The 144,179-nt window shown below is 41.1% G+C and overlaps 4 protein-coding genes across 5 annotated transcripts; 3 read left to right on the forward strand and 1 right to left on the reverse strand.

Moving 5' to 3' along the window:
• Positions 1-3,705: 3,705 nt before the first annotated feature.
• On the forward strand, positions 3,706-16,338 carry smox (spermine oxidase). 2 transcript variants are annotated; one of them, XM_077246415.1, is made up of 8 exons: positions 3,735-3,879; positions 5,695-5,822; positions 9,655-9,889; positions 10,015-10,241; positions 11,118-11,291; positions 12,196-12,895; positions 14,413-14,573; positions 15,821-16,338. In XM_077246415.1, exons 3-8 carry the CDS (start codon positions 9,682-9,684, stop codon positions 15,971-15,973), a joined length of 1,623 nt encoding a protein of 540 aa, XP_077102530.1. In that variant the 5' UTR covers positions 3,735-3,879; positions 5,695-5,822; positions 9,655-9,681; the 3' UTR covers positions 15,974-16,338. The 2 variants fall into 2 exon arrangements, with proteins under 2 accessions (XP_077102529.1, XP_077102530.1); XM_077246414.1 differs by lacking the exon at positions 5,695-5,822 and having other exon boundaries at positions 3,706-3,879.
• An 8,997-nt stretch (positions 16,339-25,335) lies between these two features.
• LOC143753992 (atrial natriuretic peptide receptor 1) lies at positions 25,336-56,786 on the forward strand. Its single transcript, XM_077246930.1, is given in 33 exon segments — positions 25,336-25,411; positions 25,720-25,914; positions 26,003-26,124; positions 26,473-26,565; positions 28,132-28,196; positions 28,198-28,275; positions 29,647-29,768; positions 29,863-30,012; positions 32,231-32,299; positions 32,302-32,389; positions 32,568-32,656; positions 37,772-37,822; positions 38,608-38,670; positions 38,791-38,943; positions 40,018-40,096; positions 40,380-40,414; positions 40,626-40,679; positions 40,854-40,938; positions 41,096-41,174; positions 41,258-41,362; positions 41,650-41,721; positions 41,810-41,972; positions 42,901-43,031; positions 44,252-44,402; positions 44,531-44,702; positions 46,694-46,756; positions 46,758-46,808; positions 49,728-49,854; positions 50,429-50,497; positions 50,570-50,744; positions 55,967-56,065; positions 56,227-56,318; positions 56,721-56,786. Coding segments are annotated over 33 exon segments (3,273 nt in total). The 5' UTR covers positions 25,336-25,344.
• An 8,767-nt stretch (positions 56,787-65,553) lies between these two features.
• LOC143753993 (trace amine-associated receptor 1) lies at positions 65,554-70,821 on the forward strand. The gene is made up of 2 exons (XM_077246931.1): positions 65,554-66,123; positions 69,747-70,821. The coding sequence occupies exons 1-2, from the start codon at positions 65,966-65,968 to the stop codon at positions 70,819-70,821; spliced, it is 1,233 nt and encodes a 410-aa protein (XP_077103046.1). The 5' UTR covers positions 65,554-65,965.
• Positions 70,822-74,451: 3,630 nt separating this feature from the next.
• adra1d (adrenoceptor alpha 1D) lies at positions 74,452-84,358 on the reverse strand. Its single transcript, XM_077246416.1, has 2 exons — positions 82,966-84,358; positions 74,452-76,307 (listed from the first exon to the last, which is right to left on the reverse strand). The coding sequence occupies exons 1-2, from the start codon at positions 83,879-83,881 to the stop codon at positions 75,754-75,756; spliced, it is 1,470 nt and encodes a 489-aa protein (XP_077102531.1). The 5' UTR covers positions 83,882-84,358; the 3' UTR covers positions 74,452-75,753.
• Between the last annotated feature and the right edge of the window lie 59,821 nt (positions 84,359-144,179).

Genomic DNA, 144,179 nt, shown 5'->3' on the forward strand with positions numbered 1-144,179 from the left:
TCAGTAGTGTTGCGGCATCCGGGTTTCCAGCTCTGCTCTAGTTACCACAGCTGCAGCTACAAACGTGTCGGAATCGGATAAAAAAAAAGTCCAACGTTGCGAATCAGATAAACTGATAAACTCATAAACTCGTTATGAATCCGAAATACTTCGTGACAAAGTCCGAAATAAAACAAGGATCTCAAAGGAGATGCCTTTGAAAGATGGAGACGGCTGAAAACGGAGAAGAATTACTGGACAGATGAGATTCATCTATGTTTGGCTGACTTGTACTTGATGTAAATGGACATTTCAAATATTCATGACAGTCGAACAAAGTTATGCATGTTCGTGCAAAGTAACGTTACATTAGCTCATATGGAGGAGGTGGGTCATCAAATTGGAAGCACTATAGGCGCAATTCCACGGTAGAATAACTTTTTCTAACGTCCATAACACCAATGAAAAGCACATTGTAGCCTATGATGTGAATAATGTGTCCCACTTGGAACGTTTTGTAGCCTACTTGTTTATCATGCAAGTTCTACAGCCAAAAATAATAGAATGACATGTAATCTTTCACATCACATATTTTAGTGTTATGGACGTGTACTGCAGAGTAAGTTAAAAAATACAGCTGGTCGCTTTCACTTATAGTGTCAGCTAAATGAATAGCTGTATCTTTGATATCGATTACACACAGTGACCGAGGCTTGTGCTTGTACTTACGTTAATGACAGATACCTACCGTTAGAATACTAACAGCTACTGTTCTAACAATGCACTGTCACATACAAGCGTACATCTTTACTATTATAATTGGCTAATCGCCATTATAAATTTTTGCGATATATAATTACTTTGCACAACATCTCTCATTTGACGCATAAACATAATTAACAGAAAAAAACTTAGCCTACTGTGTAGGACTCGTCACTTGCCATTGGAAGCTTCTGTAGCAGCCTACGTTCCTACTGTATCCTGCAGCCTATCTGGCAACCTCGAGTCAGGGTGGAGGGGAAGGGGATACACCGCTCTACATTAATTTGAAGGTGATAGCAGTACCAGTTTTGACCACAATCCTACATACTGCTCCTTTAATTAATCATTAGCTAATGATTTGCATAATGACATATTACTTAACAATTAGTTAATAGTCATGTGCCTCAACAAGTAAAGTCATAATATAATGATAGATTTGCAAATCATTAGCAAATGATTAATTAAAGCAGACAACTGGAAGTTGAAGTGCATAGCTTTGACTAATTGTGGTAATTAACACATTAATTTACACTATTAGTTAATAAAATATGTTATTAAGGAATTAATACATGATGACATGTTTAATTAATAGCAATTCATGTATTACTTAATCTATTAATCATATAGACTCTTTATTAGTTGCTGATGCAGTAATAATTTATTAATGGTTTAGTTCTTCATGAGTCATACATTAACTCATGATTATCTGTGCATTAGTTTAGTATGAATTAATGCATATTAGTGCACCCGTATTGTAAAGTGTTACCGATAATTTCTATCCAACTACAGCATTTTCCATCCAATCAATGACTATTTTGGAGTTTTTCCAAAACAGCACAAGAAGCATGTCTGAGATGCTTAATCACTGTATTGTTTCTCAAAACAAATGGAACATTTTAATGAGGTTTATGCAGTGTTTTCAAAACAGAGGAATTTGACCATTCTGCATGGCCAAACTTTACCTTACTTACTATCAATAAGCATTAATTAGGAGTTTACTGAGGGAAAACTCATATGTGTTCCCTAATCTAAAGTGTTACCAACATAATTTTATTTGGATGAAAACTTTTTAAGTCAAATAAATCTTTGAATAACAAATCATATCTCTATATAATAAAACTGTCAGAATGCAGGCCAACATTGGACTATGGGATTTTTCTAATTCCCAAATGGAATGCTTCTAATCCTCTGTGTTTTCATTTTAATGAGTTGTGCTTTGGCACCCATTCATGAATGAGATTTAGTTTATTCTCCTGAGACTATCTCAGGAACATACTGACCAATGCTAATCCTTTTGTGATTTTATTTAAAAACCAAAGTCTGCAGAGAGCAGGCCTTTAAATTACACGGCATTGGAATATCCTAGGCATCAAGTCAAGTTTTAAACTGAGATTTCCAGTACCTTTCTTCTCTACAAAACAAGCATAATAATTTCTTCTCTCTCATATGTGCATGGTGAACTACGTCAAGGATCATTAAAAAAAGGAAAGTTGTTTTAATTAATATGAAAATTGAGGAAAAACCTAATGTACAAAGAACAGACTACAGTACTTTGTATGATTAGATAAATGCATAAACCAAAGTATCCAGAACTAAATCACTATCAGGTTGTATTTGCATTTGTATAATATATTTGCATAATCGAATCAGAAAATGAATTAGAGACATGACAAAGGAAGTAACCAACATTTTATCACAACAAGGACACCGTGTTCTATTGAACCTGTGGAAGTTGTGAAACTACTAAACTGTTGATATTAGAACAACTAGAGATGAGAGCTAGAGAAATGAGCAAAGTCTGATGGGACTAAACCCTTTAAAGAGACAAATATGCATTCAGATAAGTTTGCCACTTGATTAAAATAGTCTCAAAGGTTGCATTTAGCCTTTTAAAAGTACATCTTGTACCCAATAATACCATATTACTGTCTTCTGTGGATTCCATCAGCGGTTGGGTCAGAAATAGTCTTTGAGCAAATTAATGATCAGAAATAACCCTATGAACAGAAAATACAAATATCAGCTATAACTTTTATTGAATTGTCTTTTTCTTGCAATTGTTATAAGAACTGTTTATATAATTTTGTGCCCAAAAAATGTGGTGTATATATATATATATATATATATATATATATATATATATATATATATATATATATATATAATATTAATACATAGCAAATGACATATTTTCCTTGCATCTTAAAATACACCTGTACATGTGTGCCAACCTATTCATTAGGCTATTAAAAGAAAATCCAAAAAAAAATCAAGGCAAATTTTTTTTCACAAACATCATTTAAGTGAAATATTTGATTGTTAAATATGTTTCTATAATTTACTATAGCCTCAACAAATATTCAAATTCTGAAACTAAAAATATGTTAATCATAAAAGTAGGCTGTAAAAAAAGTTCCTGCCTTTCATTTTTAAGTATAGCCTACAATCAACTTGGATTTTTAAGTCTTAAAAAATTAGTTGATTCTTGTATAACATAAAAAAAACCTTAAAATTGCTTAACTTATTTTGATGAGTTAGAGCAATGTAAAAACATGTTGACATAGCTTATTGATTCTATTCATTGATTCTATTGAACCTATACACTTTTTACATGGTATTAAATGACATATTTGAATGAATTGCATTTAATAACTTCAGAAGCATTAACTCATTTAGACATTAACTAATCTGTATATCACAGATAGCCAATGACTTAAAAGTAGGCTAATTCTTAGGCTAGAACACATCATTTGAAATTTTTGATTGATTCATCCAGAACCAGCCAATTTATTTTGTTTGCTTAAGGATAGGCGTCTGGCGTAATCTAACAAGACTGAACAAAACCAGTTGTATAGGCTACTCTCTCATCATCACTACAGAAAGGATGGGCTTTGTGTGTAGTTCAAATGCCCCTGTCTGTTGCAAACAGTGAGTCACGCCAAGACTCGGTTGAGCGCCGGTGTTGATTTCGTGGCGGTACGTCACAAATCCTCATATTTATTCAGCGAGGAGGCAGCGGCATCAGCTAAACTGGCTGCTTCTGGTTTCAAGACATAAATACAAAGCGAAACGCTGCGAATAGGCTATACAAAGAACAGAGGATCGCTCTCCGCTTTACGCTGAAGACGATAAAGTCAGGTAAAGACCATACTAAATGTGATGCCTGCGTGTGTTTTACCGCTACAGTATTGAGTGTTTTAATGATGTGTTTTGTAACGGAGACACGGTGAATTACAATTGTAAACAAAACGGACTCGCTGGACTGAGCAATGTTTTCACATTGGACAGAACGTGTTTCTCTCAGTGTTTTTTTTTTCACCGTTATTTTTTTTTCCTTAAGCGCAGTCGTCTGTCACAGTTCAGTTTTAATTCAACTGCCTATAATGCGCTGTTATATTGGTACATAAATAATAGGAAATGCCCAGTCATCTGAATACAGTAAAGGTTGATTATGAAAAGAGTATTTGGTAAATGTCATAGGTTGACATTTATTTTCGTATCACTGGAGGCCATTCGCCCGTTAATGTAGTTACGTGGCAGCGCTGATTCTTCTGGACGCACTTTGTGCTTCTACTTTATCAGCAGCCAAACTTCACTTATCTCAAATCAAATGCCCCAGTGCTTCGGGGTTTTATGAACGCACAGCTTTTTTTTTTATCGTAGGATATACATATTAAATGAGCATAAAATTAATAATAGGGTAATAGATAGGCCTAACTGACTGTAATTATCAAAACCTAAGCTACAAAATTGTATCCCACCAGGATAGAGATTCCTCGGCCGGCTTCAGTTCCTGTATTTGGAGTGCAAGTGTTTCTAACAATTCCAATCAATAAGCCATGTTGATGATGGGGAGTGGGATAAAGGGGGAAACTGTACAGTGCTGACAAACTTTGTCTTACAATATGTGAATGGAGGGGCAGGTATTATGTGGATGTAGGCTAGGTTGTGATTTCAAGGTCATGTAGAGTGTGTGAGTCCCCAAAGCCCACCCTTATATGTGGCAAGTGAGGAGCCAGGACATGCGGTGTTGTGTGGTTATTATACTTCTACAAGGATCACATTCAAATCCACAATGGCTGGAGGTGAAAAGAGTTTTTTTTTACTATTGTAATAAGTACTATTGCTTCAGGCTGTAGTTCAACAAAATAAAGTTTGAGCCACAGTGGTGTTAGAAATTAATGCAATTTAAGGTTGCTCAAAAGGAAGAATTTCAAGATATATCTGTTACTTCTCTTTTATATTAGGCAATGTCTCTAATTCAGTCTGCTTTCTAAACACATGAATGAAGTCAAAATCACCAGGTGGAGAAGCCTCAAACATATACCATTGTTCAGAAATGGCAAACTTGTTAAATCAGAATTTTTGTCCAAGAGTCTTAAGACTTTTGAGATCATATTTAAACATCCAAAAACCACAGTACCCTATTCATGGGAAACGGGTTACAGTGTCCTCAACATCAAAACTTCTAGTTGATGCTAACAAGGAACATAAGTGTTTGTTAAAAAAAAATGTTTGAGAAGCACTAGGCTATATAGGTCATCTAATGTAGGATTAGAACAATGGAAACCATGCCTAACATTATCTCATTATCTGTTATGGCCTCATCCTGACTTCACAAGATGTGGCCTTTGCCTTGAAAAAAACAGATGCACCACAAGGCAAGGACTTTCTCATGCATACAGTGTTTCGTACACAAACCTTCTCAACCATGACCATTGCATTGAAAAAAAAGTGAATGTCTGTAGCTATGTTTTATTTGGTACAGCTGTTTCTAATGCCTTCAGCAACTTCTGATTTGCTCCATGATCTAGAAAGCCCTAGTTTTATCAACTATGTGTGTCTGTTAAACATTGCACATGCATTCTGGTTAACCTTAAACGTCATACGATTGGAACGGGTGTGGTTAGAACCTGCAGTTGCACTGAGGTTATCCAAAACTTTCCATTTCAGGACCCCATCAAAGAACCTCTCCACCTCCCTGTAGAGTGTCCTTTCTATGGGAGTTTTTGGTTATGGGTCATTGATAAATGCCTCACTGCTTCTCTCAGCTCAACAGCAAATGTCTCCTTGACCTACAGGTACATGATGACATCACACTCTCACATTCGCTAAAGGGACCCATTCTAGATAAGCATTAATCCATGAATCAGGCACTTCCCATTCTAACACTGCTGCCACTAACCAACTTTACAGGAGCTGCTTTAGAAGCATGACTTTGCTGAAGTCATAAGTGAAATTACAAATATAGTGTAAGGTCAGCATCTTAAATATTTGAATCTGAAAAAAAGGCCTTCAATCTGTAATTTTGGATATGCAGCCGCAAAGCTTCCCTATAGTCTAGTTGTTTTTCTAGCTGTAGGCCACACACTGAGAAATTTCCAGCTTGCTTCACTGTATTGTCTGTGTCTGAAGCTCAGAGTAACAAAATCGTGTTTGTGTTTAACTGAATCCTTATTACACACATATTACTTAACATGTTTTAGCCAGGATAAGGTTTGATGTTTTGCTATTTTCCCCTGACACTGGTTGCTTTTGCAGGTGGAATCGATTGTAATCATTGTAAAACTTTGTGCCATTTGTTCATAAAATGTATTTCAACTATCTTAAGTTTTGTTTTTGTTCAGCCATATTTAAAGCCTGCTTATATTCAAGGCTTTAAAGGGATAGTTCACCCAAAAATGAAAGTTCTGTCATTAATTACTCACCCTCATGTCGTTCCAAACCCTTAGGACTACCGTTTATCTTTGGAACACAAATGAAGATATTTTTGATGAAATTGAGAAATTTCTGTCCCCCCATTGACAGTCCACACAACTATCACTTTGACGCTTCAAAAAGTTAAAGAGATAACAATTTTCATGAAGAGATCGTAAAACTAATCCATATTAATTGAGGAGTTTAGTCCACATTTTGTGAAGAGACAGAATCACACTGAACAGATTGAATTTAAGCTTTTATTCACATATTTACATGCATCAACACTAGGGTTGGGCATCGTTTGAATTTGAACGATTCCGATTCCTTGTTTCGATTCCGGTTCCTAACGATTCTCGATTCCGATTCTTTTAAGAGGCAGGGTCAAAAAAGTTTAGGATATTTTAAATGAGCTAGCTAACCAACGATTTTTCTGAAGGAAATAGTCTAACCTTCTCCATCAATTTTAATTCTATGAACTTTTTACTTTTTATGAACTTTACTATGAATTTCTCACAGGGTTGTTTTCAACTACAATATAAATATCAAATCTATGAACTTGAATATAAATATTATAAATTATGAATATATTTTCACAGGTGTACACTTTCCTCAAGAGAGCTTTATTTTTGAAAACCTCATGAAAACACATTTACACATGAGTGTATGATGCTGCAGGTACTTAAACATGTTACCGTGCTCCCACTGATGGGCTAACCTAGTGCAGAATAGCAAATAAACAATAAGAAACAACTTGTAAAACCTTCGTCATCTGGCGAGGAGAGAGCAACCAGCGAAATAACCTGTGCTCCGAACGGCGTCGAGAGCACTTTTGGAACATATCCATGCCTTAGTTTGATGCTGCGTTCACACCAGATGCGAATAGAGCGTCTGCCGCGAGTGATTTCAATGCAAAGACGCGTTACGCGTGTAAAAAATTCCTGCGGCGGGAATGGGGACAGGCCCGCTTTTCAGTTTATAATGTCCATGTTTATATAGACGCGAAAACTCCTTTTTTACGTGCGTCAATTTCGCTCTTGACGCGCAAATGGATTCAAAGTGTTCAAGCGTATAAGTAGACGCGGTAGGCGCGAATTTGATGCGCTATTAGCAGCATTAGGACGACTCTCGAGTTGCTTCGCTCGGTTATGCCAACACTTCCAGTGGACGCTTCTTTGTTGGTGTTCAGCGGTTTCTAGGAATCGAAATTTAAACTTTTGAACGATAACGGGAAAATCGCAAAGCTAGTCCCGGTTCCAATCGATACTCGATACTCCATACCCAAGCCTAATCAACACACACATCAGAAATGGTAAATGGAACCTCAAGTAGGCTTGCTTGACTTGTGACAACCAATGAGGTCATTCCTGTGCTACGCACCACATTTGAGCTTCTGCAAGAACCAATGAAGTTCATTCTCGTGTGTTACGCAGCACATTTGAGCTTCAGCAAGAACCAATGAGGTTTATTCTCGTGTGTTACGCAGCACATTTGAGCTTCAGCAAGAACCAATGAGGTTCATTCTCGTGTGTTACGCAGCACATTTGAGCTTTAGCGAGAACCAATGAGGTTCATTCTCGTGTGTTACGCAGCGCGTTTGAGCTTCTGCAAGAACCAATGAGGTTTGTTTCCGCGCATCAAGTGGGTATGGTTGAGCTTCTGTTTATGTTTGCTGATCAATGTTTATAATAAAAGCCTAAATTCAATCTGTTCATAATATAAAGTCATTTTGTCTTTTCAGAAAATTGACTCAACTGCTCAATTCATATGGATCAGTTTTACTATCTCTCTATAAACTTTTTGAAGCACCAATGTTGGTAGTTGCGTAGCTGTCAAAGGAGGGAAAGAAATCGCTCAGATTTCATTAAAATATCTTTGTGTTCTGAAGATGAAGAAAAGTCTTATGGGTTTGGAACAACATGAGGGTGATTAAATGGTGACAGAATTTTCATTTTTGGGTTAAGTATCCCTTTAAAATGTGTGACTAAATTCAGTTGAGGTCACATGCTGAGAATTCTCATGAAGGAAACAACCCATTCATATAGTAGCACACAATGCCGCCATCAAACTAGTACCTTTCGGGGGTTTATAATAAGTGTTCTGATTGTCATTGTGCGTCACTGTCCTTTTCACGGTCTAATAACAAACAGTGTTTGTGGCGAGCAGGACAAGGCCGAGGGCCGAGGCTGGTGGCGTGATTGATAATGAGCGACACCTGCGCGACGCACCGGTCTCGTATCTCTCACGGCCCTCGGCCTCGTCCTGCTCGCCACAGTGTTGATAAGTTTGGCCTGTGCAAACTCCCAACAGGAGGTTATTATGGTGTGTACTGAGAGCATAGTAGCCACAACCTCATTCATTCAAATTAAATTTATTCACAGTTGTCAATCTCTTCCTCATTGCATATGAGTGACTGTGCCTACTGGGTACAATAACAATGTTGACAGATAAGGAGTGTGTGTGGTTATGTGATCATGTATAAAGAAGGGTATTAGTTGTATCATCACTCTGAAGTGAGGAAAGATTACAGTAAAAGTTCCATTTGGTCCACTATAATAACACCCTGCTTTCAATATTCCATTATCACTCTTTCCACATCCAAGTCCTTAAAACAATAAACTTTTCTTATGAGGTCTGTCCAACATGAGGTGTTTCTTTTTCTTTTGGCTGTCACACGTAAGCTGGTGTGTTTATATGAAGACCTTGCCTGAAAAGCCTGCACGGAATAAAGAAGAGGACATTCATTTCCTATCACAGAGTAATTAGTTTCACAGCCACATACAGACCTTTTCCATTCACTTGTGCAAATGGACTCTGTGCAATGACATTTTACATTCTCTAGTATGTTGTTGCGAGTCTGTTGCCCTGCCCGACACTGTGTCCTCAGATGGGTGAAGACAGAATGAGAATCAAATTTACACTTCACCGGCATTTATGCTTTGTCTTCGTTTTTATTTAGCACTGGATTAGTGATATAATCACTCTCAACTCATACCGACGAGGTTAGAGATAAGACACCTTATTTTGTGAATAGTGTTATTTAAGGTTGTGCTTTGAAAAGACACAGTGTTGCAGTCAGTCCTTTGAACCACATGCTCGAAGATGTTAAGTTCTGTATCTTTGATCCGTTCTTTTCCTGTGAATAATCTCTTATTAGTCTTGCTGGAGGGCCTGGTGTTTGATATAATGGTTTCTCCTCATTTCACCCTTCCCCAGATTCCCTAGAAGAAGAGCTTGGACGGCATGCAAAGTTGTGAAATATCTTCAGACAGCACTGATGATCCTCTTAGTAGAGCCCTACACAGACATCGACAACCTCGAATAGTAGTGATTGGCGCGGGCTTGGCCGGCCTAGCCGCCACCAAAACCCTCTTGGAGAACGGCTTCACCAATGTCACGGTGCTAGAAGCCTCAGACCGTATTGGAGGCAGAGTGCAAAGCATTCAGCACGGTGAGAACAACCGTCTTGTCATTTGACAGCATCCTTTTTATTCTTTCTTAGTCCAAATTCATCGTCAACTTTTTCAGATCAGAAAATGCTTATTTTCAAGATGTCCTATCTCCTTCTCTCAACAGGTAAAACCACTTTGGAACTTGGAGCAACCTGGATACATGGGGCAAATGGGAACCCCATCTACCACCTGGCTGAGGAAAATGGGCTGCTGGAGCACACCACAGAGGAGGAGAGGAGTGTTGGCCGCATCAGTCTGTACGCCAAGAATGGTGTGGCCCACTACCAGACCAACAGCGGCAAGCGGATCCCGAAGGATCTGGTGGAGGAGTTCAGTGACCTGTACAATGAGGTGATGGAAGAAAGCGGAGTGCTTGGTTTTGTGCAAGCAAAGCTTGAACCTTTTGGTGTAGCCTCTTGTGGATAAGGCTTGAATAAATAAATACATTATAGCAGAGTTTCGCCTTGTTATCCAATCACAAGTGGTCTGCCAAGATGCATTTCTGTTTCCATCTGTATTAAGCAGCTAGCGCGAAGAGCATGCAGTGATTTACTGCAGTCTCGGACCCCTTCAAAATGAATAGCATTTCCACTACAAATGTGGTCACATGCGTTTTTTGAAAGTGGTCGGGGGAAAAATCCGGGCCAGTAGAAAAAATCCTTTGCGATGAGCACTGCATGTGTTCTGTGGTTGTTACCTCATCCTGAGCTGCTGTTCTCACAGTGTGCCTTTATCCTTCTATTTCTCTCTCAGAGTTTGGGACTAGTATTTATTTAATATTTCTTTTATTTTGCATCTAGTGTCACACACCGTTTCATGAATACAGCAAATATTTTGGCTAGTAAATGATAGAGACACTTAAAGGGATAATTCACCCAAAAATGAAAGACCCCCTTTTAGACACCCTCATGTCATTCCAAGCATAGATATTTTAATAAATCTTAGTTTTTTCCCATACAATAGAGGTCAATGGTCACCAAAACTGTTTGACCATTGAGATTCTTTAAAATGTTGGTTACGGAAAAACAAAAGGATGAGTAAATGATGACAGAATTTAAATTTTTAGTTGAATTATCCCTTTAAAGTAATGCAATATTTTTACCATAGTGTATGCCATCTAGAGTAACTAATGCACTTAAACCCTTGTTTGTAGTAAGGATAGCTCCATGATCTGATGACACTAGGATCTCACTCTCTTAATCTTGTCGAACAACCTCCTTTGAGCAGGTGTACGAGCTGACTCAGGAGTTCTTCCAGAACGGAAAGCCTGTGGGAGCCGAGAGTCAAAACAGTGTGGGGATCTTCACACGAGATGTGTTGCGCAAGAAGATCATGCTTGATCCTTATGACTCAGAAAGCACCAAGAAACTTAAGTTATCTATGCTACAACAGTACCTCAAGGTGGGCGGGGCATTAATGTCTTAGAGAGATTTTTCATAAGCAAATCATGGTTTGATTACTCATAGGATAGTTAAAAATCAAGATATTCCTCTCTGAACCCGATTTTGAAATTAGAGGTTTGGCATCACATTCGCCATCTACTTAACAAGCCACAAAAGGAAATAGCTGAATTCCTGTAATAAGCAGATTTGTTGCAAATCTATGACAACATGAAACACATTGCATGTGTCATCACCTTTGTAAAACAACAGTGATGTCAATCTTACTGCCATGCTCACTTCCCACTCTGTTGTAAAACATGGAAGGCTATACATAAAGCAAATGGTCACATTATCTGACTCAGTATATTTAGTTTTGGTGCCAAGAAGTATATTAACAGTTCCTTTTGTGAAATGCAAAATTGTAGACTTGTAGAGGTGTGGATTCCAACAATACTACTGTTATAATAATTTCCCACACTTTGACTTAGACTCACAATGGGCTTGCATTCACAATTCATGGAATATTTCAACTTCTTTGTAAAAGTCTCACATTACTGTTTGGTCAGGCTATTCATAGAAATTCTTATAGTACTGAAAGCTTTGGATTATTGAGGGAAAAGTAGGACAGATATTGAATGTCATCCTGTAATACTAGAGGTTATGGGAAGAAGGGGCAGAACAAGAAAAAACACTCAGCTGCTTATATGCCTGCTAGGCTATGTCTGCTTGTGTTTATTTAGAGCAACATAATTTGAAACAGTAACCTTAGAGTAAATGTTGTTAAGTATGAAAACAGTAAACAAAGCTATGGAAGGCTATACATAAAGCAAATGGTCACATTATCTGACTCAGTATATTTAGTTTTGGTGCCCAGAAGTATATTAACAGCAAGTTTTTTCTTAATATCTTCTTTTGTGCCTCAGGTGGAAAGCTGTGAAAGCAGTTCCCCCAGCATGGATGAAGTGTCTCTAAGCGAGTTTGGTGAGTGGACCGAGATTCCCGGTGCTCACCATGTCATTCCTGTTGGTTTCATTAAAGTCGTTGAGATCCTGGCTCAGGACATCCCAAGTCGTGTCCTCCGCCTCAGCAAGCCTGTCCGCCGCATCCATTGGAACTGCAGCTCCCAGGATGCAGAGGACATTTCCGACCAGGCTGACCATAACCAGGACCAACGACCCAGCCCTTCTCCAGTCTGTCTGGAATGCGAAGACGCAGAGTGTCTGCTGGCAGACCATGTGATTGTAACGGCCTCTCTTGGGTTCCTGAAGAAAGCTCACGAGACTCTCTTCTCCCCAGGCCTGCCACAAGACAAGGCACAGGCCGTCCAGAAACTGGGCATTAGTACCACTGACAAGATCTTTCTGGAGTTTGCAGAGCCCTTCTGGAGCCCCGAGTGCAAAAGCATTCAGTTTGTTTGGGAAGACGAGGCACAACTGGAGAGCCAGGCATACCCAGAAGAGCTGTGGTATCGAAAGATCTGCAGTTTTGATGTGCTCTATCCGCCAGAGCGCTATGGCCACATGTTGAGTGGCTGGATCTGCGGTGAAGAGGCCCTGCGCATGGAAAGGTGTGACGACGAGACTGTGGCGGAGATATGCACTGAACTACTACGCCAGTTCACAGGTCAGCATATGTGCAAGTGTAACACTGTAAGTCTTTAACTGTAGTTATACACGTTTCCACAATACCATGCAAGAATCTTAGTATTTGGGTGAAATCTTGTTTAAACTGATCTCTGATTGATTTGCAGACTCCCCAAGACTTACTGTTGTGTTGACAGTTCTATTGCCGTTTGTCTTCAACAGAAAGACCATTGTTAATGTGTTGTTTGCTAAATTAATTTAGCTCTTCAATACCTTTACCTCATTCTTATAATCCCCCATTTTGTTATTATGACTCTCTGATAGAGCTGCACATACACAACAATCAAGGTAGATAATTTCCAGGTGACAGGAGGAGATTCGTGTAGGGGTTCAGCAATTAAATAATCAAATGTGCTGTCCAAACAAAGAGTGTTTAAGACTTAGTTAAGTGTTTTGCACATTTAACTGGCTATAGTAACTCTTTCCCTGCCATTGACAGAATTTTTCGTAATTTATGAGACAACGCTTTATCACCATTTTCTGGCTTTCTGTGTTTTCACTGTTATACAGTAGCTGTGACACATCTTCTGAAAGAGTATTGAATCTCTGGATCAAAACACAGACGAAAAAGAACCAGAAACAAGCATATTTAAGCAGATACATATGTAAAATAACTTTACAGAATGAAATGTCGACCCAGGCCGAGCTAGCTAGGACTGTGCATTAGGGGTGTTGATGAACTCGATCGACTTCATCTATGTTTTAATCTAGATTTAGTCTTTGACAAAAACGTGATTTTCTCTGCTTTTTGCTCTATACGTTTATTTTTTTTTTATTAGATTTTTCCACATTCAAGTGTTGAATTTGAATTTATTTAAGTGTTGAATGAATTTTTTGTGAAAATGATCAAAAATGCTGGCGCTGGCCGGCAACTTAAAAAATTAAAGCTGGCGGGGAAAGAGTTAATGCGGTCTGATTGTCATGCTTATAAGTTATATTTCTCGGTGACAAGAAAGCACCTACTTGTTAAATCATGACAGAAAAATGTTAAAAGTCAGGGTAAAGGTATAGACAAGGGCTCAACATTTTTCCAGGATTGTGTGAAAGATTATACTGTAAACAACTCTGGTTTCTCTTTCATTGTAACCCTTTCATGACAGAACACTTAGTCAGACATGAGGGTCAATGCACACATTCTCTGTAGATGATGTCAACAGGCTGGCATGCCAGTTAACTAGGTCAGTTTTTTTTATCCTCATCCGCAGCAGGTTTCCCTCCCATCTGCCCCAATCCTATATAAGTGTGCTGAAATTGGATTTAGTCACACCTTACCACTAAGAATTAAAAGGTCCCCTAATTTCTGTCATTATAAATGACCTACGACTAACTTCCCTTACATGTCCATTAAATCCACACCACCAAAACAAACACAGATCAGCATAAAAGAACAACACTTTTTAAAAAAGTGTCTAAAATTTAAACTTTCATAACAATAAGCAAAGATTTACTTTTTTAATCAATTAGTCAATTTATTTTCATATGTTTGACTTCCATCAGGAAACCAGAATATTCCTAAGCCAAGGCGGATCCTGCGCTCCTCGTGGGGCAGTAACCCCTATATCCGGGGTTCTTACTCATTCACTCAAGTTGGCTCCAGCGGCAGAGATGTGGAGAGGCTAGCTGAGCCCCTGCCTTATATTAAGAACACTAAGGCTCCGGTGAGTTGAAATTTCCACTGAGTTGTATAGACTATTACAGGTGCAGTAAGCGATTTCTGAGAATCACTGTTGATGTTTGAATTCAACCCAAAACAAAACACAAGCCTCCCTTCATTGCTCCGCCCGCAAAATGCACAAACACGCAATGCCAAAGTGGATGTCTCTTTATAGCTGAAGCTAAGCAAAATAATGCTTTGCAAAAAATAAAGCGAAGATCACAAACGAACGACAAGGAAGAATAAAAAATGAACATATAGTACACGAGTAAATACAAGCAAGAGTTCATTGTTAGTTGCCGTTCTTCAAATCTCCCTCTTGCTCACTCAATCTCCTCCCCAATCATGAGTGTATACGCCCTCTGCTGCTGATTGGGTACAGGTGTGTTGTGGTGCTCAGTCCGATCCATTTTCAACAGTGTTTTTCAGAAATCGCTTACTGCAATTTTAAAGCAATTTTTGCAATAGCCACTTATTATAGTTTAGAGAACAAAATGTATGCAGTATCTTTTTGGAACAACAGAGTATATATGAGTATCGCTGCCCTTAATAAGTGCAAAAAAATATTCAATTATTTATTTATTTTTCTTTCTTTCTATTAGCTTGAATTAAACTACCGGCCAATTAAACCAAAGGCAGCAGGTTACCTTCCAAGGAATAAGACTCGTTTCGTATTATTTTACTCAAAGACATTTGAATCTCGTTTATAACCACTTACATGGCCTCTTCACCACTTGCCATTGTTCAACTTTCCCTTGACTGCTCTAAATTCAGGCTGACCGAAGTCGCTTGCGTGGTGGTTTTTTAAATGTGTCATATTGGTCTGTGGAGTGCTGAGACTGAAATTTGAGTCAGATGAGAATGTTGGGTTGTACAAGGCCAAGGGCAAAAAACACACACACACACACGCACCCACGCACGCACGCACGCACGCACGCACGCACGCACGCACGCACGCACGCACGCACGCACGCACACACACACACACACACACACACACACACACACACACACACACACACACATATACATACACAAACATGTTCAGGCCAATTAAATGTCTGAAAGGAACAGTCTGACCCCACAGAGTACACAGCACAAAAGAACAAGAGGCTGTAGACCTCACTTTTCTATCTCGGAAAGATTAAGACTTAAATGCTAAAAAATAGTCTATTGGGGCTTACAGGGCAGTATTGTTGTATGTTTTTCAAGCTAACTTTTTGTTGTTATTTTCTTTACTTCTATCCAAAGCCTCTACAGGTTTTGTTTGCTGGGGAAGCCACCCATAGAAAATACTATTCCACTACCCATGGTGCTTTGTTGTCAGGACAGAGGGAGGCCAACCGCTTAATCGATCTGTACCAGTACTCCTTCGATGCAGAAACCACAAAGCCTAACATTTAAAATAAACAAATCGCAACAAATACAAGAACCACGTACTAGTGATAAAAACAATTGTGTTATGTGCTATCTGTATTTTAAATGATTGAATTATGTATGAAAACCTAGTAGGGGCATTAAAATAATAACAATAAATCCTCTTTATACTGTACTTAGATTAGCGCTCTGTAGATTTTACTTGAGATGTACTGTACAAGGCTGCCATGTGGCGCTATCTCTGGTCCTTATTTTTCTGAATATTTTTAATCCATGTTAATATGTTTCTATAATTTAACAATTTTTGTAAGTGCCTTCTGTATTTAATGTTATGTCTTTAAAAATGGAAAAAAAGACGATATGAATAAAGTGTTAATGTGCATAAGCATGAAGTTTCTTTCCAAGTCTGTTTCTGTTTATTATTCATTATTAAAATGTCTTTTTTTTTTAAACAAAAGAGCATACCTATGAAATATGATTGAACTAACTTCCTAAAGTTAGGTCTTCCGGATTATATATATATATATATATATATATATATATATATATATATATATATATATATATATATATATATATATATATATATACGGGTCCTTCTCAAAAAATTAGCATATTGTGATAAAGTTCATTATTTTTCCATAATGTAATGATAAAAATTAAACTTTCATATATTTTAGATTCATTGCACACCAACTGAAATATTTCAGGTCTTTTATTGTTTTAATACTGATTATTTTGGCATACAGCTCATGAAAACCCAAAATTCCTATCTCAAAAAATGAGCATATCATGAAAAGGGTCTCTAAACGAGCTATTAACCTCATCATCTGAATCAACTAATTAACTCTAAACACCTGCAAAAGATTCCTGAGGCTTTTAAAAACTCCCAGCCTGTTTCATTACTCAAAACCGCAATCATGGGTAAGACTGCCGACCTGACTGCTGTCCAGAAGGCCATCATTGACACCCTCAAGCAAGAGGGTAAGACAGAAAGAAATTTCTGAACAAATAGGCTGTTCCCAGAGTGCTGTATCAAGCCACCTCAGTGGGAAGTCTGTGGGAAGGAAAAAGTGTGGCAAAAAACGCTGCACAACGAGAAGAGGTGACCGGACCCTGAGGAAGATTGTGGAGAAGGACCGATTCCAGACCTTGGGGGACCTGCGGAAGCAGTGGACTGAGTCTGGAGTAGAATCATCCAGAGCCACCGTGCACAGGCGTGAGCAGGAAATGGGCTACATGTGCCGCATTCCCCAACTCAAGCCCCTTTTGAACCAGAAACAGCGGCAGAAGCGCCTGACCTGGGCTACAGAGAAGCAGCACTGGACTGTTGCTCAGTTGTCCAAAGTACTTTTTTCGGATGGAAGCAAATTTTGCATGTCATTCGGAAATCAAGGTGCCAGAGTCTGGAGGAAGACTGGGGAGAAGGAAATGCCAAAATGCCGAAAGTCCAGTGTCAAGTACCCACAGTCAGTGATGGTCTGGGGTGCCATGTCAGCTGCTGGTGTTGGTCCACTGTGTTTTATCAAGGGCAGGGTCAATGCAGCTAGCTATCAGGAGATTTTGGAGCACTTCATGCTTCCATCTGCTGAAAAGCTTTATGGAGATGAAGATTTCATTTTTCAGCACAACCTGGCACCTGCTCACAGTGCCAAAACCACTGGTAAAAGGTTTACTGACCATGGTATTACTGTGCTCAATTGGCCTGCCAACTCTCCTGACCTGAACCCCATAGAGAATCTGTGGGATATTGTGAAGAGAAAGTTGAGAGACGCAAGACTCAACACTCTGGATGAGCTTAAGGCCGCTATCGAAGCATCCTGGGCCTCCATAACACCTCAGCAGTGCCACAGGCTGATTGCCTCCATGCCACGCCGCATTGAAGCAGTCATTTCTGCAAAAGGATTCCCGACCAAGTATTGAGTGCATAACTGAACATAATTATTTGAAGGTTGACTTTTTTTGTATTAAAAACACTTATTTTATTGGTCGGATGAAATATGCTAATGTTTTGAGATAGGATTTTTGGGTTTTCATGAGCTGTATGCCAAAATCATCAGTATTAAAACCTGAAATATTTCAGTTGGTGTGCAATGAATCTAAAATATATGAAAGTTTAATTTTTATCATTACATTATGGAAAATAATGAACTTTATCACAATATGCTAAATTTTTGAGAAGGACCTGTATATATATATATATATATATATATATATATATATATATATATATATATATATATATATATATATATATATATATAAGAGGTGGGCATAGATTCATTTTTTTAAATCTAGATTAATCTCACTGTAATCTTGGAATTAATCTAGATTAATCTAGATTAAAATGGCTCATTTGAATTCTGCCGAAGGCATTCAGAATATGTTTGCTACCCAAATAACGACTGAAAGTAAGTCTTTGAGAATAGTTCGCCTCGTGTAGGGATGTGAATTTCTGCCAAAAATGCCATTCGACAATAGAATAGCAAAAGTCGAATATCGTAAAAAAAAAAAAAAAAAAAAGGACACTCACAATGACAGAAAGGGAGGCCAATTTCATCTTTAGCGATTTGTCATCAAACAAACTTTTTATTAATTGAACAAGTAACATGTTTTCGTCATTTTCTTTTTTTTTTACATTGTAGGCTAATTGGAAGAAGAAAAAAACAATAAGCACAACGTAGCTACAGTCCGTTCTCTTACGAGGTTCTCTCGTTTTGCGTACGTTAGCTTACGCTACGTGAAAGATTCATCTTTTCGAGATATTGAAGCCAAAAAATGATCCTTAATTTTTGTATCCATTGTCAACGCAGTGCAGCAGCTAGCAGACCTAGAGCAGGCTGTCTAGCGTGCTCATAGGCTGCCCTGCGGGAGATGCAGCAGCCTACCACTGAGCCCAATGTGACGTCACGTCCAATGAAGGGCGCTCGCGCCTTCACAGTGTCAAAGCCCGCCAGTGTGGGTGTGGCTTAGCGTATACAGTATAAGCAGGGCTCGTAGGCTGTATTCTCTGATTTTCATCTCTTCAGCGAAGCTCTTGCATCGCTGGATCTTGAGAGAAGCCGCCGCCGTCGAGGAAGCGACAAACCAGCCCAGGACAGCGCTAGAAGAAGACGGCTGTCTACGCCACCTTCAGCCATCCGTGCGAGCTACGCTATCCGGCGACGTATTCTTTTCTATTCTAAAAGATCACTCTAAAAGAGCAGCGAGCGTTTTTTCAAGATGCCTCGCAGTTCCTCCGGCTCGTGTGGAGCCACGTTCAGCCATGGAGACCGCCACGAGATCTGCGCTCTCTGCCTGGGCCAGGAACACGCAGCCCTCGCCCTCTCGTCTGGAGGATGCGAGCTCTGCGACACGCTTCCGATGTCGACCCTGCGGGCTCGACTCGAAGCATTCAACCCCACTCCACCCTTTGCGGGACCGCTCAAAAAGAAGTGCCGTTCCCCTAGGATGCCGGAGCCTGTGGCCACCGTGACGCGCTCGCCGGATTCCCTCACTTGAGCCTCACTCTCGCTTTCTCCACCTCCCCTCACCGACGCGCAGCTGCCGCCAACGTGCCGCACTGCCGTCGCTTCTGATGACGAGGCCGAGGAACAGGCCACAAAGGACTGCTGTTCCATCCTGGCATCGGACAGCGAGGAATGGTCGGGCTCTCACCACTCCTCCGGCTCTTCGATCCAGGAATCCGGCCGGACCCGGGCTTGAGTGAACGCTGAGCTGATGCGCCTCCTGAGCTTCACTCAGAACTGGCTAAGTCGTGGAATGCACCTTTCTCCACGAGGCTCCAATCCCACTTCTCCGCGTCGCTCTCCCAAGTGGACGGCGCCGCCGAGAAAGGATACTCTGCCATTCCCCCTGTGGAAGAGACGGTCGCAGCGCACCTTTGCCCGCCCTCCATGAGATGGCGCTCAAGGCCTGCCCTCCCGTCCAAGGCCTGCAGAGCCACATCCGCCCTTGTCGGCCGCGCATGCTTGTGTGTCTCGCCGAGCTTGGGCTGCTGACTGCAAACGAATCAGAGTGACTCAGACCTGTATTACGGCTCTGCAGCCCTGGTTAACAGCCGACTGGTATCAGCAGGGTGTGATGATTGGAGCGGTTTCGTACCGAAAGGTCATCTCGACAGATACGTCCAACTCAGGTTGGGGTGCGCTCTTCGAGGGCAGACCGGTCTTTGGCCTGTGATCAGACCAGGATAAGCTCCTTCACATAAACTGTCTGGAAATGATAGCGGTCGAGAACGCGCTAAAGGTTTGGCCCAGCCTCCCGCTATATGCTTTCCCTCCGATCTCTCTGCTACCGCAGGTAATCAAGAGAATCAGGGAAACGCGCCACTCGGTGCTCCTCATAGCCCCGCGCTGGGAGAATCAGATTTGGTTCCCGGAGCTGACGCGGCTGTCACTAACAGGTCCCCATCCACACTCAAAGTCTATGCGCCGGCGTTGCAGCGTTTGCTGAGTCGACACGCGGCCGGTCACTAGGAAAAAACGAGCTTGTCATCCGCTTCCTTAGAGGAGCCAGAAGGATGAACCCTCCGCGCCCCCCGTCAGTTCCTATGTGGGATCTTTCGTTGGTCCTCAAGGCCCTGAAAGCTTTCCCCTTTGAACCACTAGACTCCGTGGAGTTAAAGTACCTATCACTCAAAACCATTTTTCTGACAGCCCTGTCATCAGTGAAACGTGTGGTGGACTTACACCCGCTGTCTGTCAGCGCCGCGTGTCTCGAGTTCGGGCCAAATGACTCAAAAGTCATCCTCAAACCTAGACACGGCTATGTTCCTAAAGTGATAGGCACTCCCTTCAGGGCGCAGGTCATTTCTCTATTGGCTCTCCCTTCATCCGATAACGAGAGCGACATTAATCTCCTCTGTCCAGTCAGGGCGCTGAGGGTTTACACTGCGCACTCCGCCCCTTTCAGGCGCTCGGAGCAGCTTTTCGTTTCGTTTGGTGGGCGCACCAAGGGTCTCGCCGCCTCGAAACAAAACCTATCCAGATGGATTGTGGACGCTATAGCAGCCGCTTACGCGTCGACAGGTCTGCAATGCCTCCTGGGCATCAGGGCTCATTTCACCAGAGGCATGGCCTCATCGTGGGCATGGTCCAGCGGAATTTCTATTCCCGACATATGTGTGGCGGCGGGCTGGGCCTCCCCATCCACCATTGTCAGGTTTTATAACCTAGAAGTTCCCGCTCTGCAAAACTTCTGTCAGTTTAAGTGAGAGGTACGTTCTGTCCAGATCTGTTCATTCGCAGGCAACTCTCACGTATACTAGCTCTTCTGGTTGAGCTGCACTATTGGGTATGTGCTATATGCTTATGCAGACCGGCATCACCGCTCTGTATTCCCTATGAGTGCTTATGTAAAAGTGCTGGCCCGCGTTGCTGGCCGCCTTATTTCCCGCGTATCTGGGTTCCCCGGAAAACCCTGGGACTCATTGTGGATGCTTGGCGCGCACGGCGTTGACAAAGGGTTCCCGTAGCGTAAGCTAACTTACGCAATACGAGAGAACCTCTCGTAAGAGAACGTATCGGTTACCTAACGTAACCTCGGTTCTCTCTAGAAGAGGGAACGAGTATTGCGTAACCTGCCGTGCTCGCGCCACGAGCATCTTCGCTTCAGTCGATGAAAACCAGAGAATACAGCCTACGAGCCCTGCTTATATACGCTAAGCCACGCCCACACTGGCGGGCTTTGACGCCGTGAAGGCGCGAGCGCCCTTGATTGGACGTGACTGCAGTTCCCGCAGGGCAGCCTTTGAGCACGCTAGACAGCCTGCTCTATTTCTGCTAGCTACTGCACTGCGTTGACAATGGATACAAAAATTAAGGATAATTTTTTGGCTTCAATATCTCGAAAAGATGAATCTTTCCCGTAGCGTAAGCTAACTTACCCAATACTCGTTCCCTCTTCTAGAGAGAACCGAGGTTACGTTAGGTAACCGATACGTTTTTGCATCGCCAAACCAGATGCTCGTTAGATCAAAAAATACTGTCATAATGATTTTATGTGAACCTGCCTTTACGGGCAATAGCCTCCTCCTTTTTAAACAAATTAGTTTTCAATCAATGTAAACTATTCGTGTGACTATGCCCCTGCGCGATACACACACATTACCGTGGGATGGCGGGTGTTCATTTCATAAACTGTACACAATGGTAGCACCTGAATGAAATGAAATCAAATGTATTGTCCTGTGGAATTAATAATTCACAGACAGCACACGAAGATGTTCAACTAATAAAGATCTTCATCGCTGGCAAAAATATGATGCATTTGCAAATTTGCTTTCACTAGACCAAACTGTAGATCCACGGCCACTTCATCCAATGCTCTTGATGTTCTTAAATCTTCCTGTTACGAATCCGAGTCGAGTGTGATTGAACGCGCTTCAGACGATTCAGTGCGTGAGGATTTGAACAGATCATTCAGACTGATTCGCGAACCGATTTAGACAGATCTGCCAACTTGTTTGATGAAGTCTTTGAACAGAATCGACTCAAAAGAGTGATTCATTTGTAAATTGAGCATCGCTCATGCCCATAAAAAGATACAGCGTGCTTGGAATAAGCTCATTTAACAACATGTAATTGCATTAAATTAAAGTAACGAGAGGAACGTCGCCCAACGTAACATGTAAAAGTATACACCTTGTGTCCTTGACAGGAAAATACCCTGCTGCGCGATCTGTAATAGTAGGCGCGGCGTCAATTATGTCAAATATACTAGGCAACACATCGAATTGCGCGAAAATATAACGATATTCGAAAAAGCTATTTTATGATCCCAACCCAACTTTGAGAATAGATTATCGGTGCTATTTTTTTTACCGCCCGATAAGAGTCTCACGTTAACGCAGCACGTTCACCCCGATAACGGCCAACCACTAATATATATATATATATATATATACACACATAGTGCTTTGCAGTGCAAATTTTAGTATAATAATACAATTTTTATTGTTTTGGCCCAGTACCCAAAGGACAAAACAAGTTTGGGTTTGAAAACAAGTGCATGACTTTGAAGTGTAGACAAGTGCTTTGCTTTAGTCTGAATCACAACAATGAAAATTAAATGAACAGAGTTAAATTAACTTAATTAAATTAACAGAAAACCTTTTTGGTTAAAAAACAATGGGGGAAACATGTGTGGGGAATTTAAATAAAGATCCAAACTTCAGTTCAGTTGGTGGCAATAGTGTCCTGGTTTGCTGCAAAAAAAGGAGGAGGAAGAGGAGAAGAATGAAAAAGATGATAATGATACAGGATTCTTAATGTGAGTAAAGTGAAATGTTGGTGTAGTTGTGTCTTGCTTGTGCAGATATGGGCCATTGTTAGTGAATATTTCAGCTTCATAGGATAAGGATTTAATTAGGCTATTGTAGCCTACATGAATCACCAAAATACCAAATTAGAGATGACTACATATAGGCTACTAGCTATTTATTGTTATATTAGACATAAGCTTACACAGAGCCAAGCAAAATCATTGGTAAATTTTTTGTTGTGTGAAAATGGTATTCACTCTAAACTTTATGTATTCACTGCCATCTTCTGGCCAGGAAGAAGCCACTTTTTTGTAATATTCTAGATTTTGCCTGTGTTCCATTGTCATACTGGCCTGTCCACTGTTCACTTAACTTTTCAAACAAAGTACCCCCTTCTTATCTTTTATATTTGTAAAACCAAAGAGGCATATGATCACATTATAAATGATGAAATATAGCTTGAACACGAAAGACATGTTTAAACGCAAAAGAAAATAGATTGATATTAGCTGCTTACCTTAGTTAGACGAGTCACGAGAGGGTCGGCCGATTAAACTGAGATTAGAACTCTAGAAAGGCGTGTTTTAATCGTACTGACATGAAGTCTCAAATTTGTTGATGGAGGTTAAAGGGATAGTTCACCCAAAAATGAAAATTCTGTCAGTATTTACCCATCCTCATGTTGTTCCAACCCCGTAAGAACTTTGTTCATCTTCGGAACACGAATTAAGATATTTTTGATGAAATCTGAGAGCTGGATCACTCCTCCATACTAGTCCATAGGCTTCTTCAGGGATTGAACTTGCCGGCCTCGAAAAGTTATTAAAGACATTGTTAAAATAGTCCAAGTGACTACAGTGGCTCAATCTTAAGTTTATCAAACGACTAAGTTTATGAACGAAGGTTTTACGGGGTTGGAATAACATGAGGGTGAGTCAATACTGACAGAATTTTCATTTTTGGGTGATCCCTTTAATTAACTGTCACCTCGAGCCAGTTATGGGCAGAGCAATTTGACGAAATGCTTACGCGAGATGTAGCCTAAGGATAATTAAATGGCTGTAGCCTAATTATGAAAGTTTATGCCTGCAAAGTGAATTTATTTGTCGTTTACATGTAGGTCATAACATCAAAGTTATGTTTTAAAATAAATCACAATAAAATCAATTTTACAAATATTTTCCTGGTTGCGCCCCCAGAAGTGCAATTGCTTTAAAATCGGGAAAAGTTTAAGAGAAAACAATCACTATTTTTTTTATTTATATTTTCATCTATCTTTCCTTGCGATAATAGTTTGCATTAATAGTTTGCATTTGTGTTTTACATCACTGCTCTTGCTCACTGGTTGTTCAGCTTTATTTGGAATTATTTAAAAAATGCTATAGGCTACTCTTTTTTTTCCCCCTGAAAATGCGAACAAAACTTATAAAATCCCAGATTTTAAAGCAGAAAATGTCTCTCCAACTACTATTCCTGTACCTTTTCTATTCCCCTGCGTACTTGTGCAGTGACACAAACACACCCCAAAATAGAATTCTTTGTTTTTAAGTAGACAGAGGAGAGGGGAGGGGAGTCCTCAACATTTATCTCTCTTTGTCATGGTGCTCAGCTTTTGTGTATTGAGAGAGGCTTCAAATGTTTTCTGACCAGTAAAATGGACAGAGAGGGCATTCCCGGTTCCCACGATATAGAAGCCTCCATAGTGCATGGAGCTGACACTGTTCTGATTTTAACTTTAGCCTTGTGACCTCTCATTCGTGACCTGGCTGTATAGTATACTTAATATTCTTCTTTCTATTTTTATTTGAGACACAGGAAGTTGGCAATCGTACCAGTATATTTTCATTTACAGTATTGCTATTAATAAATATGAGGAGAGCCATATGCTTACATTCACATTTAAAAAAAAAGAGCCCTAATGTATGTAAACAAAAAGCTACTCTATCACTCAAAGCATAGACAGACAAACACTTTATTTTGTCCAGACCTCATGAAAATTCCCATAGACATCTGTAGACCAATGTCTACTCATATACTTTTTTTTAAGCTATAAACAAATGTCAGAGGAGCACCACAGCTTGAGATACAGAGCAGTATTAATGTGAGACCCTTGATTTACAGATCACTGTTGTGGATGGCTGGTTTCAGAGCTAAACCATATGGCCAGTTTGCCACTGGATATTTTCCCATCCTCGATACAGGTAGTTTCTGATGCAAGGTCCCTTTTTAAAAATTTGTTTGACTAATTTTGATCACCCTCTGTACTGAAGCTGGAATTATTCTTTTTGGAATGTGTGGTCAGTACAGTAATTTCAGGTATTATTAATTTTAACAAGATCATCGAGTGTTCATAGCACATGGGATTTTACACACTGACAATGCAAAAATTAGCTAAGATGTTTTCAAATACTATACATAGTTTGCTTTGTCTTTGTGAAATATTAGTATGTACAAATATATCTTTGTGCGTACGGTAAAATATGAATATGTTGCCTAATATGTCATCTAGAGTTAATGAAGCACTTAGAGAGAGTTCAAGGTTTACTGCTCTTTTTGATGGCTCTGGTTCCTCTCAGTCTGTGCACCAGATTCACCTTGCTAATCTCCAAGCCCAACACCTCCATACCTTTCAGCGTTGGTCGGATTGGGGCTGGAGCTCTTGTCGCTATCAGTTCTGTAAATAAAAGTCCGGACCTACTGCAAGGTCAGTGAGCTATTTGTACCAAATATAAAAGGAAGATGAGCAATATTTATCTATCTTCTTTAATGTGATGTTGAATAATTTGTGTCAGGGCATTATCTGGATTACCATTATGTGGACGATGAATGCAATGCTCTACGTGGCCCAGGGAAAGTCTTGACGCTTTACCATTGACACAAATACAGCGCTTTCATCAGACTGTCTTGCTCAAATGTACGTGGTTGCATTAGCATCATTTCCCAGGTCAAAAGTCAAAATTAATACAAAATTAAAATACAGCTAGTTCAAACGGAACATGTCAGAAATAACAATCACTCAATTATTATATCATTACTCAGGCAATGGACTCTCAAATTAAGGTATTAAGGTCTTCTACAAGCACACAGTTCCAATTAAAGCTTAAAATTAACTTTTAACGCATGAAGGGCAATCAAAAAGTAATTACAAAACTCGTTATAATCTTATTTGTCACAAGATATCATCATTAGAAGACAAAGGATTATCTAATGTTCGTTCTGCAGGAAATGCAGTATTATCATTTGTTGCTAATTTTTATTCAAGGTCTGTGCAGTGACTGCTAAACTAGCAGCTTATTGGAACATTGCTGTCATCTGTCCCGTATATGCAGAGCAACAGTTACAGATAAGAAGGTCGGTTGGTAACACTTTAGAATACGGTTCCTTCGTTAATGAATAACTACACAAGAACCAATGAGTAACACAATATTAACAATCTAGTAACTATTACTAACTAACAAGAAACTCTGATTAATGAACTAGTAAGTAATAGCGCACAGATGAAAGTGGTAGTTCACTATTAACTAATCAATAACTACTATTTTTTAATGCTTCCCAGAGAACTACTGAAAATGTTTATTAACAATCTAGTAACTACTATTAACTGAAAGGAAACTCTGATTAATAAATTAGGAAGTAATAGTGCACAGATGAAAGTGGTACTTCAATAACTACTATATTTTTTATGCTTCCCAGAGAACTACTGAAAATTTTCATAATTCATACAAAACTAATCAATAACCAATGCAGGATAAATGACTAGCACTACATTAAAATTTGAACTGCTACTGTAAACAAATACACAAGGTTGTTCACATTATCAATATGTAATAGCACAGCAGACTGTTAATAATTGGCCTATGATGTCTATTTATCAACTGAATAATTTTAAAGAAATGGATTTTTAAATACAGTAGTCTGGACCTTACTTGTCCTGTGGCCAATTTTCCGGCATTACTCTGGACTGACAGGTTTGGTACATTGAATCACTCGAGTCACGGTGACGACTGGAACAAATTGAGTCATCAGCCATCCAAATACCATATAGAGTGAATTTATTATTTAACTTACCTCACAAAAAAATATGTTTTTATGTATGTCTCCTAGCTCATAATGTATATATATATGTGTGTGTGTGTGTGTGTGTGTGTGTGTATCTTCTGAGTGAGAAGATTCTACACTTTATTGGCTTTTCATTAGTAACTACTGTAAGAATCATGGGAACAAACTAGTAATGACTCAAGTGTTACTACATACTTCTATGGGAATTACTAATTATTTGGATCTGTATTCAAAAGTGAAGATCATGGGAACTAACTAGTAATGACTCAAGTGTTACTATACTTCTAAAGAAATTTTCTAAAAGTATACAAAAGTTCACCAAAAATCTCAAACGCTTGAAAAGACTTTTGTGTTTGGTTGCACAAATCATGACTAGATCATGTAGTAACACTTGAATCATTACTAGTTAGTTCCCATGATCTTCACTTTAGAATACGGATCCGAATAATTAGTAATTCCCATAGAAGTATGAAGTACCACTTTCATCTGTGCACTATTACTTCCTAATTCGTTAATCCGAGTTTATTTTTAGTTAATAGTAGTTACTAGATTGTTAATAAACTTTTTCAGTAGTTCTCTGGGAAGCATTAAAAAAATAGCAGTTATTGATTAGTTAATAGTGAACTACCACTTTCATCTGTGCGCTATTACTTACTAGTTCGTTAATCAGAGTTTCTTGTTAGTTAATAATAGTTACTAGATTGTTAATATTGTGTTACTCATTGGTTCTTGTGTAGTTATTCATTAACGAAGGAACCGTATTCTAAAGTGTTACCGGTCGGTTATGTTTCCATTAACATGCTTGTATCTGAAAATGCATTTTACCTTGTTAAAGGTGTCTTTTGGCCCCTTTTGAATTCAGGCCTATCCGACTTTAACAAGAGTGTTTGGACCTTTCACTAAACTAGGGGCTTTCTTTGTGGGAATCTGAACATTTTGTCTGGCAGTGCACAGGCATCATCCATGACAGCAAACCTTCCTGGACTATTTCTGCCGAGGGGATCATGTATGCAATGTACCATGAAACTCAGAAGTGGAAAAATCTATGTATATTTACATTTATTTTACACTGTATGTATATTTACATTTATTATACAAAAATGTACAAAATTATCATCATTTTAACGTTAAAAAATATGGTCAAAACCTGTTAATTGGTTGCCTTACTCTATACTGTGTAAATCTGTTAAGTAATTTTAAAGTGAAATACTGTGAAAAAGAACATCATACAATTTACAGCGAAAAATCATAAATTGACAATTTTCTGTGACAGCTCAAATTTAATGGTTTTTCATTGCAATCTTTATGTGTGCTACCATGATGGTGTTGTGTATTTGTGTGTATGACACTATGCACCTTCAACATAATAGAATTTACCTTGAATTTCACTTTACCAGCTGTGTTTTTAAGGTGTCTGTCATAAAGGTGATGAAACGATTTTAGTTATTTGGTATATTAACATTATTTTAGTGAATGAAATATAGACCCACATGTTTTCTTTTCCAGTGTAAATTTAATTTAAAATTGTAAAATTTCAAATGTTTCTTACCATAGGCTATAGACTCCTAGGCAAGAAAAAAAAGAACAGAAAAGGGCCAAAAATGGCTAAACACTGTGACTAAGCTTTTATTTGTCTTAACCACAAACTATTGGTCAGGAAATTAGAAAAATGTAAGCAAATGCATTACTTAAACAGCCATTGATGCCTTTTTGGCAGAATATGGGACATTGTGTGTGCAGTGATGAACAATAACACGTGATTTACATGATAATAAGTGCATCTCTACCACACTGAAACACAGAGGAAGAAGATGTGTAATTGTTTGGGGAACATTTTTAGCTGCTGGTATTGGTGAACTACTTCAATGTGAAAAGTCATATGCTTTGGAGTACAGCTTCCCACTAATGAAAATTGATCTAAAGAGGAATTATCAGATGTTATTTTTCAACAAGACAATGCTCCTGCCCACATTGCAAAGACATGAGAAGTGGCTTTAGAACAAATCCACCAGGCTCATGTTTTAGCTTTTGCCAGAGTCCAGATTTGGACCCTATAGTGAATATTTGGTCTCAAATTGAACTCATGGAAGACATTATTCAACGACGCATGAACTTTTTGAAGCCATTAACATTGAGTGGAACAAAGCTGTCTGCAAGATGGGAAAGGCTATTCTGTGCTAAGTGACTTTATCTACTGTACAGTATTTGTGGAATTCTTTCTAATTTCCTGACTAGTGATTTGCGATTAAAATGGTCAAGACCATTACAAGTTTTGATACATATTTATAGTTGCTATTATGAAGTCAAGAAGTTAATTTAAGAAAAATGGTTACCATTTTAATTTTCAATTTAATTATTAAACTTCATTTCTTCAAAGGTATCAAGCAGAGCACGATAACATCAAAGTGGCCAGGTATCAAGAGATCCATGGCTCTCTCTCCCAAGTGTCTTTATCAACGTCGTCCTGGATCTTAACTGAGATGGCTCAAGTCTCTCGGAGTAAGAAAAATTCTGTTCTCACAAAAAGTTTATTATCACAAGACCTGTGAAGAACAAGACAATGAAACCATAGTTTGTGTTTTCGCCTGCACAGTTATTGTGATATCAGCACATGGCAAGGTTGACCACAGCTTGCTTATTGAAGCTCACAAGAAAGGCCTGACTGACGGAGATTTTATATTCTTTTGTTTTGATCCATACAAGCAAAAGGTCTTGTTTGGCAGTTTTGACTGGAAACAACACTGTAAAAAAAATCCTAATTTTACAGAAAATAACTGTGATTTTTTGACGATCATTTTATTTCATTTTAAATTGTACTCAAACCACTTTAAAATTACAAATAATATCTGTAAAATAAAAATCCAGCTGTTATTTTAGGTATTGTGACATTAATGACAAATTACAGTAATTCACATTTTTTATACAGAAAATTGATTGTATTTTTCATACAGTATTTTTTCTGTTTTCTTAAATTACATAAAAATGTATGTAAAATTACAAATATAATCTGTAATTTAACAGTAACAAAATATTTAAATGATAAAATGGTCAAATGACTGTCAGCTCCCCAAAAAACTGTAAAACATCCTAAATTAAATAAACTGAAAAACACTGTTATTTTACAGGTATTTCCTGAATAATCACGATCATATACCTTCATTGTAAAAAAAATCGTAAAAAAGTGGTCAAATGACTGGCAGCTACGGCTGCCAAACAAAAACCATAAAATTAAAGTAAAATATGCTAATTTAAATAAAGTGTAAAAAACTTTCAAATAAATTTGATGTCACCATGATTGCGATCAGTGTCTGCTTTAGTTGTGGTCATGACCCTTGAGATATAACTTTTGCTTTTCTCTGGCTGCTTTAACTGTGTATTTGATACACGATTATCATAGCAATAAATGCTGGAGAAAATATCAGGTGATCTCGATCATTAATTGATGATGTTATAGTCGTCATATGATGATCTGATTCACTAATATGACAGTCAAATCTCTGAATATGATAACTTAGATTACAGAGTATGTAGGTGGAATTTAGCTTTATACAAAGTCTTTAATTAATGTCATAATTTTTCACATGACCCTTGGAATATTGTGGTATCAGAATTATAACAATCTGCATTTATTATATATATATATATATATATATATATATATATATATATACTACACAAAAAAGTTGTGTCATATTTTTAGTTGTATAGAGACATCAATAATCAACATATGAATCTCAACAATGGTGACAACCAAAAAAGATTTTTTTTTCATTGTCACCATTGTTGTGATTCATACACTGATTATTGATGTCTGAGTGAGTCTATATGATCTTGTCAAATATTTTCTGTATAAAGACTTCATAAAATCTGAGTATCACAGCACTGGAGAACGATTTATAGGAGCTTTGTCAATGCAAAATGAATAACTAATATTTAATGACATAATCAGATATTATACTTCAGATGGTATCAATGGAGCCAGGCTCTACATGATGACTATTCTCACCACAAAGTGACCAACATTATCTGATCTGAGTTTCTCTTAGACTCTTACCATAACAAATATGCATCAGAGACACGCAGTTAATGCAGCCAATGAAACATTGACGTTCAACACTAAAAGTTCAAGAGCCCAACTAAAGCAAACACTGATCTCCATCATGGTGACATCAAACTTTATTCTTTTCAATAAAGCTTCAACTTCTAAACCTCTGTTAATTCTCAATAATAATGTTACTATGAAAGAAATAAAGTCTGGATTGTAATAAGTGAAGATGCTGCGGTCCTGAGAGATCTGGTAGTGTTTAATGTTCTGTTGGGGTTTAAAGTGTTTCTGTATGGTGTGTTTCGTGTGTCACCATTGTGTTGAAGAGTAGAGCCTGAGCTTCAGTTCAGGATGAGCAGAGAAACAGATGAAAATCTGCATGTTTCTTTATTTAACTGACAGTAACTGTGTAGTTGCTGATGTAGTGACGTATATAGTCTAAGCAAATCATGCATGTAATTAACTGCATGTTTTTCAGTAAATAAATCAGAAAATAAATGTGAGGTAACTGTGTTTTAACTGTGTTTCTGTTAAAAAAGATTAATGAAGATTTCTGTAAAAGTATTTTGCACTTATTTAAATTAAGATATTTTACATTAATTTTATGGTTTTTGTATGGCAGCCGTTGCTGCCAGTCATTTGACTGTTTTTTTATTGGATTTTTTTTTACAATGAAGGTGTTTGATCATAATAATTCAGGAAATAGTTGTAAAATAACAGTGTTTTTCTGTAAAAAATTTAAGGAAAATTTCTGTAAAAGTTTTTTTTGCATTTCATTTAAATTACGATATTTTACTGTATTTTTACGGTTTTTGTTTGGCAGCCACAGCTGCCAGTCATTGACCGTTTTTTTACGATTAGGTATTGAATATGATGGCATTTTCTATTTATAGTGCATGGTTTTCTTCTTTCTCAGGTGATGAATATGACTCAGTGGCCAGGCAAGCTTTTCAGGCTCTGTTTTTCCTGTCAGTGTATAAACCTAGTGTAAACGGTATCAGGCCTTCTCAGAGAATGTCACCAAAAGATCCAAAACAGACTTTGGCTATACATAAGCTCCTACTGAAAAGGTTGGATTTTACATTAGACATAATGGTAGAGTCTGATATCAATGATGCTATCAGTGCTTTGGTGCAGATGGGCAAGCCTAATTCAGTGGCTTATGAGAAACCAGATGTTGATCTTAGATGTGATATTTTTAAATATACAACTTGAAGATGATTTTATTATGAGTTTAATTGTTTTAATTTAACAGTGCTAGCAGCCATAGCCCACGATACTGTCTGGCTGTATGCCCAGGCATTAAACGAAACTTTGGCAGAAAATGGAAACCCATATCACTGCGTGAAAAGAGCTGTAATCGGGCATGTAAAACTCCTGAGTACTCCTGTGTACTCCACAAATAAACGTGTGTGTACGGGAGTTTGCTGTCCCGTCACACAATCCCAAATACTCCTGGATATGTACCAAGTTTGGGGCACAGCAGGGAGCCACTAAGGGCCATCAGTTACCATGGTGAATAATCCCCCGGTCCGGGTCAATGCAAGGGAATATTAGCATTTCAAACCTTTGTGACACAAGGCAGTGGTCTCCTTCAATTGGTCAGAGGTCTTACATAGGATTGGCTGCTCAATGCTTTGTCCCTCCTCTAAACCCCCACACTATTGGTCCAGTTTATGGCCTCATTTGGGTTTATTATTACTCATTATTAATATTTATTATCATTGGTGTTCATGGTTATAATGTCAAGACAATCAGATAGACAAAGTTGAGTTTGTTATTTTTATTATTTGTAAATGACACTGGGCACATGACATATATATACACACATTCAAATTTCTATAAATAAAAATACATTAGCACAGAATACACTTTACTATCAGTCATACAATATATAACCCCATATAATATATAAGGCCTTTGTATAATATATAGAAAACAATATAATATACAAATACTTTAGAATATATAAATAGTACAATATATAAATACAATTTATAAATAGATAACAATATGGAATTGTATAGAATATATAAATGCAGTATATATATAGAAAACTATATAGAATTATATATAATACAATCTATAAATAATACTTTATAATATAAATAATACTATATATAAAAAAACAACAGAATATTCAAATTATACTATAGAATAATATTTAGATGCGTAATACTAAAATAATTCACAGGCAAGCTTCTGTGGTCTCCACCACGACTCGATCTGCACCAACTCGTGCATGGTGAGTTCCCAAGTACCTCTGGCCTGCTTCCAGTCTTTTTTGTAGCACCCCACACAGCGCAGACAAAACTGTACTGCGGGTTGGAGGCCGAACAACCCACACTGACTTTCCATCCAAGATAGCATCCTCCTCTTCAGACATGTGGTCAACTGTTGTAGTCTTCCAGATAGCTGCCTCTTCCTTTTGTCTGAAGAACGCCAGTCCTGCTGCTCAGCAGCTGCAAAATAGGAGGGAAAAAAGTAATTAAACCACTGAAAATATCAAATTGGTTGGGATGGGAGCCTTTCCCAGGCTGAGTCTTTTACTGAGATTTATATTTATTTACACGTACTCTTCTTTTTCTTTGTCTCATGCGCACAATGATCCTGCTGTCCTCCATCTTGTCTTTGTTCTCATCTTGGGCCATCCTGTAACCCCTTCTAACAGTTTCAAAATACGTCTTGCAGGATGCTAGAGAGAGGAAGATAGTGAGGGGGGAGAATGTGTTTATTTATAACTAACTAATCTATACAGTTAAATAGTTGTAGCCTTGGGACATTCTCTTGTGACTTACCTTTAAAAACAGCAGGATCTACGTCCAGTACAGCCATGGAGACGCCATTATAAAGATAGGTTGTGACCTCGAGGTTGTGGGGGGAGGATAGACTGTGGAGCAGTAATTAAAGAATGTTGATTAAATATATAATTTAGAAGAAAGGACTGTTATGAAACAATAGTTTTAAAGATATACCTTGTCTGTGGGTCATATTTGTGTATGTTGTTTTCCCCATTGTGCAATCTCCTTACAGCTTTCTGTAAACATCCAACATAGTATGAGGGCTCAATTCAAATACATTAATAAAAAAAACACACAAAGTTAAGCGGACACCGCCAAATGTTTGTGACGGTCAGAAAATAACTTACCGCAACAGAATTATTCCCAGCTCTCTTTAATTTCTTTGAAGCAGGCTCTGTCACAGTGTCTGGTTTGTGTTTCCCCGGGTGTCACTAGGGATCCTCGTTTTCACTGTGTCCTTCACATTGACTACAATTCCCAGCATTCTGTCCTTCACTTATCACTGTTCATTACACTCAGCTGTTCCCTGTAATCATTGTCCAAGCTGTTCATTGTTAGTCTTGTTAGATCTGTGTGTGTATATATTCCATGTCTGTGTCAGTATGTGTTACGGAGTCGTTGTTATGTCTGACACTTCTTGGTCTGTTCCTGATTGTTCCTTATGTTTTGTTATTTTTGTATTTGAATTGTTTACACGGTATTTGACCTTTGCCTGGACTGGATTTACGCTTTACGGATTACCCATTAAAACATCTTTACTGCACTTGGATCTGCTGTCTATCTCCCGTGTGTGTCGTGACAGAAGGACTCCGTCACACCCAGATCCAGCGGTATGTTTTGTAACATCTCTTCCCCAGCCACCGAGCGGGAGAGAAGGGAGTTTTTTAAGGGGACCCGATTGGTTAAGTTTCGCGGGTCTCGTGGAGGTCAGTCAGAGACTGTTCACGTTCCGTCTGCCCAGTCAGAGACTGTTCACGTTCCGTCTGCCCAGTCAGAGACTGTTCACGTTCCGTCTGCCCAGTCAGAGACTGTTCACGTCCCGTCTGCCCAGTCAGAGATTGTTCACGTTCCGTCTGCCCAGTCAGAGAATGGTCACGTCCCGTCTGCCCAGTCAAGGACTGTTCACGTTCCGTCTGCCTTCATGGACCTGGACTATCTGGAGCGTCTGGCTCGGATCCTGGACATGCCCATGTCTGCTGTTCCAGAGCCGGAACCAGTGTCTGCTGTTCCAGAGCCGGAGGCAGAGCCAGTGCCCGTTCCAGACACGGAGGCAGAGCCAGTGCCCGTTCCAGACCCGGAGGCAGAGCCAGTGCCCGTTCCAGAGCCGGAGGCAGAGCCTTTGCCGGTTCCAGAGCCGGAGGCAGAGCCAGTACCTGTTCCAGAGCCGGAGGCAGAGCCAATGCCTGTTCCAGAGCCGGAGGCAGAGCCAGTACCTGTTCCAGAGCCGGAGGCAGAGCCAGTGCCTGCTCCAGAGCCGGAGGCAGAGCCAGTGCCGTCTGCCTTCTTGGATCTGGACTATCTGGAGCGTCTGGCTCAGATCCTGGACATGCCCGTGTCTGCTGTTCATGAGCTGGAGGCCGAGCCATTGCCCGTTCCAGAGCCGGAGGCAGAGCCAATGCCTGTTCCAGAGCCGGAGGCAGAGCCAGTGCCTGTTCCAGAGCTAGAGCCATTGTCTGTTCCAGAGCCAGTGCCTGTTCCAGCGCCAGAGCCAGTGTTTATTTCTGTGTTTGTGTCTGTTCTTATGACTGTTACGTTTCTTGTGTCTGTTCCTGAGCCGGTTTCTGTTCCTGAGGCGGTGTCTGTTCCAGAGCTAATGCATGTTCCTGAGCCAGTGCCAGTGTCTGTTCCTGAGCCAGTGCCATTGTCTGTTCCTGAGCCGGAGCCAGTGTCTGTTCCTGAGCCGGAGCCAGTGTCTGTTCCTGAGCCGGAGCCAGTGTCTGTTCCTGAGCCGGTGTCTGCTGTACTTGAGCCGGTGTCTGCTGTTCCTGCGCCTGAGTCACGGGTGCCTGAGTGCCGGGCGCCTGAGACACCGCCCTGGCCACCCGAGGGGTCTTCACCGCCCTGGCCGCCCGAGGGATCTTCACCGCCCTGGCCGCCCGAAGGGTCTTCACCGCCCTGGCCGCCCGAAGGGTCTTCACCGCCCTGGCCGCCCGAAGGGTCTTCACTGCCCTGGCCGCCCGAAGTGTCTTCACCGCTCTGGCCGCCCGAATGGTCTTTGTGTGCTTCGCCCAGGCCGCCCGATGGGTCGTCTGCTTCGCCCTGGCCGCCCGATGGGTCGTCACCGCCCTGGCCGCCCGAAGGGTCTTCACCGCCCTGGCCGCCCGAAGGATCTTCACTGCCCTGGCCGCCCGAAGGGTCTTCACCGCTCTGGCCGCCCGAATGGTCTTCGTGTGCTTCGCCCAGGCCGCCCGATGGGTCGTCTGCTTCGCCCTGGCCGCCCGATGGGTCGTCTGCTTCGCCCTGGCCGCCCGATGGACTGTCTGCTTCGCCCTGGCCGCCCGATGGACTGTCTGCTTCGCCCTGGTCGCCCGATGGACTGTCTGCTTCGCCCTGGTCGCCGGCTGAGCCATCACCCCCTGTTCTTGTTCCCCTTCATGGTCCTGGCCCTCCCATCCCTCCCTTGGACTTCCCACTTTCCACCTTCCTCTTGGACTCTTGTGTTGTCTTGTGTACTGTCATGGAGCGTCTGGTAGCCGCTCCGTAGAGGGGAGGTTCTGTCACAGTGTCTGGTTGTGTTTCCCTGGGTTATCACTAGAGGTCCTTGTTCTCACGGTGTCATTCACATTAGACTACAATTTCCTGCATTCTGTTCTGTCACTTATCTGATTATTGCACTCAGCTGTTTCCCATCACCTTGTTAGTTCTGTGTGTATATAATCCCTGTCTGTGTTAGTGTTTGTTACGGAGTCCTTGTTTAATGTCCGCACACTTCTGTTCCTGTATGCTGCCTGTTCTTGTTCATGTTTTATGTTCTTGGATTAACTTATCGGATTTTTGACCATTTGCCTGGACTGTTGTGAGTACGGATTACCCTTTAATAAATATACCTGCTATTGGATCATCTGTTTCCGTGTGTGATTACGTGACAGGCTCCTCTTTTGCCTCTTTGAGCTCATTGATGTCACCCTCCATCTTATCCAACCTCCTGTCCATCGTCTCCAGCTTTTCAAATATCCTCTTCAAACTTGCATTTACCATATACACCAGTCTGTTTTCGTTCGGACTCGGAGTTTGAAAAGCCACATTGTCCTGACGTAAAGGAGTAACATCTCTACCCTGCTCTCCGTAAAACTCCAGCGATCTTTTGCAAGCCATCTTGAAGAGCAGAGGACACCCAGATACAAACTGCTTTTCAGGGTCTACAGTCTTTGTTGTAGATTGACACAATGTAAAGCACTTATCAGCCCACCTTTCCTGAATACTAATGAGGGGGGCAGGGGAATAGGGCCAATCCTGAGCTGCCAGTCCCAAAACAAATTAGCATTTACAAAGCAAGCCATCAACTAACAGCATGTGGTCAGACAAGTTCCTGTTTTCGGGCCTTTGCGGGCATTTACAGGTACGCGTAACAAAGTTCCAAAGATCCCTGTCAAACAGCACATTTAGCGGGTGTATTCATTGTCTGAATTCTCCCGTATACACCCCTTTTGACGCAGTGTATGATGGCTTGGGCATCACTAGACAATTGTGGAACAGGACCATAACAGGTTTGTAAAACTTAAACCAATCTATTGATTCCCAATTGACCCTTCGCAGGGAGCTTGATTGACAGATGATCTGACCAATCATGGTTCGCCATCCGCCATTTTGTCCGACAAAGCAGTCAGGAGAGTTAGTAGATTAACATGGGAGGATTTGAACTTGAAAAACTGAATATACTGACGCCTTTCCGCGGTTAAAACAACATTCCTTCTTATGTTCATTCATGTTTATTTGATGCTATAAATGAACTAGAAGGAAGAGATGATCGGTTCAAAAGCAGCTTTAACTGAGGCTCTACAGCGATCTGTCACGACACATTAAAGAGCCACAAAACCGTATTTATTGTTTAAATTTCATTTAAAAAATTACCAAATTTGAAAGGTGAGACTTTGTTTAATATGTTTAATATCAAAAGTCCTGTCCTGTCTGTCAGCGCATTGTCAGTCTCCTCTCTGATCCGCGGTGTGTGCGTGAGAATGGCGTAGCTTGTCGGACATAGCGACAGTAACTAAGGGGGGTGGGTCTTTGCGAAGGGTCAATTGGGTATAGTGAACACTGGAAATTTGTAATAATGAAATCTATCCCAAACCTAAAGCTTGCATGTGTGAGCAATGCTGAGAACAATATGAGTTATAAAGTACATAGCCTATTTCTAGTTTTGGTTTGTTGACGGGGTATTGAGCATTCTCTTTCCTACACCAACAATTCATGTAATTTCCTATTGTAAATAAAATTGCCACCAAGTTGACATGATTTCATTACGGTACATGCTTTGTGACTTATTACACAGGCATCCAAGGCGATGTAACCATTGATGCAAATAGAGACCGTGAGTTAAACTACATAATGAAGCTCGATTCAAGATAGTAGTAACCAGAGTCAGATGCGATACTGCCTTGCTCACTACTTATATCGACCGTAACTGAAACCAATAGAAGCCATGCTCTGCTATTCTGAATTACATTTGTCAAATGAGTCATTGGGTTCTCCACACAGGTCATTGCAAACTATTTTGGAACATATAAGGCAGTAAAAGGGGTTCACATCAGCAGGCCTGGAGGATGGATAACTTCTCCCAATGAATATCCAGATTGTGGCTTTCGAGGGGAACTCTGCATCAATCTAGGTATTGAGCAACCTAGGCTCATTGTAAAAAAAAACGTGTCTGTGTGTCAGAATTGTTATTAGCCCTTACTATCACGTATATCAAATCAAACCCTAAACCTTAACCGATAGTGTGAAAGGAAGAAAATGTGACATCAAAAATGCATTTGCTGAAGCAACCATGCCATTTTAGATTGTTTCTACAAGTCTACAAGTCTTTGAGTTCTTTCATCATAACCTGTGTTTCACAGGACGTCAACATGTATTAGTTTACAAATCACGCACTGTGGTAAACGTGTTTTGAGGTCATTGCATAGTATTGTTCATGGAACAACATAAGTCTTTATTAATCAATAATCTGCTGGAAACAGCAGTTAATAGTATGTATAGCTAAGTTTTTTTGAGTTTTGTAAAAATGTAGATAGAGACACATTTTTTGTTGGTTTTGGGACTTTCATAGCTTAAAGGTTGTTGAATGTATTTCACTATTGACCCACTCTTCACTAATGTGTAAAGTGTCTGTATGGTAAAAGCCACATGATATGAAGCTTGGAAGCATGTTCATGTGGTTATTGCTTACCAACTTCTTCATGGGGCCAGTCAGAGGCCATAGTCTAGTAACTTTGTTTCCAGTAGGGGGCACCAAAGCCCACCTTTGCTTCTCACATAAGTGGATTCACACCCCACTACTCAGCCGTTGTTTACCCAACCCTTCATTTTCCGTTTTTGGCACTGGCCCATACACTCGCTTTGATTAAAAAAGGAGGAACAAATCTTGAATAATGTACCATTGCCTGCAAGACCCAAATGTCCAACTGAACAGCAATATAGATTTATCAGCTATTCACTGACTGAATCTCCCCCAAGCTAGCAGGTCGAAGCAATAAAGTGAGGACAGTCTTATGCAACCAGATATAATTCTTTTATCAGAATTCTGAAAAGGTGACTGTTTCATATTGCATTCCTACAGAATTACCATTGGCGGCATCAAGTCTTGCTGTATCATACTTCTATAAATGGATGTAATTGGATGTTGACACCAGCTTTAATCACACAGCAGACCTGCAGATTACAAATTTATGTGTTTTATTTTCAGAGAGAACATTTTTGATTGCATTGGAGATTATTGCTGGCTCGGTGGCTGAAGGAACGCTTGCAATCTGTGTTCAATACAGGTAATAGTCAAAGTGTATATTTTTCACTGCTCTTAAACTTTAAGATTGTGAACTACTGAACCGTTAATTGTCGAAATTAGATAATTTTAATAAATGAGATGTATATACGTAATTTTCCGTTCCAAGTGATGTTTTTTTTGCCTGTTACACCATTTTTATTTATTTTGGATTTAAGATTTGCATGTTATACAATTATGATTTGAAAGTTCATGAATTCCAGACTAAATTCAGCTAATACGTTATGCTGATGTCCAAAAATGCAGGCCTATATTTTTTTTACCAGGAAGTACAAACTCCAGGAGGAAGCCTCCAAGATGCGTGATTTTTTTCCCCAAACCACTTCAGCAGAAATCCCACCTTGCAGCGAATTCATTGGTTTAGGTTACAGTGACGGGTAGGTTTAGGGATCAGTGTTTGGTGTAGGTAATCAGTACAGTGACCAATGAAAACTTTAGAATGGGCTGCAGGGCGGGCTTTCCACTGAAGTGGTTTGGGGAAAAAAATCACGCCTCCAAGATATTGTTGAAAGTCGATGCTGATGATGTCATAATGATGAAGTGTCACTCCTCATGTTTTGAAAGTATTCAATGCTTCATATGTGGAATAAGTATCTCTTCCGGCCCACAGTTTACTTTATTTTGTCATACAAGTGTGTAAACTCATATATAACTAGTACATGCTTGTACATAAGTACTAATAGTAATTGTAAGGCAGTAATAATGAATGAATGAATGAATGCTCTCCCCTTTTTTTGCTCAGTCCCACAGTTCCAAACCCATTCAGGCTTCTTCAGCATTCAGCAGCATGCAAGACAAGCCATCAGCACAAACCGCAGTCTACAAAGTGAAGTATTTTGGATCTCTTAGTGATTAAACATTTACGTCATTATATTGTGACACGTACAAGATAAATTATGCTACAAAACATTGGTTATGATTTAGTTGCCCTATAAATCTATTCATAGTTAATTTAATTTAATTTTGTTTTCTTTCTTCTACGGGGAACAATTTGTTCTGTTTGCTTTCTGAATTTAAGAAGCACTCATCTGAACAGCGAGCAGTTGGCGGAGCTCAAACTGGTGAAATCTGTTTAAAGCATTGACAAATATTGATTCTTAGTCTGTCACAACAAAACTATGACACCTCTATGGGTGTATTTCAGTGCAGAGATCTGACCCACTATAACCTTTGTAAATTTATTGGAGCGTCCCTGGAGACCCATCAACCCTTCGTCCTTTAAGAGTACTGCCCTAAAGGAAGTCTGCAGGTGCTATTGCACAACACTAAGATAATTGTTTCTTTTCTGTTCAGGTTGGGAAATTGCATTTTTAAACCATGCATTGCCTCAGGATTTCCCTATGGGTTTTTAATAATGGCAGTTTTGGATTTATAAATAAAGTAAGTGTATCTAACATGATAATGGTTGTAGTCCTACAACCTTGCAACATACATGGCAACTTCAAAATCAATGTCAGAATGCCAATGTGAGGATGGTTTCTTATTATTTTACGAATGGCCATTGTAACGAAAGGTTTTTTTCCCCAAACTTTGCAGGACATTTTGAAGAATGAGTCTATCAAGCTGGACTAGACTTTTAAGTATTTCCTCATGCTAGACATTGTAAAGGTCACTGTATCTGTGTATTATAGTTTAAAATGATTTTGCTGACAGTAGAATATAAAACAGTGATGGATAAATTTGGACTCTCTTGTAGGGCATGGACTATATGGACTGTAGTCCCCTGCACGGTCACGGTCACCTCTCATCATCGAGCTGTGTGGTGGACAGTCGCTTTGTCCTGAAGGTCACTGATTTTAAACTTAACGCTCTGAGGCGCTCAGACTCAGAGCAGAGCCCTGGATCTGATCCCTGGACTGGTAAGCTGGAATTGTGGAACTTCCGAAAAATGCATTTCCACCAAGTTTCTTTTGGAAAAAGAGAGAGTGAAAAAGTAATAATTGGTTTAGAGTTCAATACATTAAACACATAATTGTTTTGCACACATATATGCAAACATAAATGTGTAGTTTTAGGGCGGATTCCAAATGGGAGTTTTTTTTTGCCATTTCGGAAGGGGACGCCTATTGTAGAGGGTATGCACGTGACGTCACCGTCGGCCGGACTGCGGTTACGCCCACTAAGTGGCAAAAAGACTGAGTGGCAGCATTTGGTTTCAGCGTGAATGGCGTGAAAAACAAACAAAACACATCTATAACGGGAAAGAGCTTTGCGATTGGCTGTACAACTACATTTGACAAGAAATAAGAGGTATATTTTTACAGACTGCCGAAAGCTACAGAATAGAGAAGCAAATGGATCGCTGCACTTCAAAGAAACAACTGGACTCCAGGCAGCGAAAGGTGGATTTTCAGTTATCATTTAGTGTCAATATGCTGAATTTAGGGGTAAAATCATACCCTATATATTCCGTTGTTATGTATTGTATTGACAACTCATCATTTAAATGTTTAACCATCATATATTCTGCATAATTGGACGTGTTTAAAAAAAAAAAAAACACTGACAAAAAACTATAGTTTTAAGGCTGGACGATATGATGATATAACATTAATACGAGCGATCAAATGGTTTTAGATCTACCTTGTATTTATATAAAGCGTTCACAGGCAAATTTGCTGTATGTATTTTCCCGGTGTTGAAATCAGGCACATATATGAATGTTAGGAAACACCATTCCTGGCTGCATGTCAATCACTGGATCTTTGGTAAATTGTAAGAAACACTATATCGAGTTCAATCTTTAGTTTTAACTGATATTCGTTTGTTTTACTTGTGTTTTCGCAGTTTCCCCTATTAAATCCAGTCATGCAGTAGCTCTTTTGTCACTCAGTCTGGCTGAGGGAGGCGTGTTCCGGCGAGAAAGTGACGTCAATGCATTCCCTCTATCCCTTCACGAAGGGCCCTTCCACAAGTCCGTTAGCGAGGGTCATATTCGATGGTCACATTAAGGAAGTAATTTTATCGATCGTGGTCATGTGACCCAGCCCTCACAACTCATTTTATAGCTGGCGGGAGTGTTCGCGTTAACTCATAAATAGTATACAGTACTTCAAGTTGTTGTTTTTTTTGTGATATTTTACACACATTTATGTCATACATTTCATATGTTGGGTTTCCATGTATTATGGGGACTTTCCATATACATGCTGATTTTAATACTGTACAAACTGTACAAATACCCTAACCCTAGCCTGGAAATCCGGACCCAAATCTGAAAGATTAAGGTTGAGAAAATTCAAATTGTGCTCTTGCGAGAATGGAAACTTTCTGCTCTTTTACACTTTCAAAAAACATCACTTAGTGTGATTTATAAGCTGTTTTCATCATGGGGACCAAGGACAAGGATTTCTGATATTGTGTGCACACACACACACACACACACACACACACACACACACACACACACACACACACACACACACACACACACACACACACATACAGACACACACACACACACACACCACACACACACACACACACACACACACACACACACACACACACACACACACACACACACACACACACACACACACACACACACACACACGCCATATTTTAAAAACTGTATTATAAAAAGTATATTTATTTGCAACAATTACATTAAAAGCAATTATAAGAAATGACTGATGTAAGAACAGCTAATGGTAACATTACAGGTTGTCAGACAACCCAAGTCTCCCTGATGTTCCGAGAGTCTCTGCAATATTGATAGCGGCTCCCTGATGCGCACGGCAGAGAGCGAGAGACCTTGCGTGTGTGTGCAAATGTGCGTGTGCGTGTGTGAAAGACCAAACCCCCACCTAAACCCACCCCCGTCAACAAAATCAAACAATCAACCCAGCTACCACCCACCCCCCCCCCCCCCCCCCCGCATGAAGTGCCAACCGCCCCCCGTCATCAAAACCGAACAATGAGTCCAAGAGTCCAATCAGAACAATCAGAGACACCTCCCTGAAATGACTTCTTGCAGTTGGGATGTCTGGGTTGTTCGCTTCACCAAGTGTGTTCCAAACGGATACATTGTGACATACAAGTGCCCTGCTCCCTCCAAATTCCCCACTTCAAAGGTTCTGCCCTTCGAGTTAGTCGGGCATAGGGATGCTCACTTGCCACTGGAATTCACCCTTAGTTACATTTTGTGAGTTCTGTCAATAAATATGCGTCCATGGCTGCTAATGGCACTCAAAAAGGGGACGTCTACAGTTTTGCCATTATCGCTCAAGAGTGGGTATATCGCAGAGGGCCTTTCTACATCCCCAAATGTCACTTCATTGCTAAAGGTACGATAATACTCTCCACACCCTCTCTCCATAACCCCTTTTCTGTTATTAAAGCCACTCTTCATAGCATAAAGTAAACCACTGCAGATGGGCACCTGTGAAGGACTCTCTCCCTGTCTGTTTTTCAGAGATTGTGGAAAGGGTCAGGACGGGGGGCTGTAGCCCACTGAGGCCGCATATAGAACAAGCGGAGTGTGTAGAGGAACTGGAGGGTCTCCCGGTCAGGTGCTGGAGAGAGAAACCGGCCGAGAGACCAGATTTCTCATTCAGGACTGCCATCAAAAAAAATGGTCCTAATGGGTCAGTCATGAAGCAAGACATAGAGCAATAATGTGTTATTCATCATTTAATTTTCATAGTCTAGATTTCTTTTGTAGTCTGAAATAGTTGAAATAATAATTATTTGGTCACACTTTAGATTAGGGTCCACCTCTCACGATTAATTACAACTTTTGCCTCAATAAGCTCCTAATTACTGCTAATTAATAAGGTAGTAGGTATGGGATAGGATTATGGTCATGCAGAAAAAGCCATTAAAAAGTGCTTTTTAAGTACTAATAAACTGCCAATATCCTAATAATATGCATGCTAAAAATAGAAATAAATAAAAACAAAAATATAAAAATGACAAAAGCAGAAAACAAAATCGCTAAAACTTTCAAAATATGAATAAATACAATAATAGTATATAAATTATACTAAAATAACACGTAAGGGTATATTATTTATTTTTATACCACAGTTTGACTTCATTTATTTATCAGCTAATAAATAAGCTTTATAAACTGTATTTTAATTTTGAGCCAAATACCGTACACTATGGCCGGGTTTCAGAGACGGGGCTTAGATTAAGCCAGTATAGGCTTTAGTTAAGGACATTTAAGTAGCTTTTAGAAACGTGCCTAAGAAAAAAAAACATTACTGATGTGCATCTTGAGACAAAACAATGGCACTGGCATATTTTAAGATATGTCAGTGCAAGTTACTTTCTGTTAAAACAAAAAACGTAAAAAATTGCCAACTTGAGACCAAACTATTGCCAAACCAAAACAAAAGCCCCGTTCACACAGAGATTCCGGAAAATACCAAAAAAAAAAAAAAATACACGGATAAGGTGACCCGGGATTTGACCTGGGATCGATTGATTTTGGTTCATTCACACTGCCAGTGATTTTCCGGAATCAGAGAGTGCGTTCACAGACAACCCGTAAAAATCTCGTGAAGACACGTGACATCGATGTGACATGTAATGTCTCAGCAGCGTCTGTTTGCTTATGATCTGCGATTTCTCCCTCGAGAAACCACGCTTGTGCATTTTTTCTCTGATTCGATCATAAACCAGCGCATTACGCACCGTTTCACTAGCCTGCTTTCACTTCACTTCAGCGTCATCATTCTTTTGTTCACACAGCGCGCGTTCCGGGACTGATCCCGGCAATGTTACTAGGTCCCCGACCCGGGATCAATCCCGGCATCAATCCCGGGTCGTGTTTGCGTTCACACAGAAGGCGTTCTGGCAATTTCCTGGCAATTTCCCGGGATCAACGCGCCGTGTGAAAGGGGCTAGAGAGAAACACAGATACTCTGACTTTTATGTCTGGAAGTTCCTCTGTGGACTGCACTTTTATTAAAGTTTCTGTTGAAACAGTCTTCCCCACTTACAGAGTAAGATTCTCAAGTGAATTCAGTGTTAACATTGAGATAAGTCTGATTAAAGGCACTTTAAACAAGCAGCGCCGAGACATCAGAAGTGTACTGTATAGCTATCTCTCCCTTCCAATCCAATTCTGTCTTGATACTGTAACAGTTGCACATTCTTCCTCTCTGTGGTTGTTTCAGCTTTATAAATGAGGGTAGTTGTGACTAATGAGCACTTTTGAGGTAATAAAGAAGAACAGGGTAGGGACACAGAGGATCATTAATTACATTTACAAATGACAGTGCTTAATCAGGTAGACAAACAAACAAGATATGAGGACTCTGGGGACCAGAGACACACAACCCAGCAAGCACAGAGTCTTGTGAGAACAACACTGTCAAAGCGTATCACTCTAAACATTTATACTGGCCTTAGAGGAGCAAGGGTGAGAGAAAGAGAGAGAGAGAGAGAAAGACAGATTAAAAGAGCAATTGTGTTACAGTATGTGTACTGTATGTTGATAATAATTATTTTACAACAGAATGGCCCTTGGATGCAAAATAAAGAATTGCTACTGCTTCTTTAATGTGATAGTACTAAAGCTATAATAGTAATAATATTAAATGCTAATCGTTTGTGTGTGTGTTCACAGGGGGTCTGAGAACATTCTGGATAACCTTCTGTCCCGTATGGAGCAGTATGCATGTAATCTTGAATCTTCAGGAAGAGAAGAAGCTGGCAGAGGGGCTACTCATGCATATGCTGCCACATTAATGCTCCAGATTATAACCAAAAAGATGCATATAAGTCCTTTTCCTCTTACAATTTCATGCTGTGGTTAGGTATGGAGGCATAGAAACCATGGGGTTACCATTGCGGCAACTGATGTTTAACCTAATTCGTTCAAGAAAATATGCATGTAGCCGAAACCAAGCCGATGGTTGGCCATTGGCCAATGACAGGCTGACGTTGAGCATCTATTGTCCTATTTTTTTGTGGTATGTTCTACACCGTTGACACTAATTGAACCCCTATTGGCAGCGTTCCGTGGATTGAGCATGAATAACTCTGATTGTCTGCTCAGTTTAGTCAACCAGTGCACAAGGTGATAAATGGAAGTGAGAAGCATGCAAATGACAAAGTCAACAGGGGATACACAGAACTATAGTTTGCCTATTTAAAGGGGTCCTATTATGCCCTTTCCGCTCCTTCATAACCGAGCTCTACTCAGATGAAAATATTAACGATGGTGTCAATTTCAAACCAATTTGAGCCCGATTCAGACCCTGGCAATGTTAACGAACAACAGGATTGTGCTGAAGAGATTTCAAGCATTGACTTTGCAAGCACGGATTTCACAGGACGTTTCAGAGTGGTATATTTTTTGTATTTTTCTCATTGAAATGATATTATCCACATTTTAATCATATTTTTCGGAAAACTATGGTAATACAAACAGTAATCGATCACACAATCATGGATAATTGTCCAAAGGGGCGTTGAACAGTCTTACAAAAGCAAGAGCTTACAAAAGCTAAAGTAAACACTACATCAATACTGTAATGTTAGTTAGAAGGCTAGCGGAAGCAAAGCTTTGCCCTTTGTTTACATCATAGCTAACTACATAAAACCAATAACTGGAACTGCTAATAGAAAACACAACTACAAATAATAAGACATACTTACTTACACTTTGTGATCCATAAACAACAGATTGTCCCAACAAAATGGGAGCGGCTACGTCTTTCAGGAGAAGCATTTAAACTTATAGCCTGCATTGTATTCTCTTCTGGAAGTAAAATGTGGAGTGCACAGACTCCACATTTTGAGTTTATACCTCCATAGGTTGAAGTTATATTGTTCAGTGTGTTGAAAATGCATTTTAACCAGTTCGTCAGCCTTAGGATAAACTTTTACCACTGTATAAAAAACAGTGACAACTCTTTTCATCTTCTCTATCGCCGCTTAGCCAGGCCTCTCCAACTTTTTTTTGCCTATTCTGTGGGGGGGGTATTATTTAAATGAGGAACATTATGACTTCATAACATCTGGAAAAAGGGTGCTGCCGTTCGAACGAGCCATTCGTTGTGGTTCTTAAAAAGTTGATTCTGTTAAATAAAATATCTCCCTTTGGAGTTATGCTCAAAAAGCAACATTACACAGTAACTAAAGTAGAAAAAGTGAAAAAGCATAATAGGACCCCTTTAAATAATGAATACAGACTACTGCCACCTGCTGTTATGAAGAGTTATTTCCTCTCATACGGGCACAGAAAGAATGTGCTACAGTAGTTGGCAGTTGGCTTTGTTTTTTGTTTAAAAAATTTGTTCAAATTTTTGTCCCTGACACAGGTGAAAAGAGGCATCACCACAGTCGGCTTTCATTGCCGCTAGTTTTTTGATGCTGGTCAAAATACTTTTGAAGTCAATGTGGTCCATCAACTGGTTTGGTAACCAATGTGTGTATGTGTGTATGTGTGTGTGTGTGTGTGTCTGTGTGTGTGTGTGTGTGTGTGTGTGTGTGTGTGTGTGTGTGTGTGTGTGTGTGTGTGTGTGTGTGTGTGTGTTTGTGTGTGTGTGTGTGTTTAGCAGAAGAAAGTAATTCATACAAGTTTTTAACAACTTGAGGATGATTAAATAATGACAGAATTTACATTTTTGGGTGAACTATCCCTTTAACACTGAACCGCACAAATGCGTCCAAAAATTTGTACTGAATGCAATTTGCAATATATATACAAAACTGGATATATATGCTTAGGTTATAATGCACTTGTCTTTCATTTGATGAATTATTGCTGCAATGATGAATAAAAATGTACACAGACATATTGTTTTAATAAAATTATGTATTCTGCCTATTAAAGCAAAATCTTTATTAACATCTCATTTACATACAGCAAAGTCATGTTCGCTCTGAAAAAAATGACACAATTACTTAACTATGGTGCTGTGCTGTTTCAGCACATTTAAGGGGATAGTTAAAAAAAAATCGGTCAATTACTCACCCTCATGTCGATCCATATCCATAAAACTTTTGTTCTTTTTCAGAACACAACTGAAATTATTTTTAATAAAATCTGAAAGATTTCGGTCTCGCCGTTGATAGTCCATTCCCCCTAAAACTTGTACAGTAAATGTAATCCATATGAAATGTGGATTCATATAATCAATCCATCAAATATTCCATATTTAATCCATGTCTTCTGAAGATACACAATCTCTTTTTTGATATACAGATTTAATTTAGACTTTTATTCACATATAAACATTGATCAACGCACCTAAATAGAGTACATCAATTATGGTAAACGAAAGCTCAACCATACTTTCTTGATGCATAAGATCCAGTAAGGTTTGAGATTGAGTTTGTTTAACATTTGGGTTTTGAAGATGATGAAATGATATGAGGATGAGTTAATAATGACACAAATGACATTTTTTGAGTTTAACACCTGGTTAAACTGGATGCTTAGTGAATAAAGATGCATTCTTTTGTGTTGACATATTCCACGCAGAAGTGGCACAACTGCTCAGTGAATTCTGAAACTTCAGTCTTGTTACTAAAAACCTGCTTGCACCTGGCCTAACGACAAGCCTACGTGACCAGACCAGTGATCAACATCACCAAGGCCTCCACTTAAAACCAGCATTTGAAAAGTGCCTGTCTTTTTTCCCTCATATTTTTAGATCTGTAGCTGCTCAGCTCTTAGCGGGAAAGACATTGAGAGCAGAGACCTATGACTGTGTCACTATCTATTTCAGTGACATTGAAGGCTTCACAGCCATGTCAGCATCCCTCACGCCAATGCAGGTGATGAAAGACACCAAGACTCAAACAACATCTTGGAGAGCTTCTGCCCAGCTGCTGACTTGAGTTGTCTAAGACTTGAAATTGTTTAACAGTGTGTGTGTGTATGTGTGTATGTGTGTATGTGTGTGTGTGTGTGTGTGTGTGTGTGTGTGTGTGTGTGTGTGTGTGTGTGTGTGTGTGTGTGTGTGTGTGTGTGTGTGTGTGTGTGTGTGTGTGTGTGTGTGTGTGTGTTGGGGTCTGTTGGGGTCTGTTGTAAGATCGAATACCCACATAGTAAGTTCTGGAATGGGTCTCATGTGTCCTATGAGAGCTCCTGACATTACTAGATCACATGGCTCAAGTGCTGAAAACTCCACTCTGTCACGAATAACAAGCTTCTGTTAGCATAGCTGTTGGCTCGCTAGCTCGTCTGAGTCTTAAAGTGGAAATAATACATTCACTTGAGGCTATATGTGGACCATACTAAAGCCCACAGCTGAACCACAACAGAAAACTATTGTCGCCTTACTTAAACTTACTTTGATCTTTGTATACATAAGCTGACTTTAAACCGGCCGCACTTCCTTTCCTGTAGGCCGTGAACGTGCTGAATGATCTGTACACATACCTCGACAATATCATTGACAACCACAATGTTTATAAGGTACGTAATATGAATGCCTCACCGTTTCATTGTAGGTTATTGGTTGCTTCATGTTTCCTTTGCTGTATCCAGGTGGAAACCATTGGCGATGCCAACATGGTAGTGTTGGGCCTGCCTATAAGAAATGGAGACGAACATGCAAAAGAAATAGCCAGAATGTCGTTGGCTATAGTGCATGGCATGAGGAGCTTCCACAGTCCACACGTACCAGAGCAGCAGCTGACGGTTCGCATTGGAGTCCATTCAGGTAATAAGTGGATGGTGACAGCTCTTTGGCTGCATGGGTTATTCTTGTATATTCACTCGCCTGCAATGACCCTGATCAATCAGGAAAAATAAATTTACTCAGGATATGAGTGTACTTTGGTACTGGTTTGTAATTTATATTACTGTATATAACAATAGAGTAAACCTTCATGAACACTTTTTTTTTTTGTGGTCTTCTACTAAAATATGAACAAGTATCAGTGGTGCTCAACCTTAGCATTAGTTCAAGAGCTGGTAAATTTATTTTGTCTGCAAGAGCCACATTTTAAAAAAATCCCTCATGCTCCACCACAGCTTGGTATATGGAAAATAAATAGCTACTCAAAAGTTGCCACTCAACTTTGAGTGTCAGTAGGCCTCTCATTTTCCATTTAATTTTCCACCCTAAAAATTAAACAATGTGTATTATTATTCAAAAGTTTGGGGGTAGTAGGATTTTTTAAATAAAAAAAAAATGTATTCAACTAAGAAGCATTAAACTGATCAAAAGCGGTAGTAAAGACTTTTACATGTTACAATCAATCAATCAATCAATCAATCAATCAATCAATCACTCAGTAGATAAATGCAATTCTTTTGAACTTTCTATTACTGTAATTAAAAAAAATCATGGTTTCCTAAAAAATATTCATCAGCACAACTGTTTTATCATATTCAAATGATTTCTAAAGGATCATGTGACACTGAAGACTGCAGTAATGATTCAGCTTTACCATTACAGGAATACATTACAATCTAAAATATATCATAGAAAAAGTTACTTTAAATTGTAATATTTTTCAATATTTCACAATCTCAGTATAGTCAACAAATGTTGTGCATTGTTCCCTTTCGTAGTCACTCCGAGTTACGTCGGATGACGACGAATGGGGGTTTCGCCTAGAAAGCCAATCATCTTCGTGTATTATAAAACGAGCAAAAGGCGATGAAATGCCATGGGTCTGCAGAATTTGCATAGCGTATCTCCGCCCCACCGCGTGGGTATAAAAGGAGGACGCCGGCAACATGCAGATATGTTTTCGCTTCGGAGCCAAGAGCTTCTCTTCACTCCACAAGCCAAATCCTGAGTTTCAGTGACATCATCTTCTCTTCGAGACTAGCGAGCTCTCCGGTGTTGGTGTGACGGCGGTACCCAGCGAGTTTCACATTGCCTGCGATCGGAGCAGTGATCTGCCAGTCTGTGTGTTCTCCCTGGTCGCCTCAGCATCGCTGAGTTTTCCTCTCTAAAAGAGCTGCACGTGGCACGTCTTTTTAAAGATGTCTCGCCCGTGTTCTTCTGGGTGCGGTCGATTCCTGTCTTCCTTTGATGGGCACAATCGCTGCTTTGGGTGTTTGGGCTTAGAGCACGCTAAAGCAGCGCTTGTGGATGACTCATGTTCCTTCTGTGGGAACATGGCCATCGCAACACTAAGGTCGAGACTCAATGATCTCATTCGAGAGAGAGTCCCCTCATCCACACCCCGATCTACACCCTCCACGAGAGGTGGTACTTCGGCTGGTGGACAGGGTGACTTGAGGGTGACGGTGTGGAACAATCCGACGATGCGTCCTCGGACCACGCCCCCCTCTACAGTGTTGAAACCCGCGATTGCTGCGGTGATTCTACCGGGTCCATCTATTGATGCCCCGCGTGTTTCATTCGGCGCTCCAGAGGAGGACTCGATGTTGATCGCGGCATCACAAGGCGGGCAGGAGTCATCGGGAAGTGACGATGCGGCTGCGTTGCCTCCTTCTGTAGTGCCAGCGTTGCCCGTATCAGATCCCGAGATGATGGCCATGCTCTCCCGGGCCGCCGCGAGCATCGGGCTTGAGCGCTCGCGCTTGGATGCTTGGTTTTTGGGTGCGGCTGCCGCCTCACGGCCACAGCCAACCCCAATACCATTCTTCCCGGAAGTGCATGAGGAGCTGGCGAAGTCATGGAAGGCTCCCTTGACCTCCCGTGTACGTTCGTCAGCTTTCTCCGCCTTTCCCCCCCTCGATGGGGCGGTCGCCCATGGGCACGCTGGGATTCCCCCGGTAGAACGCTCTGTTGCCATGCAACTGTGTCCTCAGAGTGCTTCATCTCGTGATACTCCTAAGCACCCGTCCAAGGCCTGTAGATGTTCGTCCACCCTCGTGGCGAGATCTCACAGAGCTGCAGGACAGGCGGCCGCCAATCCCATTCGGGTTGGGTCTGTCTCCTCGCGTCTTTAAGAAGGTCGTGAGGGCAGCACTTGTTCCACTACGCAAACAAAGGGTTTCGCATCCTGAATTACCTCTACGACTGGCTAATATTAGCTCACTCTCGAGATCAGGTTTGCGAACACAGAGACTTGTGCTCCGGCACCTAGCCCGTCTGGGCCTTCGGGTCAACTGGGAGACGAGCAAACTCTACCCCGTGCAAAGGATCTCTTTTCTCGGTATGGAGATCGACTCGTTCGCCATGTCCGCGCAGCTTACGAGCGAGCGTGCACACTCACTGCTGACTTGTCTTCGACAGTTCGATGGCAAGAGTGCGGTCCCAATGAAATTGTTTCAAAGGCTCCTGGGGCATATGGCATCTGCAGCCGCGGCTACGCCGCTCGGATTGCTTCATATGAGACCGCTTCAGCTGTGGCCTCGCGATCGAGTCCAGAGGTGGGCATGGCATCATGGCACGCTCAGAGTTCCAGTGACTCCGACCTGCAGTCAGACCTTCACCCTGTGGAGGAAGCTCAGTTTTCTACGGGCTGGAGTTCCCCTAGAACGAGTTTCCAGGCATGTTGTTGTCTCCACAGATGCCTCTTCCACGGGCTGGGGCGCCATGTGCAACGGGCATGCTGCCGCGGGCTCCTGGACAGGACCCCAGCGCCTTCTGCATCTCAATTGCCTCGAGTTGCTTTCAGTATGCCTTGCCCTGAGACCGCTTCCGGGCGTTGCTCTGGGATCAACACGTACTAGTCCGATCAGACAATACCGCCACAGTAGCGTACATCAACCGTCAGGGTGGTCTACGCTCCCGCCGTATGTTGCAACTCGCACGCCACCTCCTCTTATGGAGTCAGAAGCACCTGAGGTCCCTTCGTGCTATCTACATTCCGGGAGATCGGAACATTGCAGCCGACGGGCTGTCACGGTTTCGGCCCATCTCCGGCGAATGGCGGTCCAGCTGATTTGGGACCAGTTCGTGGACGCACAGATAGACCTGTTTGCCTCCCACGACTCATCCCATTGCGCCCTGTATTACTCCCAGTCCGAGGGCACCCTCGGCACGGATGCACTGGCGCACAGCTGGTCGCGCTTTGAGCCTCTGCAATCAGTTGAGCTTAAGTTCCTGTCTATGAAGACAGGGCTCCTGGTTGCATTGGCCTCCTTCAAGAGGGTAGGGGAACTGCACACATTATCCGTTGACGAAGCGTGCCTGGAATTCGGGCCCGGTCACTCTCACGTGATCCTGGGACCCCAGCCTGGATATGTGCCCAAGGTTCCCACCACTCCCTTCCGGGACCAGGTGGTGAACCTGCAAGCGCTGCCTTGGAGGAGGCAGACCCAGCCTTGGCACTGCTCTGTCCAGTACGCGCTCTCCGTGCTTACGTAGACAGGACGCAGTGTTTCAGGACCTCAGACACGCTCTTTGTCTGTTATGGTGGGAGACTGAAAGAGAAAGGCTCTCTCAAAGCAGAGGTTGTCCCACTGGATAGTGGACGCCATCGCTTTGGCTTACCAACAGCAAGGCCGACCGTGCCCCCTTGGTGTGACAGCCTACTCCACCTGGAGTGTGGCTTCCTCTTGGGCTCTAGCGCATGGCGCCTCGCTGGCAGACATCTGTAGAGCTGCAGGCTGGGCGACACCCAACACATTCGCCAGATTTTATAATCTCAGAGTGGAGCCTGTGTCCTCTCGAGTACTCGCTCCAGTTAGCTAGTACTGGACCCGCTCAGGTGTCTTCGCCTGCTCGCCACTCCACTCCACGGACTGGATACGTGCGATATTTTCCTCAGGTGAGCCTTCCTCTTGAAGCCCTGAGTTCCTCCAGCACTGTTGACGCTGGCGCCAGTGTCTATTGCCTGTGCATCGGCTAGGTGCCTCCGTGTGCATGGTTCCTCCCCTGAGTAACCCCCACATGTGTATTTCCACTGTAAGCCTCCTTGAGCATGTGTCTTTCCCTCGGCAAGCCACCTTGCCACTCCTGGAGTTGAAAGTTGCCACCCCTCGGGCTGGTCACTCCAGCGTTCCTCTATATGAACCCCTCCGGCCATATGTGTGTTCTTAAGTCCTCCCTACGGGTGGGCATGCTACAGCATATTTCCTCTGAGATATGCTTCCCAGTGGACCTTGGTATTCCTGTGTTAAGTAGGACTCCTTCGTCCGTGCCAGTATCACGACAGGGGGGTCAGACTTTCGCAGGGCACTGGAAGACAGTTGTGAAGATGGCGTGATTACAAGGGGACCCCCATTCGTCGTCATCCGACGTAACTCGGAGTGATTACGAAAGGGAACGTCTCGGTTACGTATGTAACCCTCGTTCCCTGAGTATGGAACGGAGACATTACGTCTCCCTGCCACTTCCGCTGTACCGCTGGGTAGACACCTGAGTTCAGTCTCGGCTCCTCAGCGAAGACATATCTGCATGTTGCCGGCGTCGTCCTTTTATACCCACGCGGTTATACCCACGAGCCATTGGCTCGTTTTATAATACACGAAGATGATTGGCTTTCTAGGCGAAACCCCCATTCGTCGTCATCCGACGTAACGTCTCCGTTCCCTACTCAGGGAACGAGGGTTACATACGTAACCAAGACGTTATATACAGGATTGAGAGACTACCTCTCATAAATATATTTGATTTTGACTTGTTATTTAATCAAAAGGTTTATACAGTACATTTAATTTCTTCTCTCTCTTGCCTTTTTCAGATGTGTTTTCAATAGAAAACCAATGACACATTTGTATATTCATTCTGATTGGTCAATTTACGCATCAGAGGAGTGTTTACGCTGTCAGTTGCTCTGGCATTTATGCCGAGATTCCAACATGCCAACTTGTTTTATGACACATATAAGAAAAATTCAAATAAATGACATCATTGTACATTATATTACATAACACCATCATTAAAGAGGTGATTTAAGCACGCAAACCGTACTACTGTGATAGAGAAATAGAAGAAACTTCATTTGAAATGTGTTTGTTAAAACTACTAGAGAATGCAGAATCATAAAAAAATCATACTGCTTGTTACAGGGCCTTGTGTCCCAGGGGTTGTGGGTCTGAAAATGCCACGCTACTGTTTATTTGGAGACACTGTGAACACGGCCTCCAGGATGGAGACATATGGATTACGTAAGATCACTCATGAAGGATGTGCTGACACTAGATTACTAAAATGTCAGAAAAGAATTTCAAATGAAACCTATGTGATTGACGTTGCATGATCTTGCCACTGCCTGGACCTAGCACATTTTTAACATACGTAATAGTGTGTTATACTTTTCCCTCTCCAGCACTGAAGATCCATGTGAGCAGTTCCACCAAATCTCTCCTTGACACTTTCAGGACTTTCCGCTGTGATCTGTGAGGTGACATTCACATAAAGGTACTGCTGTCACTTTTGACATTCACCTCAGAAAACACCATCTCCGTTTCACCTCGCCTGTCTTACCACGTCACAACAATCCTATTCGCTCAACTGGTTCTTTACACACGTATTTATTTTAGGATTGGTGCTTCAACATTACTTGCCCTAACAGTGAAAAATCCATTGTTACAAAGCCATAATGTAATAAAATGACATCATAACTACAATCAAGGATGTAAACATTGATATCTGAAAAGTTATGTATACACAGCAACACAATTTCAGAAAGAGTGTAAATATTTCTTCAGTAACGAGCCACAGCTGTCAAGGACCTATAAATAGATCTCAATAGTCTATGCTTGACAATACGTTTTCAAAGCTTCGGAACTGCTTTCACCTCCCTATTCTCTTCCATTTCAGGGAAAGGGCTGGGTGAGGACATTTTGGCTTTTGGGAGAGGACCACTTAAACAGACGTCCCACTTAATTTTAACTCTAACTGGCTATCAGGAGAATTTTGTATAATTGCGACATGTAGAGATCCATCCCTGTTAGATCTATACGGGTTGCCAAAGACCCAAATATGTAATATGCTAATTATTGGCAAAACATTCATGCATTTAAGGGTTAAAGTTCAAAATATTATTAATGTCTTTACTGTCACTTTTGCCTTATAGTTAGGGGTAGCTGCATTTAATTATGCATTATTTAGTCTTTACTAATTACACAATTTACTGTTATTACTACAGGAAAAGTACATGTAACATGTAACAAGGACACTGTAAAATAAAGTGTTACCAACAAATCTTACTGACCCCAACATTTTGAATGGCAGTTTATATATATAGCCATCATCTCCATGCTGTGTTGCCACTGGAGCTTTCACTGAAAGCCTTTAATTGTTGTGCCATATTGACAGCAAACCTGTAAAAACTCTGGATCCAATCTTAGTGGTCTACACATTACCATTAGGTACTGTCCACATCTGCATTACTCCTTTCTTGCTCTCTGGTAACATTTATCACACAGGTCACAGACACACTATTTTCAAACAAGACATTGCTGTGTAGAATTGCTGTGTGTCTTGTTATGGGGGAAATAAAAAAGGTTATTATATAGGTATTATCATTGTGTTGTCTGCTCTTTTAGAGTTAAAAGGAAACTTATCTGTCTTCGCCATAATTTGTTTCTGCAGATTATCTTTGATTCCAACACAAACATCTCATGAGATGAAGGCTTTAAATCTTCAAACTGCATTTAGAAATTTTGTTCAAAGTTTTAAGATTCAAAGATATGTCATGTTGAAAAGATTCGGGGTTGAAACTGATTAAAGTAAAACAGGAACAAGGGTTTTTTATGATATTATGAGACTAAGATGTTGTAACTGCGCCAACTTATTTTCTCCAACACACTCGCATGGCGATTCGTCACTGTTATCCATTTTGGCGAATTGGTGGCTAATTTGTATGGATTCGTACAATCATTTGTTTTCATTCAATCTGCTTATGTCCAGTTGACTGTTAGGTTTAGGGGTGGACTTTCATGCATACTTTCTTCATATAAGTTGTATTTGTTTCCATGCAAATAACATTGTATGAATTAGCTTAATAGGACAATACATTTCTGATGTTTAACTGATGCACAACTGACATGCTACTATTTGTGCAGTTTTTAGACATTGGAATGATTTTTTTACCCCCCAGAGATTTGAATATAAACAAAGTTCTGTCATAACAACTCTCGAAGTGATTGGCATGGTAATGGGTATGACAATGTTGTATGTTTGGTCTTGGCGGAATAGATCTGCTCTGCTGCTGCTGCTTTTATGGGCAAGTACGGGACTTGCTACTGCCAATAGCCTACATACACGAGACGCTGCTGTGAGCAACTTTAATTTTCTTATTTCTTTTCATTTGTGCATAGCTTTTGGACATTGGAATGATTTTAAAATAAACAAATTTTGGAAAAGATTCCAAAATGTTGTACTTTCACTCCAATCATTTATGAACACTTAATAAAAATTCAAATTCCTCATGAATACTTTATTTATATCACTTAAAGGTACAATGTGAGCTCCTGCACAATTCAAAGATTATCATGTTGTCTTGTAATTCATTTAGCTCAGGTTGCTGCCTGCTTCCTGCAATATAGTATTATATATTATATTATATTATATTATATTATATTATATTATATTATATTATATTATATTATATTATATTATATTATATTATATTATATTATATTATATTATATAAGTGTCAACGGCACTCATCCAATGACCACTTTAGCAATTTCCATCCGGTTAAGATCCTTGTCACGGAAGCTGGATCAGTGTCCTCTGAGAGGTGATTTCTTGCAATGAGCCACGACCCGTGATTTGTTTTACGAATTGAAAGTGCTGATGGGGTAACTTCCTCTTCACGATCACCCTGTTGTGTCGGTGGTCAGTGTTGTTATAAGCAAAATACAGGTCATGTTTACAGTAGAAACGGTTTGTGCAGTGTGTTTGCTTTGGACTTTTGCCTGGTTGGCAGTGGCGTGCTGTGCAGTCATTGGGTGGATGAGGAATAATAGGCGGGGTTAGTTCATATTGTATGAGACGGGTCTGTGCTTTCCTCGCTGACCTGTGACTGGCACCGTTAAAGTCCCATCAATCACCGGGGACTGTCAATGTCTCCCTGCTGAGCACTCAACAATCATGTGTTTGTTTTCTTCTGTGATGACCCTGATAAGCTGCTACTGTGAGTGCCTTTAAATACTTGATGCAAATCATTGTTCTTGCTACATAGATGCAACTGAACAGAAGAGTTTTAACCCAAACATCCTGGAGCAGATTGAAGGATATCCTGCTTTCTTCAGCCAGTGAAAGACAAAGAATGTCAATGTTATTGTTATTGAAAAAATAAAACAGGTATGCATTTTATTTGCATTTAGTTTCTATCAAGTTTGCATTGTTGCTCCAACAAGATACATCCATAAAAGCAGAATAACACATATGGTAAAAAGAGGTTTTAAAAACAGCAAAAAAAAAAAACAAAAAAAAAAAACAAAAAAAAACTTTCCCTCATTACAGTTTTTCCTCAGTCACTTTGGTGCATTTCTCAAATCATCCTTAATATTTGCAAAGAAGTATGTGCATTCTCAAAACAATTCGTACAAACAGCACCACACATTGGATCACCCGCAAAAGCCTGTAACTTCCTCGAAATCTTTAGTTCATCTCTCAAAAGTAAGTACTTATGTCAATGAACATATCAGTGCCATCAGAATGAAAAGTCATTGTGTCATTGTTTACAAACAAGATAGTCAAAATGCTTAGCCATATTGTCAATAAAACACTGCACTCTGTTAGTATTACCTGATTTAAACTATGGCAACAGTTTGGATGACAGTTTCTGTATTGAAATGTACAAAGCTGCGCTTCTTCTGTATGCCATATATCCATTTCAAAAGGACAAATTTACACACTACTGTACGTGAGTTATTGATTGCAATAGACTGGATAGGATTCACAGTTACACGGTGGTCTGACACACAAAAAACCATTACAATATTATTGTGATATAGAAAAGAAAAAGAAATAAGGGCACAAAGGCTACAATACAACATTAGAAAGGCAAACACAGGAAAGACCCCTTAGGCAGAACTTTGCTCTTGCATGCAGGACTGTATATATGCTTGCCAATGGAAGGTTCATGAGATGCAACTGTGAGCTATTTCAGAGAACTGGTTTCTCATTGTTTGATCTACATTCTCTTCATTAGTGAATGTCAAGATTCACCTGCACAATTCATCAATTTATGGCACATTTACAAAAAGTCTAATAGAAATGTGTAGTAAATATGCTTGACAGTTTGACAACTAGATCAACTATTTTGCATTTAATGACTTATACGATGAACTAATGACTAGATGTTTTGAGGGGTAAGACTATTGCGCAGAGAACTATTTAATATATTTTGAGCAACATGGCATTAGCAACTGATAATGTAGGAAACAGCAGACAATTGTACATAATGAATGTACCAAAGCAATCGCAACTTGTTCAAAAAAGAACTAGAAACTGCTTTTATGATGTGCATAAGTGACTAGATGATGTGGAGGTTGAACAAGTAATTTCATTTCTGATCTAAGAAATGCACCAAAGCGACTGAGAAAAACTGTAAATAGTTTAAAATATGTATATACATTTTAATCAAGACGGCTTTTAATAATTTATTTTTACACAAATTAAGTTGTTCCATTAATACTAAGTTATATGTAGTTTTGATCTTCATAAATTTTGTTAACCATATTTTGATTTCTGTAAGGTGGGCCTTTTGTCATATTGTACCCTATAATGTACATGCTTTTATGTACTGTAACATTTCTTATAATGCATTATAATAAACTATACTTTAAACATGAAACTTAAGTCACATTAAAGGTGGTCATACAATTATTTATCAAAATATATAATGGAATACAATGTGTCTTTTAAGAGATCTACGGTATTCGATACACTAGATAGATAGTTTGATATTCGATAGATTGATAGACAGACAAATAGACAGACATACAGACAAATAGATAGATAGATAGATAGATAGATAGATAGATAGATAGGTAGGTAGGTAGGTAAGTAGAGAGAGAGAGAGAGAGAGAGAGAGAGAGAGAGAGAGAGAGAGAGAGAGAGAGAGGAGGTCAGCATGTAATACAGGCTGTGGTTATCTTCAATGAATTCTGCTGATTTATAGCCATACACTATCCTTGATCATATTCATAATTAACAAAATTCTCATTATGCAGGGCTCAGTGCAACACATCCTGCCTGTTGGTCTCAATCTGCTTATTCAATAGCGCAGATGCTCTGTGCCTCTCCTGACAAACACTCACATTACATATGAATGACTGGGCTGGAGACAACGCTGGCCAAGGAGTGAGTCTGCCTTTTATCTGGGAGCAATTGAAAACCCCACATGTTTAATTAAAGCTCATCCTACACACTTGAAGGACTTGAGCTCAGACAGGCGCTCCAGGTATCTGGAGGGCAGTTTCACCTGTCAGATGTAGCACAGCAGGGGGTCCTGGAGGGGAGAGGAACACGCATAGCACCTCATGTGTACGTCTTGCTTCACATGTTCTGTTCGTGGTGAGAGAGACCCGAGTGCTAAAGGAATTACATGTGTAGGTGGGCTGGGGAAGATGATAAGCAGGGTTACAAATTGACAGATAAAAATCATTATGATTATAATATATTAAAGGGGTGATAAACAGCATTGTTTTATTGATTTATACTGTTTCCTGAGGTGCACTTATTATGTTACTATGATTTTTACATCAAAAATGATAATAATTTAGAAATAAAAAGCATATTTCCTACCCTGATTTTAGCCCTCTGATTTGAACGCTCTGTTTGAAGGGGCGTGTCTACTGTCAGACTTCAGTGTAAACGCCCACTGCTGTGGTTGGCTGACATCTTTGCATATTAAACAGCTAAGTATTACATGTGGAACCTTCTCGAAAACTTTTAGCACATTTTTACTATTACAGCTGTCAACTAATTGGGAAAATTGTTGATAATAGTATTGTTTTTTTAATCTATAGCATTATGTTTGCTATGTGGCATGAAAGGTTGCAGTGTTGAACATGTCCGATGACAGACATGTCTGTTGAGCGCATGAATGCAGTGATCTCATCAATGCAACATGATTTCTGCACACTCACGAATGCTTTCATCATAACTAACATTGCAAACACAATGTAAATAAGAGATTCGTTGATTATAACCAAAGTTTTGGCGAGAGTCCAGAACTCAGTCACTTATAAACTTGCGCTATTTGATTGACAGTTCCAGCGATTGTAAAGGAAGCATTCTTTGATCGCTTTCTATATATATATATATATATATATATATGAAAAATTTGATCAATAAATTAATTACCACATTCTTAACATTACAATCCTTTATAGGTAATGCTTATAATATTTGCATGCATGACGTCCACATTTGTGGACAGTTAATTTAACTCCATTTAGGGTTAATTTATCATGGTAATTTTCTCCAAAAAATCAGGCTTTTGAGATTTGCTATATATATATATATATATATATATATATATATATATATAGCTGTAGACGCCTGCGACCCGAGTGAACAAACCCCTCATTAGAGCTCAACTGATGGACACACAAAACATACCGTTCAACACCATACAATATGTAGCCCCGTGGGGTTGAGCGTGTCTGTGAGGGAATGTGTGCGCGGGACAGCGGGCACACTCACTGCACTGAGAACATTTACATTTATTCATTTAGCTGACACTTTTATCCAAAGCGACTTACAATTGATATATTTCAGAGGTCGCACGCCTCTGGAGCAACTAGGGGTTAAGTGTCTTGCTCAGGGACACATTGGTGTCTCACAGTGGATTCGAACCCGGGTCTCTCACACCAAAGGCATGTGTCTTATTATGGCGCGGCACTAAAGTGGGCGGGAGTGCAGACTCGGAGAAAAAATGCCATGCGAGTCCTCAGAGTCACCATGGCAATAGCTTGCAATGAGGGCAGCCGCTGTCGGCGAGCACGAGAGCTGCATGATCCTAACCCAGGCGGGAAACGCAGATGAAATGGCGGTCCCCGTCGCTGAGTGCGGCTCGGCACGAGCCACAGGAACGAAGCTATTAAAAAAGACGCTGCTCTTTTAGATAAAGAGAGAGAGAGTGTGAGTCGCGACGGCGAACACACACTCTCAGCAGAGTAAAAGGATATTGACGCCGGAAAGCGTAGCAGGTACGGCGACTGAAGGCGGCGAGGTGAAGGCCAGCGGCTTCAGGTTCAAGGGCTCGTCCCGCAGAAGGCTTGTGTCAACGGCGCGGCTTCTCACTCTGGATCCAGCGATGCGTGAGCTTCGCTGAAGAGATGAAAATCAGTTTGTATCAGCCCATCGAGCTATATTTATAGGATGAGGCCACACCCTTTCTGGCGGGACGTGACGAAATATGCGCGAAATGCCCACGCAGGGCCTCTCTCGATAGGCTGCTGCTGTTGCCGCAGGGCAGCCAATAGGCGCGCGAGCCGTCTTGCCTATGTCTGCATGCTGCTGCACAGCGTTTTACATTAATTCAAAATTAAGGATAATTTTTGGCTTCAATATCTCGTGGAAAAGAGGTTTTCCCCATATTGTAAGATATTACGCAGTACGAGAGATACTCTCGTAAGAGAACATCTTACTTAACGAGTAAATATAACACTTGAGTAATTAGTGATGCATTTTATGACCACTTTGAGAGTAAAAAAAGACAATTGCTCACATCTCAGACACGATAATTATGTGATAATAAATTATTAATTGTAGAATTTGTTTAGTTATTAGTACTTAATGATGCCAATCTTATTCCGTAATTATTGATTACCTAATAAGTAACTATCTCAGTCCTAAATTTGACATACTTACTGTTTATTTAATCTTGTTTGCATATTAGTTAATAGTACTGTAGTAGCTGAAGTGCTAATGTAGTACTACTCATTTGTCCTGCTTTACTTCCTGGATAGTTAATTTTTAATGGTGGACCATTGTTCTAAAGTGTTCTTTGCTTGGCGTTCTGGCCTTTTATGAAATAACTGTACATCTTGTTTGCGTGACTGTTATATATATATATATATATATATATATATATATATATATATATATATATATATATATATATATATATATATATATATATAATGGGATGAAATTTGAGTTATCTTTTTATATTTAAACACTCTCTGTTTGAAAGTTGTTTGTTTTAAATGCCTGGGATTTTGGTAGTGAAAAAAAGGGTATTATAATAAGGACTCTTTTTCCTTTTTGACATTTTAATGGATAATGCATTTAAAAAAGGAACATTGGCTCTCATCCCATCTACTACAAATTTGATCTGCTGTCCTGTGACACCGTTATAGAGAGTAGCTGCCATGAGCACCTGTTCACAGTAGATACAAAGGAATATTTCATCCATTTATATCAGTTATTTATTTATTATCTATCTATCTATCTATCTATCTATCTATCTATCTATCTATCTATCTATCTATCTATCTATCTATCTATCTATCTATCTATCTATCTATCTATCTATCTATCTATCTATCTATCTATCTATCTATCTATCTATCTACACATGTACATCTCTTAGAAATGTATCTTTTGTATTTATGTTGGTGTCATACATTGTTGAAATCTTTATTTTCTATTCGGGGTCTTTTTTGACACTTTTTTGCTGAAATACAAAATAAAAAAATGTTCCCTTCAACTAAATGGCATAAGATGTCGTGGTTGACATTTGCTAGTTCTACAAACAAAACAAAAAAATATTGGCATGATATCTGGTTGTATGTAAGCGTGAAAAAAAAAGTCACACTCAAGATGTTCGGGGTCAAATGTGATTTGGTAACATCATAATGTAATTTTTTTTAAACAAATGTAATATCACTCAGTTTATTAAAGTTTTTAATCGACATTTGTGCAGCGTTTACTCCATCGCCATCGGGGATGTGTTGTGGTATCGCCCCTTCAAGTTTTGTATTTTCTGCATGGAAACTGAAAAGCAATTTTTATAGTCTTACATTAATATCTATGAAATAAAATATTTATTGATTTATTTATATACACTTTTAAAACTAGCTTTAATCTCCTCAACAATGCACAAAAACATAAATAAAGTGAGTGATATTACATTTGTTTGAAAAGTATATATATATTATTTTGTTACAAAATCACATTTTATTGTAGGGTCTCTAGAGACCCCAACATCCTGAGTGTACATCCCAAACAAATAGTTTAGAAGGGTTAATAACACATAACAAATAATTTATTAATTACTCTAAAATGTTGAATAGTGTTAACTGTAATTAAAAAGTACTAATATAAAAAATACAATTCAACATATTATTATTGCATTTTTTGATTTGTATATATATATATATTGGCTGAAGTTTTTCAAATAATAATTATAATTAATAGTTTTAAATATTTTAAATGGTTTCATTATTAATGATTAATATTTGTAAACTAAACAATACATTATTATTATTATTGTAATTATTAAGAAACATTGCTAAAATAATACCAAACTGCATATACAATGTTTATTTTTAAAGAATTTCTGCCCTTTTGATGATACTTAAATTTGTTTACTTTCTTACAGCATCTGGATATTTTTGAATTTAAGCCCCACAAAAGTTATCCAAACGTGTGTATTCATTATTATCGAATAACTTATAGATCCAGCCAATAATCTGCCAAGATTTCTGGGCACAGATTCTGTATGGGCCTGGAGCTAAACACATTCTGAGACCAGAGCGGAATGCAGTGTGTTTACTGATCTTATCAGTGAACTCCAGATTCTCAACACAGCAGTTTGTATCCTTCTGCCTTCCGCTTAGCAAAAGCAATTATTTCATCTGATTCAAACATCAAGCACATTTTGGAAAACATGTAACCTCTCTGTTTATTACATTGTGACTTTGATGTCTGCATTAGCCACACTGAGAAACAGCAAACAGTGCAGGAAATCTGTCGGATGTGAGGATTATTTGCATAACAATGCCCAACTCTTAATAATACCCAACACACAGGCACCCACACACACACACGCCCCGCCTACATTTTGATCAAGAGGACCGTTTTAGTGCTTATTAATGTGGCATATTCAAAATAACACGCACACACAGACATTTTACCACCCTTACTTTACCGATGGAGCTGCCACTCGTCTATTCATCCAGGAGAAATGGAGGAAACAAGAACAGTCAGATAAACATGGCATTGTGAAGAAAGAAGAAATACTCCCATTTAGGTGAGTAGATCATCTCTGATTTGACGTGTAATTTTGTGATTGTAATATGCGTAATAATAATAGCAATAAAATAAATTATTATTATTACTATATATTACTATATCGCATATTCAAACATGTTAATACTACTAATATAGTATTTATTAATAAAAAAAGAAAATAATATAGCTCTCTCCCAAGACTTATGGCATATTTAAGCATGTTATTATTTATAATAATAAATTATATTAGCATTTTATATTTCATACTTTAGTTTTAACCTTTCAAATGTCTGTATTTTTTGTCTTTAAGTATTAAAATCTGCTATGTCTAGATCAAATTTAGCACTGTTACTCTTAAATTTATATAGTTTACATAATCATGAACCGTGAATGTTCTCTAAGTGATTCCCTTTATGACTGACAGGTCTGTTTGTCTCCTTGTTAGTGTGGTAAGGTGAGTTTTATGCAGCCCGCTTTTTGTAGATAATAAATATGTCTGACTCAAATGGCCATTATTGCCCGGTCCAGTCTCTCCCTCCAATTCCTTGAAAGTAAAGCAAAAACATATTTTAAGTGAGTTGGCTGAATGCAGCGGTTTGATATGGGTGAATTGTTTTCCTTGAAACGCGCCAAAGATTGGTTTTGTTCAAGAATAACAAACAAAGCGACTGATAGCATAATCATATTGGATTTCGAGTGGCTTTAGTTTAAATATAAGGATTAAAGGGATGAATGGCAAGTCATTTGTAATAACTTCAGTAAGTTAAGTTCGAGAATTTAAACAAATGAAAAGTGCTTGTGTATTGTCTCACATGATAACTGAAGGAGAGGGTTTGTTATGGAACAGCTGAGCGCTCTGTTATGGTCTGGATGTCTTTATGAACTGGATCAATAATGGCCCCATATCTTTATTATGCACTTAGAATTAGTCAGTGTTTACATCTCTAATGTGGAGCGTGGGGTTGAGTTTAATAGGTTGTGTCTGAAACGACCACACACGCAGACACCTGTATCTGTTTCTCCCTATGTCCCTTTATCTTTAAACTGTGTTCTCAGAACATTGTCTTAATGTTGTGTTCTTACTGCAAGAGTGTCTCTGTACGTTAACCTGCATGTGTCAGAGGGATAGAGTGTGTTTATGAACTTGTCTGTTAATGTATTTAAGTGAACAGTGTCTGCAGTCCTAACCTCGCCGATCGGTCATTTTGTAAAATTGCAAATAAAACAAGGGAACAGATAAAATTCTATGATTATCATTTCGCATTCTACTCTTCCCTTTAGAATTCAATGTACATTGCACTATAATGTGCAATACAGTATGCACAGAAAGCCATTTGGCATTCCTCTATTTTTGAGCCAATCTTCATACTCAGTCAGTCTCTATAAAAATGTTGTTATAAGGACACATCTACAGCATTCTAAATTGTATTATTCATTAAAAGATTATTAAAACAATAGCCCATGTATAAACAAAAATTTATGTCAGTTTAATGTCGTTTCAAACCAGTATATGCTGTTATATTATATTGTGATCTTTTGCAGATTTTCATAAAAGCACATAGTGACATTTGTCAAGCAGCACCAAAATGACGACTTATACGACTTGTGCGCTATATTCCATATTCAAAATGTGGAGTGAAAATAATTTAAGTCAAAACACCACTGATTCTAATAGATGTGTTTTGACTTTAAAAGATATGTATATATATATATATATATATATATATATATATATATATATATAGCACATTAGTTGTATGGACTAGTTTTTTGATAATTTTATGGTGTTTTTACCCTTTTTGGAGCTGGACAGATGTGGTCACCTTAAACTGCTACTGTATATGGAAAGAAATGCAGGTGAATAAATAAAGACAGAATTTTCATTTTTGGGTGAACTTTTTCATTTGTGCTAATGCAGTCACCGAAAAAATACTAAAATAAAATATTAAAATTATAATAAGCAGTAGTACCAATTGCTGATATCCACAGGAACCATCTTTTTATTTAATTTTTTATAAAATAACTTTTTTTAATGGATTTGGTAAGTAAGAGCAAAATGTTAAAGGGTAAGTTCGGCGTTTTACAAGTAAAGCCCTGTTTTAAGATGGTTTCTGATGAAATCGAACGGTTAAGATTAAAATTTGGACACATGCTGCTGTCCCGAGAATTGTAGGTTTTTGTGTTAGCACCCCCCCACCTATGCAATGGTTTCAGGTGCATTGGAACAATCATTCATATAAACGCATTAAACTTTAGTTTACAAAGACGTGAAACTCACCGAGTGGTCTGGGGTGTTCACTGATATGCTCACGCAAAAATCGCTGCAAAAGATGCTTTCCAACAGGTGTTTTACCATTCGTTGTAAAACTGTGGACCTATTTTTCCAACGCCTCACAACCGGACATTCTTCCAAAAACTATGATAAAACCGGGTTGGAAAGCATCTTTTGCAGCGATTTTTTGCGTGATTATATATTATATTATATTATATAATATATATATTATATATTATATATGCAAACCCCAGACCACTCGGTGAGTTTCATGTCTTTGTAAATTAAAGTTTAATGCGTTTATATGAATGATTGTTCCAAGGCACCTATGCAACCATTGTATAGGTGTGGGGGTGCTAACACAAAAACCTAAAATTCTCAGGACAGCAGCATGTGTCCAAATTTTAATCTTAACCGTTCGATTTCATCAGAAACGATCTTAAAACAGGGCTTTACTTGTAACACGCTGAACTTACCCTTTAAGCATTACCTCTCTCCCTGTCACAAGGTCCCACCGGTGGTAATTAAAATTGTATTATTACTGAACTAAGACCATTTTTTTTGCACTTTCCTTCTCATTTTTCCTCTCCGTCAAACATCCCCAGATGTTGTTTTCAGGTTCTGTCATGGGCTAAGGAACATGCCTGTCACTCATTAGGAACTGACACTCTCTTCCGCTTGACTTGATGCGAAACAATTGGTGGTTTCAGTTAAACACGACGTACATTTTACATGAAGAATGTGCTATGGAAGGTTTCTTCATTCAGTCTCAAATGTGTTACGTAATTAATGGAATTCTAAAAATAACATATTACACCATGTCCTTGAATTGTTTCAGATAATGAAAAATATATGTGTCAGACTGCATGCTTTCAAACTCGTGTTTTTGCTCACATCCCAATAGGGACTAAGTTAAACTGTAACAATGCTGATGACATTTTAGGTTTGCATGTTAAGTATAATCCCGAAGGTCAAGATGGGGCACACTGCAGGGATACAGTTCCTGAGACAAGGTCGAGTTGAGGGGCTTTATATGATTCTTGGCAGATACCCAGAACTAAAAGATCCGAAACATTGTTTTTATTGCTGATTTGTCTTGGGTTTCCCAGTATGTTCTGCTTTTCCCAGCCTTACATGAGCTTCAGGGGCAGTTGTCACTTAGCAAAAATATTAATGGTGAAATAGACTAATTATTATTGTGTAGTGAAATGACACAGCCATTTTTGTTCGCATATATCAGTAATTTGACAATATCTCAAACAAGCATTCTTGTTGGTCTTCTAAAACACAGCGTGCTGTGAGATCAAACAAAGCATTTATCAATGATCATGGGAATACATCTTGAACGCATGTGTCTTGTTTATCACCAGGTTGAACAGCATGGAAAACTCCTCGGAATGGAGCAACGTTTCACTCGATGCCGATTTCGAGGCCTGTGCCACGTTGAGGAGCTTTGGTTCACGAGCCGCCCTCTATGTCTTCATCATCGCTGGTATCGTCTGCACCGTTGTCGGAAACTTCCTGGTGGTGCTCGCCATTGCCTACTTCAAACAGTTGCAGTGCCCTACTAACTATTTCGTCATGTCTCTGGCTGTCGCTGACTTCCTGGTGGGCCTTGTGGTTATGCCGTACAGTATGGTCAGAACAGTGGAGGGATGTTGGTATTTCGGTCCAACCTTCTGCCATATTCACTCCAGCTTGGATGTTATGCTCTGCACGGCCTCTATCTTCCATTTGAGCTGCATCGCTTTTGACCGCTATTACGCCGTCTGTAACCCCTTGGTGTATTCGTTTAAGATGTCCCTTAAACATGTCGGTCTGCTGATCGTGGTTTGCTGGGCCGTTCCTTTCCTCATCTCCTTCGGACCAATCCTCCTCGGGCTGCACAAGCTTGGCGTGGACGTTCCTTTGCCTGAGAACGTATGCATCTTCTTAGTAAACCGCGTTTATGCCGTCATGGCATCCCTTGTCGCGTTTTACCTGCCAATGGTGACCATGTTGGTGGCCTACTGGAAAATCTACAAGGCGGCCAAGCGGCAAGCCATGCAAATAAGCGCGATGGAATCGCAGATGGCGGCAGGTGTGGGCAAGGACTCGAGTAAGAAACAAAAACATCGCAACTCTATAAGGAGGGAGAGAAAAGCAGCCAAGACTCTGGGCATCATTATGGGGGTTTTCCTTCTCTTCTGGCTGCCCTTTTTTACAGTTAATATCGTTGATCCATTCATTGAGTACGGGACTGCTGGTGTGATTTGGGACGTGTTCCTGTGGTTGGGGTACGTCAACTCCTCCCTAAATCCTTTTCTCTATGGTTTCTTCAACCGTTCCTTCCGTAGGGCTTTCCTCATGATCATGGGCTGCAGAATATGTCTGTACAGCTCAGCTCAAGGAATGGACCTCTCTCACTCGAAAAGAGATGCTAGTGAGCGCACAGACAACCAGTAGACCTATGTTTTAATAAAATGACCCAAACTTGTTCCTGTCCACCCCATACGGCTATATATATATATATATATATATATATATATATATATATATATATATATATATATATATATATATATATATATACATATATATATATTCAATAATTTTCTAAATAAAAAAGCACACCTTAAGGAAATAATATTAAAATTGAAAAACATTTTTTTTAAACCTTTAAAATGCCTAAATATATTAAATTTAGGCAATCAGAAATTGTCAATACTATATGAGGAAATTTAAGTAACTGACACTTTTTTGTATATATTAAAAAAATATATTTTAAAATTAGAGCCGCACGATTCTGGATAAATTGAGAATCACAATTTTTTTTATTTGTTTCAAAAAGAGACAAACAAACAACTATACAATATAACGTAATTTACTAGAGGTTCTGACAAAATGTTAATTGCTGCAGTCAATTTGTTTAATTCAAATAGAGAATGTTTAATTAATCTGAATTAGGCTATAAAAAAACTTGGTTTGAATTAATGATTTAGTGACTCACTCATAAATACTTCACTACTGGATGAATCAGCATCTTTGAACAAATCTCTTGAATGAACGATTCAATGACAAATACATTTTAACAGTCACTTGTCGCCACCTGGCGTAAAGATGTAATCGATATAATCATTATTTGAAGCGCCAAGTTACTTTCAAAATCACTTCTGTATACATCAGTGTTATCTGAACTATACACAGTTTTGTCAGTTCTTCTGGGATAATAAGAATATTTGTAACACAGAAATAACAATACTGTGTGTTTGAAAAAAAATTGAAATTGTTTCATATAATATGATATACCTACATATGATAACTCTCTGGGTCAGTGGCAGCACCAACTCAAATTCCAGTGTGATTCTTCAAAGATTGAATGGACTCGGGCGAATCGTTGTCATTTTGGAACGAGGCATGGGTGTTTGAATCTCGATCTCGATCTTTTAACAATTAATCGTGCTGCTCTACTGAAAATACATGTTTGCCGTATGGGTGACCAAAGGTATTCTTTGTTGTAAGTCTTTCATAGATTTAAAAGATTATCACATTATGGAACCTCATAATGGTTCCAAATAATAATAAAAATTACACAACATGAATTCCAGTTAAATGGGAATAACCCAGCCAAGACTAACAGCACAGTAAGCGATAAAGTGCATGCAAACATTGTGATTTGTTGTTGAACTTCCTGTAAAATGTTTTCTTCCACTTATTTATGTTTACTCTGTGAATAAATTAGATGTTTGGCCTGCATTTATCATTTTTTTGCAGATTTGGTGCTCTGCAGCAAATTATACATCATTATTTTGCACTGTCTTGGTAACAAACAGTACTTTACCTTTTGAATAATGGGAGAATTATGAGCATTCTGTGGTACAAGCTGTTACAGTTGAATTCTAAAAAGGTTAAGAACACATTTTAAACGCACATTATGTCCTTTGCAGAAAAAAGTTCTGGTATGTTTAAGAAAATATGTCAGTATGATAATAAACACAACGAGGAACAACCAAGAACAGAAGGTTTTTTGGCATTTGAGAGAGAAGTTACAGTACACGTACCCTGTACATAGAGTGCCTGTCAAAAGAAACACTCCGAAGGCATGTGACACATCCTGCCCTGTCACAGATTTGAACCAGTGACCTGTAGAACATCAGAGTCATTGCTAATATGTATGAGAACAAATAATGATATAATGATGGAAATGAAATAAAAATAGTCGTGATCACGTTTTCTTGATATAATTCTTATGAAATGACATGCTGCACAGAGAAATGGCACCAGCTGGTCTGCCTGCTTAAATAATGAGGTAAGCAAAGATAAAGGAGCTGGGGGTGGGGGTTCTCAAAAATGTAGCTATAATATAATTTTAATAATGGAACTCATCTCTGGAAAACATTTAGCATTATGCAATGTTTTTTTTAAATGAAGCTAATGTTCTATTAACTCTTTGCCCAGCCATTCACTGTAGTGCTATTCTTTTTAGACTTTTATGGCACTGCTTAGTGAATGACAGTAAAATGAAGCTTATGTAAAAACATTTATGTGACAAGTCAAAACATACAAGTGCTTAACTGAAGGAACCCATAAAGAACTGTTAGGCATGTTAATGTTAGTCTTCAGTAATCCACAGGAAACAGGGGAGGACAGGGACTCACACTGATTTACTCTTCAGTAAGTTCTCAGAAATCTTAAATGGACAAGGAAACCGTTTTTCAAAAAAAGTTAGTTTGCACTTATAGAATGTAATACTCACGAGTCATCTTCACACCCACACGCTTGTCACTTTTACAATTATGCATAATGTGATTCAGTGTTGCACAATTTGTAGTAATTTGCCTTTTTTATTAACAGCGACCTCTACTGGCCATCTTTTTTTGGGATTAAATGAATGCAGCAATAAATCAGTTGATGGGAAATGATGATGAGCAATGATAGTTCAAGATCATACAGCACAGAGCTATAAAATGTATGGGGATAGCAAAGCTATTTCATTTTATTTCCCTTACTTCTGATTGCAGATTTGGTTTACTGGTAAATCGGAGCACAGCATGTCACATTGTTGAAATCCCTTCTAGAGACAAGCAATGAGTTTCAAAATGGCCTGGAATGTCCTTTGGTTGCTTAAAAGTCAGCAGCATTTGAGCAGCATATATTCCACGATGTTTGTAAAACTTAATAATCATGTTCTCTGGCATGATTTGATAATGTTCCAAAGAGCTTTGTATGCTTCAATTGAAGCAAAAAGATCTGACCCTTTGTACAACACATTTGTTTATTTGAGCAGCGTCCTAGGCTATGTTCAGACTACCAGCAAAAGTCAAACTTTTTGCATATTCAGATCTTATCCAGATGGGTTTTTGAAAGTCTGGACGGCAAAAAACAAAACACAAAAAAACACATGAAATCAGTTTTTTTTTTTTTTTTTTTTTTTTTTAGATTTCACATTTGGAGGTGGTTTGACATCCGATTCCAATCCGATTTTTACTGTAACATCTCAGTCTGGATGCTCTGGTTGTTCAAATCAGATTTCAATTTTTCCTTTGCATCAAAGTCAAAACTGGTGACGGAAATGCCAGAAGTATTTATATATTCATATACTTATATACCAGTCTCCAGGTTATGCACCGCGACTCGACAGGGTGCTTATTTGGAGAGAAAGATGATGCACTTTAATTTTTCCTATCCATTTTGAAAGCCTCGTCACATGTGGGTAACGCCTACGTTGTTACCAAATCAACCCATGCAGATAGATTGCCTATATCTGGACACACAACTCTTTTTTGATCCCTTGCAATTAATAGTGTGGAAAGTCTGGCTGAAAAGATCTAATTTGAGAAACAATCTGATTTGCCTGCAGTCTGAACTTAGCCTTTGCCTAGAGATGGTTTGGAATCTTAAATATTACTTCTTATCATTTTTTTCTTTTTTTTAGAAAAGCAAGAGTCTCAAATTGATTTCAATATAATCTCATTTCTGTGCATGAATAACATTATTAAAGTTATATGACTTGTGATTTTTTTTATGGGCACAGTCGTTTGAAGAAAACAATTTCATTATTCTTAGGATTCATTAAATATGAGATCAACTGCATGCTCTTTTCAGATTTATTATGTTTTATAGTTGACACTGAAAGACGTTGTCACATCAGCATTACAAAGAAACCCAAAGCTTTTATCAACAACACACAAAAAAAATGAGTTGTAGTCCATTAATTATGATTTTCTTTTTCTTTTTACTATTGGTCCTTTTAGAGATGACTGAAAATCTCATGGTTGAAATAAGAATAGCACGAATAGCACACAGTATTCAACTACCCTCTGAAATACTGAAAACATCTGCACAAAATCAATTTAAATTACAAATTGTGCCTCACATTTAATGGTATGTACCTCTAAATCAATTTCGAATTATTTAAAAGTGAATTCCACAGAATCACGGTGAAGCATTATGTCAAAAGGAATCAGTATCATGGTTTCAACAGTCTCTTGAGTACATCACAGTTAAATATATTCTCCATTCACACTTAATGGACAACCGGTCAAAGTAATTGTAACAATCACTCATTGTAAATACGTTGCTGGTCATCAGAGTGTTTGAAACTGTTGACTGTTTCTCAAAGGCCACATGGACAACAACGTATACAGACACCCAGCAGCTTTGAGTCTTTTCATTCTGACCCAGTGTAGATCCGTTTTTTCTTTTCATAATATGTGACCCTGGATCACAAAACCAGTCACATGGGTTAACTTTTTCAAATTGAGATTTATGCATTAATAAATAAGCTTTCCATTGATGTATGGTTTGTTAGATTGGACAATATTTGGCCGAGATAAAACTATTTGAAAATCTGGAATCTGAAGTTCCAAAAAAATCGAAACTTTGGGAAAAGCGCCTTTAAAGTTGTCAATTTACGTTTGTGATTGTGCTGCATTCACTCACAAAAAATAAATAAATAATGAATTGTTTTAGATATTTGCGGTAGGAAATTTACAAAATATCTTCATGGAACATGATCTTTGCTAAACATCCTAATGACTTTTGGCATAAAAGAAAAATCGATAATTTTGACCCATACAATGTATCGTTGGCTATTGCCACAGATATACCCATGCTACATGTGACTAGTTTTGTGATCCAGGGTCACATATTTCCATTCAGTGTCCTTTTACCTCTTTTAAAGTAAGATTTTTAAATGATCCAAGTGGAAATGCATTAATCTCCTTTAACACACAATGTAATTTTCCCCCAGATTTGCTTCTCAATGGTGTCGAAGTCAGTACTTATAGACACAACAAGAGTACTATAGTCTTTGAGGAAAAAAATGATACATTTCTAAAAGCAGGGCTGGCAGAGGGTCAGATCTCTGAGAAAACAGACAGTAAGCTCTATCTTTGTTTAGATGTCTGTTTCCTTCAGGCCGTAGCACTCTGTGAGGTCGTAGATCTGGTAGCCGCTCTGATCGGCGCAGTCATTATAAATCCCCATTGAGACCGTGTCGATCTCTGTCCGGGCTAGAGGAGACGTGCTACTCTTCCCCGTACCATTCTTGATCTTATTGGAAAGGTTGTTCATTTTCTCCTTCAGCTGGAAGGAGGACTTCTGTAAAGGGGGGAAGAAGCTCCAGCCCTTCAGACTAAGAGGCCGGCTTTTGCTCTGGCAGGAATATAAAGAGTTACCGCACTGCTCGTGAAAGGGTAATCCAGAGCAGTAGTCTCTGTGCGGGTCCCTCCGGGATCCCCGCATGGCCGTTCTCCAGCGCTGATCGTAGAACCGGCGCAGGACGCGCCGCCGCCGCTGGCACTGGCAGTGCAGAAGACGGGTGAAGGCGCGCTGGAATTCCTTGCTCGAGCAGGGGTAAATTACGGGGTTAATGCAACTGTTGAAGTAGCCCAGCCAGAAGATTACTTTGAACACCATGTCAGAAGGCTTCAGAGCTGGGAAGAAAGATCCTGAGGACGCAAATAAAGAGAGAGAGAGAGAGAGAGAGAGAGAGAGAGAGAGAGAGAGAGAGAGAGAGAGAGAGAGAGAGAGGGAGAGAGAGAGAGAGAGAGAGAGAGAGAGAGAGAGAGAGAGAGAGAGAGAGAGAGAGAGAGAGAGAGAGAGAGAGAGAGAGAGAGATGTTCAGTTGTCGGCTCAAGAGAGTTTATTTACATGGGAAATAATGCCGTGCCTCAAGTAAACTTAGCCTGAAGCTACCATTCTCCTCCCACGTGCTGAAAAGTTCAAATCTGTGAGTTCACTGTTTAAAACCATGTGTGCCTAATTATACCCAGCAGACAGATTATATACTTCGCACATTGTTCTTTTCCTCCAGCTCACTGAAGAAATCTAATGCACATGGCATATCTTCTAACAGTCTTTTTGAAACTAGTTCTATTTTTTTTTTCTGTCTGCAGAGTGGGAGCAATGCCAATATGTCATTCCCAAATTCTCCTCCAAACCAAACAAGCACTATTAACATTGATAGACTGGCCACACAAGCCCATTAGTCATCACAATCAACATGAACTGCCGCTTGCAACCCATTTGTATGCAGTAATCTCTGAGCGAAATATATTTAACGAAACAAATGCAAGCTAAGACTTGATTTTATCTATTGGGAATTGATTGGAACGTGAAAAGTGGGTGGACCAAATGTAGGTCTGATAAAACTAAATAGCTTTTCGCCTATTGGTTAATGTTACCCAACGTGACGTCAGTGGAAATAGAAAATAGTTTCAAGGGAGGCAAGTTGTTACATTTTGATTAAAGATTACGAAAACAAATAGTTTGCTTTGGAGTAACATGCACCAGTGAATCGTTCACAATAAGACCAGAATCATGCATTAAATAGATGGTTAATCCCAAAATTAACTTGCTTTTAAAAATGAAGGCACTTTATTGGCATTGATATTTCCAGGAAGAACCTTTCAAATCCATTGAACATTTCTAATGCACAAAATGTTCTTTATAGTGTAAAATGGCTCTTTAGAATATTAAAATGTTATTTACATTAAGAAAATAATGGTTATTTTAAGAACTGTTTAGTGAAAGGTTCTTTGGAAACCCAAGATGGAACCTTACTTTCTTAAGACTTTTCCTCAACTTTTTGTCCATACAATGTAAATCATATCAGTCTAACACAACATTGGCCCCTCATTAACTTTCAATGTATGGCCCATACGAATCCAAATATTTTCTTTTGTTTTCTACTGATTTGGAGAGTAAATGATGACATTTTGGGGTGAACTATTCCTTTAAGAGAGCAAATAGGCTCAATTTTACTTCATACTGACTTTAAATACCAAACCATTATTTTAGTTGCAGCAGGCATGCACACACTGAAGATATAGAGCATATTTGGCCTAGATGGATCTCGGTCTACATTGTGTCTGTCTTCATATTCTCTCCTCTCACACATACACATCTAAAACCTGCACATTTCTGCTCCGTCTAACTCCGACAGACACCACATATGTTGCCAATACCTCCTCATTGCCTTGCTTTTCCCCCACGGGGAGTGAGAGGAGGCTAGCTTTGCATTGTTTCACACATAAACTAGTTGTCATCACCCATGCCATGCATTTCAGTGTTAAGAGAGGTCAGAGTCCCTCCATGTCAATGGATATGTATAAAAATAGCACCAGAGGGAATGGATAGTATGGCCGGACTGGGAGTAGTGCAGTCTTGTTGAAACAGTTTTTGATGAACAAAGAGATATGCTGCCCTCCCTCTTGTGTAAAGGTCGTAATTTGAACTATGAGATGAAAGCTTTCCCTGGAAAGCTCCTTTTTGGTAATTGTAGTGATTATGAGATGCACCAGGCAGGATGTTTGGTAGCTAATGAGAGAAAACTCCTTTTTTTTTTTTGTTTTTTTTTTTTGCCAGAGCATCATGTACAATGTAGCAGCCCCTATTTCGGTGCAATCTAGAACCATTCTGACATTTCCACTGCAGAAAAAGTGGACTCTTTTAGTTCTGATTTTAGGGGAACATCTGAGGAATTCTGCTAAAAGGATTTAAAAAAGCAAGCCAAACTAAAGTAGACACTTACTGGTAGCTGAAAGCATAATCAGTAAGCCAAACTATTTAATAAATTAATGACCAATGTGTATACATTTCTGAATTATGGATGCGGATGGCCTAATTATAAGTTAAGGAAATGGGTTTAGTTGGCACTCTGTTTGCAAATATACAAATTGACATTCATGTTCTTTACACTCTTAAAAATAAAGGATTCAAAAGGTGGTTTTCACATTGTTGCCATAGAAGAACCTCCAAGGAACCTTTCAGTGAACATTTCTAAAAATAACCATTTTTTCCTTAGTGTGAAGAACATTTTTAATAATGATGCAGCAGTCAGAGAGGCAATTCATTTAAAACTGTAAGCTGAGAGGGTTGAATGTGTTCTTGTGGTCTTGAATTTGCTTTCTAGCATTGCATTTGCCTGGCATGACCAGCTTGAGCTATAATGTTTTGGAAGGTAGCCACACGTTAAAGCTGTCTCATCTTATACCAATCACCTGAAGAAATGTTTGCACATGGTCTTTGGCTATTGGCCACATATGTAAGTTCCTGTCAAGCTGCATTCTGTGTCAATTTGAATTAAATGTATTAGAGGCTGAAATGACAGTTTTGTTCAAAAAGGTAAAGGATCATTTTGACTGGCAGGCAACATTTTTCACAGATATGAATATGACTTACCTCTACTATTTTTCTGCTTAGGTTTATAATCAGAGACACTATTAAAACATTTATTAAAACTCACAAAGCACAATCACAGTAGTCTATAAGAGATGGTGTTAGTGAAACTTAAGTCATTGTGAAATTCATAATGTTGCATAATCTTACATTGCCAGAAAATTTCCTTGCAAATATATCACAAACACACATACATAAGTAAACTGAAAAAGGCTAATTCTCTGGAATTTGGATTATTCACGTATACATACTCTCAAATTACTATAATGACAATGTTTACAATTGTTATTACATATTGAAATCAATAAACCTTGCGAAGCAGTTAACTGTCAAGGTATATGTACTTGTAATTTAATTTCATGAAACTAGTTTGTAGTTTGTAATCTCCTAAAGAAATGGTCTAAAGAGATGGGATTTAGAAAACTTCATGGCCAAATAATACAAATTAAAATCATAGAAATGAAATTTGTAGTGTTGCATAATCTTACATTGCCAATACATTGTAAATACTGTATACTGTATATCGTAAATATTCAATATACTCTCTCAACACACACACACACACACACACACACACACACACACACACACACACACACACACACACACACACACACACACACACACACACACACACACACACACACAAACACACATAAACACACATAAACACACACACACACACACACACACACACACACACACACACACAAATACATTAATAATGTGTTGTATTTACTTGGATTAATCACTTACACACTCTCAAATTACTATAACGTCATGAACATGTTTAAAATTGAAACCAGTAAACCTGGCAATGCATCTAACAGTCACAGAATATTTACAAAACATCTGGTTCTGTTTGTCACCAGAAGTAAGACTTTAACTGTCCAGCACAAACATATGCCATAAGGAAAATATTCCCCTGATCCATCACAACAATAACAGTGTGGACATGCTGTTGCCAAAAATATAACCATCTTTAAGAGGGTGGACCTGTCATTTTAAAAACTTGCGCCGCAAGAATTAAATAAGTGGAGCAGAGGGGTGTTTATTAACAGGCTGATTGTACTTATACTGCTTATTGTACAGCTACTCACAAAAGTATAGATGGACATTAAACACTGATGTGGGTTGAAATTATTTCCTAATCTTATCTGTATATTACCTTAAAACTTCCAACAAGAAACATTGTCCATTACGATGTACAAAACAATTGGTCTAAGAAAAATATGAACAATTTCACAGCAATGTTAATACTGAAGTGGTCTGAGGTCATTTTCACCAACTGAGATGCAAAATGGCGTCAGTTTTGTTTGTATGAAACAAGACAGAATTAGTCTGCAGAGAGACACATGCAAGTTGCGCCGGTTACAGTTACCCGGATGAGTGGATTGATATGCCATAGCATTTTGGTATATCAGGAAATATCAGGCTGCTGAATGACCAATCAGAATTTAAAAATATAATATATAATAACCACAATAAATAATACCATAAGCCGAATAAAATACAATATTCCAAATGCCTTGACACTGAAGCAAGCTCTAACGTCATTGAACCCTTCATTTGTAACGTAGCGACTCACAGTTTGTGCTTCTCCAGTGTACGTGTGGATCTAAGCCATGTCATATCCCTCCTCTGTCCTGGTGGCTGGCTGCTTCTGAGGCTTTGGAAAACGAAAGCACCCTCTTTAACTCAACTTGTTAATAGCCGTGATTAAGGCAGTGGAGCGTTGGGCAAAAAGAGGTTAGGGACCTGAGTGAAAGTGCCTCCTTCATTTTCTCAGGCTGAATTAAGTCAGGCCCCTCTTCCCAAACCATCTTGATCCCAGAATTTCACCAGTACCACATGTATATCTTGCCAGGAGATGTTATCGACCACTGCTGCCCTATTTTTCCCCACAGTGACTGCGAGTGGAATACCAGCAGGGACTGTCAAAAAACACACTTTTGGAATACCCTGGAGATGGATGGGATGGTTGGTTTGGGGGGAAACCAATAAATTGTGGGGAATGTACAATGCCAGCCATGTTTTTTTTTTTTAATAGTTTACATCATAATCATTACAATTTTTTTTTTTTTTTGATATTTAAGACATACCCATTTCATGCCTGTCAGCAACACCAAAATTCCTTTAATATAATGTAATACTGTTTTTTTTCCTCTACTAGCAAATTTTTTGGCCTTTGTGACATATTCTTGATTGAGCTTAAAAATGAATAATCTCTGCATTATTAATATCCCAAACATCTTTTTTTTTCTATGCAGGATTCAGGTATAGTTATTAACACTGGGATGCAAAACTTAATAACTTAAGCATTACACAACTTTTTGTTTGGAGACAGGAACATTTTGACATGATCGTGTGTTTTATAGAAAAACTTTTGAAACTTTTGGATGTACTGCTTTTTGTGAGCACTCGATTATTGTGGTGTGTTAATATCGTAAAATCATGGGTAATAAATGAGCCACAACTCATTTTTGGCTGTTTGAGAACATGAAAACCCCAATAGAGGCGTGAGGGAATAAGATACCGTCACAATGAAACTGTTATGACTGATTGCATGCATGATTCAAGAGCAAACAAAGCACATTTGTATAAACTTTTCATACTATTGCTTTATAAAAAGGAGTTTATAAACTTTTATAAAGGATAATTGTACATTAGTCTTTGCTTTGTTTTGATAACATACAGGTCAACATGTGCACTGTTGTTATGTGCAGCTACATTATAGTCTAGATCTATCTATCTATCTATCTATCTATCTATCTATCTATCTATCTATCTATCTATCTATCTATCTATCTATCTATCTATCTATCTATCTACGAACCAATCCATATTCATCCAACATGCACCATAAAGTAGCCTACTTGAATCACACAGAACATAATGTTCTCCAAAACAAAGATCGTTGCACATTGAAAAGATAGCACATCAAGTGTAGCAAATCATCACAATCTCCCCTCTAGTTGAGCTACAATCAAATTCTGATCAAAACCCCAAGCCATGTGCAAACATCCAGGCTACCATCTAATTTAATCGTATTAACTGTGAATGTAATAGAAAAAGTGATGCGTGGAACTGCTTTCGTCAGTAAGAAAAGCGCAAGTAATTCACATTCATATAACAGCTCCTGTGTGCTTTATATCAGGCAACGCATTTCGCACATTTGTGTTTCCCTGGCCACGGAGTAGCTAACACTGAACACAGTATCGAAAAAGACTTAGGCTATATTTCACATGCATTTCAATGCATAAAACATACTTTAAATTACTATAAAATTACCAACTCACATAGGCCCTATAACATCTAATGTAACTTGTTTCAAAGTTACAAAAGACATAAAACAGACAACGAAAGATATAAACAATAAACAGTAGATTCTAATAAACTTTCTTCTGGAACCAATCTTGTTTCCTAATTAATTGTCTCATAGGAAAAACATAGCCTAACAAAAAAGTATAGGCCTATTTAGAAAACACATTTCTCATAAATGTTCCTGCAAGAACATCACAAGGGATTTTTAAAATATAGGCTATATATTTTAAAACTAGCTAACTGTCCAGTAGCAAAACAATAATAATAAATAAATAAATAAAAAAACTGTTGGAATTGATTTTTATCCTGTAGGATCCTATTTGATTATTAGAGATTTTTTGTTTGATTCCATTATGATTAGTGGCAAATTTTAATCGAAATTTGTACACAAATAATGATGATGTCATAACATCCATTTACACTGTCACAATAATTTGTCATTTCTTCTCGTTGCAATGACATGTAATTTTACTTGGTTTTACTTTTAAACAAATTGTAAAGCAAGTAATTTTAAATTTTTGTTCTGTAGGCCTAAATAAAAAGACAAAGTATGAAAAACAATAACTCTATAGCCTAAGCCTATAAGCTTATAACGTTACGTACCCAAAGGCAAGACGAAGAAAAACGGTAGCCAACAGAGAATGAACATGCCCACGACGATGGCGAGGGTTTTAGCAGCTTTCTTCTCCCTGGAGAACTTCATGAGTCTCACGGACAATGAACTTCTGAACGGGTGATTTTTTGTTTTCGAGTTCGAATCCTCCGGAATGCTCCTGCAATGTATCCTCAGCACCACATCCACTGATTTATCTCTCTCCCGTTTCACACCCGCTTCCAAACTTTTTGTAGTCCTGCGGGCAACGATGTATACTCTAGTGTACATGATTAAAATTACCATGAGCGGTAAGTAGAAGGAGAATAAGGAGGAGAACAGAGCATAACCCGGTTCCTCTGTGATGCTGCAGATGCTTTCATCAGAAGGTGGTGGTTCTTTCCATCCCAAAAGCGGTCCGATAGATATCACCATTGAAGAAACCCAGACCACCACGAGTATGACACCTGCTTTCCGTTCAGTCATGATAGTGGGGTATTTCAGACAGTGTTTCACCCCGATGTACCTGTCTATGGATATAATGCAAAGACTTAAAATAGACGCCGTGCAACAGAGCACATCCACCGCTGCCCAGATGTTGCAGAAAACGCGACCGAACACCCAGCATCCAAATACCTCCAGAGACGCAGAAAACGGCAGGACAATGATACTTAGCAGAAGGTCCGCTATGGCCAGGTTCACAATGAAGAAGTTGGTGACCGTCTGCAAATGTTTGTTGCAAACGACCGAGAGAATAACCAAAATGTTCCCCACGATCGCCACCAAAATGAAGATAGCAAGAAAGATTCCCACAGCGATGACTTGAGAGTCGAGGGCGATTCCCTCACAGGTGGTGTTGCTGATGTTGGAGAGAAAGTCCGATGGGAATTCATCCTTGCTCTCGTTCAGCAGTTTAGAAAATGTCATTTTAAAACTCCATAAAGACGACTATTACTGGCTTGGTCCGATGGTGTTGGCTGGTCGGTTTATGGTGAGTTTCATGATCATCATCATCATCAGCGTTGGAAGTTGTCTTCAGATTGTTCAACTGGACCCGTTACTTTGTAAGCCAATTTATAAAAGGTTGCATGTTAAACATCTCGTTACACCTACCCTTTCGTGTGATGGCATAACCTGACATATCATTTTAAACTTTTTTTTTTTTTTTTTTTGTGAGGTAGAATAAACTAACAAGCAACTAACAAGCTCCTAAGTCTGTAAAATCATGGTGCCGATGCACTGCAAGTCTAATGGAGAAGCAACTTCTCGTGGCATCCTCAGCGACCACTCCAAACTGCATTACATTGGCTCAATGTGGACCCCAGTGCTCCAGGTCTCCTCCTCCTCCAGCTCTGAGAACTTGGTGACGCGTCGGACATTTGCTTCATTTCTTCATATGACCACTAGAGGGTTCTGTACACAGAGAAGGACTGCTTGCATTTTGCTATATATGATACTTTGGATCAGTAGAATATCATTCAGCAACAGTAATGGGGGGTAAACAGTCATGTCAAGTCAGATTTATTTGAATAGCATTTTTCACAATATATATAGTTTTAATTAAGCATGTTTACTGAAATTCATCCCTATATCCCCAAAAAATCCATAAATTAAATTATTGAAAGTCTGTTTAAATGGTAGTCATGCTCTTTCAGTTAGAAGAAATTACTAAAGCGTCCCTTACTGTCTCCTGATATTCATACTAAAATCACATTGTAAAACAAAACTAAAGGAATATTTCACATTTGTGTGTAAAACCCCTGTGTACAACATGTCGCTTTTCCATTTGAATTTCCGGCGAATACCATCCTCAATAAAAGGTAAATACCACATGTTATGTGCGTTTATTTTTTTCTTGTCATGACAGCTTTTTGAGTAAAAACAAACCTCTGAAAGCACTGTGCATTCCCAATGACATTCCCAATGACTCTGTGCAGCTGCCAAGCTGCCACCTGTAGGTCCAGATGCACACTAACAGCTGAGGGGACACTGAAGAGCCAGAGGGTCCCTTGATGAGAAGATGGGAGGAAGTTAGTATACTCAAATAAACTTAGTAAAATATACTGGGATACACATTAAAGGTGCAGTAAGAGATTTCCGAGAATCATTGTTGAACACTGTTGATATTTGAACTCAACCCATACAAACACACACCTTCCTTCATTGCTCCGCCCCCAAAATGCACAAACATGCAATGCAGCAAGAGTGGATGTCTCTTTAACATAGCAAAATAAAGCTTCATGAAAAATAAAGCGAAGATGACGAACAAACGACAAGGAAGAACAAAAAATGTACATACAGTTCACGCGTAAATACAAGCAATAGTTCATTGTTAGTTGCCAGCAGCACACACTTCAAAACCAATGTTATTCACATATGGAGCAGAAATAACGCAACCTCGGCCCTCTGGTCGCTTATTTGCGCACCGCTGGAAAGCTTTTATAATATTAACGTCGATCCTAAAGCTCTTGCCTGATCATAACCCTGATCATAACCCCATCATGAGCGTATACGTCCCCTGCAACTGATTGGCTACAAGTTTGTTGTGGTGCTCGGTCTGATCCATTTTCATCAGTGTTTTTCATAAATCGCTTACTGCACCTTTTAGAACATGCAAGACACCACAGCTGACTGCCAATTACAGTCAGTGTTTGAATATTTTATGATGCACTTCAGGTAATCATCACTGATGGCATGAGACACTTATATTAAAACCTAAAAATGACATTCTACATGTTTAGAGATCTAGTCGCATGATCATTTGACATGTGGACATTACATACCGCAACATCAAACTTGATTGTCATTTAAAGATTTGTATCTTAACTGAATATAAGCAGCAGACATTCTGTTGTAGGGATGAGTCTGTTGTCTGTAGTGTTATATGCAGCTCTTCCAAGCTCCTTTCCTAATCCTGAGCAAAGAAGCTTAGTTCCAGCAGAGAAGAGGAAACAGAGGCTAAAATTCACACATGATCACCAAATCTGAATCGCTAAAATTGGATAGACACTGCATGGCTTGCAAAATCCTGCCTGCGAAAGGCAGATGGTATGATCAGAATCTGGCACATCATAAATCCACACATCCTTCCTGCCGTGTGTCAACAGGGCACAGCAGTGACGCTGGTGTTACAGCCCTAGAGAGGTTTTTTTGTGACACATTAGACCAACCGGCCATCAGCCGAATGACGCAGGTTGACTGAGCATTGCTTTGATTATGTGCAACCCCATATAGCCACAAACTACCCATTTTCAAATTTGACCCCGGTGCCATTCACAGCCTTCAGAAGGTTTTAAAGTATGATGTGAAACTTCATGAGGTGAGTCAGCATGGACAAAAATCCCCAAGGAATGTCTCCAGTGCTCTTCTAAAACCATAATGCACAGAATTCTGCATATTGTGAAGGCAAAGGGAGGTTTTTGTCTGAAAGGTTTTGTCTATTGAGACTGTAAAGTGACTATTAAGTATGAAACCAGGAACAACAGCATGAGACACAAATTGATTATAGGTCTAATCATTTGATTCTGCATTACACCCATTACATCTTAAACTACATGTCTCAAGATGTGCATGTCTAATATATATATATATATTAGACATGCACATCTTGAGATCACTCAAAAACTGAGGCATGTAAGCTCAGATAAATAAGGCCTACGAATGATCAATTCCAAAATAAAATATAAAACCTTTTCTAATTGAAAGATGGTGTAGCATAATGACATATTTATAAGTAATTTGATGTTTCCTGAAGTGTTACAATGTGGAAAAATCCCACAAAAAGTATAACAATTTTTTGAGAAGTTGTTAGACTCTTGATGAGTAAAGACGGTACATTTTAGTCCAATGCAATAAAATGACCTTGCATTTTCGGGTACAGGTAGATCCTCTCAGGCCAAAATGACCTGAATACAACCTGAGAAATTTGTTTATGGAATGATATGCAGAAAATGATTCTACTCCCTGAAAGATATTACAGAAATAACTGTCCTTAGATATCATAAATCTTAAATAGCCATCTCTTTAAAGGGATAGTACAACCAACAATTGAAATTCTGTCATCATTTACTCTCACTCAAGTTGTTCCAACCCTGTATGAGTTTCTTTCTTCTGCTGAACACAAGACACGATATTTTGAAGAATATGGGTAATCAAACAGTTGGTTGGAACCCTCTGACTTCCATAGTATGGAAAAAAAAATACTATGGAAGTCAATGGGGCCCATCAACTGTTTGATTACCCATATTCTTCAAAATATCTTCTTTTGTGTTTAGCGGAAGAAAGAGATTCATACAGAACAAGTTCAGTTTGAGTGATAACAGAAATTTCATTTTTTGTGTGAACTATCCGTTTAAACAGTAATAATAAAAAAAAAAATGCATTCTTTATTTATCCAATGAATCAGAAGGCTTTGAGGCGCTTTCTGCCTGCTTTTTCTGTGAGCAGTCCATATGGGAAGCCGGAAGCTGAGAGTGTGAGATGGATTTACAGTGCTTAAAAGAGTTTGTGGGGGTGCAAAATTTGTGAAGAAAATAAAGACGCAAGAGTGAACATCAAATTTCATCGAAGGATATTGAGTTTCAAAAGGCTAAAAACAGATGCTTGACAGGTAATTGTATTGCTGTAGAAAGAGTGTAGTGTCTAATTCGGTGGTGGAAGTTCTAGAACGCGCTCACTTACATCTTTAGAGGATGCACAACAACTTTGGTTCAATATATTCTGTTCAAGCAATGGTTACTGTCTATTTTTTATTTTCAAGGCATTAAATTAGAACACAAACAGACCACTCTTTTCTTCTAAAAGAGTTAATGTGTTCTAAAGGATTCCAGGTCTTGTCAAATTTGACAAGACAACTGCACCAGAGTTGCCCTGTAGCTCTAACTGAAACAGTTTTTGCTCAGCTGTCTTGACCCGCAATGCCATTACTCTTTCCTATCTGAGATGTTTATGAACACTGGTTGTGCTGTCACACTCTCCAGGTCCAGGCCTGTTAGGTCCTTTCATTAATGAATGTTATTTTATTTTTTTTTTTTACTGAACGAAATCCTCTACCTGAACACCGTTAGCTACCTTCCAAAATCAGCTCTGGAACACTTTTAGGTTTTATCAGCATGCTTCAGCCAGCTGGCAGTACAAAAATGAGAACCTAAAATATATAGAAAACAATTGCTAGCAGCTCTACCATTATTAATGAATGACTAATCTTTAATTATGCATTTTTAATTGGCCGTTTCTACTTAACAGTCATTAAGTATGAATCTTGTGTTAAATAAGAAGACAACCAAGCTTCTGTCTCTTAATGCTTTTCGTCTTTATGCATCAAATAATCTGGCATGACATATATTAGAATAACATGACATAAAAAGTATATAATATGACATACAAATATGACATACATATTTGAAATAATTACATACATCTAACACGTCATAATTTTGACTTTTTATGTCAATAATAACAATTATGAGATACAAACTCGAAATTATGACATACTATGTAACATGATATAAAAAGTCACAATTATGAGAAACAGTCGGAATTATGACATACTAAGTGATCATTTTGACTTTATAATTATAGCAAGTCAAATTTGGCATAATAGGTCATAATTATGACTTACCAAGTGACATACCAAGCCAAAATTATGAGATAGTCAAAAATATGACATAAGTCACAATTATGAGATCTAAGTAAGAATGTGGACTTCATGTGATAATTATGATTAGCAAAAGCATGATTTCTTATGTTCTTTCAATGTCTGTAACTACACTACATTTTTTTTAATTACATTTAAATTAATTACATAGAAATTGCAAGTAACATTGAATTGAACATGACATTTTAAAGTGAAAAGACTGAAGTTGTGTTTTCATGTAAAATGTATACTTCAATGAACGCTTTATTAACAACTTCTAAAAAAATCTTTTTTACAGTGTAGTACAATTGTTCAATAATGCACTTTATGACTGTCGCATTAGGAAATTTGGCATTGCATTTTTGCTACAGATTTAATACAGGGAATAAAGGGCATTTGTTTGTTTGAAGCCGGCAAGTTTTTAACAGTTCTCCATTTATCCGACAGTCAGTCTTAAACAGTCTCTGGAGGCTAAACTGAATACGGAGCCACTGAAGAACTCTAATTGAACTAACATTCGCTGTCTGCTTTAGAACATGGTGACGTCCTCTGGGTTTGTGACTGACAGAAGTTTCCTATGAGTCACAAAGAAAATAAACACCAGGCACTTTTACCTCTCAGATGAGAGCCACCATCATCTCGCACACTTTAGAGATTATTACCTACAGTACCTACACACAACCAGGTTACACAATGCTATGTGAGTCTGAGTGATGCAAAGTCACTTTGTAATGCTGATAATAGGAAACAGTTTTTTGGTTGAGGTCTTTAATAGGTCTTGCACTGAAAGGATATTTGCTGTTGACGGATGTTATTTTGTTGTGCAGTGATGAGACATTCAAGATTCACAGCCGACACAGTTTGAGGGGATGGTTGAGGAATTGCTCTAGCTATTTCAACCACAAAAACCAACTGATTGTGCCAAACATAACCACAGCTGCAGAATAGAATCTGTAGGACACGCACACACTTTAATCAGAGGGTGATTCCCCTGACAATGTTCCCTGTTCCCAGTCTACTTGTCGCAGTCCCGGTCCATTTCCACACCCCTCAATGTGGAAAATTTCCAGCTACCAATCACCTCTTCCAGCTGTCTAAGCTTCAAATAGAGAAGTTTAAACCTAATGTTAGCATATATGCTAACCATGCTACTCTCTTAAGGAAACAAATTTAGCATAGTTGTTTTAGTTCACTCTAATATTACAGTTAAAGTGTTTTTTAAAATAAATCTCTAATTCACACCAAGGCTGCATTTATTTGATCAAAAATACAGTAAAAACAGTAATATTGTCAATTATTATTACAATTTAAAACGACTTCCAAGAGAATTTCCATTCTCGTCAGTGTCACATGATTCTTCAGAAATCAGTTAATATGCTGAAAAAAAAATATCATGATTTTAATGGTAAAAGACTATAAAAATGCTAAGCTGAAAAACTGTTAATTGGTTAAAAGAAAGCTTGCGTACTATATACACAATGAATAACTGTGATAGATCTAATCTTACATTTAATGTAATTTTACAGCAAAATACCATTAAATACATTTTTTGGACGTGAAAAAGAAAAAGAGCAAGTCATTGTATAATTTACAGTGAAAAAACTGAAATTAATGTTTATTGCATTTTTAAAATTTAATGTGTTTTAGCAGGATGGTGTTTAGTATTTGTGTGAATGAAATGTGCAGCATTAATATGAACTTTTTCAGCTTGTGGAAAAGCAGCTTGTGATTGTCATGAAACAGAGTCACACAGGTAAAGAAATCAACAGTTTTATTTGCAGAAGTTTGTGATCGCAACGATGGAAGCAGGTGAGTAACTGAAGAATATAGTGTGGATGGATATCTGGATGAGTAATGGCCTTATCTGTTGCAGGTTCTGAAATGGAGATCGAGGCAGATGACTGAAGACGGATGAAGGAAGCAGATGACTGAAGGCAAATAGTATGTGTAGGTATCGTGTAGGTATGGTGTACATAAGGAGTCAGGTAAGTGTTCTTTGAGGGAACGACAAGACCAGACCATGGTGAACCGCAGTGGGAAGAGTTATATAGTGCTGGATGATGACCAGTGAAGATTGGTGACAGATGACAGCGATCTCTGTAATTGGGAAGTGCATGCAGGTTAGGACCAGGGAGGATGATGAGAAATGTATAGTGAGGAGGTGGTGACTAGTTGGTGACCGTGACAGTGATGAACGTCTATGGTAACGTATGTAACCCTCGTTCCCTGAGTAGGGAACGGAGAAGTTACGTCGGATGACGACGAATGGGGTTTCGCTTAGAAAGCCTATCAACTTCGAGTATTACAAAACGAGCCAATGGCAAAGAAATGCCATGGGTCTGCGGAATTTGCATGGCGTAACTCCGCCCCACCTCGTGGGTATAAAAGGAGGAAGCCAGCAACATGCAAATATGTTTCTTCGCTGAAGAGCCAAGACTGAGCTCAGGCGATCCCCGCGGTACAGCGGAGAGTGGCAGGCAGACGCAACGTCTCCGTTCCCTACTCAGGGAACGAGGGTTACATACGTAACCATAGACGTTCCCTTTCGTTGTCACTCCGAGTTACGTCGGATGACGACAAATGGGGTTACCAGTCTAATCACGCCACCTTCTCAGCTGTCTTCCAGTGCCCTGCGTAAATCGAGATCTTAGAGAGGGGGGGAACTTGGAGAATACACATATGACCCGAAGGAACATATGGAGAACACTGGGGTATCCAGCCGCAGGTGGAATATTTCAACCCCAGGGGTGGCAAGGTGGCTTGCCAAGGGAAAGACACATGCTCAGAGAGGCTTACAGTGGAAATACACATGTGGGGGTCGCTCAGGGGAGGGACCATGCACATGGGAGGTCTGCCTCCTCCAGGGGCAGCACTTGCAGGTTCACCACCTGGTCCCGGAAGGGAGTGGTAGGAACCTTGGGCACATATCCAGGCCGGGGTCTCAGGATCACGTGAGAGTAAGCCGGCCCGAATTCCAGGCACGCTTTGTCAACGGGGAATGCGTGCAGGTCCCCTACCCTCTTGATGGAGGCCAGTGCAACCAGGAGCGCTGTCTGCATAGACAGGAATTTAAGCTCGACTGATTGCAGGGGCTCAAATGGAGCACTCTTCAGGGCAGTTAGAACCACTGAGAGGTCCCAAGAGGGAACGAGAGGAGGGTGAGGCGGATTTAGTCTCCTCGCTCCTCTCAGGAACCTGATGACCAGGTCGTGCTTCCCCACCGACTTACCTTCGATGAGGTCCTGGTTTGTGGGAATAGCGGCAACATAGACCTTCAGGGTGGAGGGAGACAGCCTTCGCTCCAGCCCCTGTTGAAGGAATGAAAGCACAACGCTGATCGAGCATCTCCGGGGGTCTTCTCGGTGAGAAGAGCACCAGCTGACGAAGAGGTTCCACTTCAACGCATAGACGTGTCTCGTGGACGACGCCCTAACGGAAGTCACAAGTCACAAGCTAGCAACACTTCTCTTAAACCACTACTATCCCTATATAAGAAAACTCTTAAAGTACTCGATAGGAAATCCATATATTATCATCATTGTCATGTTTTAAAAAAATATAATCTATTGAATTTCGAAAATTTGATTATATATGCAGATCTCTGTCTTGTGTACAAAATTCAGCATGGACTGGCTCCTCCTGTATTGCGCCAGTTTGTGAGCACAGCACCAAATGCTCTCAGATCTACAAGGAGTGCAGCAAGAGGTGACTGCATTGTCCCGTTTAGGAAGAGTGCGCTTGGTCAAACAGCTTTTTCAGTAAGGGCTGCTCGTGAATGGAATCTCATTCCAATTCACATTAGGAATTTTAAATCGTACGCTTCTTTTAAACATAACTTAAAGAAATGGTTAATAGATAGTCAGGACTGTTTACATTACACGATATGAAATCTTGCTGCTGCACTGTCCTCCTTGTTCTGCTTTTTTTGTTTGATTGTTTGTTTGCTTGTTTGTTTGTTTGCTTGTTTGTGCCTCTTGTGCTATGCCAATGTGGTTGGCTAGCTCATTGTGTTCTTTTGTGTTTAGATAGGTGAAACCTCTGTTGTTAGTCATTGTCCCAGCTATATTGTTTGGTTTTTTTTTTATTTTATTTTTTTAGGTGTGACATATCAAGATCTGTCCAGGGACAGCGGATGTAAAATAGCCTATTGGCTAATTCTGGCACACTGTACATTTAATTATGTATCATTAGTGTGCATTGTCCCTGTTAAATAAACCTGAAATAAATAAATCAATAAATAAATATAAATAAGTGATGGTAGTGTTATGAACCCAGTATGGGTCATATTTGTGGGTTGTGTGTTTTTCTTTCTGTTTGGTTTGCAGGATGGAGTTAGAGTGAGTGACGTCATTATTGACTAAGGAGTTACACCTGTGTTGGAGCTGATGCCGGCAATTAAAAGCAGTTCCCTTCAGCTGTGACGGGGCGCGCTCTCCCATTCTCGTGCCATTTGTGTCTTGGAGTCCGTTGTTTGTTTATTTTCCGTCTCCGTCTCATTTAATTATTCTTATTGTAATAAATGTTATTCTTTTGAGCAATATCCAACGTGTTGTCTCCTTCTTTGTCGCGGCTTGCGAGCCGGCCGTGACAAATGGGGGCTCGTCCGTTCTTTAACGTTTGAAAATTCCAGTTGTATTTCGACATGATTTGGAAGCGCTTTGGGTTTTTTTTTTTTTTTTTTTTTTGCGTTCGGTTATTATGTAAGTAAATCGGCGTGTTGATTAACCGAATGTAAAATTGTAAGATTGTTTGTTTAGCGCTATTGTTTGGGATGTTTTTATACATCGTACTTTGAAGGAAATACGCGTTGGGTTTGTTTTTGACAACGGAATGTGTGGAGTGCTGTATCTGTAATTTGGCTGTTCCATGCTGTTTTTGTAGGAGGTAAGTGATTTTTGCAGATCCTGTTGTGGGAGGAATATTTAACAATATATGTGTTCCCTGGTTAGGTTTAGCTGCTCATTCCCTTTTGGAACGAGTGGATGTAATGTAACTTTTTTATTTTTGTGTGGCGACCGTGAGTAGAGCAGTTGTCTCGGGTGCATATCCATGATATGAGTGAGTCGCCAGCGTGCTGGTTGCTTTTCTTCGTATTAGTGGGAGTTGGTGCTTAAAATACCCCTCACCAGTAACCACATGAAGATTATAGGGTTGAGTTAGTTAGATTTTAGAGGGAACTATTTTATTCCTCCTGCTGTGATTTGTAAAAACACTTTTTTTTTCTATTTGTAACGTGCATTTAAGGTGGAAAGATGTCTAATCTAGTCGAAGAGTTTATTAGTTCTCCTTTTGAAGGTTTGCTTGATTCGTGTACAAAAGATCAGTTAATCGAAATTGCGGATCATTACGAAATTGAACTTGGAGATAAGAGGTTAAAGGATAGTACAATTAGAGAGGTACTTAAAACAAGACTAATAAAAAAGGCCGTATTGTTTGAAATGTCCGATACAGCTACCACCTCTCAAGTTAAACCTCATGTCGGCTCTTTAACTTTTGAACAACAGGAACGATTATTGTTGTTACAGCTTGAACAGGAACGTTTGAAATTGGAAGTAGAGCGTGAGAAAACTAGAAATGAACAGACTAATGTTGAGCTGCAGAGATATCGCCTGGAAATAATAAGAGAAGGTGGACTAAATGGTTCAACTGATGCTTTGCATGGTGCTCAAGTGTTTGACACTGCTGGGAATTTGAGGTTAATGCCTAAGTTTAACGAGCGAGACCCAGATACCTTTTTTATATTGTTTGAGCGAATAGCGGAGGCAAGAGGTTGGCCTAGTAAGGAACGTACACTGCTTTTACAATGTGTGCTCACAGGCAGGGCTCAAGAAGCTTATTCCGCCCTGTCACTCTCGGACTGCAACGATTACGATACCGTTAAAGCGGCTGTTTTAAAAGCTTATGAGTTAGTACCAGAAGCGTACCGACAAAAATTTAGAACATTGTCTAAGGGTGTGAAGGAGGCTCATGTTGAGTTTGCTAGAGAGCTAAGTACAGCATTTAGTCGCTGGTGTATGGCATCTGAGGTAACCACATTTGAAGAGTTGACTAACTTGATTGTGCTTGAACAGTTTAAGAACTCTGTTCCTGCTCGAATAGCAACATACATAAATGAGCAGAAAGCTGAAACAACGGCTAAAGCTGCTGAATTGGCTGATGACTATATTTTAACGCACAAGAGTAGTTTTGAGTTTCGGAAAAGGGATGATATTTTTGAAGATAAAGTAGATCACATGCCCAAGGATTCATCTCTGATCTGTAATTATTGTCGTGGTAAAGGCCATTGGAAAAATGAGTGCCCTGTGCTTAAAGGTAAGAGTAAAGGAGGAAAAGTTCTTTGCGTTAAACCAGCAGGCCTTGTGGCACCAGTGTTGAATTCTGTTAGCTTGTCTTCTGAAGGATTTCCTACAGCAGTTAACCAGTTAAAGGATGGAGATTATGCACCTTTTATTACTTACGGGCACGTGTCGCTTGTTGGTAAAGAGACAAATGTGCCAGTAACGATACTGAGGGACACGGGAGCATCGGAGTCCTTTATTTTGCAGGATGTGCTGCCATTTTCCTCTGTGAGTGATACCGAGACTAGTGTTCTTATTAGAGGAATTGGGTTAAATATCCTATCTGTCCCATTACATAAAATTATGTTGTCATCTGAACTTGTGAATGGAGAAGTGGTGGTTGGAGTGCGTCCATCGTTACCAGTGGAGGGGGTCGATATCATTCTGGGAAATAATTTGGCAGGGGGTAGGGTTTGGCCTGTTACCTTTTCACCTCCTGTGGTTTCGTCTTTTCCCCTTCCAGGTCCTGATGAGAGCAACAAGAATTTTCCACAGGTATTTACTGCTTGTGCTGTAACTCGATCCATGACCTCTGCACAGCCAAGGTTAACATCTGATTCTTTGGGTAGACCAGCATTTTCCTTGCCTGATGATTTTTCTGTTTCCTCTTCTGATTTAATCCAGGAGCAGAAACTTGATTCTTCTCTCCATACATTGTTTGAGAGTTTGATGTCTTCTGATGAAATTAGGCATGTTGCTCAGGGTTATCTTTTGCAGGATGGAATGTTGATGAGGAAATGGATTCCTCATGGAAGTGACTTTGCTGGGGATCCTATCATGCAGGTGGTAGTTCCAGAGAAATATCGATCATTGGTGTTGGAGATTTCTCATGATAAACTTGCTGGACATTTAGGGGTAAGAAAGACTTATGACAGAATCCTTCGTCATTTTTTTTGGCCTAAATTGAAGAAGGATGTGTCAAAGTATATCAAGACATGTCATACCTGTCAACTAACAGGCAAGCCGAATCAGAAGATCAAACCTGCTCCACTGTTTCCTATTTCTGCTGTTAGTCCACCTTTTGAGCACTTGATTATTGATTGTGTAGGCCCACTGCCTAGATCAAAATCGGGTAGTATTTATTTGCTCACTGTGATGTGTGCATCGACTCGGTACCCTGCAGCCTATCCCCTCCGTACGATCACTGCAAAATCGGTGGTGAAGGCCTTGACTCAATTCATTTCTATTTTTGGCATTCCAAAGATTGTGCAAAGTGATCAAGGTTCTAATTTTACGTCTCATTTGTTTTCACAGGTTTTGAAACTGTTGCACATTAAGCACAATAAAGCTAGTGCTTATCATGCTCAAAGCCAAGGGGCTTTGGAGCGTTTCCATCAGACGCTGAAGTCCCTGCTGCGTGCTTATTGTACAGAGCTGGGGGGTGATTGGGAGCAGGGATTGCCGTGGTTGATGTTGTCAGCGCGTGAGGTGAGCCAGGAAAGTACTCATTTTAGTCCCAATGATTTGGTGTTTGGGCACACCGTTCGGGGACCACTGGCTGTGCTCCGCGATAACTGGACTGAAGGTACACCGCCTCAGAATTTGTTAAGTTATGTGAACGACTTTAAGCGCAGATTGTATGAAGCAGGTAAGATGGCAAGAGAACAATTGCATTCTTCGCAGGGACGTATGAAGTCACTTTACGATCGGCGAACTGAGAAACGACAATTTATGCCTGGTGATCAAGTGTTGGCTCTGTTACCTGTGGAGGGCTCACCATTTCAAGCTCGGTTTATTGGTCCGTATGTAGTGGTGAAACAAGTTACTGACTTAAATGATCTTATTGCCACCCCAGAGAGAAGGAAGTCAACACAGCTGTGTCATATTAATTTGTTGAAGCCTTATTATTGTCGTTCTCCTAAAGCGTTAGAGACCAGAACAGATGTGAAACCTGTACTGGTAGTTGAGAGTATTTCACCTGTTCCTTTGGAAGAGGAAATTAATGAAGGGGTTTCTTTCCCCGAGGATACGGTGCTGTTGGGACGTCTTAAAAATTCAGAGATTCTGAAAAATTTGTTCTTGTTCTCCCGTTTTGTTGAGGCTGGTCTGACGGTCAATTTGGCCAAATGTGAGTTTGCCAAGGCCACCGTGACTTACTTGGGTAAGGTCGTTGGACAGGGTTGTGTGCGTCCAGTTTGGGCCAAGGTTGAGGCCATTGATCTCTTTCCTTCTCCTTCCACCAAAAAGGAATTGATGCGTTTTTTGGGGTTAGTGGGGTACTACCGGGGATTTTGTAGGAATTTTTCCACCGTGGTAGCCCCACTCACTGATTTGCTGAAGGCAAAAGCCGATTTTATCTGGACTTCTGTCTGTCAGGAAGCTTTTGAGGCAGCTAAATCACTGCTCACTTCCGCTCCCGTGTTAGCAGCTCCCAAATTTGACCGCCCTTTTAGGTTGTGTGTGGATGCTAGCAACGTGGGTGCGGGAGCTGTACTGTTACAAGCTAATGATGAGGGGATTCACCGTTCCGTGAGTTATTTTTCGAAGAAGTTTTCTTCTTATCAGTTAAATTATTCGGTGATTGAGAAAGAGGCCTTAGCGCTGATTTGGGCCCTGCATCATTTTGAGGTGTATGTGGGATCAGTGTCAGATTCTTTGGTCGTGTACACTGACCACAATCCACTTATTTATTTACACTCTTTGCGGTGCCCAAATCAACGTTTGACTCGTTGGTGCCTCTTCCTGCAGTCATACGCCCTTGAAATTCGACACATCAAAGGTACTGACAATGTGGTGGCAGATGCATTGTCTAGAGTTCCTTACTCTTCCTAACTGTTTATGAACGATGTTTTGTCTTGCTTTCTCTACTCTCTTAAATTGCTTCTACAGGGCCCGTAGTTGCTGAGGAAATTGGGGGTAAGATGAAGTTGGGGTTATACAGTATATGTGGGGGGTTATCGAGTGAAGGGTTTAGGTTGGGTTTCATAAGTGTAAACCCTTTTCTATGGGGGAGGGTGTTATGAACCCAGTATGGGTCATATTTGTGGGTTGTGTGTTTTTCTTTCTGTTTGGTTTGCAGGATGGAGTTAGAGTGAGTGACGTCATTATTGACTAAGGAGTTACACCTGTGTTGGAGCTGATGCCGGCAATTAAAAGCAGTTCCCTTCAGCTGTGACGGGGCGCGCTCTCCCATTCTCGTGCCATTTGTGTCTTGGAGTCCGTTGTTTGTTTATTTTCCGTCTCCGTCTCATTTAATTATTCTTATTGTAATAAATGTTATTCTTTTGAGCAATATCCAACGTGTTGTCTCCTTCTTTGTCGCGGCTTGCGAGCCGGCCGTGACAGTAGCCACCACCGCTGGTGGTAGGGTACTCAAACCTGCCTCGTCCCATCGAGGAGCCCCACGTGGAGGTTCCAGAGATCGGGACGAGGGTGCCATAGGGTGCCCCGTCCCTGAGAAAGAAGGTTCTTCCTCAGAGGGATCGGCCAGGGAGGTGCTGTCGCGAGGAGTACTAGTTTGGGGAACCAGGTCCGGTTGGGCCAGTAAGGGGCAACCAGGATGACCTGCTCCTCGTCCTCCCTGACCTTGCGCAAGGTCTGCGCAAGAAGGCTCACTGTGGGAAACGCATACTTGCGGCCCTGCGGCCAGCTGTGCGCCAGAGCATCCGTGCAGAGCGTGCCCTCGGTAAGGGAATAAAATTGGGCGCAGTGGGTCGAGTCGTGGGAGGCAAACAGATCTATCTGTGCGTCCCCGAACTGGACCCAAATCAGCTGGACCGACTGGGGATGGAGTCGCCATTCTCCAGGGAGTGGCTGAAGTCGTGAGAGCTCGTCGGCTTCACAGTTTAGCGCTCCGGGAATGAAAATGGCTCGAAGCGACCTCAGATGCTTCTGACTCCATAGGAGGAAATGGCGGGCGAGTTGTGACATACGGCTGGAGCGTAGACCACCTTGATGGTTGATGTACGCTACAGTGGCGGTATTGTCTGAACGGACTAGTACGTGTTGACCCCTGAGCAACGCCCGGAAGAGGTGCAGGGCAAGGCGTACTGCCAACAACTCGAGGCAATTGACATGCCATAGCCACTGGGGTCCTGTCCAGGAGCCCGCAGCAGCATGTCCATTATACATGGCGCCCTAGCCCGTGGTGGAGGCATCTGTTGAGACGACAACATGCCGGGAAGCTCGTTCCAGGGGGACACCCGCCCTGAGGAAACTGAGGTTCGACCACGGGGTGAAGAACTGACGGCAGCTCGGAGTAACTGGTACTCGGAGCGTGCCGTGTTGCCATGCCGACCTCGGGACTCGGTCGCGAAGCCAAAGCTGAAGCGGTCTCATATGAAGCAATCCGAGCGGCGTGACCGCGGCTGCAGATGCCATATGCCCCAGGAGCCTCTGAAAGAGTTTCAGTGGAACCGCACTCCTGCCCTCGAATTGTCTCAGACAAGTCAGCAGTGACTGCGCGCGCTCGCTCGTAAGCTCGATGGAGTCGATGTCCATACCGAGAAAAGAGATCCTCTGCACGGGGCAAAGTTTGCTCTTCCCCCAGTTGACCCGAAGGCCCAGACGAGCTAGGTGCCGAAGCACTAGGTCCCTGTGTTCGCAAACCTGATCTCGAGAGTGAGCTAGGATCAGCCAGTTGTCGATATAACTCAGGATGCGAACCCCGTGTTTCCGCAGGAGAACAAGGGCAGCCTCGACGACCTTCGTGAAGATGCGATGAGACAGGGCTAGCCCGAAAGGGAGAACCTTGTACTGGTATGCCTGCCCCTCGAAAGCAAACCGAAGGAACGGTCTGTGTCGAGGAAGAATGGAGACATGAAAGTAGGCGTCCTTCAAGTCGATCGCTGCAAACCAATCCTTGGGCCGTATGCATTCGAAAACGTGTTTGGCGGTGAGCATCTTGAACGGCATCCTGTGAAGGGGGCGGTTCAGCACGCGCAAGACCAGGATAGGCCGTAACCCACTGGTTTTCTTGGGGACAATGAAGTAGGGGCTGTAGAAGCGGGGAGGAGACCGTGCGAACTGAATCGCATAGCCGAGCCTGACGGTCCGCGCGATCCAGCGGGACAGACGGGGAAGCTCTAGCCAGGTTCCCAGGAACTGAACCAGCGGGATCATGCGAACCACAGGTGTCCCCCCGGAGGGGCAGCGAAGCGGAGTAACTGGCCCAGACGTGGACGGCATAGCGGCCCGATGTGGGGGCACAGTTAGCAACTGAGCCTTGGCAGAGGGGGCCAGGGGAGGACCAGGCTGGTCGTCCCGCGGGGGCCTGCTCTGCCAGGGGTCTGGCGACAGAGTGGGACAGGGGCGAAGCGGCCCGTGGACGGCACGCCGTGTCAACCGTCTCTGGGACAGAGGGGGGCGAGGAGAGCACAGCTTGTGGGCAGCGCTCTGTGTCGCCCAAGAACTCTGTGAGCTCAGGGAAGAGGGGATTGTTTCTGTTTTTAACCACATTAGGGTGCTGCCCACCCGTGGGTGAGCAGCTGGGAGTGGAGAAGAAGTGGTCTGGGGGAAGGAGTGGTCCTGCTACCACCTCCTGAGAAACAATCATCATCCCTGAGCAGCCCGTCTCAGGAACACCGCTTGGCCCGGCGTTTAGCGGGGGGCGGGGCAGGAGAGGGCTGTGGCGCCTTCTTGGGGCTTCCTCCGCGACCGGCCCTGGGTGGAGGCTGCTGCGTGGTCCGGGCGGAAGGGGCGGGAGCCGCAGTAGGGCGCCCTCGGCGGGAAACGGGTGGGTGGAGGCAGCAGCGGGCCGGCGGGGCAGAATGTGTCTGATGTCCTCGGTCTATTTCTGGGCAGTTGAAAACTGTTGGCCAAAATCTTCAACCGCACCGCCGAAGAGGCCAGCTTGGGACAAGGGGACGTTAAGCAGACGGGTCCGCTCCGCGTCCCGCATGTCGGCCAGGTTCAGCCACAGATGTCTCTCCTGGACCACAGCTGTGGACATCACCAAACCCAGGGAGCACGCGGTAACCTTCGTCGCCCGGAGAGCAAGGTCGGTTGTGGCGCGCAGCTCATCAAAGAGCCCTGGGTCTGTCCTACCTTCGTGCCTGTCTCTGAGCATCTGGGCCTGGTAGACCTGCAGAGTGGCCATAGCATGCAGTGAAGCAGCTGCCTGTCCCTCCGCTCTGTAAGACTTCGCCACCAGGGTTCGATGAAAATCTACAGGCCTTGGATGGTGCTTAGGCTCGCCCCGAGAAGAAGCACTCTGAGGACATAGTTGCATGGCAACAGAGCGTTCAACCGGGGGAAGCCCAGTGTACCCACGGGCAGCTGCGGGCAGCTTGAAGAGGGAGGCTGGGGTACATAGTCGGCGCCTTGTTCCAGACCGTAACCCTCAGGTCACCCTGGCCACCAGCCGCAGAGAGGGGGGTGGATGAGGGGACTCTCACTCTTGCGAGTTCACGGAGGCTCGACCGTAATGACGCGATGGTCATGTTCCCACAGAGAGAACATGAGTCATCCACGAGCGCTGCTCTTGCATGATCAATGCCCAAACATACTATGCAACGCTCGTGCCCATCAGAGTCCGATACCAATCTGCCGCAACAAGAAGTACACTGGCGAGACATCTTTAAAAAGACGTGCCACGTGTAAGCTCTTTTAGTGAGAGAAAACTCAAGTGTTGAAGCAGCGACTGGCAGACCAATGCAACAGATCAGCAGGAAGCACGCTCTCGCCGTAGATCGCCGTCACACCAACACTCGAGGTACTCGTTTGTGAAGCTGACAATTCAGAGATGGCTTGTGGAGAGAAAAATACACTTGGCTCCGAAGCGAAAAACATATCTGCATGTTTCCGGCTTCCTCCTTTTATACCCACGAGGTGGGGCGGAGTTACGCCATGCAAATTCCGCAGACCCATGGCATTTCTTTGCCATTGGCTCGTTTTGTAATACTCGAAGTTGATAGGCTTTCTAAGCGAAGCCCCATTCGTCGTCATCCGACGTAACTCGGAGTGACAACGAAAGGGAACTGATTCGTCATGTGACTCTCATCCCTGTGATTGGTGGTTATCAGTATGTTTCAAAGATTCAAAACAGATATTAGTACTTTAATAGGTCGGTAAATTAACATTATATCAGATAATGAAATAGGTTCATTTTACTGTACATTTAAGTCTGTAAAACCTGGAATGTTGCTACTGTATTTTTTACGGTAAAAGTTTCAGGGCACAGGTTACAATACACACACACAAACACACACACACTCACACTCACACTCACACGCACGCACGCACGCACGCACGCACATACACACACACACACACACACACACACACACACAAACACACACACACACACACACACACACACACACACACACACACACACACACACACACACACACACACACACACACACACAGAGAGAACTTAAATTTTACAATAATCAATGCTGCCACAATTTTTTTTTTTCATATAGTACATGCAGTAGGGGTTGATATCTGTAAACGTATTATACAGAATATTCTTAATACACCACAGTGTCTGGTGGCGTAGCAGCAATTTAAAAACGTGCACATAAAGGCAATACCTTTTAATTTGTTCTGTGATTCATGAGGTATTACATTTCAGTGTGACTTGTGTATATTATCATATTGGCAAAGCAATGGTTGAATCATCATTGTTTGTTTGGGATTTTTTCCATATGGTCTAGGTCTTGGGCATATCCTGTGTTTATTTATTTAGTTTTTCCCAACATTTCTATCGCAAAGGCCAATATGTTCGTCAGAAAATACTATTAAGGAAATAAAAAAGTATAACAATGACATCCCAGTGAAATTACTCCATAAATGGTTTCATATCATTCTAATTCCCTCAGTTTAGACGTTAGATTCCATAAAGATAATTTTATGACCAGAATATTTCTAATGTCTCACCGAACCCCTGCCGTCCTAATGAAATTAATGGAATTTAAACGACTCCACGTGTCTTCATCATAGAGTATCACTATTTTATTGCTATTAAAACAGCAAATGACAGTCAATTGCCTTGTCCTCGTGAAACAACTCTGATCTGGGAACAACATTCATGTTCTTAACTGTTATAACAGAGACAGCAAATCTCCCCTTTCATCAGAGCAGAGGGTTAAGTTCTACCAGCTTTAAGTAGCACATGTTTTATGAGTTCCATGTTGTGTCCTTGGTTCCACCGGGGTCCCATGGGCCGTCACTAGCGCCGCACCGGACACTGTGGTCCATGGGGTCACATTTTTCACAGATGTGTCCTAGTGGGGAGACATCCGCATCACACAGAGTGCATACACTCCCACACATACAGATCCCCCCCACAGAACATGTGTCACACCTCTGCACAAAATTACTAGCACACAAGCTTCCCTTTTAAATGCACAAATATACATATGAACTAGATTATCTCCACGATTTGAGCACCAGTTCTTATTCATTTCCATTTTTAAAAAAAAACATTCTTGCACATGCGTTCTTCCGATGACCCCGACAATAGAACACCATACTAAAAAACTCTACATGTTTTTCAGTGCATTACTTATTCAGTACAAAACAGTGCGAGCACTGAAGTCCGATTCCTGAGACTTTTACAAGATGTTTTAATGAATTTAAAACATATAATGTGACCCTGAGCTAATGACGCTTATGTGCCGTTTTTTTTTAGTTAATCACTGTAAAAGATGATTTTAAGTTTTAAGTTTAAGTTAAGTCGTGGACACACATTGCAGAGCAGTTTCACTTATAAACCAAATCACAAATCATTCATTTCGTCGTTCCCTATACTCCATGAAAAAAGAATTGACACTGGGTTATGTTGGCCAACATGTTCATAGAATTTACTTTCTGCTTCATTTTCTCATTTAGACCTACATTGTATTGAAACAAGCCTCATCTTTCACCTCAATGACAGCAGCTACACACAAGTACTGTACAGTACATCTCTTATTTAAAACTCTTCCCACCTTTAATCTGTCTTCTTGTGCCTTTAGGACCCGAGATAGTTGCACTAAAAGCAGTTTTTGTATGCGGATGTTTAAATGACTGCATGGATTTTCCAATAATGGTAATGCAATCTGGGGAAATAGGGGACTGTTTCAGCAGAGTTGGCTGTTAAATTATATAATGTAGCTTTAGGCTTACACTATAGCATGCCGTATTTTGTGTTTTGTGAGTACTTGTGTGTTTTTGTTCACAGGTGCTCTTAATGGGAGCAGTGCTAATTTTTACCCATTAAATAGAATTTTTGAAAGGATGGGGTAGATGGGTTCCCATACGTGAGGATATCTATTATCTGAGGAGACTCCAGGCACTGTGCCTGCAGCAGACGAGACAACATGCTTTTGTTCTAAATAGCCTATCCACGTCCAAATGTACAGTGTGAGAACTGGAAACACAAAATAAGTATGGTTGTGCCTTTTTGGATTTTTTTTTTTTAGAACACCCTGCTTTGCTGATAACCAAACAAATTGTATTGTTATGTTAGAAAAATGTTGGTCTTATTTTGCATTATTCTGTGTGAAATTTAGTTTTGTCTTTAATACACAGTCATGTCTTACTCTAAAATGTTTGCCTGCACTATACTGAGCTTGAAAATCAACATAAAATATGCTAAATCATTCATTTAATCTTGTTTTCAAATTTTAAGGCCACAACCATGATGAAAATGGACAAAAAAGCATTTCTCACCTTGACTCAAACTCATTATTGTTAACTAAAACTAAAACTATTCAAAATTGTTATCTGTATTTTTAAATAAAGTTGAAATAAAACAAAGATATAGATGTAGATAGTAGATGGAAAGTCTTATTAGAAATGGCAATGGTGAAAGTTGAAGCTTATTTCTGTAAAAAAAAAAAAAATATATATATATATAAAATTACAAAATAGAACTAATACAATTGACAAAATCCCATAGCAAAATGACAAACTAAAAATATACAAATAAAAATGATTCTAAAATACTAATAAATACAATAATAGTATTTACATTTGCTGATCTTGCATCGTATGTATAGATCATTTCCCTCTCAGAGATCAAACCGCAAGCACAATGGATTACATATCTGTTCATTTGGATCACTCATTCAGCTGGGACGAATTATGCTTCCAGACCTTAACATAACAAGGTTATCTTCTCTAATAACAAGACGCTAGAGGATCTGTGTTGAATTCCACATATTTGTTTTCTTTGTATGTATCAAAAACGTGTGAGAAAATAAACTCTTTGACCCTATTATATTTAAAGAATGCTAAGTGGAAGTTGATGGGATGTTAGAGGTAGAGAGTCTGAAGACAGTTTGAGGTCCTCTGAAGTTTGATTAGTTCCGAGGGAGAAACCTTTGAGCCGTCATGCGATAAGAGAAAAGAGAAAAAAAGTAGCCACAAAGGATTGATGAACTGATCGCTTACACACAAACAATATGATTTTTTTAATAGGTGTTTTTTATATATAGTTTGAATTAATGCAGACTGTGAATCAGCTTCTGATGGGGTGAGACTGAAAATACATGCTCAGACCTTTCGGAAATTTACAAGTGTTTGTGGCACTCTCTTCCTATTGTTTCTATGATTCTTCCTGATTTATATGATCCTTGTAAGTATAAAACAATTCTCTCTGAAATATATCCTAAAATATATTCAAATTAGGATACAGCAAGGCTAAACTCCACCCTTAAAGGATTAGTTCACCGTAAAATGAAAATGAAATCATAATTTTCTCACCCTGGCGTTGTTCTAATGCTTTATGCCGTTCAGACCACAGAAAGAGAAATTTAGAAAATGTCCCGCTCCCACAATGCCCAGAACAAAACAAAACACAAGTTGTGAGAGATCAAGGTTAATAAAAAGGTGACAATAAAAATGTGTGTTTATTTTCATTTAAATATAAGACTTGCTTTGGCCCCTACAACATGGGGACTTTTACCCCAAGTACTGTCCTATCACTTATTTAGTAAAAATACATTGATTTAACCACATTTTGCTAAATCATAAGTACGTTTCTGTCTCAAAACATATGTGATTGTTTCAAGGTATTTCATCAGCTTCATACGGTAAATCCAGAACATTTATCAAATATTATCAAAAGGCCTAACATTTTTCTTTTGTTCATTGCATGCAATGACCTCAAAAGTTCAGTTTTAATGATCAATAAACAGGGTTAAAATGAAGACATGATGGTGGGGTTTGTTGAGAAAATAAACAGGCCATTTAGCTCTGTTGTGCCCTACACCTCCTGGAAAAGCTGTGTAGAAATATTTTAGAACCTCAAGCGGTGCAATTCTAGGTTATTCAACTGCAGACATTGTCAGCCCTCATAAGGTTATTACAATTTATGGAACTTTTATTTGGAAAACAGCATTTTCTGTAAAGCTGCTTTGAAATTATACTGTGAAAAGCGCTATACAAATAAATGTGAAGTGAATTGAATTGAATTTAACTTTTCTTTCATAGCTAAATACCTCTCTGTTGCCATCATTTTCAAGAAGCGCTTTGACTGCTATTAAGTTCAATGATTTGACAACCTGAATTGTCGTGAGTCACCAGGTGGCTGTCAAAGCATTCCTGGAAGATAAGCTTGAAACAAAGCAGATTCCTGTCACCTAAGTTTTCAGATAAGCAGCTTGTTTACACCCTTTTGGCGAGGTCAAACCTATAGAGAATCCATAAACAAACACTCACACTATGCACATATATGCAGAGGTTTTCAGAGCCCTGGGCATTAGAGAGAAAATGATGTATGTGTTTACCGCTTCTGTCCACGCAACGCAACACAAATAACTCAGACAAATACAATTCTTTGAAGCTGTGCTCATGCTTGATGGGACGCCTCTCTGTCTGTACATGTGAAAACTATGCTTTTACAAAACTGTCAGCATAATGGAAAAAAAAACATTTGACAGAAAATACAAAAGAATTCTTAGAATGTGGCTTAGGAACTGGCACATTAATTAACAAACCATATGGCCAGAACTTGATGCTGAGCAGTAATTATAATGGAAAAAAAGTATATTACTTCAATATATATTTTTTGTGTTTGCACTGTAAATATCAACTATTTTCATCAGCTGTCTCAATAATTGTCACCGGTTGCAAATTTAAATTGGGTAGATCACTGAATGCAAAATGCCACATTTATGATAAATTCTTGGCTAAATGGGGCAAAAATATAATTGTGTATTTAATTTGATAATTTTTCACCATTTCAGAAAATTCTGTCATGGTGGTCCCACTTTATATTGAGTGGCTTTAAGTACTATGTACTTACATCAAAAAATAAGTACAAAGTACTTATTGTGTTGATGTTGTATTGTAAAACACTTGTGCTGCTATTGAGGTGTGATACGGGTAAGGTTAGGGGCTGGTGTGGTGGTAGGGGTCGGTTTAAGGGTGGGTTAAGGTGTAAGGGAAGGCACAACTGTGTAATTACAAATGTAGTTACATACATTAATTACAGCTGTAATTACACGCAGGTATTTTCAAAATATAAGTACAATGTAAAAACATGTATGTACACATTAAATCCATTGTATCAAATTATTAATTTCAATGTAAGTACATACCTATTGCCACAATATAAAGTGGGACCAATATTTTTTTTTTAAGACTGTTTTCTGCTGCGGCCCTTTTTGGTGCAAACAAAAGCAAACAAAAGTTGTTTAAAACCAAATCAACCACAACATAATGAAACTGTCACAAAATACAAATCAGTTAGTCCAGAATGAACCCACAATACAACACCATTTGTAGAAACTGAACTTAAAATCTGCGGTTACTTAATTCTGCAGTTTAATTCTGCTGTGTATCTGTCTGACACCAGGCTTCTTTCTAATCTCTATTCAGACACTTTTCCTCTTCTCACGCTCTTTCTTCTATCTATCTCTCCAGCTCTCTACTTTCTCTGCTCTGTTATAATTTTAATATATTAATCACCCCTATTTTTCACTATAGTACTGATGGTCATATAATGCTGATAGACAGAACAATTTCATGCAGGATGTACAATATATATATATATATATATATATATATATATATATATATATATATATATATATATATATATATATATATATTGACAGGGCATATTATATTATATATATTGGCAGGGCATCAATTACAGTGTAAATAAAAAAAAATAAAAAATAGATTAAATTAAATCAGTTTAAATTTGTATGATCTTTTGATTTTGCCACTATGTAGTCTTAGTAATTTTGCCCAGTTTCATCAAATTCATGGATACTTACAATTTGTCATTTTTAAATATAAAGGCAACCTGACTTAAATGTTACATTGTTAATCTGTCTTTGTAAAAAAATAAAGAAAATAAAAATAATTATTGTGTAATGTGTGAGGGGAAACAAATGTGATTTATGGGCTTTGCAAAATAGCTTCAGGAGCAGTGCAATCTATTTTAGGATTGTCATACTTCAGTTTGGAGGAATGTGCTAAATCAATTCAGGAAAAAACGAATGTGAAAAACAATGTGTGAATTGTGAAACTTTATAAAGGTTATAAAGGTAAAGTCTGGTGGTTACTTACAGAATGATCATAAAAGTTTTCATCTGTGATAATTCATTGACAATTACAGCTCTTCCTAGAGTCACGATTGGATTGTTAGTTGTGTTGCTCAGGGTTAGATTTTCATCTGGAGTGGAGTTACCATTTGTTCTGTATGCTTGTGTGTGGGAGTGTGATACAAGTGAAACATTTAATTAGCCTACAGTCCCTTATTAAAGAGCCGCTACAGTGTGAGACTGACTTGCAGGACTGATATATAGTGCAGAGTGTGATTTTGACTAGCTTGGACACATTTTTGTGGTTAAATAAATAAGAAGTTTTGACTGTTTCTGCTTTACCAGAGGCAAAATTTTTCGTATGAATAGCATATTCATCTAGCTGTTTTTCTTGATATGTCGTCAAACACTGAAAACGTATAATGGAATATTGTTTTCAGACAGGATAGCTTTTTTGAGTTTTGGCCACCCACACACAGAAGCTGCTTCATATCTAAGGGTGGTCATAGTGGTTCAAGAAATAAAATTTCAGATGGTCATGAATGCTAAAGCAGCTCATGTGACTTACAGAAGACCCACTAGCATCAGCATGTATTTTTAGCATTGTCAGGCAACCATACATGGTAAATAATAAAATGTATTGTACATTTTTCAGGTAGTCATTATGGAAAGGAAGAAAAAAAATATTATAAAAAATATATAAAATTGAGTTATATGAGTTATAATTATATCACACAACTCAATGCATTTAGACATGTGGACATGGTCAAGAATACCTGTTGAAGTTCAAACTGAGCATTAGAATGAGGAAGAAAGGTTTGACATTCAACACTTTGAACATGGCATGGTTGTTGGTGCCAGACAGGCTGGTCTGAATATTTCAGAAACTGATAATCTACTGGGATTTTCACGCACAACCATCAGAGGATGGTCTGAAAAAGAGAAAATATGCAGTGAGCGACAGTTCTGTGGGGGAAATGCCTGTTGATGCAATAGGTCAGAGAATGGCTAGACTGGTTCAAGCTGATACACAGGCAACAGTAACTCAAATGACCACTCGTTACAACCGAGGTCTGCAGAAGAGCATCTTTGAATGCACAACACGTCGAACTTTGAAGCAAATGGCCTACAGGCTACAATTCACACGGGCTCACCAAAATCTGACAATAGAAGATTGGAAAAACATTGCCTGGTCTGATGAGACTCGATTTTTGCTGCAACATTCAGATGGTAGGGTCAGAATTTGACGTAAATAACATGAAAGCATGGATCCATCCTGCCTTGTATCAAGGGTTCAGGATGGTTTAAACACCTGAGTATTGTTGCTGACCATGTCCATCCCTTTATGACCACAGTGTACCCTTCTGATGGCTACTCCAGCAGGATAAAACTCCATGTCACAAAGCACAAATCATCTCAAACTGGTTTCTTGAACATGACTATGAAATACTCAAATGGCCTCCACAGTCACCAGATCTCAATCCAATAGAGCACCTTTGGGATGTGGTGTAATGAGAGATTCACATCATCAATGTTCAGCCGACAAACCTGCAGCAACTGTGTGATGCCATCATGTCATTATGGACCAAAATCCATAAATGTTTCCAGCACCTTGTTGAATCTATGAAGAATTAAGGCAGTTCTGAATGTAAGAAGGTGTTATTTGTACAATAATGTAATGTCTTAATTTGGGAATGTTCTTTGAAAATATTGATGTCACCTGCTTTTAAATTGATCTGTGCAATAATTATTTTTGAATACGATTTTACAATGATTGACAGCTCTAAAAAAAAACTTTTGCATAGATGCTGAAATATTTACTGTAATTTACGAGTTCCATTACATGTTGTTGTCTCTGTAAGGATGAGAAAAGGAAAGAGAATTATGGGAGTAAAAGTGGCCAAAAAAGACAACCCAAGTTGCCTTTCAAAAGCACACTAGATTTTGTCAAACTCTTTCAACACTGTAAGTGATTTGATAACAAATAGTAATAAACATGTTGATCTATACACCAAAACACACACCACACACATTCATATCCTCTTGTCCTGTGCTTGACACTGATTGTAAATCCCTCTTGATTGCAAAACAGTGACACAAGTTTACTTAGTGAAGTCTCCAGAGAAGGGCTCTCTGTGTCCACTTGACTCCAAGGGCCCGGATATCTGGACAGACCGTTCTCACGCTGGCTGGACGTGGCATAGTTTAAGAGAAAAGGGACAGCGTGTTTCCACATGCCTCTGTCAGATTCTGCTGAGGTGCTGCCCATGGTTTTCATTTTCTCTTGTTCTCTTCATCTATGTTTCTTACGGAGGAATGCGTGGTCAAAATTAACCCTCACAGTCACAGGTTTACTTTAATTAACCTCAGCGTTAAGGAAAGTAGCACACTCATTAGTAACCGCAGCTGAAATCTAATAAGACTATACCAGAACCTAATCAGATTATTGAATTTCCCCAGTGTGCTCTAGTGTCCCATTGTACCTATTAGATATAATTGATAAATTCAAAAACATTAGATATATGTAATAGCATTGATATATATATATATATATATATATATATATAGCATTTTTGCATATAGATCATGTTTCTTTAATTTACTTAATATTAATTAATATACTATTATTGGTAACACTTTACATTAAGGTTCATTAGTTAACATTAGTTAACTACCTTAGTTAACATGAACTAAGAATGAACAATATTTCAGCGTTTATTAATCTTAGTTAATATTAATTTCAACATTTACTAATACGTTATTAAAATCAAAAGTTGTATTTGTGCACTGTGAACTAACATGAACAAACAATGAACAGCTGTATTTTTATTCTAACATTGACAAAGATTAATAAATACTGTAGCAAATGTAAAATTAAAGAGGAAAATACCCCTAGAGTCTGCGAGAGCAGGGGCGGAAGATGACTCAATGGTGGACAACACGGTTAACGACTTTGGAATGGAAACGGATATGAGTATAGAGAGTACTTCACAAAAGACTAGTTCAGGTTCTGCAGTTAGCAAAGCCATTGAACTCCAAGGTTGTGTCTGTGGCTGGAGCAAGGCGACAACGGTCAGGGGTTTGAAGATTCATCAAGGGAAAATGAAATGCTTGAGGGAGAAGGGACAAGGGCCTCGCATTGATCAGTACTTCTTACGAAGTCAGTCAAGTCAGTCGAATGAAATCCAGCGACAGGAAGCAAACCACAGTTCGCAGGATATCAGCACCCCTGTCATAGAGGAGAGGAGGGTTTGCACAGTTAGTGATGAACACATTGATTCTTGTGAACCCGGTCAGACTAACCAGCATAAGAGAGAAAAGAACCTCAACGGGCATAGGCCTGGAGTTAGATGGCCAAGAGCTTGTGAGAAAACTGCATGGGACACGGTAAACACAGATCTATGCTTTGCATTAGAAAGATTAACTGGTACAGTTGAAAAGAAGCTGGATAAATTTGGGGACATCATTTACGCATATGGAAGTGAGAGGTTTGGTGTGGAAAAAAGGAAGGAAAAAGTACAAACTACTCCTGGATTGTCTAGACGGCAGCAGAAAATTGAAGGGTTAGTTAGAGAAAGGAGACAGCTGAGGAAGCAATGGAAAAGAGCGGAACAAAGTCAGAAGGAGGGACTCAATCTCTTACAAAGGGCCATAAAAGATAAGCTTGCAACATTACGCAGAGCTGAGCGCCTACGGAAACGCTACAAAAAGAAGGAGCGTGCGAGGGCTAATTTCTATAAAGATCCATTCAAATTCGCAAAGAAGTTATTCACCAGTGAGAAGAATGGCACTTTAAAAGCATCTAGGGTTGAGTTAGAGAGATATTTGGAGGAAACACATACAGATGCAAAAAGGCATAAGCCTATGTCTATTCCGTCAGACATCCCACCTGTCAATCCACCAGAATACCAAATGGAGGTCTGTGCACCTAAGTGGAAAGAGATAGAGCAGGTTGTGAGAAAGGCAAGGGCTTCATCATCTCCAGGGCCTAATGGAGTTCCGTACAGAGTGTACAAGAGTGCTTCAGGAGTTCTACGAATTCTGTGGAAATTGATAAAAGTGGCTTGGGAAAAGCAGGTTGTACCTAGAGCATGGCGCAGACCAGGGGGAGTCTTTATACCCAAAGAAAAAGATGCTACAAGCATCAGTCAGTTTCGCCCTATTTCACTATTAAACGTCGAAGGAAAGATTTTCTTCAGCATTATTGCTCAGAGATTGTCAACCTACCTATTAAAGAATGGCTTCATTGACACTTCAGTTCAAAAAGCGGGCATTCCAGGATTCTCAGGATGCTTAGAACACATCAGTGTTATCTGGCAACGAATTCAATCAGCTAAAAAGGAGAGGAAAGAGCTCCACGTGACATTCCTGGATTTGGCTAATGCATATGGTTCAGTGCCACATGAGCTTCTTTGGGCATCATTTGATTTTTTCAGGGTACCGATGTCGATAACAAATTTAGTGAAAGCCTATTTTGGAGATTTGCAATTTAGTTTCTCAACTCCAGAATTCAGCACTACATGGCAATGCTTAGAGGTTGGAATAATGGCAGGATGCACCATTTCTCCACTGGCTTTTACCATGGCAATGGAAGTAATCATTAGGGCATCAAAATGGGTAGTAGGAGGAGAGCGCTTGGCTTCTGGGAAGCGACTACCACCAATCAGAGCATACATGGATGACATGACAACCATGACTACAACGGTAGCCTGCACTAATCGGTTATTGGGGAAGTTAACAGATAATATTGAATGGGCACGAATGCAATTTAAGCCCTCTAAATCAAGGAGCATCTCCATAATTAAAGGCAAGGTAGTAGATAAAACATTCTTCATTAATGGTGAGGCAATACCAACAGTTTCTCAGAAGCCAGTGAAGAGTCTAGGGAGATGGTACGATGGGGATCTAAAGGACACAGTTCGAGTGGGAGAAGTTAGACGACAAGCAGTGGAAGGGTTGAAAAGCATAAACAGCTGTGCTCTACCAGGCAAACTGAAACTCTGGTGCTTTCAGTTTGGTCTACTGCCAAGGTTGCTGTGGCCACTGACTGTGTATGAGGTTTCTTTGACAACAGTGGATAAGCTGGAAGCGTTAATAAGTTCATACATCAGGAAATGGTTGGGAGTTCCACGCTGCCTCAGCAGAGTGGGACTTTATAGTAAAGGAGTATTGCAGCTGCCAGTCTCTGCTTTAACCGAGGAGTTTAAGTGTGCCAAGGTCTGACTGGAAATGACTTTAGCAGAGTCACGCGACAAATGTGTAAGGGAGACAGCCCCTGTGGTAAAAACTGGTAGAAAGTGGTCAGCAAAGAAATCTGTAGTAGAGGCAAAGGCTGACCTTCAAATTGGGGATATCGTGGGACAGGTACAGCATGGAAGAGGGGGTTTTGGGCTCAGTTTAGCTCCTCCTAAATGGCAAAAGGCAGGCCCAGCCCAAAGGAGGAAGCTGGTAGTCAACGAGGTGCGAAAGCAGGAGGAGAGGATGAGATGTATAAAGGCCATTTCCCAGGCCAAGCAGGGAGAGTGGATGAGATGGGAGAGTGTGGAACAACGCAAAATGGGCTGGCAAGACCTTTGGTCAATGGAAGAGAGTAGGATCAGTTTCCTTATTAGGTCAACATATGATGTTCTCCCATCACCGCAGAACCTAAACCTCTGGGTAGGAGAGGATCCATCTTGTCCTTTGTGTTCATCACCTGCCACATTAAGGCACATTTTGACAGGGTGTAAGGTGGCTCTTAGCCAGGGTCGGTTTACTTGGCGCCATGACCAAGTATTGCGATGTTTGGCTTTAGCATTGGAAGGCAAGCGTAGTATGACCAATAAATTGCCGCCTGTTCTAGCAAAACATTACACGCAGAAGACAATATTCCTCCGCCCAGGCGAGCAACCACCAAGAAAAGGTGCTAACACCAATTCTCGCCCAGGACATCTGGAAGCTGCTAGGGACTGGAAGATGCTGGTTGATCTTGATCAACGGCTTATTTTTCCACCTGAGATTGCCACCACTAACCTACGACCAGATATTGTTTTGTGGTCTGGATCAGCACGCATTGTTCAACTGATAGAGTTAACAGTGCCATGGGAGGATGCGGTAGATGAGGCATATGAGAGGAAGAAACTGCGGTATGCTCATCTGGCCACTGAAGCAGAACAGCGAGGATGGAGAGTCCAGGTTTATCCAGTGGAAGTGGGTTGTCGTGGTTTTGTGGCACACTCTACAACCCGGTTCCTCAGAGACGTCGGATTCAGTGGCCAAGAGTTGCGTCGTACAGTAAAGAACTTATCTGAAGCAGCAGAAAGGAGCAGCAACTGGCTGTGGTTGAGACGGAAAGATTCTAGCTGGCTGTGTACAGGCCGCCATGCTACGGTTTCGTAGAATTCTTGAAAACTTGAAAGGTCTGTTGGTTTATTTGTATAGGTTGTATAGTATTTACAGTCATTACGTTCCTGTGTATATTGCGTGAATGACGAGTGGTTGGGCAGATATTGTGTTTTGCGGTAGGTGGTATGCCATACGGAACCGTTGCCACTGAAACTGCATATTAACGCACCAGTGGGGCTCGACAGCCTTAGTCAAACGGGTTGGCGCGTATGGTTGGGTTGCGGAGAGATTGTGAGATTGTGGTTAGGTCTCAGCAGCAACTGTTGGTTTATTTGTATAGGTTATATAGTATTTACAGTCATTACGTTCCTGTATATATTGCGTGAATGACGGGTGGTTGGGCAGATATTGTGTTTTGTGGTAGGTGGTATGCCATACGGAACCGTTGCCACTGAAACTGCATATTAACGCACCAGTGGGGCTCGACAGCCTTAGTCAAACGGGTTGGCGCGTATGGTTGGGTTGCGGTGAGATTGTGGTTAGGTCTCAGCAGCAACTGTTGGTTTATTTGTATAGGTTGTATAGTATTCACAGTCATTACGTTCCTGTGTATATTGCGTGGATGACGGGTGGTTAGGCAGATATTGTGTTTTGTGGTAGGTGGTATGCCATACGGAACCGTTGCCACTGAAACTGCATATTAACGCACCAGTGGGGCTCGACAGCCTTAGTCAAACGGGTTGGCGCGTATGGTTGGGTTGCGGAGAGATTGTGAGATTGTGGTTAGGTCTCAGCAGCAAGAGGGAAGTAGAGGTCAGTAAGCTGGGCTGAGTTGAGTGGGGGACGGAGGGGGTGACTCTGGGACGCCAGAGTCACTGTCGAGCCCTCTTGAGGTGTCGTTGGCTAGTCGACGAAACACTGAGGACGGAAGGTGCCCACTTGAAGACCCTAGAGATGTTCCCTACTCCGCTCAATCCAGAGGGTTGTTATGGGGGGACCGCACTGTGGTTGCAGCCGTTGTGTGTGCTGACGCGCAATACACTGTATTAACACCAGACAGAAAATTCACGTCACCAGATGGAAAGAATGGATGGAGAAGCATAGGTTACTGTAAAGCTACGTCTTAGTTGGTGATTATCTTGGCGAAAGCCGAGTACAAATCAGCATGAAGTTTTAACATCTACTCTCGTGTAATGGAAATCATTGCTGATTGTTAGTTAATGTTAGTTAATACATTAACTGAAGTTAACGTCTCGGTTACGTATGTAACCCTCGTTCCCAGAAAGAGGGAATGGAGACGTAGTTGACATGTCGACTGATTGGGATCACGCCAGGGAGCCTGTCATCTTCCAGTACTGTTAAAACGAGCAATGCACATTGGTGTGCGTGAAATGCATATAAATACGGAAGTTGATGCACGCACTAGTTGTTTTTCCCTGAGGAGCCGAGCGTAACTCAGAGTCAGCGGTGGTCCAGCAATAGTAGCGACGGGACTACGTCTAAAGACGTTCTCTTTCAGTCGCTCACGTTCGACGTAGTCGACGGATTGGGATCCAATTAAAACACCACTAGTGCTGCCACCTTTCAGTGGCTAGAAAAAAGCCTTCTGATCCCCCCGCACTATCTGAGGCAGAGATGGGACAGGGATTATGCCAGGGAAGTCACTGCTGTTCCACAAGACCACTGGGAAAGCGTTCTCTTTCGCTGGAAAGGAATAAGCTGCGGAAGCCACATCCTGCCCGAAGGGAGGTAACATGTGGAGAATACACATATGGACTGGGTGGATGACCGGGCAGTACTAAATATGGAATGTCACTGGGGTGACTCCAGCCTATGACATGGGGGAGACTCAACAGGCCAGTGCCGGGAAGACACTGGCTCGACGCAGGGAGCCGTATCGTGGAAGAATACACATATGGGATCGCAGTAGGGATCACAACATATGGACCCAGCCTAACACAGGTTTCACCAGTGCATACGAGTGATAGGCCTGGCTTCAGACGTTCTGCCATATCCGTTGCCGAAGGGTATAGAGGAACTCGACAGGGTTCGGCTAAGAAGGGGAACTCACTGGAGCAAGAATTGCGCCCGCATCCAGTCCATAGGAAGGGAATGGCGCAGCAAGCCGACACTTCGAACCGGGCTTACAAGGAAACTGGCTTCATGTGAAGGGAGCCCACGGAAAGCTGCGGTTTGACACATAGGCTAGTTCTCTAGCGAACGCAATAGATGTCACCCAGCCCCCAACTCTATTAACATCTGTTCAGCGAGGCACTCTGTGTCAACGCCAAGGAGGGAGCAATACTATAACTTAGGAGGAGCTCACCACCCAGGTTGGCACGTGGATCTTGGGAAATCACCAAGATGAAGGCAACCACATGTAGTGGGCCAACCTCTGCTTGGAAACAGCCTTCCCTTCTGCTGATCTCTGTAACAGACAAGAGCTGGTCTGAGGTCCAGGCTTTGCATTCTGAGCATGTATAACTGCAATGGAGCGGACGGACAGAAAAAAGCCTGGGCTGGGTCTGCCTACTACCTACTACCTACCTGCCTACTGCCTACCCTCAGGAACCTGACGATCAAGTCGTGCTTCCGTATTTGTATCTACTGCATCATGGTGTGCGTCAATACAGAGGCAACAACATTTTGAGGTGGAGGAGACAGCCCTCACTCCAACCTATTAGCAGGAAAGAAGCACTGAAGTGATCGAATACCTTCGGAATCTCCTCACGGAGAGAGGACTCATTTCAACGAATAGGTTCCACTTCTAAGGGGGAGCATGCCTCATTTTGAGAGGGTGCTCACACAGAATTTATGGTCTCTTACAGCATAAAAATTCTTGCAGCTGGACCACCTGGGGGACGGAATCTCCACTCTCTCTGGGCCAGAGGCTGTCATGAGGCTTGTCAGCAGCACGATTGAGCAGGCCAGAAGTAATTAGTGGAATGAAGCGACCTCAGAAGCTTCTGACTCCAAGGTGGAGGTGGTGGGTGAGTTGCAACATGCGAGGGGAGCGTAACTCAACTGGATGAAGTACGGGCTTATTTTAGAAGCTGGGCTTCATATCGGCTGGAGGGATCGGCTCCTTCGCCAGTAGATTGCGATGTGCGGACACAAGACTATCACTGAGCTTATGGGGAAGCAGAGACAAAAATAAATCGCAAGCCGAGTCTGATGGTACAGTTTGGGGCCAGCTGGACCGGTTGGGAATTATTTTTGGCTTCCACGAACCGGGCCAGGGGCCAGGGAACCACAGACATACACAAGGTGGGGTAGCTAGCTGGAGGACAGGGACACAGCTCGAGAGGCAGAGGGCGGCCCGAAGCGGTGTCTGAGTGTGCAGTGCAACACTTACCTGACTCCACTGAGCGGCAGGGGATGTGTGAGAAGGCGGATGACCGGGTCCTTGAAACGCATCTGGCTACCAGTTGGCGAACAAGAGGAGGCTGAAGGGGGCAAGGCTTTGCAGGGTCACACACTGCTAGCCTTCCCTCTTGGGGCCCAGGAATGTAGAAATTGCTCTTTCTTTTAATATGTGGGTACCGCTAGCTCCGCTTTTTTGGGAGCCAGTGGCGAAACAGACACACACATAAAACAAAAACTTTAACCGGCCCTCCACCAGTTGAAGGGAGTGGATCGGTGACCATCTCCTAAGAGCATTCCTCCATCCCTGGGTGGCCCGCTCAGGAATGCTTTCGCTTTCACTTGCCACCTGGCATGGCAGAGCCTGAAGTGGGCGGTACCTTGTGCGGCCGGCTCCACGTTATGACCTGGGTGGAGGCTGCTGCGGCGGTCCAGCGGGAGCAGAGTAGGCTGCAGGCGGACGCCCTCGGCGATGAGCAGGCGTAGGATCTGCAACGGCAGACAGGTGGAAGCAGCACCAGGCTGCCGGGGCAGGATGTGCCAAATGGCCTCCTTCTGCTTCTGGGCAGCAGAAAACTGCTGGGCAAAGTTCTCTACCGCAGCGCCGAATAGCCCAACTTGTGAAATGGGAGAGTCCAGGAACCGAATCTTGTCCACTTTTCTCATGTCAGCCAGGATGAGCCAGAGATGGTGCTCCTGGACCAGCAGGGTGGACATTGTCAGACAGATCATGCGAGCTGCAACCTTCGTGCTCCGGAAAGTGAGGTCGGTTGCAGTGCGGAGCTCACTCATGAGCTATAGCCTATAACACTTCAATGCTCCCCTATCAAGGATAGTGAGGGGGGAGGAGCTACTCAGGCGATTTCTGGCAGAGAAAGGTGCTGTACATGCCCTTGTCAACTCCTCATGCACTTCAGGAAAGAAAGGTACCGGAGCGGTGGGCTGAGAACAGACCGACCCGCTCCGAGAAACCAATCATCCAACCAAAACGGTTCGGGATACGGTTCAGGGTTCCACTCGAGCCCTACCACTTCTGAGGCCTTTTTGACCATAGCTGCCATCTCTGGATCCGGCTTAGCATAGATCGTCATCCCCAGAGCCCAGCTCCCCTTCTGATGCTACTATGGACATCCTGTCCTCTGGAGGGGCCCCGAACGAAATGGCTGGTCGGGCCATCACAGAAGTACCAGCATGCTCATTTGGGGAGCTCCACCGGATGCTGTGTGAGAGAGGAGTGAGGGATCCACGGGGCTTTGCCGGGCGGATTACCCCTAACTGTAATCCTCAGGTCACCCAGCCCAGATGGCACTCCAGGCTTCTTCTGGGAAGGTACCCCAGAAGGAACACTAGAGCGGGGCCTTCGCGAATGAAGGTTGAGTCTTGACCACAATACCGAGATGGTCTTATTCCCGCAGTGGGAAAATGACTCATCCACAAGAGCTGCCTCAGCGTGCTTTCAGCCCAAACATGTGATACAACCCTTGTGACCATCAGAGGGGGACAGAGCCCTACCGCACCCAGAAACGCACGGATGGAATGGCATCTTGAAAAAGACGCAAACGCCCCCGTATTGGTCTTTTAGAAAATGGGACCCGTCATCAGTGCCGGAGCACACAGGGAATGACCGTGCCAACTCTGAATTCAGCGAACTGAAACAGTGAAGCACTCACTTTTTACGCCCTCAACCGGCCGTCAACACACACAAAGAATTTATTTTGCTGTTAAAACAGTAGTTGAGAGCTTCAAAAGCTTGCGATCACCGCTGCACAGCACTGTAGAACCGGCCGCATCAGTAAAGTTTTTTTCCAGAAGAAAACAGACACACTCGCTCGTTGTATACAACAGAACTCTTCAGAGACATCAAACACAATCGGCTCCGAAGCGAATGACAACTAGTGAGTGCATCCATGTGGAGTGAGGGGGAGTGTGTGATGCATTTCACGCACGCCAATGTGCATTGGTTCATTTTAACAGTACTCGAAGATGACAGGCTCCCTGGCGTGATCCCAATCAGTTGACTGAAAATTAACTTATGTACCTTATTGTAAAGTGTTACCCATTTATTTGTTCACTCTCAATGATTTTATTGAAGAACATACAGTTCTTGAAACAAATTAAATTTGAATATTAATTAATTTACCTGTCACCACTCCTAGTTTCTGCTAATAACGTATTTGGATGGATGGATGGATAGATAGATAGACGTTTTTTACAATCGCTATGACAATTTTTTCAATACTTTTAACAAATTTCCTAAACTCTTAACACAGTTAGCACTACATCCATCTGTGTTAGCTATACTATTAACACATTTCTTGTTGCTTTAACAAAAAATGCATACAATTAACACAAATTTAAAATGCTTGAACTTCTTTTACACACAAGCTCAAACAAGACCAAAACAATGGATTTTTACTGGCAAATTTACCAATGCTTTAACACTGTATGTCAGAACAGATAACACCATGTTCTAAACCGAACCTTACAGGCTAAAGTCAAGGTAAACAACTGTTTATATTGTGAATTGAAACACAAATATATCCCCTGTATTTTATTCGATTGTTACTGAGAAACAGCTGATTGAATTATGCAAATATATAAATTTATTTTTATTTATTTTATTTATTGCAGCAATTGCCTCTGTCTTCGTTTTTTCACTACAGTAACCGTACATTCTATAAAGCACTCTGAGATGGGTCTTTCCCTTTCAAGGGAACTCGAGCTGCATCAAACGCTGTGGGAACGCCCCTGCGTTGTGCGTCATGAAGCACGTATGGAATCAGCCCAATGGAGAGATGGAACATCATAGGCGGGTGACGTCATCGACCAGGAAACTATAAAGCACCCCATAAACACAAGCGCAACAGCTTTCTGTGCCTTCAGTCGCGCTATATGTGAATCTGTCCCTGTGTGAATATTGTCTGTCTTTACATACTCTGCACAACACAAACAATTTTTATATATATATATATATATATATATATATATATATATATATATATATATTAAGAGAGATATGGCGAACGAACAGCAGTTTAGGAAGTGTGTCCCTCCCTGCTCGCGCTATTTTACGAGTGGGGATACACACGTTCTTTGTGTTGTTTGTTTGGGAGTGCAGCATGCCCAGTCAGCTCTCGAGGGAGCTGATTGTGAGCATTGCGAGTGACTGCCATTAAGGACGCTCCGCTCCCGCCGGGCGCTCTTCGAGGAGAGCGGTTCGGTGCGCGCTCCCAGCGGTTCGGGTCCCGCTCTTGCCGAGGCAGAGCGACGACGCATATCGTGGGGATCGCAGATGGATCTCTCAGCGGGGTTAGAGACGGGCTCTGCCTTATCTCTCCCTTCACCTGTGAGATCCAGTGCCTCAGTCCCGTGTTCGGAAGCACGCGCTGCGGTTTCTTCCGCTCGGGCTGAGGCACCAGTTATAAATGAGGGAGATGTGGAGGATTCGCCACCTTACACTCCCGAAAGTGATGAGCTAGTGGAGGTATTAACAAGAGCTGTAGAAAAACTCAGCATTGTATGGCCAGTGACTAGACAGGAGTCTGTTTCTAAATCAAAATTAGATGAGAGATTTTTGCCGTCACGAGTGCAACCTCCACGCCGGTGCTTGCCGTTTTTTCCCGATCTCCACACTGAGGTGTCGAAATCGTGGAAAAAAACGGTGTCATATAGAGTGTTTAGTCCCCAGACTTCAACATATTCTAATATTGTGGGGGCAAAATCATATGGTTATTCGGCTATGCCTCGCGTGGAAGAGACACTTGCGAGTTTTCTCTCCCTCGAGGCTGCGTCATCTGTTAAGGCACCGGCATTACCCACCAAGCCTCTTAGAAATATTTCGGTTTTTGTGGGTAAAGCGTATTCGGCGGCGGGTCAGGCTGCGTCATGTCTGCATACTATGTCTATTATGCAGGCATACCAGGCTGACCTGCTGAGGGACGTGAGTGAGAGTGAGGAGGTCAGTGCTGACGTGGTTCGCGAACTGCGTCAGGCTGCTGATTTATCCCTGCGCGCAACCAGAGAGTCGGCCAAGCTAGTGGGTCGATCTATGGCAGCTCTGGTGGCCGCAGAAAGACATCTGTGGTTAAATCAGACAAATATAAAAGAAAAAGAAAAAGCTTTCCTTTTAGACACTCCTCTCTCCCCCCTGGGTTTATTTGGCGATGCTGTAAATTCTGTCATCGATAAATTCCAGGAGAAGGAAAAGCAAACAACAGCTTTTAAGAAATTTCTCCCTTTAAAAATTCATGTCCCTGGGGCTGTGTCGCGTCTCGTGGTCCCCCTGCTGGACAGTGGGCTCAGCCGCGGCACTCTCAGCCGAAATCTCCCAGTAATAGAACTGATCTGAGGAAAGTTATATTAGCTAAGAAGGCTTCGGCTAAGAAGAAGTCCTGGCGCCACGGCGCTCAGGACACTGAGGGTGGTCCCCACCGAGGCGGAAAGGTGTTCACCTCTTTCTACGGTGCCCATTCTTCCTCGGTGCCCTCAGGGGCCCGTTCTACCAACCCCGCCTTCATGCCGGGGCGCAGACGGTCCCAGCGAGCGATTTCCCGAGGGACGCTCGCTCCCTCTGAGGGGGGTTTCAGAGCGGTTAGACCAGTTGTTCCCTGCCGGTGTGCCGTTACAGGGCGGTGCGTTTGCTGCTCAAGTTACACCAGAGGCCAGTCTCGAGAGACTGGTACCCTTAGTAGAATTTCTGGCAGAGTGGAAAAGCCTCCAAAAATATCTCATTGGGTCCTGCAGACAATAGAAAGGGATTATGCTATCCAATTCAGGTGTCGTCCACCAAGATTCAGAGGGGTTCTGCCTACAGTGGTGGGCCCCGAGCAGGCTCTGGTTATGGAACAAGAGGTGAAAGCACTCCTTCAAAAGGAGGCTATAGAACGGGTTCCTCCTCCCAGTGTGGAGTCAGGCTATTACAGCCGATATTTCATCGTTCCAAAATAGGATGGGGGGTTGCGTCCAATTTTAGACCTGCGCCTATTGAATCGCTCAGTAGGGAAGCCAAAATTCAAGATGCTCTCTATCAAGCAGATCGTGTCACAAATCAGATCCGAGGACTGGTCTGTCACGATAGATCTAAGGGACGCGTACTTCCACACTTCAATCCTTCCACAACACAGGAAGCTCCTGAGATTGGCCTTCGGGGGCGAGGTGTACCAGCAAAGGGTTCTTCCGTTTGGCCTAGCTTTATCTCCCCGCACTTTCACGAAATGCATGGACGCAGCACTAGTGCCCCTGAGGCTTCAGGGTGTTCGTGTCCTCAATTACATCAACGATTGGTTGATTTTAGCTCAGACAGAGCAGATGGCGGTTCGACATTGAGATGTCGTTCTCGTTCATATCAGGAAGTTGGGGTTGAGGCTGAACGCAAAGAAAAGTGTATTATCTCCTCAGAAGACCACTTTTCTGGGTGTCGTTTGGGTTTCGGTTTCGATGCAGGTGCGACTCGCTCCGACCCGCATCGTTTCGATTCTCTCAGCTGTGAAACAAGTAAAGCTAGGCCAGCTACTTACTGTAAAACTGTTTGAGAGACTGTCGGGTCTGATGGCAGCAGCGTCCGACGTTATACCTTGCGGCCTGTTGTACATGAGATCGCTACAGTGGTGGCTCAGGACCAAGGGATTCTCCCCGAGGGGAAATCCGCTCCGCACGGTCAAAGTCACGCGGCGCTGCCTTCGTGCTCTGGTCATGTGGAAAGAAACTTGGTTCCTATTCAAAGGGCCTGTGTTGGGGGCTCTTTGTCGTCGCGTAACGCTAACGACGGATGCTTCCCTCACAGGGTGGGGGGTGGTCACGAGTGGTCGTCCAGCCCAAGGGCTGTCGCAGGACCATCATCTATCACGGCTTATAAATTGTCTAGAGATGTTGGCGGTGTTCCAGGCTCTGAAACACTTCCTAGCAGACCTGAGAGGTCATCATGTGTTAGTTCTGTCAGACAACACGTCGGTGGTCTCTTATATAAATCTTCAGGGGGGCCTGCGGTTTCGCCGGCTTTACAAGTTGGCCCGTCAGATCCTCCTGTGGTCCCAAGGGAGGTTACTATTTCTGAGAGCAATGTATCTTCCTGGGTATTTGAATTTGGTAGCAGACTCCCTGTCGAGACAGGGGCCGAGGCCGGGGGATTGGAGACTCTATCCCGAGGTGGTGGAGCTCCTTTGGTTGAGTTTCGGTCGCGCCGAGGTGGACCTATTCACTTCCAAGGACACCACGCATTGTCATCTGTGATTTTCCATCAGCCATCCAGCCCCTCTGGGGTTGGACGCTATGGTGCAGCCGTGGCCGAGGTCACGTCTGTTCGCCTTTCCCCCGATTGCTCTGCTACCTGGAGTTCTGGAGAGGGTTCGCCGGGACGGGCCTACTATTAGTAGCCCCGGTCTGGCCGGCCCGAGTATGGTTTGCGGACCTGATTTCTCTCCTGGACGGCTCTCCCTTGGAGCTCCCGGTCAGGAGGAATCTACTCTCTCAGGCGGGCAGCATGATATTTCATCCCCGCCCAGTATTGTGGGCTTGGCCTCTGAGGGGGCCCAGCTCATGAACTCTGGTCTCTCAACCGAGGTTGTTGAGACCATTCTTCACTCCAGAGCTCCATCCACGAGGAAGCTTTATGCCTTGAAGTGGAAACTCTTCACTTCTTGGTGTGGAGAGCACCTGCAGGACCCAGTTAACTGCCCAGTGGGTGCAGTGCTGGAATTCCTGCAGGAGCGCTTCTCCACAGGGCTGTCCCTCTCCACACTAAAGGTGTATGTGGCGGCACTGGCTGCTTACCATGTCCCTTTCAGTGGAGTTTCTCTTGGGAGACACCCGCTTATAACTCGTTTCCTTCGTGGCACACTGAGGCTGAGGCCAGCAGTTCGTACGAGGGTGCCGGCCTGGGATCTGGCCATCGTATTAGAAGGTCTTTCCCTAGCTCCTCTTGAACCTATCGAAGAAGTTCCTGAGAAGTTTCTCACGTTTGAGAAAAAAAAAGGAACTATCTTTCTTCTTGCTATCTCCTCACTAAAGAGAATCGGAGATTTGCAGGCTCTGTCGGTTTCACCCTCTTGCCTGGAAGTTTCACCTGGCATGGTTAAGGCTTTTCTGCATCCTAGACCAGGTTACGTTCCCAAGGTCCCTACTAATGTTGTTAGACCTACAGTTCTGCAGGCCTTTTGTCCTCCTCCATTTCTGTCGTCTGACCAGGAGAAACTTAATTTACTCTGCCCTGTTAGGGTGTTAGACGCCTATGTCCACAGAACTGCCCTGTGGAGGAAGTCAGAACAACTATTTGTGTGCTTTGGGCCACCCAAGAAGGGGTGTCCCGCGTCTAAACAGAGAATGAGCAAGTGGGTGGTCGAGGCTATCTCACTTGCCTTTGAGTTGGCTGGTCAGCCTTCACCTTTGGCTGTACACACTCTTCCAGGAGTATGGCGGCTTCTAAAGCCTTACTGTCAGGAGTTTCCCTCAGTGACGTTTGTGATGCGGCTGGATGGTCTTCACCGCATACTTTCATTAAGTTCTACGACCTAGACTTAAGTTCTACCCCTGGGGCACAGGTGCTCTCGTCCTCTGTGCGCTAGTTCTCACATGGCGGTCACTTGGTCCTATGGCGACGTGGGTATTAGCGTTCCCACAGCGTTTGACGCAGCTCGAGTTCCCTTGAAAGGGAACGTCTCGGTTACGTATGTAACCCTAGTTCCCTGATAGGGAACGAGACGCTGCGTCATTCCACCATACTCCCGGCATTCCCGCTAGCGCTTCCTTCAGGCCTATCAGAAGCTGTTGCGCTTGTGTTTATGGGGTGCTTTATAGTTTCCTGGTCGATGACGTCACCCGCCTATGACGTTCCATCTCTCCATTGGGCTGATTCCATACGTGCTTCATGACGCACAAGGCAGGGGCGTTCCCACAGCGTTTGACGCAGCGTCTCGTTCCCTATCAGGGAACTAGGGTTACATACGTAACCGAGACGTTTTTTATTGAATTTCTGCAGCAAAAGACCTAAACCCAACAAAACAAAAATGTAGAGAGGCTTCAAAAGAAACTGCAGTGCAAAACACAATCTATGATCAATACAATACACTGTCTGTTGTATAAGGGCATACCTGATACATAAAAAACAATCCAGTTTCTGTAATTCCTGATGTTAATGTTTTTATGACATTGTGCTATGATTGACTAAATCTTCCTGTTGGACAAGAACATATGTTATTGTTTTGAAAAATTATTTGATTTTGAGACATGTTTGCAGTGTTTTGGTAGACATAGTGTATTGTTGCTAGTGTATTATTGTATTTTGAAAATTAGTGTTGGAGTTTAGTTAACAATGTGTGATTTTGAGCATGAAATTATTATCAATAAATCTTACTAAACAACAAAACAAAAATGTAGAGAGGCTTCAAAAGAAACTGCAGTGCAAAACACAATCTATGATCAATACAACATACTGTCTGTTGTATAAGGGCATACCTGATACATAAACAACAATGCAGTTTCTGTAATTCCTGATGTTTAATGTTTTTATGACATTGTGCTATGATTGACTAAATCTTCCTGTTGGACAAGAACATATGTTACTGTTTTGAAAAATTATTTGATTTTGAGACATGTTTGCAGTGTTTTGGTAGACATAGTGTATTGTTGCTAGTGTATTATTGTATTTTGAAAATTAGTGTTGGAGTTTAGTTAACAATGTGTGATTTTGATCATGAAATTATTATCAATAAATCTTACTAAACTACATAACGTTAAGCCAAAAAAATTAGTTTCTGCTATGATTTTAATTTAGAACTTACCATGTTGTACTTGTCAAGTAGTTTACAGTTTTATACAGTCGCTAGGACACATTTCTCAATACTTAGGTCACTTTTTCAAAACTCTTCACACAGTGAGCACAACAGAAGTATATGTGGGCTAAACTGTGGATCATTTATCATTGCTTTGGCACAAAATGCATTCAATGACTACATCTTTCAAATTACATTAATTATTTTCTCACTTCGACACAACAACCACCAAAACTCTGTGTACTTACAGGCCAATTTGAACATGCTTACATACAGTTTTCAAAACTGTTAAACTTATGTTCAAAACAATAATATAATACAAAACTGAATATGACAGCAATTTGCTACATTTCTACAGTAATATTGTAATGAAATATATTTCAAATTAACAAAGAAATGCTATAAAAACAATTGGACAATTGGACCAACCACAGCTGATTCCTATTGTATCTGTATCGGTGAATGGTGTGTACAAATTCTTGTATTTTGTAATTAGTCTGTGCAAAAAAAAAAAAAAAAAAAAAAAGACATAAAATATAATTAAGCATACTGCATCATGTCTGATTCATTCCAGTAAAATATATTGCAGTGAATTCTAAACAGTAGAGAGGTGTGCTTGTTTTACAGAAGAAAACATTGTATAATGCTACCTGTTGTTAGTGTTTTTTAGGTCATTGTTTTGTGGGTGACATATGTGTTTGTTGTCTGTCGACCTTTGCTAGTGTGATGGAAGAATATGTTGATTTGAGACATGTATGAAGTGATATGGTAGTTTAAGTGCATTTTGAAAGTGAAATGAACTGCTGTGCCGAGCTGAAACTTGGTTTGGAGAACTGTGTGAAGAGTTTTGAAAAAGTGACCTAAGTATTGAGAAATGTGTCCTAGCGACTATAAAAAACTGTAGTCTGTGCAAAAAACAAACAAAAAAGACATAAAGTATATTGAAGCATACTGCATCATGTCTGATTCATTCCAGTAAAATATATTGCAGTGAATTCTAAACAGTAGAGAGGTGTGCTTGTTTTACAGAAGAAACCATTGTATAATGCTACCTGTTGTTAGTGTTTTTTAGGTCATTGTTTTGTGGGTGACAAAGTGTGTTTGTTGTCTGTCAAACATTGCTAGTGTGATGGAAGAATATGTTGATTTGAGACATGTATGAAGTGATATGGTAGTTTTAGTGCATTTTGAAAGTGAAATGAACTGCTGTGCCGAGCTGAAACTTGGTTTGGAGAACTGTGTGAAGAGTTTTGAAAAAGTGACCTAAGTATTGAGAAATGTGTCCTAGCGACTGTAAAAAAACTGTAATAAGAAAAGCCAATAAATTCAATTTTTGTCATACTGTGCTTACATACAGCCACATATATATATATATATATATATATATATATATATATATATATATATATATATATATATATATATATATATATATATATATATATATATATATATATATATATATATATATATATATATATATATATATATATATGTTTAATTTACAACCCACAGATGTCAAAATTACCATGTAACTGCATTGCACAAGAACATATTTTGCCACAAATGTGGTAACTTTTATATACAACAGACATACAATTTTTGCCTGGAGTATATTAACAGAATAGGTACCTGTTAGTTTTAAAATAATTATATTATAAATAATTTGCTTGTATATCTGGTTGTACCCCTTTATTACCCAAAACTTAACATATTGTTCCCTTATACCTACACAGAAGTACACTATAATTACAGAAACGTACACCGTAATTTCGGTTTACCTACGCAGTTGTTTGCGGGTCATAATATAAAGTGTTACCTTGTGTTGGATATCGGGGGACCTTTGTGTTAAAATATTGATTACCACCGATAGATGCAGAGCAATAAACAATACTGTATGTTTCATTAAAATATATGTTTTTCATTGCCTTGCCTTTGTCAAACCCAAGATTTATGATTTCTTTCTAGCCCATGTCTATTTGCACTGAGTGTTTACTTGGTGCATTTGTGTAAAGGTTTGGATCAGAGCAGTTTTTCAGGAGATGCATAGAAGTTCACAGAAGTCCGTCCCACCGACTGGCAGCGATAATTTCAAAAATGCTTTATCCTGTTGGAAGGTCGGCAGGGCCATTAACTCAGCAGGGAGTTGACATGCTGGAGCTGCTAATGCCCACCCAGTGAGAGATGCAGTCGACTCAGTTTTACATAGTCATTTGAAATTCAAAATATGACTGAACATCATCATATTGAGATGCAGGACTTTACCGCTAACTGCTCTTAGACAGTCCGCTGATCTTTTCGCACAATCTCTTATCTGATAATGCTAATGACCATTCTAGCACCACTTCCCACTGCACTCTGGATTAGTATGCTAGTAATCTTATACAGTGTGCTTGTATATTACCTTGGTGCTATTTTGACATTATAAAACTTCTTGATTCTGAAATAAATTATGTTGGAAACAATGGTCCCTATCATACACCCGGTGCAACGCAGCACCAGGTGCAACACAACTGTTTTCAGCTAGTTTCAGCCCATTTTCACATCCTGCACCACATTGTTTAAATAGCAAATTAATTTGCGCCCATTTGTGCGCCCATGGGAGTGCTGGTCTAAAAACGAGGTGTGTTCAAGCGCATTGTTGGCGCGTTGCCATTTTGAGGCACATTTGACCTCGCGCACGAGCAGATCCGTTTCCTCGCTGGAGAAGCTTTCAGTGTTTCCACTTGCAAATTCCGCCATGTAAATAGCGAATCCGCCATGGTGCAAGTGCAACTGGCTTTTAAAGAGAATGGGAGATGAGACTCTTATTGGTTTATTGCACGTTACGCCCAAAACACACCCATTACTCATTAAGAGAATAGGGACAACCCTTTTAGACCATGTGCTGCACGGCAACCATTTTTCCCGTCGTTAAACTAGCAAAAGGGGATTCGGACACACTGTAAGTGCACTTGTGCCGTGTGCTTTAGACCATGCATATAGATTGTTAAAATAGGGCCCAGTATGTTAATATTCTGAAATGAACTGAAAAAAAGAAAAAAATGTGTGTGAGAAGCCTGAATAGATAAATATGACTTGTGTCTGGTGCTGGTAGGAGGGCCGTCATTTACTCACTTGCTTTGATTGTGTGTCTGCACAGTGGTGAATTTTCAGAAAGAACTACTGGCCTCTAATGGACTTTCAGCGAGGAAGGAGTTGGTTTATGTGAGATATGAGATATGTGTGTGTGTGTGCTGCTGAAGACAAGGATTAAAAAGTGAGTGAAAGGAAGATGAGACAGAAGAGAAGAAAGAGGGAGACAGAGAGCTGGTGGAAGCATTAGAGAGAGAGAGAGAGAGAGAGAGAGAGAGAGAGAGAGAGAGAGAGAGAGAGAGAGAGAGAGAGAGAGAGAGAGAGAGCAGGATAGACATGCAATTAAGGAGATATGCTGCTTAAAAAATGACTGACTGGTTCTTCCTCTCTCATGGAATTTAATGTTTCAGGACCAGCTCAGCATGTTTCTTGAATCTCAATAGAGACTAAAATGCTGTTATGAAATATCTCTATTTTAGAGCAGCGATTTTCAGTAACAGCAACTTGACCTTTTTGTTTTCAAAACGCAATGCAGTAATACTCAAATGTAATCTCTTGTTGGCAAAAAACGTCCTTTCTCCTCTGTCAAGCTGGGAACCATTTTTAAAGGATTGTGTACGAGAGCTGCTTCAAAGATACTGTAGGTCAAAAAAAGTATTGCTCAAAAGGCTATCTAAAAATATTGTGAAAAGATAGCAGTTGTTTATGTGTGGATCTATGTTTTAACCCTCGTGATTATATCCATGCATGTCAATTTCTTCATACAAAGATATGTTTCAACCTATATGAATAATTGCTTTTTTTTCAGCCCATTAAGTGATATAGTGTGTGATCTGGAATGGAGGCATGAGTAATACAGAAAATGCATTTCATGCAAGATTATATTTATTTTAATTATCCATTTAAAATGTTATGAAATGGCATTAAATTAAAAGAAAAATTAATTTGAAAAATATGAATACAATCCCCAAAATGAAGACCTGTGATTATATTTATATTACTTTCAATTATTTTTAATGTACGCTACTGTTCAAATTATTATTTTTTGCTCATGCTCATCAAGGCTGTGTGTACTAAATCAAAAATATTATGAAATATTATTATTTCAATTCAAAGTAACTGTTTTCTACTATATTTTGAAACTTTCACTAAAAACGTTGCTTCCTTACATTCTAAAGTACATTCAACTTGGATGTTTATACCATTAAACTGACTTTAAAAAATGAGTTGAATCTTGTATAACATAGAACAATTTAAAAGTGCTTAACTTATTTTTTTGAGTTAAAGCGATGTAAAAACATTTGTGGTCATAACTTATTGATCATATATTTTTTTCAGTGTATTTTGTTTCCTGTGATGCAAAGCTGAATTTTCAGCATCATAACTCTAGTCTTCAGTGTCACATGATCCTTTTTTTTTCTAATATGATGATTTGCTGCTCATGAAACATTTATTATTATTATTATTATTATTATTATTATTATTATTATTATTATTATTATTATTATTATCAATGCTTAAAACAGTTTTGCTCAATATTTGTGGAAACTGTGTGATACTTTTTTTTCAGGATTCTTTGATGAATAGAAAGATAAAAAGAACAGCATTTATTTGAAATATATAATGTAAAAGTCGTAACGTCCTCTTTTGTGCTCTTTTTATGTTATTTTGTGTTCCATAAATGAAATGAAAGCCATAGAGGTTTGGAACAGGTGAATACATGATGACAGAATTTTTTTGGGTAAACTATCCCTTTAATGTATTTAATAACTCTAAAGGTACAGTCTATGCAAACATATTCAGGTCAGGTAGTATATGGTATTCCAAGGTAAATTCATGTATGCATCAGCACTTGCATTGACTTTTAAATATTCATATTTAAAATATGAATATCCATATTGGCTCTACAAAGTTCTTTTGCTTGTGTCATCAGAACATCCTTCAGCTTAGCAAACTCTTTTGAGGCAGCTCTTTTGAAGACACTTCACATGACATTCAATCCTTTTTTCTGTAGGAAGATAACGGTTCCCACAGGGGAATCTCACCTAACTCTCTCGTACACTGACAAAAAACCTGCCGCTGTTGCTTTAGTGCTGCTCTAAACTCTGAAAAGGGGAAAAAACATTGCTTCATTACTTTCCAGTGTTTTGCAGCACAGTTCCTTCCCATCATGGTGGTCTGCTGCAAGGTGGGGTGTAACCTCCAATTAAGGTAATTATTCGGTATAATCAGATCCGCCATAATGGACATTAATATTCTCTCTTGCGTAAAATTGTGAGATTTGGAAACGCCATAGGCCAACTAATAGGAACTCTTTTGTTTTGCACAACCTGAGAGACCACAGCGATTTGCTGACTGAGATGTTCAAAAAGAGCAAACATGTATCAAAGGCATGTGCATTGGAGCACTTTCACGTATAGCTTCAAGGCTGCAAGATTTATTTGTTTTTTGGAATGCAATATATAAAAAGGATTTCATTATTAGATCAATCTAATTATATTATGTAAACCAAATCTGTTCTGTAAGCTTTGTACAATATTTTTCAGCCCAGAAACCTCTAGGCTAGGCAACAAAATGACTCACAAATTGGGTAAAATTGGTCCCTAATTATCATTATCTTTAATAGAAAAATATTGTAGATATACAAGAAAATTATCCATTTTAGTCACACACTTTAAAAACAATTCTGTATTTACTACAATTGGATAAATTATGTTATCACTTTACATTACAGTGTTCATTTTACACATATTATTTGAATTCATTTAAATAGCCACATCCGTAACTATGTATAATTACACGCAGCTGCACAAAGTAATTACATTAAGTACATGTTGTTTGTTAGTTTAACTCTGATTTAATTGCATGGTGCGCCGTAACACTGAACACTGATGTTGAGGTTGACCAACATCAGAATGCAAAACTCTATCATGAGTATCAGAACGTCCTGGTTGCGTATGCAACCCACCGTTCCCTGAAGGAGGGAACGGAGGACGTAGTCGACGTTCGACTGAAATGGGATCACGCCAGGGAGCCTATTGTCTTCGAGTATTATTGAACGAGCCAATACACATTGGCGTGCGAGATCTGCATCTCACACTCCGCCCCGCAGCGCGGGTATAAATACGAAAGTAGATGCACGCACCATTTGCTTTTCGCTGAGGAGCCGATCGTAACTCGGAGTCAGCGGTGGTCCAGCGGTAGTGGCAAGGGGACTACATCCTCCGTTCCCTCCTTCAGGGAACGGTGGGTTGCATACGCAACCAGGACGTTCCCTTTCAGTCGATAACGTCAGACGTAGTCGACGGTCGACTGAAATGGGATCACCCTTTGAACACGCCACTAACGCTGCCACCTTCCAGTGCCTAGACAAAAGCCTTCTGATCCTCCAGACGTTTTAGCGGAAAAGGACAGGGCTTAGGCAAGGAAGTCGCTGCTGTTCCACAAGACCCACTCAGTTAGACTTGGTAACACTGGGAAAGCGTGCCCAACATCGGAAGGAAGGGACGCTGCGGAAGCCCAACCAACCCCGAAAAAATTGAGGGGGGAAATACGCATATGAACTGGGCGGAGGACCGGGCAGTATAACATATGGAATATCACTGGGGTGGCTCCAGCCTAGAGAGGGGGGAGACAACACCGATTTACAGTGACGGCAGGACTCTGCCAAGGGAAAGACACGGGCTCACCTTGGGGAGCCGTATCGTGGAAGAATACACATATGGGGTCGCCGTAGGGACCGCAACATATCAACAGGTTCCGGATAAGGGAATTCAACTGGAGCAAAATGGCGCACGTATCCGGTCCGTAGGAGGGGAATGGCGCAGCAAGCCGACACTGAACCGGGGCTCACGGTGTTACTGGCTTCTATGAGAAGAGAGCACACGGGAAGCAACCGGTTCGACACGTAGGCTATAGAATCTAGCAAACGTATTAGGTGTCGCCCAGCCCGCAGCTCTACAGACGTCTGTCAGCGAGGCACCCTGCGCCAACACCCAAGAAGCGGCAACACTCCTTGTGGAGTGAGCTCGTAGTCCGGGGGGACAGGGTTCACCTTGGGACTCATACGCCAAGATGATGGCATCCACTATCCAGTGGGCCAACCTCTGCTTGGAGACAGCCTTTCCCTTCCGCTGATCTACGTAACAGACGAAGAGCTGCTCTGAGGTTTTCAGCATCAGAACTTTGCGTTCTGTCCACGTATAAGCGCAGAGCGCGAACAGGGCAGAGAAAAGCCAGGGCTGGGTCTGCCTCCTCTTGGGGCAGCGCTTGCAGGTTCACCGCCTGGTCCCGAAAGGGGGTGGTAGGAACCTTGGGCACATATCCAGGCCGGGGTCTCAGGACAACGTGAGAGTTAGCTGGCCAGAATTCCAGGGACGATTCGCTGACCGAAAATGCGTGCAGGTCCCCTACCCTCTTGATGGAGGCCAAAGCAAGCAGGAGAACTGTCTTTTGGGACAGAATTTTTAACTCTGCTACCTGCAAAGGCTCGAAGGGCGGTCTAAGCAGTGCGGTTAGCACCAGAGATAAGTCCCAAGAGGGTATAGAGGGGGGGGCGAGGCGGATTCAATCTCCTCGCTCCCCTCAGGAACCTGACAATCAGATCATGCTTCCCCAGGGATTTCCCGTCTACTGCATCGTGATGTGCGGCAATAGCGGCAACATACACTTTGAGGGTGAAGGGGGACAGCCGACGCTCCAAAGCCTCTTGCAGGAAAGAAAGCACGGAAATGATTGAACACCTTCGGGGGTCTTCTCTGTGAGAAGCACACCACTCAACGAACAGGTTCCACTTCAGGGAGTAAGCAAGCCTCGTAGAGGGAGCTCTCGCTGAAGTGATGGTATCTACGACTGCCTGTGGTAGATTACCTAGAACCTCCGCGTCCCGTCCAGGGACCACACATGGAGTCTCCAACAGTCTGGACGCGGGTGCCATATGGTGCCCCGTCCCTGAGAGAGTAGGTCCTCTCTCAGAGGAATGGGCCAGGGAGGAGCTGTCGAGAGGAGAAAAAGTTCGGGGAACCAGGTTCGGTTGGGCTTGTCCGCATCCGCCATCTCAACCAGGCTGAGCCAACGATGGCGTTCCTGGACCACCAAGGTGGACATCGCTAGACCGACCGCACATCCAGCGACACTCGTACCCCGGAGGGCGAGGTCAACGGCAGTGCGGAGCTCACTCATGAGCGCCCGGTCTAAACTACCCTCGTGCATGTCCCTGAGTGTCTTGGCCTGGTAGACCTGCAACAACGCCAAGGCATGCAAAGAGGAAGCGGCTTGCCCGCAAGCTCTGTAAGCTATGACCGCCAATCCTGACGCGAACTCACAGAACCGCGAGGGGAAACAAGGATCCCCCATCGAGGATGCAGCGGCCGTTGGACATAAGTGAGTCGCAACTGACCGCTCCACTGGAGGGATAGCCTCATAACCCTTCACCGCTCCTCCGACAAGGGCAGTGAGGGAGGAAGAACTACTTAAGTCGTTTTCAGCAGTAAAAGGTGCCGTCCACGACCAAGTAAGCTCTTCATGCACTTCGGGAAAGAAGGGCACTGGGGCGGCGGGCTGAGAACCAGCACGGCCCGCCCCGAGATACCAATCATCCAACCGAGACTGAACAGGACACGGTGGAGGGTTCCACTCGAGCCCGACAGCCTCGGCGGCCCGTTTCAGCATAGCTGACAATTCTGGATCCGGCTCGGGCAACATTGAACTCCCAGAGGGAGACAACGCAGCCCAGTCGTCATCTCCAGAAGTCAGCTCACCCTCCGATGCTGCAATCGACGTCCTCTCCTCCAGGGGAGCCCCGAGTGAAACCGCTGGCCGACCCATTACAGATGGACCAGCGGACAACACCGGAGGCTCCAATGGCAGCAGTGGAAGGGAGGGGTGAGGAGCCCACAGAGAATGGTTACCGGGCGGGACATCCAACACTACCCTCCGGTCACCCATCCCACACAGCACCCGTGCAGGGTGGGGCGTGGTAATGGGGACTCGCTCTCCGCGAACGAAGGCGAGTCTCGCCCTCAACACTGCTAAAGTCATGTTCCCACAGTGAAAACATGAGATGTCCACAAAAGCTGTCTCAGCGTGCTGTAAGCCCAAACACGTGATACTACAATTGTGACCATCAGAGAGAGACAGGGAACGACCGCACCCAGAAACGCACGGGCGGAATGACATCTTGAAAAAGACGCAAACGCACCCGTGTTGCTCTTTTAGGAAGTGAAAAACTCTCACCAGTGCCGGAGCACACAGGGGAATGACCGCGGCAACACTAACACAGGAATGGTGCACCCTGTGTCAGTGAAGCACTCACTTTCTCGCCCTCAACCGACCGTCAGACAAACAAACACAAACAGAAACTTGGTTGCTGTGAGAACAGCAGTTGAGAGCTTGAAGCTCGCGATCACCGCTGCACTCGCGCTGCAAACACCGACACCAGGAGAGACTTCCCAAAGAGGCGCCGACACACTCGCTCGTGGTACAACAACACTCTTCAGATCAAGACATGAAGCTCGGCTCCGAAGCGAAAGGCAAATGGTCTTGCATCTACTTCCGTATTTATACCCGCGCTGCGGGGCGGAGTGTGAGATGCAGATCTCGCACGCCAATGTGTATTGGGTCGTTCAATAATACTTGAAGACAATAGGCACCCTGGCGTGATCCCATTTCAGTCGATCGTCGACTACGTCTGACGTTATCGACTGAAAGGGAACTAGCATGTCCTTGAAACAGTTTAATAAAGGATGTTTACATTTTCCCCGTATAATGTGTAACCAGTGTTAGGAGTAACGCATTTGTAATCAGATTACTTTTTCCAAGTAACTATTATCATTAAATTAACTAATAACTAGTAAATTAACGCATCAAACAGATTCAGTATTCCTCAAAATGAACAAGAACAGTGAAATACAAAATCAGAATATTACACAAACCTGCAATAATTAAATATGTTAAATTGCACAAATGTACTTCATGCATTTTATCTCACTTTATTAACCAATGTCTTGGCCGCTGACCTTCGATGATCCAATTCAACAACTAAGCAAAAATTACTTTAGATAAAAATCACGTTATTTTTTCTCTATAACCATCCAGAAATCCAGAAAACAAAAAATGCTCTACACAACATCCTTAATTCTCATTTGTAGGTCCTCCCAAATACAACATATTTTAATTGGCTGTTTTAATACACATGAAAATAACTAATAAAATGGAAAAGAAAAAAAAAAGAATTCCGCTCATTCATTTAATTCAATCATGTGTTAATGTTTTTTATGTTACAACTTCCACCGATATTCTGAAGTGTGCATTTAATGGACACTTTACTATCCCATGAGGCCAGGGAGAGGATTTATGAATGGCAGTGAAGCGACGCAAGGACGCTGGTAGGTCACATGATAATGACAACATGGCGAAAAGTGTGTGCAGATTGTACACATTCATTCCATATAAAATGGACTTTTTTAGATGTTGTGAAGTAATTACTTATTCAAAATAAGTACCTACTCAAGAGAGTAGGCTATGCGATGAAAACGAGTGAGCGAATTCGGGCTGTATGCCTACACTCGTTATTGCAGGCTGTCCCCTCAACTAATGCCCTATTTGAGGGTACTGGGGGGAGATTTCGGATTCAGCCTTGGACTTTCTTCTCCTGTGTCTTATTCTTCTGCAATCCAGGGGTGCATTTCCCAAAAGCATCGTTAGCCAACTATATTCTTAAGTTCCGTCGTTATCAACATAGTTCAACGAGTCAATGTTTTCCGAAACGTTCGTTTGTTCTAACAAACATTTGCAAACAGCATCGCAAAGTTGTGTGGTTGGAACGACAGCTCTTGACCTGTAGGCCTAGTTAGTTTCGAGTTTGCATGACCTGTGGACTTAATAAATCCGTATATTGAGCAAAATAAGCAAGCTGACATTCAGTACAACCTGTGTCTTTTATTTAGAATAGATACAAATGTAATTTACATCTTTTAGTTTGTCAAGAGATTTAAAGGACTGTTTTTGAAGAGTGCGCAAGTGCCAACGTGCTCTAGAAGTCTATGATTGAATCTGGAAATAAAGCAAAATAACTGAGAAAAAATTGAAATAGTCCTCAGATGCCATGCCATAATTTATTTCAACACATCTTAATTCGATCTCAAACAGTTTCATTAAAAGAAGTTATTACTCCAAAACGTGCGTGACGTCATAAACCAACGTGGTTAAACGGCCACTTTGCTACAGTACGGTTTCAGGAAACAGTCGTGATTAGTTTGTTAATTTCTTCAATGATGCATCGTACTTTGGTAATTAAACAGTGAGTTAGGTCGTTGTACGGGAAGCGCACCTCAGAATGGCAGCAGACCTGAAAGGTTAGTTTGAGCTGCAGCCTCTACTGTACAGATGTGAATTTGCATGTCCTTCAGTCTGAGGCTTTGGTATGAAAGGACCTTTACATTTGCCAAAAATATAACTTTTTGATGTTGTTTTTTGTTATTAAAATCCAAGCGAGCCCAGCCCATAAATGATAGCTATAAAACAAACCACTAATACAATACAATACAATACAATACATGTTTATTTATAAAGCACAAGTTTAAAGACAACCGAGGTTGACCAAAGTGCTGTACATGCATACAAGAATTTTGCAAATTTACAGACAAGCACCAGTTGTAAAATGGGTATAACACACGAAAGTAAAATCATAAAATAAAGGGTCAGGGTATATTAAACGCTAAAGAAAAAAGATAAGTCTTAAGAGTAGACTTAAAGGTCGATAGTGTTGGGGCAGTTCTGATAAGGGCCGGGAGACCGTTCCATAATTTAGGGCCAATGGCAGAGAAGGCACGATCTCCTCTATTTTTTAATCTAGTCCTCGGCACTTGCAGCAGACCAGAGTCAGCTGATCTGAGTGACCTTGGCTGAGCGTGACGGTGTAAGAGGTCTGACAAATACTGTGGTGCCTCATTATGAACGGATTTAAAAACAAACAGTAGAATTTTAAAATCAATTCTATATTTGACCGGCAGCCAATGTAGTGAGATCAAGGTCGGTGTGATAGATTCATATTTACGCTTCCCAAAAAGAAGCCGAGCCGCTGCATTTTGAACTCACTGCAAACGCGCAACACAGGCCTGTGAAGCGCCAATATACAGTGAGTTACAATAATCAAGTCGTGATGTAACAAAACCATGCATGGCCGTTTCGAATTTCTTAAGGGAAAGAAAAGGCTTCACCTTTGACAAAAGACGAAGATGATAAAAACACGACTTGATCACAGTACTTATCTGCTTGTCAAATTTAAGATTGGTATCAAACCAAACACCCAAGTTTCTGGCACATGTGGTACTATAAGGCGACAAGGATGCTGTGATGTAGCTCAGGGTTCGTGTGTGGGTGATGGGAAGGAGACTCGGGGTCGGCAAGTAGTGGAGCTCGTGCACTTTATTAAAGATCCTCTTTGCACAGCGCTTTCTTGCGCTCTCAAAATTAACTCAAAACAAAACACTCAATTTTCACATGTAAGGCAATACTCTTCCCGCTGACTACAGCTTCTCAGATCACCAACGAGGCAGCACTCTTTCCACTGTTCACAGCTTCATAAACATTTCGTCCCGATCGTCAGCGTGCACGAGCTTCCAGTCTCTCTCTCTCCACCGTTATCAGCACAGCCTGCTTATATGGGGTCTCCTCACGCCAATTACTGAAATCACAAACAGGTGTTCGTCATTTGAACTTGACCCACTTACTCACCGCTCGGCTCCGCCCTCGCTCTCCCGCTACAGACTCCGCTGAACCACGCCCCCCTCGCCACATACCCCCACCGCCCGTCTCAGGCCGGGGAGCCGTCCAGCCTGCAGCCTCCCCCCCCCCCGGGAGAGGAAGTCGGCCACAGCCATCTGTGCACCCGGCCTGTGGATCACCTTGAATTTAAAAGGCTGTAAAGCTAGATACCAACGGGTGATCCGCGCGTTGGTATCTTTCATGCGGTGGAGCCACTGCAGAGGAGCGTGGTCCGAACAGAGGGTGAACTCTCGCCCCAGGAGATAATAGCGGAGAGTGAGGACGGCCCATTTGATGGCAAGGGCTTCTTTCTCAATGGTGCTGTACATAGTCTCTCTCTTTGAGAGCTTACGACTGATGTACAGCACCGGCCGTTCCTCACCCTCCATCTCCTGGGACAAGACGGCTCCCAGCCCCCTGTCCGACGCGTCAGTCTGCAGGGAAAAAGGGAGAGAAAAGTTAGGAGCCTGTAATAGCGGCCCGCCACACAGGGCAGCCTTTATCTGGGTGAAAGCCTGCTGACACTGCTCCGTCCACTGGACGGTATCTGGTGCCTCCTTTTTAGTTAGATCAGTCAGCGGGCTAGCAAGGTCCGAATAATTAGGTACAAACCTTCTGTAATATCCTGCTAGCCCCAGGAACTGTCTAACCTCCTTTTTGGTCTTAGGTCTTGGACAGGTCGCAACTGCTGCCGTCTTATCAATTTGGGGACGCACCTGCCCATGACCCAAGTGAAAGCCCAGATACCTGACTTCCACGCGCCCAATCGCACACTTCTTTGGGTTGGCCGTGAGCCCCGCCTCTCGCAGCGTCCTGAGGATAGCTCGCAAGTGCTGCATATGCCGCTGCCAGTCATTACTATAGATGATAATATCATCCAAGTACGCCGCGGCATATGCAGCATGCGGCCGGAGGATTCTATCCATCAGGCGCTGAAAGGTGGCAGGTGCCCCGAACAAGCCGAAAGGAAGGGTGACAAATTGGTGTAAACCAAACGGCGTCGTGAAAGCGGTTTTTTCTTTAGTCATTGGAGTCAAGGGGATCTGCCAATAACCCTTTGTTAAATCCAGTGTCGAGTAAAAATCGAGCCGTGCCGAGCCGATCAAGCAATTCGTCCACCCGTGGCATTGGATATGCATCGAACTTGGATACAGCATTCACCTTACGATAATCCACACAGAACCGCACTGAGCCGTCAGTTTTAGGCACTAAAACTATCGGGCTCGCCCAGTCACTGTTGGATTCTTCTATTACTCCCATATCCAGCATAGCCTCTAATTCAGCCTGAACTACTTTCTTTTTATGCTCAGGCAATCTATATGGCCGGCTGCGTACCACCACACCCGGTTCGGTCTCAACATGGTGCTGTATGAGGTTTGTTCGACCAGGGAGGGGCGAGAACACATCAGCAAACTCTGTTTGTAAGTTTCGAATGTCAGCGATCTGGGACGGTGAGAGGTGATCTCCGCAAATGGCCAGAGCGGAGGATTGAGACTTTAAATTCGCCTGTGGCCCGAGATCCTCCTCCCCACTCACTACCGTCGCCAGCATCGCTGACTCCGCCTCATTCCACTTTTTTAACAGGTTGAGGTGGTAAATCTGATGTGCTCCGTCCCTATCTGATCGAAGGACCTCATAGTTGAGATCCCCGACTCGCCGTGTGACCACAAACGGTCCTTGCCACTTGGCGAGTAATTTAGAGCTGGATGTGGGAAGCAATACAAGCACTTTATCTCCCGGTGCAAATTTACGTAGTTTAGCCCCCCTGTTGTACAGCCGACTTTGTTTGTCCTGGGCCTGTAACAAATTCTCCATAGAGAGCCGCCCCAACGTGTGGAGTTTTGTTCTCAGGTCCAGGACGTATTGAATTTCGTTTTTGCTATCCGAAGGTCCGTCCTCCCAAGCTTCCCTAAGTACATCCAGCACCCCGCGGGGCTGGCGACCAAAGAGCAGCTCGAAAGGGGAAAACCCCGTGGAGGCTTGGGGGACCTCGCGTACAGCGAACAAGAGGGGTTCTAACCACTTATCCCAATTTTTGGCGTCTTCCTGTACGAACTTACGAATCATGGACTTCAACGTGCGATTAAATCGTTCTACCAAGCCGTCCGTTTGTGGGTGATAGACGCTGGTACGAATCGATTTAATACCCAATAATTCGTACAGTTCGCGAATTGTGCGTGACATAAACGCCGTGCCCTGATCGGTGAGAATCTCTTTCGGGATTCCCACCCGGGAGATTAATTGAAACAGTGCACTCGCAACACTTTTAGCGGAAATGTTGCGAAGCGGCACTGCTTCGGGGTATCGCGTTGCATAATCCACCAGAACTAATGCAAAGCGATGCCCCCGTGCGGATCGTTCTAACGGCCCGATGAGGTCCATGGCAATTCTCTCAAAGGGGACCTCTATTAATGGAAGGGGGCACAAAGGTGCTTTTCGGTTGGCCGGTGGATTCACCAACTGACATTCACGACAAGACGCGCACCACCTGCGCACATTCTCGTGAATGCCTGGCCAGAAAAATCGGGTCATTAGACGATTCAGTGTAGCTGCTTGCCCTAAATGCCCAGCCATCGGATTACAGTGAGCCGTCTGAAAAAGCATTTCCCGGCGGCTCTTTGGAACTAACAACTGAGTTGTATCTTGTTTTGTCTGGGTATCCTGGGTCACCCGATACAACTTATCTTTTATCACGGCAAAATAAGGATACGAGAGCGGTTGGTCTGGGTGGACAGGCTGTCCGTCGATCACGCGGACCTGATCAAACGCATTTTTAAGCGTATCATCTCGGGACTGTTCCAGAGGAAAATCATCGCGTTCAAAAAGGATTTCCCTTTCTGAAGCGCTCCGTTCCTCTGAGACAGACCCCGAGGGTCCCGGCACAGCCTCTCCAACCTGAATCACCGCTCTCTTCTCCTGCCTTCTTTTAATCCCAGAAACACCCGTACATAAATAAGCCAATAATGTTTTAAACCCCGGCCAATTGGTTCCCAAAATCAACGGGTGCTGGAGGTGCTGGTTAACTGCCACCTCTACACTATGCTTTTTCCCCCGAAATTGGATAGTGACTGGCACTAAGGGGTAACCCACCACCTCACCGTGCACACACCGCACCTTAACCACGCGGCTCCTATCCAATTCCACTGGATGAATCAAACTTTGATGGATGGAGGTCTGGTTACAACCTGAATCCACCAAAGCTTGATAAATCAAATCAATCAAATCAAATCAAATCAAATCCTTTTATTGTCACACAACCATATACACAAGTGCAACAGTGGGTGAAATTCTTAGGTGCAGTTCCGAGCAACATAGCAGTATGACACGATGTGACGAAAACAATTACAGCAAACATCAGATTTACATAGATTACACATCTAATGTGCGCACAATTACTCACAGTACCATATACACTAACAGAACAATAAATAATATACAATGTACAATATACAACAGTTTACAATATACAACAATATACAATATACAACAATTTACAATATACAACAGTAACCAATGTCCAAAAGTGTTTGTATGTCGTACTGAATAAGACAGACAACATCCGAGACAAAAAACAAAAGAACTGTAAACAGAACAAACAAAAAACTACCATGTTGTGACGGAGCTCGCAAAGCAGCAGCCATACTCGGCGCCATCTTGAACTCAATGAACTTGACCCACTTACTCACCGCTCGGCTCCGCCCTCGCTCTCCCGCTACAGACTCCGCTGAACCACGCCCCCCTCGCCACAGATGCAAAATCAGGGGCATGTAAATATTGTCCATTTGAACCAAACACAATAAATTCGGTTTTACTCTCATTCAAGCTCAGGAAGTTAGACATAAGCCAAAGTTTTAGCTCTCCCAGACAATCCGTGATAGGCTGTAATGCCTGCCTATCATCACGCTTCAGAGGGATGTAAATCTGGGTGTCATCAGCATACAAATGAAAGGAGACCCCGTACTTATTAAAAATAGACCCAAGTGGAAGCATAAACAGGGAGAACAGTACAGGACCAAGGATTGAGCCCTGGGGGACACCAGAATTTACAGTTGTTTCAGAGGAAGAATGGTGACCGATATTGACAACATACCTCCTGTCAGAGAGGTACGACCGAAACCACTGTAGTACCGTGCAACGAAGACCAACACATGTTTCAAGGCGTGATATGAGAATGTCATGGTTAACTAAATCAAAGGCAGAACTGAGGTCTAACAGTACCAACGCCATAGACTGCCCAGAATCAGTGGTTAGCATGATATCGTTTAAAACTCTTAGGAGCGCTGTCTCAGTACTATGGCGGGGTTTGAAGCCAGATTGAAATTTTTCATGAATAGAACTGATGGTCATATAGGACTGAAGTTGATTTAAAACAATTTTCTCTAAAATCTTAGATAAAAATGGTAGATTTGAGATAGGTCGAAAGTTAGCAAATAGTTTGGAGTCCAGACTAGTTTTTTTAAGATGGGGTCGCACTGTGGCCAGTTTAAAATCAAAAGGTACCGTACCAGTATGGAGACATTTGTTGATTACAGAC

Source organism: Siphateles boraxobius, unplaced genomic scaffold (genome assembly GCF_051911475.1).
Source record: "Siphateles boraxobius isolate OS27281-9 unplaced genomic scaffold, OSU_SipBor_1 29, whole genome shotgun sequence".
NCBI lineage: Eukaryota > Metazoa > Chordata > Actinopteri > Cypriniformes > Leuciscidae > Siphateles > Siphateles boraxobius.

Coding starts and splice junctions, on each gene's coding strand:
- smox (XM_077246414.1), top strand. CDS start 9,682: ATGCAAAGTTGTGAAATATCTTCAGACAGCACTGATGATCCTCTTAGT. Junction 9,890..10,014: donor AGTGCAAAGCATTCAGCACG/GTGAGAACAACC, acceptor TTCTCTCAACAG/GTAAAACCACTTTGGAACTT. Junction 11,292..12,195: donor TGCTACAACAGTACCTCAAG/GTGGGCGGGGCA, acceptor TTTGTGCCTCAG/GTGGAAAGCTGTGAAAGCAG.
- LOC143753993 (XM_077246931.1), top strand. CDS start 65,966: ATGTGGCATATTCAAAATAACACGCACACACAGACATTTTACCACCCT. Junction 66,124..69,746: donor GAAGAAATACTCCCATTTAG/GTGAGTAGATCA, acceptor GTTTATCACCAG/GTTGAACAGCATGGAAAACT.
- adra1d (XM_077246416.1), bottom strand. CDS start 83,881: ATGACATTTTCTAAACTGCTGAACGAGAGCAAGGATGAATTCCCATCG. Junction 76,308..82,965: donor TTTCTTCGTCTTGCCTTTGG/GTACGTAACGTT, acceptor TTGCGTCCTCAG/GATCTTTCTTCCCAGCTCTG.